General features: G+C 29.9%; 23 protein-coding genes across 32 annotated transcripts in view; 8 read left to right on the top strand and 15 right to left on the bottom strand.

Moving 5' to 3' along the window:
• The first annotated feature begins 2067 nt into the window (after nt 1–2067).
• LOC119600645 lies at nt 2068–5501 on the top strand. The gene is made up of 5 exons (XM_037951037.1): nt 2068–2433; nt 2497–4051; nt 4115–4842; nt 4901–5100; nt 5160–5501. Exons 1-5 carry the CDS (start codon nt 2300–2302, stop codon nt 5279–5281), a joined length of 2739 nt encoding a protein of 912 aa, XP_037806965.1. The 5' UTR covers nt 2068–2299; the 3' UTR covers nt 5282–5501.
• A 727-nt stretch (nt 5502–6228) lies between these two features.
• On the bottom strand, nt 6229–9242 carry LOC119600632 (protein vreteno). 2 transcript variants are annotated; one of them, XM_037951023.1, is made up of 6 exons: nt 9197–9242; nt 8667–8905; nt 7705–8605; nt 7014–7192; nt 6755–6948; nt 6495–6695 (listed from the first exon to the last, which is right to left on the bottom strand). In XM_037951023.1, exons 2-6 carry the CDS (start codon nt 8873–8875, stop codon nt 6535–6537), a joined length of 1644 nt encoding a protein of 547 aa, XP_037806951.1. In that variant the 5' UTR covers nt 8876–8905; nt 9197–9242; the 3' UTR covers nt 6495–6534. The 2 variants fall into 2 exon arrangements, with proteins under 2 accessions (XP_037806943.1, XP_037806951.1); XM_037951015.1 differs by lacking the exon at nt 9197–9242 and having other exon boundaries at nt 6229–6695; nt 8667–9012.
• Nucleotides 9243–9645: 403 nt separating this feature from the next.
• LOC119600810 (chymotrypsin-like elastase family member 1) lies at nt 9646–11631 on the top strand. Its single transcript, XM_037951369.1, has 6 exons — nt 9646–9802; nt 9868–10015; nt 10615–10719; nt 10795–10922; nt 11172–11359; nt 11415–11631. Exons 1-6 carry the CDS (start codon nt 9712–9714, stop codon nt 11571–11573), a joined length of 819 nt encoding a protein of 272 aa, XP_037807297.1. The 5' UTR covers nt 9646–9711; the 3' UTR covers nt 11574–11631.
• Nucleotides 11626–47040, bottom strand: LOC119600783 (organic cation transporter protein). 2 transcript variants are annotated; one of them, XM_037951322.1, is made up of 9 exons: nt 46906–47040; nt 13798–14244; nt 13577–13731; nt 13350–13518; nt 13112–13250; nt 12653–12806; nt 12405–12587; nt 12151–12335; nt 11626–12081 (listed from the first exon to the last, which is right to left on the bottom strand). In XM_037951322.1, the coding sequence occupies exons 2-9, from the start codon at nt 14178–14180 to the stop codon at nt 11887–11889; spliced, it is 1563 nt and encodes a 520-aa protein (XP_037807250.1). In that variant the 5' UTR covers nt 14181–14244; nt 46906–47040; the 3' UTR covers nt 11626–11886. The 2 variants fall into 2 exon arrangements, with proteins under 2 accessions (XP_037807250.1, XP_037807240.1); XM_037951312.1 differs by lacking the exon at nt 46906–47040 and adding an exon at nt 18783–19591.
• On the bottom strand, nt 21628–24058 carry LOC119601250 (amine oxidase [flavin-containing]). The gene is made up of 3 exons (XM_037952060.1): nt 23652–24058; nt 23159–23335; nt 21628–23098 (listed from the first exon to the last, which is right to left on the bottom strand). The coding sequence occupies exons 1-3, from the start codon at nt 24056–24058 to the stop codon at nt 22234–22236; spliced, it is 1449 nt and encodes a 482-aa protein (XP_037807988.1). The 3' UTR covers nt 21628–22233.
• LOC119600795 (organic cation transporter protein-like) lies at nt 26211–29587 on the bottom strand. The gene is made up of 2 exons (XM_037951345.1): nt 28713–29587; nt 26211–28645 (listed from the first exon to the last, which is right to left on the bottom strand). Exon 2 carries the CDS (start codon nt 28529–28531, stop codon nt 26849–26851), a length of 1683 nt encoding a protein of 560 aa, XP_037807273.1. The 5' UTR covers nt 28532–28645; nt 28713–29587; the 3' UTR covers nt 26211–26848.
• Nucleotides 32894–35301, bottom strand: LOC119600787 (organic cation transporter-like protein). The gene has a single exon (XM_037951336.1). It carries the CDS (start codon nt 34755–34757, stop codon nt 33042–33044), a length of 1716 nt encoding a protein of 571 aa, XP_037807264.1. The 5' UTR covers nt 34758–35301; the 3' UTR covers nt 32894–33041.
• Nucleotides 45430–47200, top strand: LOC119600801 (ferrochelatase, mitochondrial). The gene is made up of 6 exons (XM_037951357.1): nt 45430–45679; nt 45744–46143; nt 46206–46307; nt 46366–46687; nt 46744–46860; nt 46919–47200. Exons 1-6 carry the CDS (start codon nt 45655–45657, stop codon nt 47114–47116), a joined length of 1164 nt encoding a protein of 387 aa, XP_037807285.1. The 5' UTR covers nt 45430–45654; the 3' UTR covers nt 47117–47200.
• A 2323-nt stretch (nt 47201–49523) lies between these two features.
• Nucleotides 49524–55259, top strand: LOC119600664 (solute carrier family 52, riboflavin transporter, member 3-A). The gene is made up of 3 exons (XM_037951082.1): nt 49524–50526; nt 53099–54323; nt 54395–55259. The coding sequence occupies exons 1-3, from the start codon at nt 50288–50290 to the stop codon at nt 54593–54595; spliced, it is 1665 nt and encodes a 554-aa protein (XP_037807010.1). The 5' UTR covers nt 49524–50287; the 3' UTR covers nt 54596–55259.
• A 126-nt stretch (nt 55260–55385) lies between these two features.
• On the bottom strand, nt 55386–56285 carry LOC119600672. Its single transcript, XM_037951093.1, has 2 exons — nt 56148–56285; nt 55386–56047 (listed from the first exon to the last, which is right to left on the bottom strand). The coding sequence occupies exons 1-2, from the start codon at nt 56170–56172 to the stop codon at nt 55560–55562; spliced, it is 513 nt and encodes a 170-aa protein (XP_037807021.1). The 5' UTR covers nt 56173–56285; the 3' UTR covers nt 55386–55559.
• A 3523-nt stretch (nt 56286–59808) lies between these two features.
• Nucleotides 59809–78380, top strand: LOC119600938 (DDB1- and CUL4-associated factor 5). Its single transcript, XM_037951543.1, has 9 exons — nt 59809–60217; nt 62031–62462; nt 62528–62708; nt 62793–63053; nt 63110–63384; nt 63443–63573; nt 63631–64465; nt 64528–64674; nt 76625–78380. The coding sequence occupies exons 2-9, from the start codon at nt 62252–62254 to the stop codon at nt 77830–77832; spliced, it is 3249 nt and encodes a 1082-aa protein (XP_037807471.1). The 5' UTR covers nt 59809–60217; nt 62031–62251; the 3' UTR covers nt 77833–78380.
• Nucleotides 65891–67635, bottom strand: LOC119601235. The gene is made up of 2 exons (XM_037952038.1): nt 67073–67635; nt 65891–67019 (listed from the first exon to the last, which is right to left on the bottom strand). Exons 1-2 carry the CDS (start codon nt 67633–67635, stop codon nt 65891–65893), a joined length of 1692 nt encoding a protein of 563 aa, XP_037807966.1.
• Nucleotides 69093–75092, bottom strand: LOC119600781. Its single transcript, XM_037951296.1, has 4 exons — nt 74629–75092; nt 74245–74567; nt 70626–71349; nt 69093–70179 (listed from the first exon to the last, which is right to left on the bottom strand). Exons 1-4 carry the CDS (start codon nt 75090–75092, stop codon nt 69093–69095), a joined length of 2598 nt encoding a protein of 865 aa, XP_037807224.1.
• A 110-nt stretch (nt 78381–78490) lies between the features above and the next one.
• Nucleotides 78491–84804, bottom strand: LOC119600932 (bromodomain adjacent to zinc finger domain protein 1A). The gene is made up of 6 exons (XM_037951531.1): nt 84297–84804; nt 81092–84221; nt 80449–81029; nt 80135–80310; nt 79303–79738; nt 78491–79238 (listed from the first exon to the last, which is right to left on the bottom strand). Exons 1-6 carry the CDS (start codon nt 84416–84418, stop codon nt 79148–79150), a joined length of 4536 nt encoding a protein of 1511 aa, XP_037807459.1. The 5' UTR covers nt 84419–84804; the 3' UTR covers nt 78491–79147.
• Nucleotides 84805–86425: 1621 nt separating this feature from the next.
• Nucleotides 86426–87109, top strand: LOC119600679. The gene is made up of 3 exons (XM_037951107.1): nt 86426–86525; nt 86631–86827; nt 86916–87109. The coding sequence occupies exons 2-3, from the start codon at nt 86650–86652 to the stop codon at nt 86981–86983; spliced, it is 246 nt and encodes an 81-aa protein (XP_037807035.1). The 5' UTR covers nt 86426–86525; nt 86631–86649; the 3' UTR covers nt 86984–87109.
• A 1078-nt stretch (nt 87110–88187) lies between these two features.
• Nucleotides 88188–89209, bottom strand: LOC119601111 (replication protein A 32 kDa subunit). The gene is made up of 3 exons (XM_037951865.1): nt 89086–89209; nt 88415–89027; nt 88188–88346 (listed from the first exon to the last, which is right to left on the bottom strand). Exons 1-3 carry the CDS (start codon nt 89096–89098, stop codon nt 88268–88270), a joined length of 705 nt encoding a protein of 234 aa, XP_037807793.1. The 5' UTR covers nt 89099–89209; the 3' UTR covers nt 88188–88267.
• A 1417-nt stretch (nt 89210–90626) lies between these two features.
• LOC119600763 (succinate-semialdehyde dehydrogenase [NADP(+)] GabD) lies at nt 90627–92828 on the bottom strand. Of its 3 annotated transcripts, none has more exons than XM_037951267.1 (4): nt 92550–92828; nt 92157–92481; nt 91800–92088; nt 90627–91726 (listed from the first exon to the last, which is right to left on the bottom strand). In XM_037951267.1, the coding sequence occupies exons 2-4, from the start codon at nt 92442–92444 to the stop codon at nt 90780–90782; spliced, it is 1524 nt and encodes a 507-aa protein (XP_037807195.1). In that variant the 5' UTR covers nt 92445–92481; nt 92550–92828; the 3' UTR covers nt 90627–90779. The 3 variants fall into 3 exon arrangements, with proteins under 3 accessions (XP_037807195.1, XP_037807203.1, XP_037807211.1); XM_037951275.1 differs by having other exon boundaries at nt 92157–92494; nt 92550–92744; XM_037951283.1 differs by having other exon boundaries at nt 92157–92474; nt 92550–92744.
• Nucleotides 92829–109036: 16208 nt separating this feature from the next.
• LOC119600706 (maltase 2) lies at nt 109037–112778 on the top strand. 6 transcript variants are annotated; one of them, XM_037951160.1, is made up of 7 exons: nt 109037–109282; nt 110299–110534; nt 110615–110626; nt 110756–112005; nt 112179–112184; nt 112315–112452; nt 112517–112778. In XM_037951160.1, exons 1-7 carry the CDS (start codon nt 109117–109119, stop codon nt 112596–112598), a joined length of 1890 nt encoding a protein of 629 aa, XP_037807088.1. In that variant the 5' UTR covers nt 109037–109116; the 3' UTR covers nt 112599–112778. The 6 variants fall into 6 exon arrangements, with proteins under 6 accessions (XP_037807088.1, XP_037807114.1, XP_037807106.1 ...); XM_037951169.1 differs by having other exon boundaries at nt 109120–109282; nt 110302–110534; XM_037951186.1 differs by lacking the exon at nt 110615–110626.
• Nucleotides 112779–113241: 463 nt separating this feature from the next.
• On the bottom strand, nt 113242–113863 carry LOC119600701. The gene has a single exon (XM_037951147.1). The coding sequence runs from the start codon at nt 113766–113768 to the stop codon at nt 113433–113435; it is 336 nt and encodes a 111-aa protein (XP_037807075.1). The 5' UTR covers nt 113769–113863; the 3' UTR covers nt 113242–113432.
• A 671-nt stretch (nt 113864–114534) lies between these two features.
• LOC119601076 (N-alpha-acetyltransferase 40) lies at nt 114535–115449 on the top strand. The gene is made up of 2 exons (XM_037951786.1): nt 114535–115017; nt 115090–115449. The coding sequence occupies exons 1-2, from the start codon at nt 114644–114646 to the stop codon at nt 115328–115330; spliced, it is 615 nt and encodes a 204-aa protein (XP_037807714.1). The 5' UTR covers nt 114535–114643; the 3' UTR covers nt 115331–115449.
• Nucleotides 115383–116560, bottom strand: LOC119601083 (pterin-4-alpha-carbinolamine dehydratase). Its single transcript, XM_037951794.1, has 3 exons — nt 116326–116560; nt 116136–116250; nt 115383–115744 (listed from the first exon to the last, which is right to left on the bottom strand). Exons 1-3 carry the CDS (start codon nt 116454–116456, stop codon nt 115445–115447), a joined length of 546 nt encoding a protein of 181 aa, XP_037807722.1. The 5' UTR covers nt 116457–116560; the 3' UTR covers nt 115383–115444.
• A 551-nt stretch (nt 116561–117111) lies between these two features.
• LOC119600925 lies at nt 117112–117625 on the bottom strand. The gene is made up of 2 exons (XM_037951517.1): nt 117522–117625; nt 117112–117459 (listed from the first exon to the last, which is right to left on the bottom strand). Exons 1-2 carry the CDS (start codon nt 117577–117579, stop codon nt 117185–117187), a joined length of 333 nt encoding a protein of 110 aa, XP_037807445.1. The 5' UTR covers nt 117580–117625; the 3' UTR covers nt 117112–117184.
• A 3559-nt stretch (nt 117626–121184) lies between these two features.
• Nucleotides 121185–121896, bottom strand: part of LOC119601091 (proline-rich receptor-like protein kinase PERK9) — a 6169-nt gene continuing 5457 nt past the window's right edge. The window contains exon 3 of the mRNA XM_037951822.1: nt 121185–121896. This exon is cut by the window's right edge and continues 656 nt beyond it. Coding sequence (XP_037807750.1) covers nt 121809–121896 — 88 coding nt within the window. The 3' untranslated portion in view covers nt 121185–121808.

Genomic DNA, 121896 nt, shown 5'->3' with positions numbered 1-121896 from the left:
AGTACCTATTCAAAAAGGCAAATATCAGTTAAGGTATTTTCAGACTACAATACTGAGTATTAACGCACTTCAAATTAAAAATATTATGAAAATAATTCGCATTTTCAAAAAATCAATCCGAAAAATACATTTTATGTTTACACTATAATATTTGTAATATTTTTTATCCAATTTTCAATTATTTATGCACTTTTCGTTCTTATTTTTAATGTATTTTACACTATTTGTTTGTTTTTTATTGTATTTATAAAATACATACCGAATACGTTGGAAAATAAAAAGTTTTTGAATTGTTTTAAAAAATTTATGAATACCGACCGTATGCCAAGAAAATCAGTAATATTTCTGAAAATCAAATTACAAATTATATTTAGACTAGTAAATTGTATTATGATACAAATATTTTTGACAAGTATTAATACTCAGTATTGTAGTCTGAAAATACCTTTAGCGAAAATAACTTTAAAATTGAATTGGATAAAAAACTGATAGAAAAAAATTAAAATGTCGCAAAATTATACTTATTAATTTTGAAACAAAATAACATAGTAGCAAATTCGAATCGGTTTCAATTGGGTAATTAATTATGTTATTTAGCTTTCCCATCCATGTACCGTTTAATTTTGAAAATTCAAAAACAAATTATAAATAAAATGTTCTTTATTAAAATGAAATCTATTTTCAAAGTTCAATAAGTATTTTTTATTTTTAATTTTCAAAAAAAAAGAAGAAATTTTAAATTAAATATTATTTTATTTTTTTGATATTTAGAACCAAGCTTCAAGTTGAAGGAAAATATTTTTTGCGTATTTTTATATAATACAACTTAAGGTATTTTCAGACTACAATACTGAGTATTAATACTTGTCAAAAATATTTGTATCATAATACAATTTACTAGTCTAAATATAATTTGTAATTTGATTTTCAAAAATATTACTGATTTTTTTTGGCATACGGTCGGTATTCATAAATTTTTTAAAACAATTCAAAACCTTTTTATTTTCAAACGTATTCGGTATGTATTTTATAAATACAATAAAAAACAAACAAAAAGTGTAAAATACATTAAAAATAAGAACGAAAAGTGCATAAATAATTGAAAATTGGATAAAAAATATTACAAATGTTATAGTGTAAACATAAAATGTATATTTCAGATTGATTTTTTGAAAATGCGAATTATTTTCATAATATTTTTAATTTGAAGTGTGTTAATACTCAGTATTGTAGTCTGAAAATACCTTTACTTTCTGTGTTACGATATACGATTTGGTTCTGAATTTGTATTGAAATAATTATTTCCTTTATGAAAAGTTCGAAAAATCGACTTCTCAAATATACAAAAAAGTCGACTTTTGGTTTCAACTATAGAACCCTACCCTGAACCAGTTTGCAAGTCGGTCATTTTTTTATTGTTTATAATTGCATAATCTAAACAGTCGGCATTTTGGCCGGACGCTGAAACTTCATCCACTGGGGTTACTGTAACAATCGAAAATATTGATCCACCTTAACGTATACCAACCGGCTCAGAATAACTTTTTGAGTCGATTTAGCTATGTCCGTCCGTCTGTGTGTCCATGTAAACTGTGTGCTCGCTACAGGTCGCAATTTTCAAGATAATTTGACCCAAGGACGAAGCCTATTGAAAATGGTTGAAATCGGTCCATTATTTCGCATAACCCCCATACCCCATAACCGTACCCCCGAATAAGCCCATATTAAACCCCTGCCCCTATATTACCCCTCTTTTAGAAAATTCTTTTTTTTTTTTTTTTGTCAACAAATTGTTAACATGTTTCTGAATTAAGGTAAAAAATAAATTAAATGCTTTATTATTAAATAAATAATCAAAATATGTAACATAATCACTGGTGAAGGGCATCAGATGCGGCCATGCGCGACTTTAATTTCTTTTATGTTTTACTATAAATTTATACTCTTACAATCCAATAAAATACAACCCTAAAACAAAAAAGTCACACCATTTTCCAACACTACTTAACGGACATTGTATGCTTCAAACACTTTTTGATGTCATGGAGCGGCCTGGGCTTTCAAACATGTACAATCCTTATGGGATTGTTTGATGTCTATTTTTGGCGACGGCATAGAAATTCTGCTTTAAAAGTTTTTTGTGGTTTTGTCGTACATCTTCTTCTTCTTATAAAGTGCCGTTATAATTACTGACGCTTTTTCAATAATTTTTCAAGTTTAACATTTTTTTTACCACGTTTTATTCGAGTTTATTCTGGGATCGTTTTATAAGTGAAAAAAGATTTGATTAATTGAAGAAATGGATGAAGTATTGTGTTCAAAGTGTGGACAAGTTGCCCAATTTAAATGTGAACGCTGTCTAGAGCCGTATTGCAGTTCCCAGTGTCAAGTAAACGATTGGCAAGATCACAAATCAAAGTGCTACAAATTTCCGTAAGTTGTTCTTTTTTGAAGTATGTTGCGATTGAATTTTAAATTTGATTTATTTTATTGCAGAAATCTAGTGCCCATTAATATGCTAAAGTCTGTATCCAGCAATCTGCAATTGGATAAAGCGGGGAGCAATCAAAGACGTTCCTATGGGTCTACCCACAATCTCAATGAAAGTCGTCGCTCAAATACACCTATTAATGGTAACAAGGCGAAACCAAAAAAGTTACTAAATGATGATGATTTCAACATGGTCCCAAAAGCCACTTCTTCCGCTGCATCTACTGTGTCGGTGGTGAAACCAATTAGTGAAAAGCCCTCCACTTGGCGTGTGGCTTTCCCGCCTTCAGAGGGATTTTTTGACGCCATGGTTCAATTTAAAGAAGAAGTTGAAAGTGCGAAGCGTATTGTGTGGGTTACAGATGTTAAGTATGATAGTTCTCTGCGTAAGCTATTGGCAGAGATTAATCGTTCAATAAATCAAAAGTGTCCCTGTAGTCCGGAAGATATATATGAGGGTGCATTGGTTGCTGCACCTTTAGACCAAATGTTATACCGAGCAGAAATTTTGGATAACAGTCCTGAAGTCCAAAAGGCCACAGTACGTTTAATAGACTACGGCAATGAAGTACGCGTGCCTTACACTCAACTATTTGCACCTATTCCTATTATGTGCAACTTGAATGCTTACGCCTTTCGCATTTGTTTGCCGAACGATTATGGACCTCTGGAAATTGAAAGTATTGTTACCATCAGAATTGTGGGTGAAAAACAGCCGGAAAATTACTACAATGTTGAGTGCAAACTGAAATCGGTACCTTTGCATTTGCCAATCGAATTGTTAAACAAGGAACCAGTTTTAAAAGTTGTTAAGTGCTTTGCGGATGGTCGCCATGCTCTACTACGCTTGTGCAATGGTGGTGGTGTTGATGACCAGGAATTTGATAATCTCCTTAATTCACCGCAAAGTATAAGTTTTGAATTTGAATCTTTGCCGAAAGTGGGTGCATTTGTAGCAGCTCGTACTCAGAATAGTTGGAAGCGCGCGCGACTTTTAGGATTTTATGAAAAACAGCATCAATACCTGGTTTATACGATTGATGAAGGCATTATAAGTCTATCACCACAAATAAAAAGAGTACCCGACTCTTTTGTTACTCAACCAATACGCGTTTTTGCTATATCGACTAATTCGCCCGATTGTATGCTTTCTGAAACAATGCTAATGGCTGCAAAAGGTTTAACTTTACAGTTACTGCCCGCTACCAGTTCGACAATGAGCACCGATTCCAAAACTCAATTGCCCTGTGGGTTGTTCGATGAGCAGCGCAAAATAATGGATGTGGTAATAGCATCAGTTTTCACTGGTTCTCTAAGCGAGCTGGGTCTTAAACTATGGCACGAACGCATACCTGAAGGTAGCTCGGTTATTGTCTCACATGTCCTCACCTACAAGGAGATATATATTGCTTCGCAACTAAGCAGCGAATATCCCAAAATACTAACGTCAGAGTACTCGAAATGTACACCTTTTGCAGCAAATGAACCTATTGACAAAAACGACATCGTCATATACTGTCAAAATGAAGGACAACAGTCAATGCAATGTTGTAGAGGGCAGGTAACTTACATTACAATTATGTACTTTTAATATTATAATTATTTTTAATTTCGTTTTTATTAGATCATTAGTTCTGAGGGCGGTAACGAACTTAAGGTTATGGATATTGATACCGGCTCTGAACAAATGATTTCACGTCGTTATCTACGTAAGCCCACACTACTTGTATGTTCTTTGCCAGTGCGTTGTTATCGCGTAGTGCTAATGTTCTTAGAAAGCATACCAACTCCTATAGCAAATAACAAAGCTTTAGAAGCTCTCGAAACATGCATGCAAAATGCTGTCGAATTTGATGTTACCTACAGTGATAATAACAATACTGTAGACTTGCTCTTTCGTACCAAAGAAAAGCAATCGCTGTGTAAAAAATTATTACCAATGGTATTTGAACCAGCTACGAAACAAACACCAATTGCGCCAGTTTCTACACTATCCGAACACATTTCATATCCATTGTCACCACCCAACACTCCACTTGCATGTCAGCCTCCAGTTACGGTTTCACTACAGACTAACGCTGCAAAAATGCCAGAAGTGTTGGCTCCTACTGCGGCAGCCAAAGCTAACGAAGTATACACTATTGATAACTTGGATGTTATACCAATTGTATGTGGCGACAATGTTCCATTGTATGTTCTGGATCCCACGACCATACTCAATTTAGAAAGTCCATACATTACGGCAGCGGATTACAACAATAAAGAATTTTTGGCAAAAATGGAACAACATCTTAAAAATGTCGCTGATTATTGCAAAAGTGAAAAGGCGCCAAAAAATGGTTATGCTCCCAAGTAAGTTATTTTACAGTTTTTTTTGTTTTGATATCACTATTCTATTTTTGTTTAATAGGAAAATGGAAATTTGTTTATCCGTTTTTGCGGAAGATGGTGAATGGTATCGTGCAATGTGTATTGATCATAAACCGAATGATGTCTATGTTGTCATGTTTTTGGATTACGGGAACATATCGAAAGTTAACAAGAAGGACATTATGCCCATGATATCAGATCTAATGTTTCCTTCAAATGCTAATATGGTGTATATAGACGGTGAGACATTGAAATAATAGTTGTATGTAAATGATTTTATACACATTTATATTTTATAGGTATTACTACTAAAGAACAAGGCGTGGCATTTATAAAGAATATTCAAAAGAATCCTATTATTCATGCCAAAGTTAGCAAGCTAGATGATGCTGATGCTTATATGGCAAGAATATGTTCTTAATTATCCATCTTTATTTTAAGAATTGATTGATGGTATCGTATTGACTTTTTATTTGTTTGAATGACCCTGGAGGTCTTTCATTACTGGTGTATTTTCAAATTGACTTGAAATGAATTTGTTTTTATGTTTTTATACTCAACTTTGTATTTTTTTGTTTTACAAAACTTGACCTATACTTAGAATAAAATATGAATTTATGTTCTTTTTTTAACAACTTAAATAGTTTTTCCCTTTAGTTTAAACTAGAAAGAAGTACATATTGTGAAGAACCAATGATTTTTGTTCGAATTTGTCAAACTCGGAACAAATTTTAGGGAAGTGTTAGAGCGCATATGCATTAGGGTTTATAAACAAAATTAGGCTCTATCACTACATTGTAGCCAGTAGAGCTATAATAACGAAAATATTTTTTGGGTCATTTTAGTGCAAAAACCTTCCGCGTCAAATCGATTTTCTAAAACCATTAACAAATAAATTTACCTGAATGTTTAATAGTATAATATACATGTTTGAGAGCTAAATTTGAAAGAGGGGTAAACCGCCGCCCCTATCCTTGATATTTCTCCGTATAAATGTTGTGGTCAAACAATGACATGATATCGAAAACTTCCAGTTTTATATTAAAAAAATTTGGTTAGAGCAAATGTCGAAAACTTTAACACATTTGTCGCGGATATTTTTTTAACGCTCGGGAAAATGTGATATACTTCTTCGACATATATTTGTATGTTCTATGTGTAATGGATAGGGCCGATTTGAAATTTCGAAAAATCGTATAAAAGTATAACCTTAGTATGCATCTCATTTTAAAAAAGTTCGAAATTATTAAGATTAGGAAGAATTATCTCTGTCAAACATCGAACCGAAGTGCAGATTATCAAAGTTTCCAAACGAAGAAAATTACTATTCGAATTGAAATGGTGGATGTTAATAAAATACACAAGCAGTTTTCGCATTTAAAGCTATATTCATATAAATGAGTTTTTTATTTGCTTAGAAGTTTACAATTAGCATAAAAAAATATTTTTTTGACAAATCTAGTCAAGTCGTGATATTGTATATCTGACCTTAATATGAGAGTATACACATTTGTCTTAATAATAAAACAGATTAGAATGAATAGGATTAAACAATATTTTATATGGAACGGTATAAAACATGTCATATGTTTTTTTATAAAAATTAAAAAATAGCTTATGGTATTGGATGCAATAAAAATTTGGATGCAAACTAATATTAAACTAACCAGTAAATTATAAAAGCTTGGCATTGCGCATTTTATTTAACAATTCTTTAGATTCGACATAACAGACACCATCTACTGATCGAATATTTTCAATGTTGAGATGTGTAAAAGATTTGCAGTTCTGCTCCAGGAAATCTTTAAGTTCATCCGATATATCCTCTGGTAAACCTGCAAATAAAAATTCATAAATTTTTATAATTTGAAAAACACTATATTTATGAACAAACCATCAAGGGCACAAAGAGTTGTATAGCAAGGCAAAGTTAACGACATGGGATAACGTCGTATTAATTTACTTGGTAATTCCATTTCGTTGGTAAAGTCAATATAAACCACCAGAAATTTATCTTCTGAAATTATTTCCACTACCTTTGCCCTGTACCAGTCGTTTTCAAACATTGCTAAGCAATATTCATTTATCCTGTAAAATATTAAAAAATATCCAATTTACTGATTGTTTAATCTCAATATACAATTTATACCTACTTCGGTTTGTATGATTGGTCACTGACTTTATACTCTTGCAAAAACTTTGATATATCATTCAAGTTTTCACAATTTTTATTCAATAAACAGCCAATATAACCACTTCCAGTATAACTGTCGTCTACAATTATTATTTTGCAGTTCCGATCCTTTTCATTTAGGGGAATAATTTCAAATGGCTGTAATAAGAATACTTATTAGAATAATTATATGTATATTGTGGCTTAAAAAGCAATTTGTTTTATTTAACATATTGGAAATATATGAAGAATATTGTCAATTTTGTCCTTGTAAAAAAGTAATAATGGCAAACAAACAAAAAAAAACTTATTTTATTCTACCAAATTTAGTTATTAAATAACCAAATATTCGAAGTTAAAAAAAGTTGAAATTTTCAACGAATTTTCAAATTTAAGGTATTTAAATTTGTCATGGAAAATTTTTTAATTTCTTCTAAAATAACTAATTCTAGAACGAGTGAAACAATCGCACTTCGAATTCTTAAATACCCACCATCCAATTAGTTATATCGCCTTATTTATAGGACCCATTATTATGGAACCGTTACCGTCTTTAATTCAATAATATCACTAGTTCTGAAAGCCAAAATTTCTTATATTTATGCACTTTAGAACTAGTTGTTGGTAGAACCAATACAGAAAGTCGAAAGTAAAGATGTAACGATACTTACAGGTTGTAGACACGGCTTATGCATTTGAATTTGACGAGGTGAAACCGCAGGTTTCTTCTTTGCTGCAGGATTTACAATACTGTGGCTTACAACCGATTCTGTGTTATTTTCTGCTGTAGATGAATTCTTTTCACTATCCTTTTTATTCGAGTTTCCATTCATGACCGGTTTCTCAAATCCGTTATTTTGCACTTCATTGCTGTTTGATAATGATGAGGTAGTTGAGACAAGTTCCATATCTTTATCACTTTTTAGATTACTCATTGATTCCAAAATCAAAGAATTTAATAATGTATTATTTTGCCAGTTATATAGTTTAACATTACCACCAGCTTCATCTGGTTCAACAAATTCCACTCTATATTCCATATTCGTGTATTTGGTTAATGATTCCAACAATTTTAAATCACTTGAGAAATTAACAATATCCTTAAGTTGTACCACGCTGTTGAAACATGGCAGATTTATAATTGCCCGTGAAACTCTGCGCAAATCTTTTAAGTAACGTTTACTTATTTCCCCAAAATCCATGAAACGTATGCGGTAATAATTTTCTTTACGACCTCCCAAGATTTGCACTCTACACCATTTGTCTTCTTTTAGCGCCAGAGCATAAGCATTAGTTTTGGGATTCTCAGAAAATGCACCAGATTTTTTTCCAAATTCATGTATTTCATTTAAAACTCTTTTATTTTCTGCTAGAGTGGAAGGATTAGTAGAGCGAATAAAACAGCGATTAGATGACTTAAATCCTGTCAACAGTACACAACTACCGTGTGGGGGCAAATTACTGTTCTGCTGAACTTTGAGTTCATTATTTACGATAGTTTGAGGTTGAGATTCCTCTCTGGCAATTTCCGTTTTTGAAGACGAGCATTGTCGTCTAGTTTTAACTAATTTCCTAATAGAAAGTTCAAAAATTTAATTAAATTGATTCTATTTTTGATAAAATTAAGTCTTACGGCATGGGAAAACATATATAACGATGATTTTGCCAATCTCTGCGCTGACAAAATTCGGAACAATAAAAATCACCACACCGGTCACATTTGCTTTCGGCTTTTTCTCCACATAAATTACAATAACCGGTGTCATTTAACGCAAGTTCATCAAAATTTGAAGCTGCTGCAGCTGCAAAATCATGTTTCTCCACCGCCGAGTTATTGGTCATTATTGTTTTTCAGTTATTTACTTGATTAAACTAGAATTTTACAATTTTAAACCTTCTCAACAGCTTTAACACAAATAAAAATATCTTTAATACTTCTAACAATGAAAATTTATAAAAAGTGAATTTAATTTTGCAACAATCTCAAAAACTTAAGTATTGCCTATGCAGCGTGTTTTGATAAAATTTTAAATGCATTTAATAAACTTGTATTTAAACTCTCGGAATAGTATTTTTTGTCTAATATGATTTATTTTACTTAAAACTTTGCTAGATTTTTACTTCAATTCACTTTAAAATTTCTGAATTTTTGCATTTAATTACAATTTTTATTCGTGTTATATTGGAAGTTTATTATTGCAATCAGTTGACATGCTTGGAACGGTTTGTTTACGTTTCATACTTAATTATCAACTGTGTGGATTTTTTTAGAGTTGCTAATATATAGTATTGATGGTGATTGTATTTTGTTAAGTAATGCCAAGTTTTATAAAAAATATATTACCGGAGATTTCCGTTACAATTAAAATATTTATTTTATTATTATATATTTGAAATTATACATTACATTTACTTATAATTGGTGATATCTTTACTTACAAGAAATCAATCCTTTACATATCCAATCAACGATATGAAAGTTCTACTAAGTCTGTTGTTTTGTTGTTAATTTCAATTGTTATAGCAGCTTTAACTTTTATTTGAACAGCTGCTCTTTTGTTTTTAAAATTGTATATATTTAATTTATTATGTATTTATTTTGAACCTATTAGTAAGTTTAGCTCCAGTATAGAAATTTTAGTCTTTTACTTCTCTCCCTAAGAGGAGTGTTGAGTGAAATGTTTTATTTCATAATTATATTATTTAGTCGAACTATAACACCTTCTGCCCTCACACCTATTGTAGGAGGTGACATTGTTAGAAATGAGGGTACTTATAACTACAAATAATTGTAAGGATTTTGAATTGCTAAACTAACGTAAAATAAATTTAAGGTGTTATTAAATATCCCTACATGGTGTCATTGCAGCAGAAATTCAACAAAACCCCTGAAAATGATGAATTTTACTATAAACATTTTTGTGGTGGAAGTTTACTTAACTCAGAATGGATTTTATCGGCAGGCCATTGTTTATGGAACAAGTAAGTAAACAGTCAATATTTTGATTAATATACGGGCAATTTCATATCATACCAACTCGAAAAATCGATTTTGAAATCGATTGGATAGTGGGCCAGACACAAATTTTCAGCGCTATCGGTCCAGAACTGATAGATATCCCACTCGCATTCCATTATGGGACTATAAAGACCTTAAAGTAAATTATCTAAGCTTTCGTTTGAGCAAAAAATTATTTTTTTTTTTTTGGAACAATGAAGAAATAGGTGAAAAGTTACACGCATTTGAATAAAACCCAATAGTACTAACCTTGGTGCAAATTTCATAAATAGGAAGACATCGATTTTTAAAGATGGGTCACTTGACACGAAATGACCCATACATATCTCTGATTTGTTTTAAAGAATCCTACTCAAAATTCGGATTAATTAAACTTCAGCTACGTAAAATTCAGTTTAGCTTTTAAATTGCATACTTATATCAGGTTGTTTTACTCTCGTGTTGTATATGCAATAAACTAATTAAAACAGGAATTTAGTTTTAAATTAAAATTTTTAATTTGTTTTTCTTTTCAACTAACAAAAGTATATAATAAGCAATAACAAATATTATTCGATTACAGAAATATTGCAAATGTTTTCGCTGTAATAGGCCATAAAAATATAACAAATATTAGTCAAAAACATCGTTTTGCAATTGATCGCGTTGAATTTATCCACTTTCAGCCGTAAGTAATTAACATACGTATAATAATTTTAATCCAGCTATCTAATGAAAATTTTTTTATAAATTACATATAAAGGACAAATCTGCAAAATGATATCGCTTTGTTACATTTACAAACGAACAATAAATTCCCCGATATAAATTTTAACAACTATGATTTCTATGGAAACTTGCCTAGTTATGGAATGAAGGCCTTTAGAAAAAGTAAGTCCATAAACATATTTTTTATATACATACAGTGATGTTCCTAAAAATAGAGCCACCTGCTCTTTCAAAGTTTCTTTTCACTTAAAATCTCTCCAATGAAGAATTGATACATTCGATTAGTTCTAAATTTTGCATCAATCGGTTAGATTTATAAGAAACCAAAAAGTTAATTAGCAAACAAACTAATAGACTTATCAGTTAAAAGCAATTTATAAGTAAGTATGTAAATATATGAAATATTTCAAGATCCCTGTAAAATAATTGGCTTTGGAGCAAAAAGACATGCTGGACTAATACAGGAACAATTACATGAAGCCGAAGTTTATGTTATTACTAACAAACGATGCCGTTCGCTATTGGGATATGTTTGGGCACCACAAAAAGGAGACAATACAGTATGTGCTTTAGGAATTTCTCAGGAGGACACATGCCAGGTTTGTGTAAACATTCTCAACATTTTTAAGGCTTATACAACTTCTTTGCTTTAAGGGAGATTCCGGTGGTCCTTTAATATGCCAATATAATGGAAAATATTATATATATGGTATAGTATCGTATGGTTTAACTTGCGGCATTAAAGGTATGCCTAGCATTTATACGCTTACTGGTCCCTATATTGAATGGATTCATTTGATAATTAATGAGTGAATTATTACAAATAATTTAAACACATACAAATTTTAAATTACAGCATACATAATAAATTGTAACAGGAATATTTATTAACACAATAAATTACAATTATTTGATACATACATATATCGGAACATGATTTTAATATCTAATTAATAGGCATTTAATAATTACTAATAATTATAGGCCATTTTTGCTAATTTAATTGTAATTTTCTAATATAAATATATAAATAAAAGGAAATGTTGAGTATAGACATCAAATAATTGTTACTATAACTATTAGTAACAATAACAAATAAAACATTAAAGAATAAATAAAACAAAATTTAGTTTTTAATTTGCTCTTCTTCGGGTTGTGATGTTACATTTTTCTTATCCTCATCTTTAGATTCGGCAGAAACCTCTGTCACACGATCGACTAGTTTACCTGTACCGGTTTCAGGTAAAGTAAGAGTGAGTATACCAGCTACTAAAACGCAGCATCCACATATGGTTGTGGGAATATACCACCCAAGAGGACCCTAAAGGAATAAGAAAAAATTTAAGTTTAAATTTAAAATTGAAATTAACAAGCAAATAGTTTAACTCACCAATAAATCTACAGCATAAGGAGCTGTAATAGAACCAACATGAGCCCATGTTGAACAAGTGCCCAAAGCTGAACTACGAATTTCAGTAGGATAAAGTTCAGCCGTATACAATGTCACAACCGAATAGGTAGCACTAATGCCAAAACGACCCAACATGGCAAATGAAACAATCCAGGTGGTGTTATCTGTATTTAAGAAATACAATTTTGATTTCCAATATGTTTATAAAGTTTATAAAATAATCATTCTATTACCTTCTGGCACTACAAGCACCAATAGTAGAGCTATACCAGTCAAAAAGAACAGTGACATTGTTGTTATTCTACGTCCTGTTAAACGTAACATAACAACAGGCACTAAATAAGATGGCAAATCAACCAGGCCTGTTATACCCACATATAGGAAACGACTTACAGCTAAATTGGAAGCATTTAAAGCTGCAACGAAAAAATCATTTTATAACAATTGTTCGCCAGTAACTAATTTCATTAATTTTACATACCGGTTACATAATAACACAATGATGTAACACAAAACATAAAATAGGAAGTTAGAATTAATTTGCGTACTTTGGAGGTGGCAAAAAGGGCAATTATTTGCTTTAGGGGTCCATCTTTAATTTTTTGCCACAAAGAAATCGAAATCACTGGCTCCTCCTTCAAAATGAAAAAAAAAATATTAGTTACATTTACAAACAATTTGATGATGCACACTTTTGCTAATATATTTCAATAAAATTGTTATTATTGGTAAAAATAAATATTTTAATTGATTATTTGTATTTCCATTTAGGCAATCAGAAGCACAAGTTAGATGAACTCGCAAATCTAATCATAGTGACATTATTAACTTCAGTCTCTATGATTAAAATAAAAAACTACAATAAAATCGTTTGAGAATCAAAATTAATCTCAATTAAAATTCCCAATAATGGAATATATATAAATTATATTAATCTTACGATTTTCTTATCAGATGTTATGGGAGATTCAATGGCTGGCTTAACAATCTCATAATGACTCTTCTGTTTAAATAAGATTCTATAGGCACGATCGTAACGCTTGTTTGCTATAAGCCAGCGTGGTGATTCATCCATCAAACTAAAAACAAAAAAATATTGGTTTTATTATTTTTAAGAATTCAGGAATGTCAAATATATGTATGCAGGGCAGTATTAAACAAATTAAAAATCAACATACTAGCAATTCAATATTAACAGCAGAGCTGGTATGGTTAGAGTGAGTTGTAAATATCTCCAGGGTTCGACGAGGTAAGCAGCTACAGCCAAAATTATCATACCAACCGGATAAGAAGCAGAGAAAGCTATAGACATCCAAGAACGGTGTTTTATACAAATGTTTTCGACAACTGAAAGCACAAACAAATTAAACAGGTATTCTACGCACTATATAAGTATCGAACTTACTCATTGCAAATGCAGGATAGAAGAGACCAGAGGAAGCTGAACCCAAACCAAAACGACCAATTAAGAATAGGAAATACCAAGGAGAAAATGTACAAAAGAAACTGGATACGACGAAAAATGCAGCGCCTAAAGTAAACGATGATTTGCGGCCAAATCTGTTCGAAAAGGATTAAACAACATTTACATATTTAGACTTTATTAATCAATCTTTTTATATTTACTTGTCCGAAAATATTCCAAAAGAAAAGGAGCCAAAAAATTTACCAAGAGCAATAACTACTTGGGCCGAAGTACGCTCAACAGCACGTTCGCACACCAAATCCCAATCAGCTACAAATGTACTTTCAGGCGATGTATAATTATAAGAACCTTTTGCTTTGCAAGAAACCTCAGCTGGTAGACTAATTTCCGACATGCTTGACGTATAATTATAGGCTTCTTCGTAGGACATTTTACTCAAATGTCTGTAATCCCAATCCCATACTGTACACCCCTTGGTTGTCAAATCCTTCTGGGAAATACTACGCATTTGATCAACAGTCCAATTTGTTGTCTGAAGATCTGCTATACTACACCATTGATCTTCTGGCAAATGACCAATCATAGTATATGAGTTCACGTGAAATCCATTTAAAATATTTGGTAATACACAGAGGAAAAATATGGACCTGTATATGGTATAAAGAAGTTTTGAATAAAAAATTTTGATGATTTATTTTATATATGCATACATATATGTATAGTTTTAAGTTTTAAATGAGACCCTTTTCACAACAATAAAAAAATATGTATGATATTTAGATTTCGTTTTTATTTTGGATATCGTTGTGATAATCCTGCAGAACATCTTTAAACGATCCATTTAAAATTTGGTATTGAAAAACTTCTGTATGATAGATGGACATTTTGTAGTATTGTTTAAAACAAACGAATTTCGATGTAGGACACTCTTCAAATAATAACCGATAGAATTATTTTACATACATACATATGTATATGTATGTATAGTATACATATGTATAAGTTTTATAAATTCTAAAAACGTTTGTTTCAGTTGTTTAGAAGGTACCGAGTCTACTTCAAAGCCATTTTTAAACGTATAATACGTACGTTCATGCCGAATTATTATTTTTATTATTTAATAGTTTGTAGTAATAAATAATATAAGACAAAACTTAATAATTAAATTCAAACAACAATACAAAACATGTGTTTATAAACATTTTTCAAGTTCAATGTTTTAGTTTTAGCGTTTTACGAGTGCAAGCTTAAAATATACACAAATAGTACAGAATGAGAGAAATTCAGATTACGTGAGACAAGCTTTGATAATGAGTAAAAACTTAATTTCCTGAAAATGCTTGTAAATCCATGAGTATTTATGACCGCGTTTTTGTTGTATTATCGATATTAACCTTGTTTATACCATAAACGTACTCCTTAGTAGGAAGGTAACTACCGACATAGTTGTATATATTATAAAATAAATAAACAAATTCGTTAAATATTTAATAATATAGCACACTATTTGGGGAATGTAAATTAGGCTGCTGTTAAAATTCTGTTTTCTTGGTTATGTTAAATTTTTTGTCTTCATGTCAAAAGCTACCTAATTGGTAACATATTTGGAACAGATAATGAAAAAAATTATACGTGAAATCTTAAATAAGTTTAAAATTTTATTTCATTTTAAAAATTTTTCGTACAACAATGGACAGGTTTAATGTTTTGTTATGATTTAATAACTAAGTTCAATAACTTTTAACACATAAAAAATTCGTTTTCGTAATTATATAACAGAATGCAACAAATTCTGATAAATTATTATATTATTCCAAACAGGTATTTTTAAAAATACATATAAATATTTAACATGTTCGCACAAAATTTGCAATATTTAGAGTCAAAATTAAAAACTATTAATATTGTATTCAGTTTTTGTAAAAATTAGTTATCATATTTATTATTTCGTAAATGTAGATATAATAAATACGATACTTAAATTAATGGACTGCAATTATTTTGAATAGTATTAGAATATGTTCACTCTTATACCTAAATATTTGTATTAATCCTTAATTAAAAATGTTTTTCAAAATCAAAATAAAGTTTAAAGCTCTAAAAGTGAAAATAATTTATATTATCAGCTAATTTTATGAAACTAAATATAATTAAGTATTAATTTTATATAAATGAGAAGCATCTATCTGTATTACACAGATGTACATATTAAGTACAAAGTTCAGGTTTTTATTGTTTAAATATTATGTATATGTATATATGAAGCAAAAATCAGCGTTTCGAAAGTTTTATTATAACGTAACTATTAGTGCATCGCGAGCGGATTTTTTTATAAAGTCGGAAATTCTTAATTTACAATTGTACTGGAAATTTGTCTTGTCAAAAATTTTGGCCCAAAAAATATCTTGAATTTTCTGATTTAATGATTTGTTCTTAAAATGTTGAAATTTTTTAACTCCCATCGTTCGAATTGTATTCTTCGTATCTGAACAAATTAAAAAATACATGCAAATGTATTGTATGTACATTAGACCGACTCACTCTGTATGGAAAGCAAAAACGTCCCAAACGTCCCTCCCAAAATTTACCTTGCTTTGTTTTATAATGATTCCCAAAATATTTTTAGTCTATCGATGGCCGTTCGTGAGCTGGACAAAATTTAAAAAAGGTATTTTTGAATTATTTTTTTAAATTTTAGTTTTGTTTTGAAACAATATAGTCAATATGGGGTATCATTTGAAAAGTGTTTTAAAGGCACATCCAATGATGTATTAATCATAAATTACAGTCTCCTCATAATTGTTATATTCCAAAAAGATTAAAAATTGTTAGGTTTTTCATTAATATAAATAAAATTAATGCACAATTTTGCAAATTGTATACACCTTTAGACGCGGATTTAAAAACCCTTTCAAATGAGACCACATATTGTATATTTTGTTTAAGAAAAAACTGTAAAATTTAAAAAAATAACTGAAAAGGGCATTCCATGTAACCGGTCCAGCTTACGAACGGCCATCGATAGACTAAAAATATTTTGGGAACCATCATAAAACAAAACAAAGATTTTTTGAAGCTGGGTAAAATATTGAATTGAACATGATAAATCGTGTCCCCCATAGGATATTTTCTAGAAAACTGTCCAGCTCATGAACGGACAAAACTACCACCAAAATATTTTGGATAACGTCATATAACATAACAGAGAATATTTTGAGGGGGTAACTCAATCATCATTTTTTGTGAGTCGGTCTAATGTACATATGTAAACTTTAATTTTTTTTATAGTTTTATTTAATGAGTTATTTATTTAAAAAAAGCTTCTAAGAAAAATAAAAATTATTTTAAACAATATTGCATTTAACCCGCGATATGTATAATTAATGATGAATTTTCTTTATAAACGTTAAACAATCTGAGATCTGAGAAATGTAGTTATAACAATCTATTTTATGAGATTTTTTTCATCATATCAGTGTGTACCATAGCAATTAAGTTATTGTGAATTATTGTCTAAAATTATTACTACTATTTATAAGCATATTTAAAAAAAAAAATAAAAATGCTTTCAGACTTACAGGTTTTTCCTATTTACTTCTAAAACTACAAAAGTGGAAATTGCAGCCTTTTCTCTACACTGCTCAAATATCGCTTAATTTAAGCTAATTAATGTAATTTTAAATAAAATTATATTACATTTTTTCTTCAAATCAAATTTTGTCTGTTTTACAAAAACCATTAGTGTTTCACGAGTAGTTTTCCATAAGGATACATAATTTTTAACTTAAACATTTTGAAGGATCATAAAGGACTTCCCCAAATATTTTATGTAGTATATTTTACATACATATTTTTATCTTATTCTCATATTTAGGAATTATTTATAATTTTAAAAGCCCATTTCAATAATTAGCGGATTTTTCCAAAATAATACATGTTATTTTGTTAAATAAATAGAAACATTTAATTATAGTATAAACGTTTATTTTTTGGATCATGGTTTATAAGTTTTAAAAGCATATATTTTTGCTACATATTTAATGCGCATTAAACTTTTTAGAGCAATTTTTTGGTTTCCCTGTTAATAATAAAATATACATTTATGCAACTGATTGTATCTGATTTTAATAACACGCTATCACTTTATTGTATAACTTAAAAATAAGATAAAAACGTTTTTGATTCATGTGCTGCAAATAAACATCTTTTTAGAATACCTGTATTCTTAGCTCATTGCTAGGCGAATTAATTCGTTCATACATTAAAAATGATCTTAAGCATAGATCAAAGGTTTATAGAAAGGATTTTTAATGCAAATATTTTGGGAATCATCACAAAGCAGAATTTTTTTGAAGTCGTATACAATTTTGAATTAAACACGTAAATACGGGGAATTTTTTTTTTTTTGAAAATATCTTAAAGGGACACGAACGGTGAACGCTAAACTCAATTTTAACTTAATGGAGTAGATTACATGATCCATTTAGGTGATCCATTGTATACTATGTAATGCAGGTATAGACCATGTTAATTTTTTAAAAACAAACATGGTCCATGATCTGCATTACGCAGGATCTTGTTGTGTATTATATAGTCCCATAATTTTAGCAAAGGAGTAGTTTTTGGGACTAGTCTAATGTTATGCATATCTGAATTAAGTGGACCTCACATAAAATATGATGGAGCAGGTTTTTTCCAAATATATTGGATAAGTTTTGGACCAGCCATAGTCCTTTACGGAGTACTCTTTACACTTATATGAGGATAGTTTCAGTGGCAGGGTGTTACTAATAATTAAACAATTTTCTTACAAATTTATTTTTTTATTTTGCCGGTATTCTATATTATTATAAATTATCAAAAAAAATGAAGGATTTTAAGATTTTTAAGAATTTTAAATAGCATCCCTAATATAAATCTGTACTATGTATATACATTTTTGATAACGGCATATTTGTTTTTTAATTTTTTTTCGCATCATTAAATTAATATAAATCATCAGAGTTAAAATATTCTTTGCATAACTTGTAGTCATGGAGGAATTTAAATATGGGTAGTTTGTCATTAAAAGTAATGACATTAATCCTAGTAAGGATAATTGCAGGATTAAATAAGAATATTCTAACTGTTTTTAATCATTAAATAGTAACAAATTACATGCATTTTTTTCCAAATGGAATATTACCATACAAATTTTCCACCAATTCCAACACGTTCCAATTCATTTGTAACAATTTCTTTATAAGCTTCCTCGCTTATGCTTGATTTCGATTTTTCCCCTTGATCTTGAGACATTTTTGTTTTTAGTTTAAAAAACGGCAGCAATATAAATAATATTTGTTATTTTCTTAATAAATTAGCAAAAGAACACACAATATTATTGTTTTTAACACTTTAAATTTGCACACACATTTTAAAATATTTATTTTAAAAATCTTAACTTTATATTTAATTCTTTATATTTATTTATTCCGATATAATCGCTAGTTACTCTATTGAATGTGTAACAAAACGACTGGCAGTGACATTGACTTTTACCGATATTTTATTTCTTAAATATGTACATATATATGTATGTATTTATTTATGTACATAAATATTACTATTTTCAAAATAGAGAAGAATATCCTCTTTTTAGTTTTTCTCTTCTTGGTCTCTATTTTAGTACTTTCACTTTTGTTTTTGATGTTGCGTTGCGCTGGGCTGCAAACTCAGATGCAACAACACGAGTACATGTGCATTTGTAAGTGGTTTGTCAAAAATATTTTATATTTCTATTTCATTTGCGTGTATAAATATTTATGCAGATGATTTTGTGCTGTGTTCTTTGTTCTAAAAATATTTTTTTTTTTTTTTAAATTAAATATTTTTTTTATTTTTTTCTTCAATTTACTTTCTCCATAATTTTATATTTATATATATTTTTTTACTTGACTGTCAATATAATCTTCTATTCAAATAGATTTACAAGTGATCGTGATGAATGCGTTTTACAGACTAAATCCAACACACACGGATCACTTTATTATATTATATTTATTGTAAGAAGAAAACAACAACAAAAATCAGCAACATTAACAAAAAAACAAGTGTTATTGTGAGTACAAGTATGTATCATTAGTTTAGTTAGTACACACATAAAATGAGAGTGATCGAATGCCAGTCCGTCCTTATGATCGTCTGTCCGTTCATTCATCAGTAATACACAAGTGACGACAAGTAAGTACTTGTGTTGCTTCTGTTGATATTTTCTCAACAAATCACTGTGTTCAAAATTTGTTATTAATAAATTCGTATAAATGTACAAGTATGTATTTTATGACAAAAATTAAGAATAATCCAACGTTAATATAACATACATATGTATATACATACATACATACATTTGTATGTATGTACATATAACATACATATTCTGTGATTAGAGAGAGAGACACATTATGATAATAACTTAAAGTGAGGATTATTGTTGAAAGTCTTTCTTAAGTTATTCAATTATCACAAATGCGGGATAGTAATGCCTGTCCAACACACAATAGTGAAATTATAAATACCCAGCAGATTTACGACGACACAATGCATAGGTTGATATACATACATATGTAATTTTATACAATATTTTTCATTAATTTAAAAAAAAATGTGATTGACTCAAATTTATATACATACATATTATTGTAATGCAGAAAAAATAAATCATTGCTAAATAATATAGTAACTAATCAATCGTCCCTTTGGTATCTGCAAGTAATTTAGGAAAAAACTAGTAATGCCCGTAAGTACTTTAGAATAAAAACGCTTTGTTCTGTACTGCACTTTGAGAGAAATATAATACACATGGTCCAAAAACTAGCTGTTATTTTAGTTAATTCTGTAGCAAATGAGTTATCTCGTACTGCTGGGTACGTACAGTTACAATTTGATCTTATCATAAAAGTTCTGACTGGCTGGATCTTATCATGAAGGTTCATTTACAAATTCTATGAAGCGGTTCAATATACATTTAAAGTGCATCTTATATTTTTTTTCTGAAAGGACACTGCACAATATGTATGTAAATAACTTATCAATAATAGATAGCCCACAACTACTAAGTAAACTAAATTGTAATTAATGTTGTTTTAAAGATAAGTTATACAGTTATGCACAAAATAAAGAAATCATAATGATTAATTAAAATTTACAATTTTATATATAAACAAGAGAGCAATTATCTGACTTAAAAAGATTTTTTTTGCGTTCTTAAATCGCATTTTTCAAGTGCATGTAAAATTAGGTTTTTAGGTAAGTTTTAGTCATTATTTTAATTATTTTTAAATATAATATAGCAAAAAAACATTTATTTGTCCTGACAATAAAGGCGATACGATTCGCTTATCATATAAACAAATGATTGACAGCTGTTCTGCCGACGTATTATATAGTGTTGTGATAAATATTTGTCAAAAATCGAACTTTTTTTAGTTAAGTATAATTTAGTATTTAACTAAAAAAAGTTCGATTTTTGACAAATATTTATCACAACAATCGTTAAATCCCTATATTTATAAACGGTTAATATTCCTATTAATGATTTATAAAAGAATGAATACCGGAGAAGTATATATTAATTTTATGTTAGAATTACTTTATTATTGCCTTAAATTTGAAAATCCAATTTTACTTTTGAAATAAAATAAGGTTATTCACCTTTTCATAACTAGAATTGCCATAAAGAATGAAATAAAACAAAGTTTGTTACAAAGCTTAGAAAGAATGCATTCTATTTTATTTCAGTTTGAAATTTAATGTTACTCTCAGGGTATTAATTCAAAAGTTCAATACTTTGGCTTTATATTTCGTTGAAGTTATTCTCATTTTTTATGTATACTATGCGAAACTAATTAATTTCAAAATGTTGAATATTTTTCTAAATCCAATTTTAATATTTAAATGGAGTTTAAGATTCCATAGAAACGAATTCAACTGCATCAAAAGCATTAAGAAATTAAAATACATATTTTAAAATTATTAAAAAAAAACAATTCGATTTCAAAACAAAAATTAGGGAATTAATTCTTTGGAAGCTTTGGTCTGTTGAATATATTTTATAAATAAGTTATGTTAAAATTTATTTCAAAAATTAACCTTCAAAAATCCTATTAATTGGATTAATAAATGTACATCACCATCACATCATCATCACACACATATAAGTACAGTGAACAAATTACCTACACGAGTTTCATTAAATTTAATAAAAATGAAAATGATAAGTAAATAAATACATAGTTAAAAAATAAAAAAGTAAAAAAAAAATCAAAGCAAATCTCTAAATAAGGTGTGTAGTTCTAAATTTCAAACATACACATTAAACGCACATTCTCTCACACGTAGGTTTACTGGCACTACATCATTTAAAGTCCATCTCGACATATAAAATTGGATAAAACAAAACTGTTGGTCGATTATATACTTAAATTCACTTGTGATAATTGCGAATGATGATCACATGAGTTAAAGACGCACACACTAGTGAACATTACAATTACTTAAGATGATAATAATCACAAATTCGCCTTTCTTCTCTCCCTCTCTTCTTCAATTATCACAAAGTTTTCAATTGATAATTTTTATAGGATATGAATGCGGATGAACTAGTGTTTCTTGTAGGCTGTAGTCAAAATTAAAACTAGGCCACTTATGAAAAGAGTGTATGTGGAAACATTATATAAATTGAAAGTACTAAGAAATACTGAAGACCATGTGGTTGTTCGACTACGTAAATAGCTGTGACATTGTACTTCGGCTATATCTTGCCAGGAAACAATTTGCGGTCGGCACATAAGCAATGCATTTACAGCTGCCCTAAGACCGCTTTGTACAGCACCACCTAAACGACCGCGATAACATGTACCAGCGGCAGCAGAAGATGACCAAATTATACGATTCCAGGGTGTTGTCAGTGGCAAATGGAACTGATAATTTAGTTCATAGCTGTGTTGTTGAAATTCTCGAGGCACAAGCATTTCTTCTCCGAATATTTTGCCAAATTCGTGAAGTACTATTGATCTCACCAAAGGTTCTATTCCTTCTTCATGTATCATGAAACCAGCATATACTGTAGGACGATACTCGTAAGCAATCAAAAGTGGTTCATGTTTAATATAACTTCCAGAAAATCCTTTTAGACGCCAATAGCCTTCCCTGTAACTAGCCAGAAAACTTGTTATAATATATTTTTCACTATCCACAGGTAAAGGCGGAGTTTGCAACTCTAAGGGGAGGGGAGGCCGAAAATAAATTTCCTGTGAGGAATTCCTTGGTATTGATAAAATTATTGTTTCAGCTACGTGATATTCATTTGCGGAATCCCTTACTTCAACAAAATCTCGATATTGATTTATCGTGCTTACTTTGCGTCCATAGAGAATTTCTACATTCTGAAGATATTGTAAGAGTTTGTACAACAAGTCTTTGCTAGAAAACTCTAATAAGGAATAGTTTGGAGCTTCAATAATCCTACATTAATTTGAATTAGTAGAAAAAATTAAAAAAAAAAACATATTTATTTAAACTTACAGATCAATTAATCTTCGTATGCCACCAGATGTGTAACATATTGACATAAAATCTCTGAAACTAATATATTTTGCCTCTGTTCCACATATTACTAAAACTAAATTCATCATATATTTTCGAGACGAATTGAAAAACAAACGATTATATATATGTTGTTGCATTGAATATCCTTTACATCTAAATATAAATTACACAGTGATACACAAATGGAAGTGCATATGTACATACATATCGCTCATTTACTACAAGACCGGCATAAACCAAAATCCAATATATAAAGTAGTTGTTAATATATTTCTTATCTCAACTTGACAAAATTTTTACTGGTCAATTATAAGTGAAAACTTTGGTTTCTAATTTTGACGTTTACGATAAAAAATTACTCGCACTCTGAAAATAATAGACATTTCTCTAGTACTTAGTTCAAAAACCCGGTTATGTCAGTCTTGTAGTAAATGAGCTATATGTATGTATGTATGTATGTTGTTCTTACTTAACAAAACCTGGTTTAAAAAATTCCATTTTGAGTTCAAGTTCATGTATATAACGCTTTAGTTCATAATTTGCTAATACAGAAAAAATCCCCTCATTCATTTCTCTATATGATTTTAAATGAGAAGATAGACTATTTCGCTTGAGGATTGGAACTTTTAATGTATTAATTAAACGATAAATGTGGCATTGATCTTCGCTAATCCATTTAGCTCCAATTTCTCCTAAACTGACTTGATGTAATTGACCACCGACTCTGTTTGATGCTTCCAATATCCTCACGTGAAGACTTGGTTCTGTTTGTGTTATTTTAAGAGCTGATATTAAACCCGATAATCCAGCACCAACTATTAACACATCAATTTTTTTATTTTGTTTCGTGAGTTCAGTAATTGCTTCATTCACCATCGTTATTTTTTTTTTTAATTTCAAAAAGTTTCTGAAGGTAAACATTATAATAGTGCTGCCAAGTTAAAGAAATATATTTATGAATTTATAGAGTATACTTTAAGGCTGATTTAAAAAATACCCACTTTCGTTGCAATAAATGACAGCAAGTTTTAATACTACATACATAGGAATTTAAATTTGCATCCCTAAAAAATAGCTACTAATTGTAATTTAATATAAATCCAAATTTTATAATATCACTTAAGAAGTTCAAATGCGAGTGTTTCAAATCCTAATCGTAAGGTTTTATAATTTTGAGACCATTTTCTTAAAAAAACTTTTAAATTTATTGAGTTATTTCATTGAAAATATCAAGAAATAAACAAAAAACATATTTAAAAAAAATTATGACATACATATGAACTTTAAAATTGTTTCAAACTTTCGAACGTATTAAAAGCTTATGTTCTAAAACTACTTTGAAATAGATGAAACTGTTAAACTTATAAATAAAAAATATCTTGATAAATCTAACTATATTTAATTAATTCTCATTTTTTAATATAAATTCATATTAATCATGATCTAAATATTATTTTAGCAGTAAACAATTTTTCGAACTTCGAATTCTTTTATTTTAACATAAAATTTTGTACATAACATTGATTTGATTCTAAAAATTTATTTGCTAATTTCAGACTATTTAAGCTAGAGGATTGTGCGATTTAAAAATTTAGATGTAGTATTTGTAATTATTAATATTAGTGTGTAGTAAGTAGTATATATACACTCTGTAGTGTTATGTATGAAATACATACATATATATAAAAATACATACATATTCTGATAACGTTTCAAAAAACATTTTATGATTTTGTTGCTAATATGTATGTTCTATAAATAAACGACAATTTATGTTATTTTTTAGTTTAATATTTAAATCTCCAAAGTCGTGTTTATTTAAGATTATTATTCCATATGATATTTCTTACTTTAAGAAAGGATTCTTATTAAAAAACGATGGTAGAAAACTTTTAATGCAGTTTAAAATGTTCATTAAACAGTTATTATTTGACAAATAAAAAAAACTTTTTGGAAACATAGGTGACGATTGTAAGAAAACATAAAAATCTCAAAATTCCAGCTGGAATTTAGCTACCGCTGTATGGCTATTATTACTTATCTGACAAGGCAATATTTAAGATTTTAATAATGAAATCTATGGAGTTATCGAAAATTTTGCGTATATCTCAATGGCGTCAATGGATTCGCGATTTTATCTCTTTATTCTGAAATTCAATGTTTAATCAAAACAATTATAGAAATACTACTACAAAACTGGAAAATAATTGAGAATATTCTACTCTTAGATTTATTTTTTAATCATTGATAATTCATTTTGAAAGTACCTACTGATTTAATGCTTTCAATATGAAGTGCAAATGAAATATTTTGTTTATATTTGCACATACATACATATGTATATACTTAAAGGCATTAAATTCTTTGATTGTAGTTAAAAGTATTCCAACAAACAGTTATTAATATATGTATACAAAATTTATAATTAAGGTTTTAAAATAAATATTTACAAATTCTCAATTTAGTTCTTATTTATAAAGATTTAACGAAATAGTTAATTGCTGATTAAACATATAAGTTAACTTAATTCGAACTTTAATTCTCTATTCTGTTTTTGAGCAGTAGTTTAAAATTTGTAATACTGTCATACAAAACAACATAAAATGTAAAGTTTTGCTATAAAAAATTTAAAGAAATTAAAAATTGAAGAAAAATTCAGATTTTGTCTTCAGATTTTATACTAGTTAAGAATTAAAGAATTTTAATATTAAGTTTTATAAAAATTTTATTTATGTTCTCGCGGCAGTTAACACTTTGTCTCTTCATGCCCAAGTTTAATCTGATCTAATCGGGCGCTTAAACTAGTAAAAAAAATACTAATCAAGTACTCAAAAACAACTTTCAAAGATTTATTTTAATTTAATCGCTAAACGTTCAGCCATTTTGACTCTAACTATTAACAATTTTGCAATATTTAATTTTAATTCATGTTTTAATAATTCCTTAAAAACATTTATTACTATTGCTTGTGAATAATTTTCTAGAGCAATATAAAACTTCAAGAGAAACAAAAATCTTTTACAAGTTATTTATGTTTTAACATTTTATTTAAAAACTTTAATTCCAGCTAAATATTAAAATTGTTTCTAATTGTTTGATTGCTTTTTGAGTATAAGTTCTATTCACAAAAACATTTCATTATAAAAAACAATATCAACAAGTAAAAAACTTATCTCTTAAATGGAAAATTTCAAACAAAATATTCTATGTATATTAATTTTTTTATAAATTACTACGCGTATATTGTGCGAATTAATTATCATTTGACATAATTTTACTAGTTATAAATACACATACACGTATAAATTCGTTAATAATTTACATTTGCAATCAGTAAAATTATATAATAATTATAAATTTTTATATTATAAAAATAATATATATTATGTATATATGAACGGATAATAAAATATATTATTATTTCTAATATTTATATATATAATTTTTCAAAGAAATCCGGTTAATTAAATTTTACATTTAAAATGTGTGTCATAATTAAGTATATTAGTTCCATATATCTCCTCTTTTTAGTTTGGAAGAGTATGTCTCTATATTTTATTATCCATAATCATACACAACATATACCTACATAAGCTAAATTACTTGGAAATTTATTATAAGTACAAGACACTTTGGAGAACACCATAAATACAATCAGTATACCTATTACTTTTTACCATTTTGTGTTGGAAGCATAGACGCTAGCTCCTCGCCTGCTTCATTTAGGTCATTGTGCTTTTGTTTTTTGCCAAAATTTTCACCATCTTCAATGGTTTCTGGCATAGGTCTGTGGCGTGTTTCCGGAAGCAAAAGAGACAAAAGACCACCAACGAATGCTAAAGCACCGCAGAGGATTAGTGGCAAAGGTTTCCAAATTTGACCCAATAAATTAAGGTAAGGAGCTAAAATACCACCAATACGTGCTACCATTGAAGATGCTCCAATGCCAACGTTACGCACTACAGTGGGGAACTGTTCTGCTGAGAATATATAAATGGTACCATATGCGGCAGTTATGGCAAATTTACCAATCATGGCAAATGTTATTATTAACCAATTCATATCTTCCGCTACCAGTATGGTTAGCAGGAGAGACACGCCAGCAGCAATCATGCAACCGCACAAAATTGTACGTCGACCCCATCTATTAAGGGTCACCAGTAGGAATGAGTAGGCAGGAACTTCGACAGCGCCAGATACCAAAAAATTAAGGAAAACATTTCCACCCAAATTGTTCGTATTCCAGGAGAGGCCATAATAAACTCCACTATTGACAAACCAATCGAAAAATATTATCAAGGTTTTACGTCTCAAATTGGGATAACGTAACAAATCAAAAATGGATGGGGCTTTCTCATTTGAATTCTTATTTAAATTTTCTTCCTTTTTCTTTTCCGTAGCTTCATCTATTAGATTGTCATATACTTCTTGGGGTATATTCACATTGTTTACTTTGGCAGCCTTTTCAATGACAATAATAGCTTCATCTTTGCGTCCTTTCAACAGAAGCCATCTTGCCGATTCAGGTATAATCCAATGATAGCACATAAACAATAAACCGGGCAGAGTAAGTGCTATTTGTAGCCATCTCCATTCACGAATAAAGTAAGCAAAAACGGCAGTTAACATAAAACCTGTAGAAAAGAAAAGTTGACAGGCGACACCAGCAAACAGACGATACGAAGGTCCTACCATTTCCATGGCAATAACATAAGCTACTAAGAATGTGCCCGAAGTAGTTGCTCCCACTATCATTCTGGATATCGTATAGGTAAAATATTCTGGTGCAACTCCAGCCAATACGCCGAAAACCACCTGAATCACCAAAGCAGCAAAGAAAGTTGGTTTACGACCATACTTATCGGACAATTGGCCAAAAACTATACTTCCTAGTAAAACACCAAACATAAAGATTGAATCACTAGTGGCACTTAACAAACTGCGACCGCAAACCAAATTCCATTCTGTAACGGCACTATTTATATACAGAGATTGATCATAGACAAAATGCTCACATTGTTTTGTGCCATTGGCTACCTCGACCACAGAGCCATTTAAATACTCCTCTGTATAAGGAACATCATAATATTCACATGTTTGCCATTTGTTTGTAACGTCATCAAAAGGATACGAAAGGTTCCAAAGATCCGACGGAAAACTCTGATATGTAGTCGATGAAGTATCATTTTCAAAAGGTAGAACACAACGAAAATCTGGACGTGCCAACAAGAAAACTCCCGCTAATTTGTGCAATGCACACGAAATGGCTGGTAAACAAAGAAGGAAATAAATTTGCTTTTGATAGCGTCCAAAGTCGCCTAAATACGTAATGACATCATCGTAACCCATAGTGACGTGGTCTTTATCCTTTTTGCCAAAACACACTACATAAACAGCACACTAACAGTCAACTAACTGCTCAGCCAGTCGGTCGGTAAAATGGAGAAGTGGAGCGAACGAAAACTATTTCAAGTTCAAAATAAAGACAGCATTAACGAGAGATTTCTTTAAGTTGTTGTACTGTTATTACCTTGTTTCTTTTTTATATTCCTTTAATGTTATAGTTATGTTTGTTGTTGCTTGTTGTGAGCAATTAAAGACCCCGCGGTCGTAATAAATTGTTGAATGTTTTAACTTGTTGCAAAAGAATCTAACCGAACCGCACCACTATGAACACAACAGTGACCGCCAACCGAACAAGAAAAACTAAAAATCATGCGCACACTTTAAATATCTCTTTGTTTTGGTATGAACCCCTTCACTCCTCTCAGTTTGCTACGGCAGCACCACTTGAATTGAGGAAAAAGTGTGTTGTGTACTAGACGATTGATTACGTTCTTGTTGTTAACAAACACTCAAATGTATCCGCCGAAACTCATACACTCGTGTAAGAAAAAGCTCAACTAGAAAGTATTCCTCACTATTAGTCGTTGTTTAATTACAAAGTATTCATTCGCGTCCGAAGATGTTTTTCAGTTTAATTATACAGACGACAGACATGCAGCTGACATATGTGTAAATATGTATGAACGCTTGGCACCGGTGTCAAAAACCTCTCATACAAAATGTGTACTTATTACCAAAAAAAATATTAATCACATACGATTCATACGCAACGGTGATCTCGCCACAGTGTGAATTATTAGCTAATTCCCTTACAGCTGGTGGTGGTGGCTAATGAAGTGAGAATTCGAGTCAATGGCCATAAAATAAATAATCCGGGTATATGAAAACAATAATAATTTGTTACTAGTTGTGTTATCAGTATCGACTAATTAGATTCGTATTTGTTTCTTGTTGTTGATTTTTAATTGTATCGTACGATCCAGCCGATAATCCGGCAACTTGAAATTTACCACCGCACGTTGAAAAAGCCTACGATCTACTGATTTTAAATATTGCCTCTGTTCAGCAACTAACCAACCAATTAACCAAACATTCATTATATTTCTAGCGATGTGTTTTGTTATTATGTAGCCTACAAATGCTCAAATCTCGATCTCTCAAGACAAAACTTGCAGCTCATAAACAGTTGTTTATATATTTATTTATTTACTCTCAACTATTAAAGTAAAGAACTTTTTTCTAAATTCCCCTTGTTTACAATTGAGAATATTTATTTATTTATTTATTATTGTGTATTTGAAAATTGTGAATATGTATCTCATTGTTTAAACTTTATGGAAATACTCTTATACATACATCCATATAAAGTATATTGAGCATTATATTAATATTAATATTAACCATTTGAATTTATACAACTGTTTAACTATATTTCAAACTTAGTAAAAAAATTAAATTAATTACCTTTACTAAGCAAACAAAGCTGGGCCGATTTCCAAATAATTTTAAAATTAAAAAGATAATACATACTATATTACGACAACGACATTATCGATCCGGAACGGACCGAACAAAAATTTTCAATTTAGCAACAGCTGTATCAATCTAAAGTTTTTGCTAGAAAGGAACTCTCGACAAGAGTGGAACGGTTTCACTATAATCGAACCATTAACATTTGTTTTACTTTGAAACGTGGTGGAAAACAAGTTAGTGCTACAAACTGATAATATCAACTGTGGTCACAGTAGTGCAGGGTAAAATAATAACTAAAGAGGAGCGCGTGAGTGTTTTTTACTTACTCTAATCATTATGAGTGAGTTAGTTTATGAGGCAATTTCAAGTTGAAGATTAGTTATAAAATTAAGATTTTACTTTGTTACCTAGTTTAAACGCTCAATGGAGGTGGTTTAAACTTGGGCAAGAAATAAGTGTTTGAATAAGTTTCTCTGCTGTGGTGTATGACAATACTATAGAGTTCAAAATATAACTCACAAACACCAATAAGTATCATTTTTTTCATTCATTGGATTGGATCATTGGATTGGATATATTTTTACATTAAAAAATTTGTTTATCAATCACACTACGTTTACACATGCAGTTTTAGAAATGAAATTCACATCACACGCACATCTCTAAAATAAAAATAACACATCACAGTTTCTTATCAGTATTTATTTAATGTTTATTATTATTTATTTTATATTATTAAACTTTGTTCACTTGCAGCTAACATTGATTAAAAAGGCGTTCATAAGCCTTAATGCAAACCAGATATGAACAAGTTGGATTAATTATACATTTACACAAAGATTTATTGGCACATTTTTTAAAATAAATTGAAATTCTTTTAATAAATTTTTAATGAAATGATTTTGAGTATCAAACTTCTTATATGTGTTATTAATAATATTTTCTGTTTACCAATATTCAGTCAAGCAAAAATTAAAGCAACGTTGATTCATAAAATTTTTACTAATAGTACAAATGTTTAAATTCGTTGCATTTTTTTATTAATAAGTGCATGCAATATTCACCGAAATAATCAAAAAAAGTTTATCAGTATGTAGTGGCTGCCAAAACATTGATTATAATCAGTATTTCTTCTAAATGTAAATACGTTTTATTTTGTTTAATTTACAAAATTGCATATTGGACAATTCTACAGTAATCTTTACCAAAAATACAATAAATCGAGTGCTAATATTTCTATTTAATATATTAAAAATTCCCAACATTTTTTAGAGCAGCAATTGATGAAGCAGAAATATCATGTTTTTGGTTAAATTTTTTAATGACGAATTTTATAGCGAAATCTTTTATGTCGGATTTTATCCTGGTATATTGTGATGTCAATGACATATGTATGTGAGTGAATGTTTTGTCAATAAAATAAATTTTATGGGAGCTTTATGACCAATTATGGAGCGAACCGGAAAAAAATTCCGATATCTGTATTTCTTAATTAGTTATATAAATTAGAATAGAAAATTTCTTAAGAATTAGAAAAAAAACTTTATTTTATCCCGAGGTATCCTGAAATTTTTATTCATAACTTTTTATGTTGTGGACCGATTTTGTTGATTTTTAATACCAAACTGTTTAGGACAACAATTAATATTTTCAGTGACTTTGATTTATTTCTTCGGCTTAGTTTTAAAGTGAGGGTGTTTTAATCAGACAGACATAGCTAAATCGACTCAGAATTTCATAAGGACCCAGAATATACTATATACTTTGTTAGGTCTCAGGTGAATATTTCTTTGCATTATACAAGGAATAACAAACTTATATATACTCTATCACCACTTATGGTGGTGGAGAGTATAAAAACGTTTATAAAGGGGAGTTGGTGTTTTCTCTTAATAAATGATCTATAGGATCAAGATTGATATACGATGCAAAATTTGTTAAACAACATAAATTTGGGAAATTAGAGTTTAATGGGGAAATAGTGTAACGCTTTGCATTTTTTTTTTTGGTACTTTTTGTAAATATTGTCCTAACTCAATGAAATTTAAATTGTAGATTTATTTAATCACAAGAAATACATTTGTGAAGAAATTAGTAATTAATAAATTAATTCTAAATTATTTTTTTTATCTGCATTATAAAATTCTACCTTTAATTATTACCAAGTTGTAATAATGGGCCTAATATGTATTATAAATATAAAAAATTTATTCTGGCCAAAAATTTAATTTTTTTGGTACTTTTTGTACGTGATACAATTACGTCTTACGGCTAAATTTAATGAAATTTGGACCATATACAATTAAGATATGTTTTGGGAAGATTTAATAGCAATTTTTGAATCAAACCAGAAAGGTTCAAAATACGGAAATTATATTTTTTGTTGTAACTAATGTTTTTTTTTCGTAATTTTGAACATATTAAAGTTATTTTTGGTGGGTTTTAAAAAAGCTTTTTTAAATGCAATAAAAGATATAACCAAAGAATTTCTGGATTTATAGAGTTATGAAAGTTTAAAATGCTGACACATGCACAATATTATTCAAAAAATAACACGTACAACACGAGTTTTGAACAAATTTTTCAATATAAAGAATATAAAATACTTATAAAGACTTGAATTGTTCTTAGCCTCAACATCTCTGTAGGCACATTGACAATTCAATTCAATGTTAAATAATATTTCATGTAATGTTTTAGTTAAATAAACGAAAATTAAAAAAAAATATTTATATGATCATTAATCACAAATCGTTGAAATTTCCAAGCTAAATATTTAAATCATACATACAAATACACATTAATTACTTACTTATGCAGCAACTTTTAAAGACAAACAAAACTTTTCAGCCGCTTAATTAAATTACGATTTTATAAGGAAAATATTTTGTGTATTTAATAAATATATTGTATATTTTTTAATTTCTCTTTATATTTGTATGTATGTACTACATATTTATTTTTTTATTTTTATTGGTCATAATACAAACCAAATGCGTAAATAAGCATTTCAACTTTATAAATAATAATTTTTTTATATTTAATTTTTACAATTTTGATCGTTAGTTGTTGATTTTAGAGGAAGAGTTTCCGATTTATTTAAATTTTTAAGTTCTTTGCCATTTTCTAAAACACAGTCTTTAGGTTTATTTCCTTTACCAAACTCTTCGCCATCGGCTATAGTCTCAAGTGTTGGTTTATCGTGGGTCTCCGGTAGCAAAAGTGAAAGTAATCCGCCCACAAATGCCATTGCTCCAAATATAATTAGTGGAAGCGGTTTCCAAATATCAGCTAACATATTGAAGAATGGTGCTAAAATGCCTCCGATACGGGCAACCATTGAAGAAGCTCCCAGACCAACATTACGCACTACTGTTGGAAACTGTTCGGCAGAAAATATGTATATGGTGCCATAGGAAGCTGTTATTGCCAATTTGCCTATCATAGCGAACGTAATTATCAACCAATTCATGTTACCGGGAACGATTATTGTGAGCAGTAAACTTGTGCCAGCAGCAAGCATACAACCACACAATATAGAACGACGTCCCCATTTATTAAGAGTGCATAAAAGAAATATGTAAGCTGGTATTTCTACAGCTCCAGATATCACAAAATTAAGCAGTACATTTCCGCCAAGATTATTTGTATTCCATGAAAGTCCATAGTAAGTGCCACTATTCACGAACCAATCGAAAAATATCAATAAAGTCTTCTTTCTTAAATTAGGATAACGTAAAAGATCCAGCACACTTGGCTGCTTTACTTCAGACTCCTCGGTCTCGGGTTTCTTTTCATCAGTATTATCATCTAATAACTGATTAAGTACATCCATAGGAATTGTCACATTATTGAAACGTGCAGCTTTCTGTATATTTGCAATTGCAGCTTCTTTTCTGTTTTTAGACAAAAGCCAACGCGCCGATTCGGGTATAATCCAATAATAACACATAAACAATAAACCGGGTAGTGTTAAAGCAATCTGTAGCCAACGCCAATCGTGAATAAAGTACGCAAACAATGCTGTCAACATAAAACCCACCGAGAAAAACATCATAACAAAGATGCCAGCAAACAGTCTCTTACTGGGACCAACCATTTCCATGGCAATAACATAAGCCACCAGAAATACGCCTGAAGTCGTGGCACCCACTACAAAACGAGATGCAGTATACGTTATATATTCCGGTGCTACTCCGGCTAATACTCCAAATACGACCTGAATTACTAGCGATGCGAAAAATATAGGTTTTCTACCATATTTATCTGACATCTGACCAAAAACCATACTCCCCACCAAGACTCCCAACATGAACATGGCATCGCTAGTGGCTGCTAAGAAGCTACGGCCACATACCATATCCCATTCAGTAACTGCACTATTTAAATATTTTGTCGTATCGTAGACATATTGTGAACACTCTATGGTTTCAGTTTCAGCGACCGGTTCACTACTATTCAAATATTCCGCTGTATACTCTACATTGTAATATGAACATGGTTGATAATTTACACCTAACAAATCTTTTGGATACGCCAATTTCCATATATTTTCTGGTAAATCATATTCGACTTTATTTTGGTTTGTTGAATTTTCGAATGGCAATATGCAACGGAAATCCGGTTTGGCTAGCAGGAAGACACCGGCAAGTTTATGAAACGCACAGGTTATTGATGTTAGACAGATAAGAAAATATATAATTTTTTGATATTTTCCAAAATCACCCAAATGTGCAATAACATCGTCGTATCCCATTATGACGGTTAATAATGGGATCACTTAATGACACTTAATATTCAAATATAACTCAATACTGTTGTGTTTGGTAATATTTGTGGTTAAAATACTAGTCTCTTATTGCTTTTGTTTTTATATTTGAAATAATAAAACTTTTGCAATACTTTGTTCTCTATTTATTGTTTAGATATTTGGACTATGAAATGTTTATAAATGTATACATTATTTAAAAATGACGTGTTCGCAGTCCATATTTAATGAAAATAGCATTTGCTGAGAGCACTGGCACAATTAATTTTTTGAGAATATGTTGAGAGTGTTACACCGGGTTTTACGTCTGCGGATGAGGCAATGTATATTTGTGCGCTCAGAGTTCTTTAAGAGTAATAAAAAATATGTTCAAAACTTAAAGGCACGTGCTTTGAGAGTCAGTTTTTATTGGATTTATCACACGTTTTTTATTTCTCAATTTTTTCTTTTCAAAACGAACATTTTTTCATTCGAAAACAATTAACACAACCGCTACGCCAAAGACACTTCTTGCTTAAACGACTCACAAATAACAACTGTTCGTATTTAGAATTTGTAAAATTTGTGTCTTTTTCTGAAGGAAATACTAGAGTTTTATTTATTGAAAATAAGCAAAAACTTATATACAATACATACATACATATATTATATGTTCGTTCATAAATACATATGTATGTATGTATGTACATACAAACATGCAGACATATGTTCGTATGTACTATGTGCATATGCTTATATGATGTATGTATGTACATATCTTTTAAACAACCACAATATTTAATGACAAAGAAAAATAAAACATTGGGACAATGTATTGTAACAACACTTTTCTTTACTCTCACATTCAAAAAATTTGGACAATACGACAATACACTACCAATCAATTCAATATTTTTGAAATGTATGTATCTGTGAGTGATCAAACAAAAAATATTGCTTTTATCTTTATATGCAGCTCTTGTAAAATTGTTAAAATGTTTTAAGAGAAAGTAAACGCTCCCTATCTCGTTAGCTAAGAGAAAGTGCAAAGGTATGCAATAAGAACTGTTATTTCCGCTTCAAATTTTATATGAAAATTTCTTGTATTCTTAAGTATATCAAGGAAAGTCGACCAACAATATAAAATATACATACATTCATTAGAAAAGTTGTGTTAAAACCTATACAATATTTTTATTTAAAATTTGTCTTCAGGTTCCCGGATCGTATTTTAATTTTTATATGACAGGTTTTTCAAATTGGGGGCACTACTAATTTATATTTTTGTTAATGTTGAAAATGTTCTTTAATCGTTTACAAAATTAATTAAGAAAAACTGACCTAAGCCATTTTGTAATAGATTTGAGTTATATAAAATTTTAATCATTTAATAAGGAATTAATACTTGTATAAATTCCTGAAGGAATGAATTCAACATTTATTTAAATTCTAAAGAATTATGCTTTTGAAGTAATTTATATAATCAATTCTATAGAAAAGTTATCACATCAAATTTAAATTGATTTTAAAAATTTAATTAAAAATTTGCGATTTCGAACCTCTGTTTTCGAAAAATTTAAATGATATACAAACAAGAAATTATATGAATACTGACATCAGAACAAAAACTTGTATCTTAGAATGAACTAAATTTTATGAGCGACTCTAAGGTATAATTTTTAAGGAATTATACGTATGTATGTATGTACATTAGGATGGCACCAAAATATAAGTTGCTGATGTTCCCGCCCAAAATTGAAATTTAGTTCATTCTAAGGTACCATTTCACAAATTTTTAGTGCTGACATCAATGTTGGTGAGATGAATTAAAGTATAAAACGAACCTTTTTTAGGTTTTTGCCACTTTTTCCATACTATTTTACATCCTTTAATTAAAAAGTCCATAAACAATAATTTGTTGATCATATTTGTTTTGACCATGGTCCACCTAGTTGCTGTCCCGTTGTGTTACCCTAGTGGTCATAGGAGGCCATTTAATTATTACTGTCTACTTCCAGATTTACACCAGCCGGTTTGATTCACAAAGTTCAGGATATTCTTTAGGCATATCCCAGATAGGTCATCCGCACAAGATAGAGCAGCAAGGCCGAAACACTGTTCTCTGATTTCGTTGAATGATGGGCAATAGCAGAAACGGTTTTCTCTTCCTTTTCATTATTACAACTCCTACAGTAGGCGTTATATTCGAGACCCATTATTCTAGCGTGATTACCAATAATACAGTAATGACTGATATTAGCATTCTTCTCTGTTCCCTGCGAAAGCTTAATAATAAGCTTGACCTGGGAGCATCGCATAGAGGCCAAATTGACTTTGAAGTGAGACAGGTGGTTTCACTGAACCATCTGACTGGACATTTCATTTAGTTCAGTCTGAACAAGTGACTTTTACAGTTTGTTAGGAAAATACCAGTGAATGCGTCGATTTCATCTTTACCTCTCATCGCACCATTCCTGGCTATACAGCTATACAGATTCCCTGACAATTACTATGTCCAGGGACCGATATTAGCGTTATCCTAGAATGTCTCGTTATCTCATTCAGAGATACCCGGCATTCTTCGGTTAACCTAAATGTCGTAAAGACACATGCTAGATTTTTGATCTCAGCTTTGCTGGAGCCGTCAGTGTAAACATTTGTTACACCATTAGTTGAGTGTGACTCGGGTACTGCATTCCTAGCAGGAACTCGGATATGAAAGCGTCTGTCGAAGTGAGGTTTCGCAACGCAATAGTCTACATTAAGATGCAGGGATTCGAAGTATTTAATTATTCGTGTGTGCCCTATGCCTTTGCTTCCAGACCACGAACCACATGCGTTTAGTCTGATTGCAGAGTTAAGGGCAACTAACTAACTAAGGACAAAAGGCTTTAATTTTCGGTGAGAATATCAGTACACTATTTGTTCTCCATAGAAACGGGACCACCCTAATGTACATATACATGTGTATATTAGAGTATCCCAAGGAACAGCCTTTTTTAGAATTTCATGTAGAAATACCACTCAATCGATGCGTATTAATCCACTGAACACGAGAAAAATAAGAAATATTTTTTTGAAAAAGTCCTCAGTGCCCTACCAGCGATTGAAAGTCCTGACCTTGTGTAATATATGAAAAATAAATTATTTTCGATTTCTTCGACAATGGTCTCAAAAATTCCGTAATTTTGAGCTGATTACGGGAAAAATAATTTTAAAATTTTTGTAGAATATTTTTGGTCCATAAAATGATTTTAGTGGGTTGAAGAGGCATATTGTTTTCGCTTTTAATCGAAATGGGTGTCAAAATTGTCGTAATTTTTAGCTCATACAGAAAAATATTTAATATTTGCGGACCAGAAATACACTAACAAAAAATTTTTTTTTACCGCGATAAGCTCAAAATTACGAAATTTTTGACACCCAATTTGAAAAGATTGCAAAATTTTTTCTTGAACATTTTCAACCGCAGGTAGGGAAGTGAGGACATTTTCAAAAAAATCATTTTTTATTTTTCTCGTATATAGTACATTGAAACGCACCGTTTTAGAGGTATTCAGTCATACGATATCACGATATTACAAAATACAAACCATCAAAAGAGATTTTATTTTATGCCGTTTGTAACACGAAATTTTAGTACAAATTATACTGCAAAGTATTGATCATTTATGTTATTAACGTTCACAACAGGCATAAAAAGTGCCTGTCAAGCAATAAAATTCCACGAAAACACGTTTTATAAGAACCTAAATCTCTCTACTTAATTTCATAAGAATTTGTTCATAAGTGGTCTGTCTCCCTTAAACCCGCAGGAAATCAATAGGAAATTATATGTTTTAAAAATTAATTACTCTTTCTGTTTTTTCAAAAATGACCATATGGTCATATTAATATCGATATATGATAGTAGAATTCTAATAAAGTCTTCTATTGCAATGGCATTATAATTTTTATGTAAAATAAATTTGATATACGTGATAAAAGCGTGTTAAAATTAAATTAATTATTTTAATTCCAATTTATTTTTTACATACATATGTACATATATGTTTGAGTAAATATTTATGGAAGTATGTGAGTGAAAAAAATAATTTAGCTCCTTAAATAAAAGGCTCGAAGAGAAAAGCATTTATCATTCTATTCAAAACTATAAATTGTGTTAATTGATTTTTATTGAACTGTATATTCAAATTGGGATCTATTGAAATTAATTTATAACATTTTACATAACGACGACAATGATTAGGTTGGTTTCATATGGTATAAATGTATGTACATACATATGTATGTACATAACTATGTGTACATTGACTTTATTACTTTGTGCAACTCAAAATCATTTATTTCCTCAATTAGAATCAATTAGTGTTAAAAGAAAAAAAACATCTCAATAAAATTAAATTCATATACATACGAAAAAACACTTTTAGAAACAATTCTCAGAACAATGTACTACTTTTTAACGATTTTTAATGTCGAAAAAGTTTTGTTATATACATACAGTGTCTCTCAAAAATAAATAAATAAATTTATTATGTTGTCCAGACAGTCCTTAAATTTTATACCACATTTTAAAAATTAAAAAAAAAATAATTTACTTAGACTAATTTAACTTTTTTAAAAAAAGTGCAAAAAAATAGCTTCACAAAAGTATTCGAATTTTTTGTATAAATCATATTTAGATTAGCACTATGAAGTAAAAATAAATAATTAAAATGAAATTAATGTTTTGTATAATAGCCTTTATTTTTAAAAACAACTTCCAAGCGTCGTGGGATCGTTTCTACCAATTTATGGAATAGTTCTGGCGTTATTATGTCCCATTCGTCATGCAAAGCAACCGTATGGTGGTTTTGGAGGATAATGAGTGATTTAAAAGTTGTTCTTGTAAATATAACCACAAATTTTCAATGGAGTTTAAGTCCATTAAATTCATTAAAAATTTGGTGAAAGAAGATACTTAGTGTTGTAAATGATCAACATTTTCACGTACCAGGTCGTGTATTTTGGATCGTTTTTCTGTTGAAAAATAAATTGAATGGGTTGTAGCCCCATTTTGGTGGTACTAGCATGCAAATTCTGCTCTAAAATTGACAAGTGGACCTTCTAGTCTATAATTGCAATAATAAATTTTAGCAGTCCAACACCGTGGACGGACACAGAACCCCAAAATATGGCAGAGCAACTTGGGTCCTTTACAGTTGGTTTTAAGTTAGATAATTCCAAGGCATCTCCAAGCTTTCGCCATATCATTTGACGACCATCTGAGCCAAAAATATTATATTTGTTCTAATCGTCGAAGATAACCTCCTTCCAGAATCCAATATTCTTACTTATGAGTCTATTTGCGGAGTCAAGACACTTAACATCGATTAACTTCGATATGAGCGGTTTCCACCTTGGTATTTGACCATGCACATTATTTCTCCCTAGTACTTTGCGCACAATTTCGATACTAATTTTTATTCACAGGACTGTCCTGAGTTCGTTGTTAATTTTTGGAGCTGATAGATGAAGGTTCCTTCGGTATATTTATATATAATAAACCTCATACAATTACACCCAAATGGTTTTTTCTGTTTTTCAATATACGTTATGTTTTGTATTTTATTTTAATATTATAAACTCTATTTCTACCTGCTACCTGTATTTATTTACCGTACTTCATATGTTCATTAGCATACGCGTAATTTCATTAGCTTTTCAATGGTAAATAACACTTTATGGTTTCATTCTATTATCAATCAAATTTTTCATTTTAACTAAATTAATACAATTTATCCCAAACATCTACTTATTTGTTATGCTTGCTTTGTAAATAACGGTTTCTATGTTATTGCTTACATTATTTCGCAATGTTTCGGTAGCGTATATAGGATTCGATAAATTTAAATAAAATTTGATCTAGATTGAATTTTGAAAAACGGAAAAAACCGTTTCGGTAGATTTTATTGACGATTATTGTGAATTAATTTCAACGAACTATATTAAATTCATCTATGTAAATTTTAAATCTTTCCTTTGGAAGAAATTAATTCCTTTGATCCAGCTTGCCAAATATTGACCCCAGGACAAAAATTTCGAGAAACGCTATCTTATAATCAATTAAACTTTAATTTTAGTCGGGAACATCGACACCTTATTTTTCCTCCATACAAACGGGGCCACCTTAATATACATATGTTATGTTTTAATTGATATGGGTTTCTTTTAATATTTAACGATTGAAATATAAAATATGGAACAAATATCGTTAAAAGAATTTATATTCTCAAAAATGTATATACAGTGTCTCTCATAATTATTCGAATTTGGGTAAACTATAAAAAGAAACCAAATTTAATAATATATTTTGTGTGCAAAATAAATAAATTAATTTGTTATATTGTCTAGATAGTCCTTATGTTTGATATCACGCTTTTTAAAACTTGAAAAATTTGCATTGACTTAAATTAATTGTGCTTTTTTAAAAAAAGTCCATGAAATTGCCTCACAAAAGTATACGAATTTTTCCTGTATTTCATATTTGATCATATTAAACGCAACACAAATTTTAGAATCGAATGGTTTTTATGCGTAATATTGTTTTAAGGGGTTACTATCCACGGAAAGGGTATATTTTTGGACCATTTGGTCCACAATTTTGGGGAATTTGTACCCTCTTTTCATGTAATATCATTAAAATGGCGATTTTTGGCCATAATTGTAAATTTTTCTCCTTTTTTCCAGAGATAAAACAAAAATTTGATATTGGGACTTAAAAGACCCCTTGGGGTATCTAAAAATAATATTTTTGTTACAAGAATCTGTATTTAAACGTTCCAAGATAAATTATTCGGATCATTCTTCTGTCGCTAATTCAATATATTGGAACTTAAGTCCATTTTTATAATACTAGGATCAACTATTTTCGGGGAAAGTTTTCTGGTATATATTCTTTTAGATATCAGCTTTTATACATTTTAAGTTTTCAATGTGTTGTGGAAGTGTACAACTCCAAAACATGCCTCGAAGAAGCACCATTCAAAATAGTAAAATCATTATTTTTATATACCAATGGCCTCCATGCTGCATGGCACGATATCATTATGATCACATCAAAAATGTTGATATGTGTTTAAATATTATTTACTATGATCAAATTAAAACCAAAATTTAGAACTTACAGTGTTATTGTAACGGGCAACATAAGCGTGAAAGTTACGAGTATTAAAAACTGAAATCTACTATATAGGATGACGTTTTGTTAAGGCATGATTTGGGGTTGTATACCGCTATAATATATTGAAAATTTAAAATACATTAGTGCCAATATGTACATGAATATACACTAGACAACTTTGTCGGAAAATATGGTCACTAGAGGTACGAAAAGGGACTTATGATCCAGATAATTCAATTAGAAACTGAAAAACGATACCAAAAATACATCTTGGAACGATTAAGTACGGACCCTTTAACAAAAAATATTATTTTTAGATATTCTATGGGTTCTATTACATTCCAATATTAAATTTTGGTTTTATCTCTGGAAAAAGGGTGAAAACATTACAAATATAGCCAAAAATCGCCATTTTAATGATATTACATGAAAAGAGGGTACAAATCCCCCAAAATTGTGGACCAAATGGGTCAAAAATATATCCATGCGGTTGATAGTAACCCCTTAAAACAATATTAAGCATAAAACCATGCGATTCTAAAATTTGTGTATCGTATAATATGATCAAATATGAAATACAAGAAAAATTCGCATACTTTTGTGAGGCAATTTCATGGACTTTTTTTAAAAAAGCACAATTAATTTAAGTCAAGGCAAATTTTTCAAGTTTTAAAAAGCGTGATATCAAACATAAGGACTATCTAGACAATATAACAAATTAATTTATTTATTTTCCACACAAAATATATTATTAAATTTGGTTTCTTTTCATAGTTTACCTAAATTCGAATACTTATGAGAGACACTGTATGTAATATCAGTTTCTGAAAAAAATGCAATTAATTTTCCATATCAAATTGTAACAAAAATCTAAATGTTCACTAATTGTAATCGATCAAAATTCGGAAAATCTAAATTCTAAAAAAATCTGAAAATCAAAGACTAATTTTTTTTCAAAAATATTTTTTTTACAAAATAAAAACACCAGTGATTTGTTAAATTTTTTTATTATTTTTTACATTACATTTTTTACATTATTATTTCTGTACAAATTAATTAAATATTTTTTGACCACATCCCAGCAAAAAATAATTGATGTCATACTTTACAAACGACATCTTAATCACATCTAAAAATGCGATTGCATACTTTTCGTTTTTATAAACCAAACATATCCTTACAAATGAAAGCACGGTTAAAAATGGGGAAAGAGATGTAGAAAAGAAGTCACTACAAACAACATATTCGAAGTACTTCAAATTTTGATGAAAAACCAATGAAATTTACATAAGCGTTTCATTGAAAGAATGTGTTTTATTTTTGACATACAAATATCGGATTTTTGCAGCTTCTAAAGATAAGATTAGATGTAGTTCAAAGTTGTCAAAAATTAACAACATCTCTCCAATGACACACTAATGTAAAATTCATAGGTTTTTCACCTGAATTTCGGGTTACTAGTTGTGATGAAAATTCTACATCTTTTTCCACACTTTTTTTGCTGGGATACCAATAAATTTTAGCAATTTTTGTAAGTTTTCTCATTGTTTTCCTATTAACAAAATTATTATGTATATGCAAAAAACCTTAAGAAAAACCCCACATAATGTGTAATATATGTACATTATGTAGAATTTGACTTTGTAAAAATTTGACTTCAAGAAGTATTTACTCTTAGATGGAGGAAGATAATTGAACTAAATTTTTGCTTATTATTAATTATTGTATATGAAGTCGATTGGCATTAAATAAGAGGTTCGGTTTAAGAAATATATATCTTTGGAAATTTTATAGAAAACATTACTCTGAAAGAATACCCCAAATTTCAAGTCGATACTACACAGAAAAAAGTTTCAGCATAAATATTATGAACTGCTTTCATTGACTAAAGTTAATAATATTTAAGAATAAGTTCCTAAAATGTATGAATTTTTTCATTTTTATATTTTTAAACATAATCTAGAAGCCTTGACTTAAAATATTAAAAATTTTCTTTATATTTTTCTGTTTGTTAAAAAATGTTTGAAATTTTCTTTAGAAAATTTTTTATTTCTTTATGATTTTTAGATTGAAAACAATGAAATATGTATGCGCGTAACATGCAACATTTTCTGAAGAATGGATGTTTAGCTATATGCTGGTTTTTTTATTTCATATTTTGTTTTCCAGCATTTTTATTTATTTATCATAAAAATTCGCTAATATGTGATTATTTTCTAAAAAATGGAAGATATTAATAGGTAACGGTTATTTATTTATTGCATTTTTGATGAAAATCAAAGAAAATGAACAAAAAAAACAAAAAAATCTTTCATGTACAAATTCATACATTTTATGAACTTTTAATATTCTGAATGAAAATGGTTTGGGAAAAAAAGTCATGTTCGATTCATTCAATTTATTTCAAAATTCATTCCAAATATGAATTATTTTTTTCTGTGTATATATAGATCTCGAGATATATCACTTCATAAATGAAAAACATTTATGTGGGTATTGACAAGTATGTGCAGACATATGCAGGACGTAGTAAATTGGGATAAAAATTATATACATATATAGTACATAAATGTTGCCTTATTTCATGTTATTAAACAGATTTAGTTCTGAATGGATTATTATCGAATTATGAGCAGACGATTTAAGATTGAATTTTGGCGAATATATGTAGACTTGCCCTGCAGTACGATGAACTAGTTCGACAACGGCGATATCAACAGCCATTAAAAACTTTTACTAGTGAATTTTAAACCCACTAGCAATGTTACTTACAGGTGAATTTAACATGAGGATGTCATTGAAAGTGGCCGAATGCCACCTTATGCATTATATTTTTCCATTAGTTTCACTAGTTCAAAAACTCAAACAAAAAGGAAAAATTATTTCTGAAACTGAAACTATCGTTATGTAGTTAGAAGCTCTCACCACTGATCTACTGATCTCTTTTTCATACAAAGCTCTAATTTCAGCATCACATTTCGTCAGAAAGGTGTCAAGCGGTTACTTTAAGCACTACATGTGGCTACCAAAGTGACATTTTTAAAACATTTAATTTTTCTGGAATTTATTTTCATTAACCTCATGGGAAAATTAATAAAATGTGAACTATTGATTACTATGGGGAAATGTAGTGAACGTTTCGACAAAATATCGACCTCTTTATTTACTAGTTAGTTCGAAATGCGGTAATATAACTAGTGAATGATGCCAATTGGCACTTTTCGTACTGTAGGGATATTTCTGTCGAAATTAAAGTGGATATAAAAACTTTTCCGATACTATTCTTTAGACAATTTACAACATTTGTTTATAAAATAAGTAGTCTTATTCCAAATATATAATAAAATCAGTGGTGAAAATTTTCTATAAACCTGTACGAATTTTTAGCATAGGTTTCAAAATAATATACCGAAGATATGTATAAAATATCCCCAATCACAAAAATTCCAAGGGTTGGCATCCCTAGTGCGACCTGCTTTAAAAATCACCAAGCGCTGCGGTGGAGGAACAAATATCTTCATTGATATGGTAACCTTTCTAATTAATGGTTTTGTTTTGCTATGCGTATTCGCCATTACTTGAAGTTTTCACATATTCCTACAATTACACAAGTAGTTTTTGCATTTGCATGGAAACTAGGCTAATTGGCATTTTATTTAGCACTGCATACAATATAAAATATACAAGAGAAATCTTATCTAGCTGCTAACAGTATTCCTTGAGTGAACGGTGCATTTTAAGATGTTAAAATTAAAGCAGTTTTCCGGTAAAGAATATTACGAAACTAATATGTTTAAAGTTTAACCAAGCATATCTTTTCTGGATTGTAGGTATTACTACAGCACTTAAAAATGGTGTCAACTTTAGCACAACTATTAAAAGAGAGGTTAATCCAAAAACAGCTGTACTCATGCTAAACATGGGTGGACCTCAGACAACAGATCAAGTACATGATTATTTGTTACGCATAATGACTGATAGGGATATGATACAATTACCGGTACAAAGTAAATTGGGACCTTGGATTGCTCAGAGACGTACTCCTGAAGTTCAAAAGAAGTATCAAGAAATCGGAGGTGGTTCTCCAATTTTAAAATGGACAGACCTACAAGGTGAACTAATGTGTAAGGAATTGGATCGCTTATCACCAGAAACAGCACCACATAAACATTACGTCGGTTTTCGTTATGTGAATCCTTTAACAGAAGATACTTTAGAGAAAATTGAAAAGTAAAACTTTAAATGCATTAACTGTGATGTTTTAAATTCATAAGCCATTACTATTATTTCAGAGATAAACCCGAGAGAATAGTATTATTTTCTCAGTATCCTCAATATAGTTGTGCAACTTCTGGTTCAAGTTTTAATTCCATTTACCAACACTATCGTAAAAGGTAATTTGTAATATATACATGTGTTTTAAATAGTGTTGAGTCATAGCTTATTTCGTAGGTCTCTGCCATCAAATATCAAATGGAGTGTCATTGATCGCTGGGGTTCGCATCCCTTGCTGATTAAAACATTTGCCGATCGTATTCGGGAAGAATTGGATAAATTTTGTGAGACTAAACGCAATGATGTAGTTATTCTTTTTACTGCTCATTCTCTACCTTTGAAAGCAGTAAATCGTGGAGATCCTTATCCCTCAGAAATAGGAGCAAGTGTACATATGGTCATGAAGGAATTGGGTAACACCAATCCCTACAGTTTGGCGTGGCAATCAAAAGTGGGACCACTGCCCTGGTTGGCACCAGCAACTGATGATGCTATTAAAGTTTGTTATCTCTTAATACTAAATCTGAGTGTTCTTATTACATTAATCGTTTTTAGGGCTATGTAAAACAAGGCTTAAAGAATTTTATTTTGGTACCAATTGCGTTTGTTAACGAACATATTGAAACTTTGCATGAACTGGATATTGAATATTGTGATGAATTAGCAAAAGAGGTGATTTGAATTCTTCATTCATACATAAGTTAAAAAATAACATACCTTTGTCTTACAGGTGGGTGTTGAGGAAATGCGTAGAGCTGCTGCACCAAATGACCACCCTTTGTTTATTAATGCTCTTAGTAGCATTGTGGCGGAACACTTGACACAAGATCAAACCGTTAATCCAAAATTTTTAATGCGCTGTCCAATGTGCGTCAATCCAAGATGTCGCGATAGCAAGAAATGGTATAAGGAAATCTGTTCACGTTAAACTGTACTATTTTGGTTAATTGGGTTCATTAAATAATTGTTTTATTTTACTCTTTCGAAATAAATATTGCACTAATATCTCTCTATCACTTTTGAAAAATAAACATAGAAAATGAAAACAAAAATTTTAAGCGGTAAATGTTTTTAGTGTTGCCAGATCTAACAATAAACTATTAAGTGTGCTGCCAGATTAGTCTATAATAATTAAATACAGCTTAAAAGAATCAATTCTTTTGTAAAAATTTAAAATACTTTCTCAGTTTGATAAATATAGTTTGTATAATTCCATTATTTTAACCAGCTGTAGCAAACTTAATTCAAAATTGTTTGGTGTAAACATTTATTCTTGCTCTCATTTAGTTTAGGAGTTACGGACATTTAATGATTTATAATATAATGTAGAATATCTTCCGCACTATCTATCCAAATTTTACTTTTTAAATATTTTTTGAAAAGCTTTCAAACGATGTATGCAAATTTAAGAATTTCTCTTTAATTTACGATATGAACACAGCATATAAAACGAAATATTGAATAGGAGATAGAATGAGCTTTCATTTGATGTACATTGCAAATTCCTAGCCCATTTAAATGCCTTAGAATTATTGAATTAAAAACTTAGTTTAAATATTTTTTTTAAATTAATACAACAATAAGTTCATAAAACTTTTTAATTATTTCACAAAATGTTTGGAATTTTTCTCTGTGGGATAAAATAAAAAAAATTAACATAACTGACGTCCTGCTATTTTTCGTTTGCGACGCTTTTCCAGAGAATACAACAAAAAGTTCATAAAACTTTTTAATTATTTCACAAAATGTTTGGAATTTTTCTCTGTGGGATAAAATAAAAAAATTAACATAACTGAATAATTATTTGAAAAAATCACAAACAGTCCATAAAACTGTTAACTTATTTCACAAAATCGCATCCTTTTTCCATCTGCGACGCTTTTTAAACCATTAGTGCATCAGGTTTTATGTAAGTCTACACTGCAGAATTATATGTATTTATGAAAGTCCCAGTCCTTTCTTTTCACTTGAAAAGAAATAATATCAAGATATAAAAATTAAGAACTTTAAAATTGTTTTTTACTCTAATGCGTTTATATAACATTTAGAAAACTATTTTTTTTTAATCAAAAAAATCACTTATTATGTTTTCTATATAATACTTTTCTATATAATACGAGCAAGCCATTCACGAGATTTTTAACTTTATATATACAGTTGTTGAACGTCTATAACTGCATAACTATAAAAGAGCAAACCAAAAAAATAGTATCGTTAGATTCCGTATTAAAATTACTATCAATGGAAAAAAAATGAAAAAAATTTGGAGCCGTTTACAGTCGTTAAGGAGTTCCCATTATTCCCATTCAAATTTTCTATTTGTCGACTTTTTCCAAACTTCTTTCGAAGTTCCGATTAATTCAATGTATGAACCGCATACATTGAATTAATACAATTTTACAGCAAAATAAATTATTTCGAGGAGGACGAAGATATCCCAACATGGCACAATTATTCCAGGGTTTTGAAATTATCAGCATGAGACTCACTCATCGATTCTCAAGCTCAGTTTTTTGCTAAAAAGAGTTTAATTTTATCATTTAGATTGAATTTGGATCTAACAAATAAAATTAAGTTAAAGAAATAGCAGGAAATTACAGTTGTTAGAAAACAAAAATCCATCAGCAAATTTTTCAAACCGTCTAGATGTTTAAGATGGAAAAACGTGTGCGTTGTTCTTAGTTATTTGAAATTAAATTTGTATTAATAATTTGACACATTAATTTGAATGGTTTTTTGTCCATTAAATAAAGAAATTTGTATGTATGTATGTATGGGTTTCCGTCTGTCTTACGTAATAAGTTTACATTTCTGAGGTCTTCTAGATATCCTCTGATTTTTATTCCGAGAATTTTCAAATTAAGCTTTGAGAGATCATTTATAGTCCGAATTGCTCGTTATTGGAATGGCTTGCCTCACGAGTTAAGAATCTCACTCTAACAATATTTTTCGTCTCAAACCTACCTACCTACCTACATTATTATTATTCTATAAGTATTACTTATTGGACTTATTCACTGATATTTTATTTAACTTTATTAATTTTCTTTTTATTATATATGGCTGGGGAGCCAATTATGTTTGTATGATTGTAGTTTTTAGATACATAGGCTTTGTATTGTGAATGAATAAATAAATTAATAATTAATAAATAAATAAATTGGTTCAGGAGTCTAAGTTTGGTCCAATCGCACATTATCAATGATCTTATTTTTTTCTGATTTAATTGAATCAAGTTTTCAAAGCTCTGATTGCATGTTCAAGATTTTCCATCAATTTTTATTCCCGTTACTTCGTTTATTTTATAGTCTGGTAACTCACATGTTTTCGTTTTTGTTTTGATTATTACTACTCGTGGAAGATAAATTTAGTAGAATTAAAAAAAATATGCAAATAAACAAAAATAATAAAAAAATATTGCCATCAGCAATTTTCGTTGTTCCCAAAACAAAAAACATTTTGCCAACAAACTTTAGAAAGTTATAAAAATTATTTCAATAACATACTGGAGTCATAAATCAAAAACAAAAAATGTTGATTTCGCTTAAAACGAAAAAATATTTTCCAATAAGAGTTAATTTTGTTTAAAATACTGGAATTTTATAAAAAAAAAGAAATTAATGACTAAACATAAAAAATACTTGCAATTGCAGCGAAATTTGAAACTACAAATTTATTTTTTCACTTTTAAAACATACAACAAACACATGGTTAATTGAAAATATAAGAAAATAAAAAAGACTACAGAAATCAAATGACTGTGTTATGAAATCAATCATTCGGTGGATTCTAACATTTCAATTGTTCTACAAGTTCAATAGCGGACATTATAATTCTAAATTTTTAATTAACATTTAAATAAATTATTTCTGCTACAACTACAGGGAGCTATCCAGAAAAGACTGATGTCGATTTACTTTGCTTAATAGTTTTGGAACCTCGCGACAATACCAACGGAGCATTTTATTATAGACATTGTATATAAATTTATAATAATCTTATCGCTCCAAACCGGTAATAAATATACGATTTGCTAATATCTTATTTGATTTTTAAGATACTGAATTTAAACTAACACAAACAAAAGCATTTTACACTCATGAATCCTCCTACTGGCAGTCCAAATAACTACTACAACAACAACGGTAATACAAATAATAACGACTCCGATCATAGTCACCAACAACAAAAAGAATGTCACAATAATACACAACACAGTCAAAACATTAATTGTCATGAAAGTCACTCAACAGTCTACTCTATACCCTCATCGCCTCCGATCAGTTATTCTGTATCAACATCCCATCCGACTTTCAACGCAAATAACAATCCAAACAGGTAATTAAATTTACTTTTCTTATTTTTCCGATGTATGTATTTTAAGAATATTTTAAAATATACTATTTGTTTTTTTAATGTAAACCTTGTAATACTTAAAATTTCAAAAAGTGAATAACATGCATTTAAAACAAGATTTTTCTTTTACGTAATAATTGTTTAATTGATTGCTGTAGTGTTTGTCAATCAATAAAAAAAGAAGGCAATAATCATGACTTATTCATTTTACAAAATTCGGATGTTTTTGTTTGGAACTTTGAACATAAATTCAACAACTATTGATATTTAGAATGGTTTTTATATTATTATAGGTATAAAAATTTCTATAAATGTTGCAATTTTTGCTAAAAATGCAACCATTTGAATATTTGCTGTTTAAGCTTTTTATCTGTTAGAGGTTAATAACTAAAAAAATTCACGTGCCACATCCACAATGCAAGAGACAGTACAATTACAAACAGCAATTTATATTTATACCCTACACCACTATAGTATTATACATTTGTGCTGATGTTTGTAACGCACAAAAATTTTGGTCCTAGACCAACCTTAACGTATGTACAATAGACCGACTCACTCTGTATTGAAAGCAAAAACGTGTTTTTGTTACCCCTCCCAAAATTTACCTTGCTTTGTTTTATGATCGTTCGTGAGCTGGACCAAAATTAAAGAAGGTATTTTTGAATTATTTTTTAAAAATTTTGTTTTGTTTTGAAACAATATATTCAATATTGGGTATCATTTGGAAGGTGTTTTAAAGGCGCGTCCAATGATGTGTTAATCATAAATAACAGTCTCCTAATAATTGTCATATTCCAAAAGGATTTAAAATTCTTAGGTTTTTCATGGATATAAATAAAATTTATGCATAATTTTGCAAATTGTGTACACCTTTAGACGCGGATTTAATCCCTTTCAAATGATACCATATAATGCATATTTTGTTTAAGAAAAAAACTGTAAAATTTAAAATATAACTAAAAAGGGTCTTTTTTGTAACCGGTCCAGCTCACGAACGGCTATCGATAGACTCAAAATATTTTGGGAACCATCATAAAACAAAGATTTTTTGAAGCTGGGTAAAATATTGAATTGAACATGAAAAATCGTGTCCCCCATAGGATATTTTTTTGAAAACTGTCCAGCTCACGAACGGACAATACTAAACCAAAAATATTTTGGATAACATAACAGATAATATTTTGAGGGGGGTAACTCTATCACCATTTTTGTGAGTCGGTCTAATGTACAACAATAGGCTTAAAATCTTAAAGTCTGTAAACATTGTTATCAAAGTGCAGGTCACAATTTGATAGATAATTCGATGAGATTTGGTAAACGCAACGCCTGCAACATTTCACAGCGGATTCTATGACCTAAAATTAAAATTTACGTGTATCATATTTATTTTAACGTGAATTCGTAATTTTTCTAATAATTGCCACTTTATTAGAATAAATATTGGTTATTTATGAGAAAATAATTGATATTTAAAAGTATAAATATTAAAGTTGACTTGCCTATCTGCACGTTCTCCTTATCGCTCATTTACAACTAAGGTTCATAACTCAAAATCCGATGTTTTTTTAATCTAAATGCTATAAAATATTCGCCATGTTAAAATCTTTAAGATTCATAGTATTATATTTTTATAGAATTGTTATGAAAATAAAATTTATGTTTTTACGCTTATTTTATTATCAAAAAATTATCTTGTAGCCAATTAACACATTTACCCAGAATAGGTATTTTATAAATATGTATGTACATTATGCAAATTATTAAATTATCCACCAGTTATCCACCAAAAATGAAAAAATATCAAAGAAATTTTCGAACTATTGAATAAAAATATGAAAGTTAGCTGAGGACATGGCGGTGGAAAGGGTTAAGTAAGATACGAATCTTTGATATAATTGCCCAATTCACAATCGGCGTCGTAGCATTGTATATTGTACTTTTTATTATTTTTATTTTATTTATTTCGAAAACAAAACTATAATAAAACAGATTATGACATACAACGATATTTTTTCTAAACGTCATTTAAAGAATTGTAAAATGATATTAAACTTTCACATTTTACTCGAAACTGCGTTTTAGGAGTTATTTTTTAAATAGTTTCAAATCATCAAATCATATTTATAGATACTTTAAATTGACCTACGTACGCATGTACATACATATGAATTCTAGTAAATCATTATTTGATGCTCTTCGCGTTTTTAAAACTACCACAATATTAAAGCAAAAAAGTAAGAAAAAATTATCATATTTCTTATTTGCACAAGTATCATTTGTAACACAAAGTAGAATGAATAATCTTATCTACTATGTGTATATACAATGAAGCCTTATTGTAATAAAATAGTTAGAAAATCAGTCAGTTCTCGTTCGAATACCAGATTGTCTTCATCTAAATATTGTTACTAAATTATGTAGTTAAATTTTAATTCAATGCGGAAATTTCTATATAAACTTTTAGGTTTAAGTTTTAAGTATGAAAAACTTATTTTTTTATTTATTCTAATCTTAATTCTGTAATTATTGTTAATGTATTGAATTTTTTCAGGTCTTCAGAACCATATGAACCCTCAGAGGCTAGTACACTATTGGGTGGAGGAAATCATAGCAAAATGAAAATAAAATTTGGTGGTATTTTTAAACAACGAAGTCTCATTGTAGACTTGCTGGCGATATTCTTTGGAATTGGCACTTGGATAGGGATTAATGGTACCTTCATACAATTACCTCTACTGGTAGAGGTCGCACCTGAAGGCTGGAGTTTGCCTTCTTATCTGAGTGTTATGGTACAAATTGGCAATTTGGGCCCTTTGGCATATACGTTATTACAAAAATTTTCCAAACACAAAGACGCTTATATGATATATGGCTTATTGATAACGGGCACTCTATCAGCTATTCTGACGGCCTTCTTTTACAGTCGAACAGCAATTCTATTTGGGTCAGAACACAGTGTGGCCTTGTTTGCGTTAACATTCTTTACTGCCCTAACGGCCTGTACGAGCTCAGTTCTATTTATGCCCTACATGGGTAGATTTAAAGAAATCTACTTGGTTACTTATTTTATTGGTGAAGGCCTAAGCGGTTTATTACCCAGCGTAGTGGCCCTAATTCAAGGCATTGGTGGTACCGCTGAGTGCCGACTGGCTAATGTTACTGAAACTGGCCAAGAAATATATGAGAAATATGTGCCACCGCCTGTTTTTGGTACAAGGGAATTTTTCATTTTCGTATTTGTCATGATGGTGTTAAGTTTTGTCGGCTTTCTGCTATTAGATCGTCTGAAGTTAGCGAAAAAGCAATATGCAGCTGTTCAAGTTGGTCACGGCAATAATTATGTATACGAAAGGGAAACTAAAAATGTACCAAATACGAATGGTGTAGAAGCAGCTAATGGTCAAACTAATAACAATACGGTTGCTGAAACGGATAAGGTCAACGTTGATTTGACACCAGAAATTTCATCTAGTACATACATATTCTTGTTATTACTAATTGGCACAATAAGCTTCTTCGCCAATGGCATTTTCAATAGTATACAATCATACTCCTGCCTTCCCTATGGCGGGCAAGCTTACCATTTATCAGCTACATTAAGTGTTATTGCTAATCCATTGGCGTGTTTCTTGGCCATTTTCTTACCTCATACTTCTCTACGCAGTATATTGACACTAACTGGATTAGCAGGTCTACTGACAGTATATGTATTTGTTACAGCCGCCATGAGTCCATTCCCACCGCTATATGGTACAACGGCTGGAGCAGTGTTAGTGGTAAGAATATATATTTTAAAATATACATAAATATGGCTTTTGAATAATTTTTAAACTTTTTCCATTTTCAGATTATTACATGGACTCTACTAATAGGTTTAGTTAGTTACATTAAACTGAGCATAACCACAGTAATGCGATCTCAGGGTGGTAAATCGTTGGTGTGGACTGGCGGTTTAACACAATTAGGTTCAACAATTGGCTCAATACTTATTTTTATTTTAATAAATTATACTAATAGTTTTACGGCGGCGTCTTATGAAGAATGTTGAAGCATTTTGATATATATCTTTTAGTTTTAAAAATTAAACTCATTGTTTTCATCACGTCACCACAGCTGAAAAAAGCTTTATATCGGTAATTTTCTACAAGACTGGCATAATCCAAAATTTGGGGTTTTTGAACTGTGGGCTACAAAACATGCGTCAATCGTTCATATATGTACTTAACTTTATCAAATTTTAAATTGTATGTTTATTTCGGTGTGAGATCGATTTTGAACTAAAGCTCACGAATATCAGATAATTACAAATTAAATTTCAATTTAGATTAACATTAAACTCTACTATCTTAATCAAGTTTACATTTTCAAATCTCTTGATATGTTTAAAATTACTTAAAATATGTATATTAAAATGTCATTAAACATTCGAAGCCATTTTCCTTGACAGATTTTTTGGATTATGACAGTCTTGTAGTAAATGAACGACAAGTACAAAGTAAACGCAAATTTGGATTTGTTTTTGAACAAGATACCTGAAATCCCACTTATGTATAAGAAAGTATTTCGAACTTAACTTTATATGTATGTGATATTTGCCGATAGTTAAATTAATTTTATTTTCCTTTATACAAAAGAAAAAAAACAATAGCAAATGAACAAATGGTCCAAAAAGATTGTTTTTAATAAAATACCCATTACATTTTTAAATGACACTGTTGAAATATTTTTTTCTTTTTGTTTTATGAGAAATAGTTTAAGCTAAGTTTGCCTTCGATATTGTGCCTATTTCAGTTATTTAAGTTGAGTTCACTACCATCGTTATCGCCATCATAAATTGTACTCATGTCAGCATTTACTCTCTTTAACTTATAGAGGCTCATTTCGCTGCCATAACAGGATGCATAGCAGGAGGAGGTATCCTTTTCAATATCACTCTCAGAAAGAAAACTTTCAGTTTGAACAGCAACATTAATATTATTCAAGCTGTTAAAATCCCAAGATGTTGTAGGATATTATTCAGTTTGAATTCGATTTAAATTATTTATTTTATCTCTAATGCCATTACTAATGCATTTATTCATATCTGAATTTCGAGGCTTTATATTTTTTAGTTTTCCAAAGAACGTGTTAACTTTCTCAAAGGATTCTTTGACTTTCGAAAATAGGAACAGACTTTTCTCAAAAACATCATTTTTATAAAGTTGTTCAAATGCTTGTAGATAGTTAGGCTTTTCCAACTTTTGCTGATTAAATGTGGTAAACAAATGACTATCTGTACTTATCAATTCAAAATCTCTTATTAGCTTTTTAATATGTGTCACTTGATGCTCAAAACCATCATCACTTTTCTGATCCGTTATCGGCATTGAAAAAAATTTACAGAATTCCTTTATTAAAATCATCGAAATTGTTGTAACATCTTCTTGTTTTCGCGTAAGTATCCTTAGCTGATAATTGAGATCGTGCAGGAAACATTCGATACGTTGAGTTTGATTAGATGCTTAAATTTTCAATAATTTAAAATTAATATTTTTTATTAAAATACATAGTACATACATACGTATTTGTACGTATGCATGTTCTTATATTGTATATCTTACGGTAGATATTATAGTCTTTGTTCATGATTTATTAAGTTTTGTATTATTTATTCTAAAAATTCATCGCCGCAAAATATTATTACATATCTTTTAATTTAGTTTATTCAAAATATTATAGTTTTTATATGACACTTAAGTATTTGCTAAGTAAATAGGTATCTATTTGATATAAACTGAAAACATGTTTGTTTGTATCATAAACTTTTTAATTAAACAAAATACATAGCGCTTATTTACAAAAAAAGTTTTCCTTAAAAAAATACATATGTATATCCACATATGTATATACATACATCAATTCAAAATCCACAATTGTTGAGTTAGGAAATTGTTAAAGTAATTGAACGATATGAGTAATAATAAAAAACGGACGGACAGAGAGACAGACAGAAGGACATGACTTAATTTACTCCGATATCTATAAGGATTCAGAATATATATACTTTATAGGGTCGGAAAATTATATTTTGGAAATTAGAAACGGAATGACAAACTCAAAATGACTCACGAAGGTGAAGGGTATAAAAATAAGTCACATTTTAAATACATACAGTGTCTCTCATAAGTATTCGAATTTAGGTAAACTATGAAAAAAACCAAATTTAATAATATATTTTGTGTGGAAAATAAATAAATTAATTTCTTATATTGTCTAGATAGTCCTTAGATTTGATATCACGCTTTTTAAAACTTGAAAAATTTGCATTGATTTAAATTAATTGTGCTTTTTTAAAAAAAGTCCATGAAATTGCCTCACAAAAGTATACGAATTTTTCCTGTATTTCATATTTGATCATATTATACGCAACACAAATTTTAGAATCGAATGGTTTTTATGCGTAATATTGTTTTAAGGGGTTACTATCCACGGAAAGGATATATTTTTGGCCCATTTGGTCCACAATTTTGCGGAATTTGTACCCTCTTTTCATGTAATATCATTAAAATGGCGATTTTTTGGCTATATTTGTAATGTTTTCACCCTTTTTCCAGAAATAAAACCAAAATTTAATATTGGAATTTAATAGAACCCATAGGGTATCTAAAAATAATATTTTTTGTTATAAGGATCTGTACTTAAACGTTCCAAGATGTATTTTTGGTATCGTTTTTCAGTTTCTAATTGAATTATCTGGATCATAAGTCCCTTTTCGTACCTCTAGGGACGATATTTTTCGACAAAGTTGTCTAGTGTATATTCATGTACATATTGGCACTAATGTATTTTAAATTTTCAATATATTATAGCGGTATACAACCCCAAAACATGCCTTAACAAAACGTCATCCTATATAGTAGATTTCAGTTTTTACTACTCGTAACTTTCACGCTTATGTTGCCCGTTACAATAACACTGTAAGTCCTAAATTTTGGTTTTAATTTGATCATAGTAAATAATATTTAAACACATATCAACATTTTTGATGTGATCATAATGATATCGTGCCATGCAGCATGGAGGCCATTGGTATATAAAAATAATGATTTTACTATTTTGAATGGTGTTTCTTCGAGGCATGTTTTGGAGTTGTACACTTCCACAACACATTGAAAACTTAAAATGTATAAAAGCTGATATCTAAAATAATATATACCAGAAAACTTTCCCCGAAAATAGTTGATCCTAGTATTATAAAAATGGACTTAAGTTCCAATATATTGAATTAGCGAAAGAAGAATGATCCGAATAATTTATCTTGGAACGTTTAAATACAGATTCTTGTAACAAAAGATATTATTTTTAGATACCCCAAAGGGTCTTTTAAGTCCCAATATCAAATTTTTGTTTTATCTCTGGAAAAAAGGAGAAAAATTTACAATTATGGCCAAAAATCGCCATTTTAATGATATTACATGAAAAGAGGGTACAAATTCCGCAAAATTGTGGACCAAATGGGCCAAAAATATATCCTTTCCGTGGATAGTAACCCCTTAAAACAATATTACGCATAAAAACCATTCGATTCTAAAATTTGTGTTGCGTATAATATGATCAAATATGAAATACAGGAAAAATTCGTATACTTTTGTGAGGCAATTTCATGGACTTTTTTTAAAAAAGCACAATTAATTTAAATCAATGCAAATTTTTCAAGTTTTAAAAAGCGTGATATCAAACATAAGGACTATCTAGACAATATAACAAATTAATTTATTTATTTTGCACACAAAATATATTATTAAATTTGGTTTCTTTTTATAGTTTACCCAAATTCGAATAATTATGAGAGACACTGTACATATGTTTACTCATCATTGGTATAGAGTTCCACATTATCTGTCATTACGGACTACTTTTCCTTACCTGTTGTTCTTTGCAACCAGTTCCCGTATTCATAATGATATTAATAGTTTATTACTTACAATAAACCATCACGGTTAGGTTTAAAAGGCTTATGTACCAATAAAAAGATGCAACTTCGCTCGGAGTTCATATAGGCCATTTCGATTCCCTTTGTAGAAAGTGATGATCAAGGAACAGAAAAACAAAAATAAGGAGAAGATAAGAATGGAAACAGGAGTTTCAACCTAGAAGTTTTACCGAATCAGTTCTATAAAGAAAGAAGTTTAAGAGAATCTGAATCTCCCTATAAAATCGCTAAATAAATAAATTTATTAGGCGCTTATGTTATGGGAAAAAAAATTATGGTTGAAAAAATATTAGCGATTTTTGTATGCAGTAATATTGACATCATTTTTTATGTAAATATATATTTAAAGGAGACTTACCAGACTATTAAAATGTCCCCTAAAATTATTATTATTCGACAAATTATCAATTTCAATATTTATTTTGATTTTTCTCACAGAAAAAAATAATGCATAACTAGAATGAATTTTGTAATAAATTGTATGAATCGAACATGATTTTTTTCCCAAACCATTTTCATTCGGAATATTAAAAGTTCATAAAATTTATGAATTTGTACATGAATGAATTTTTTTGTTTTTTTTACTTTTTTTCTTTGATTTTCATAAAAAATTGCAATAAATATCCAATGTTCCATTTTTTTAGAAAATAATCATACTACATATTAGCGAATTTTTATGAAAAATAAACAAAAATATTGGAAAACAAAATATGAAATGAAAAACATCAGCAAATTACGCGCATATTTCCTTGTTTTCAATCTAAAAATCATAAAGAAATAAAAAATTTTCCAAAGAAAATTTAAAACATTTTTTAACAAATAGAAAAATAGAAAGAAAATTTTTAATTTTTTAAGTCAAGGCTTCTAGATTATGTTTAAAAAAATAAAAATGAAAAAATTGATACAATTTAGGAACTTATTCTTAAATATTATTAACTTTAGTCAATGAAAGCTGTTCATAATATTTGTACTCAAACTTTTTTCTGTGCTGTAGCATATGTATCAGCCCCATTCTAACTCATCATTTTTGTTTGTTTCCAACATTGCCTTCGCTAAAAATTTTATTTTTGCATATCAAAAACAAAAAGGCAGCGAAACATTTTTAAGAAAAGTATTTCAGGTTATTTAAAATATAATCAACTAGATTAAAATTCTTGATTTATGCCTAGGAGAGAGAGAGGATAGAAGAATTATATATTTTCTTTACTTTATTATAAATTCCATTTAATCCCAGTGAGAAAACAAAAATCCCATTGTATCGGATAATCGAAAGTACTTGGTAACCCTCAATACAACTTGTACATTTCTAATTGTATTTTTTATAATATCGTTTGAAACTTACTATCTTCGGTGTTATTGGTAGAAAAAATTACAACTAATTTAAGTTGAAAAAGTTTTAATATAATTGCCAATCAATTAACAAATATCTACAGTTTGTGAAAATAAATATCAAACAAAGAAATCGAACTTGTAAAGAGGATAAAATTTATAGTCTAGCAGCGGAGTGGTGGTGAATTTTTAGACTTACAAAATTACCTGCTGCTTCTTATGACGACATTTTTATTTTATATTTTTATCTTCACTATAAAAAATAGAACTTTTACAATTACGAATAATAGTTTTCATTAAAATTGGTTTACATTTGAGATATTTTCAAAGTTAAATTGATTTCTACCTATAACCCGTTGGTGTTCAGAGGTATGTAATAAATCCCTAAAATATATACATATTTATGTACATACACCTACAAAAAGAGTCTGTAGCATTTTGTTGTCTACATTTTATTTTTGTTTGTACAATGTTTTAGTTAAAAATAATAATACACTTCTAAAATAGATTTTTTCATCTTAAGAATTTTTTATTATACAAACATGCATATACTGCGTTTGATGCGTACATAAACACATATGTAAATATGTACGAACATTTTACATAAATACATATGTATGTATATACGTATTCAAATGCTTATGTACAAATGTTTTGTATGTACATAAGTTAACAATTAAAGATACCCTACGTACATATTCACAAACAAGAAAAGTTATTTTTTATTTCCATACGCTGTTTTAATAGACACTATTAAAAATGGAAGTACCTATATTGATTTTGCCATATCGTTTACAGCACCTTGAAATAATGTAAACTCCATACCTATGTATATGAGTTTTAATACATACATATGTATGCATTCCCTGCCAGCAAATTTGAGTTTAATTTTGGATACATGAACTGAATAGTCACTATAAAGGCTCAATTGTATGTTTCTCAGTGCTAAGTTAAAAAATTTACAAAAACAAAATACAGTACTTTCTAATTTTGATCATAATTTTGTTAAATTTTAGTGCGTTTTAATATACCAAAAGCAAAATTAAATGATAATAAGTAGATAGAATAAAAATTTCAAAAACTAACACTTTTTAATACACTAAGAAGATAGTTTAATGCAGAATCATTCTTGCTCTCAAAATTCAGAAGGAAAAGTGTTTGCACATTTCAGTAAATATATTTATTTCATTGTGATCAGTTGTGTGATATATTGTGAAATTTAGATTTTGTAATAAATTGTGTTAATTTAAAATTTAATATATTTAAAACATAGTTTAATATAAAATAAGCATCAGTGAGGGATTAGTGAGTGCAAAACAGTATAATAAAGGAGAAATAAAAAAAATTATTATAAAGTCGCTTTTATATCATAAAAGAGTATAAAATCATAACACTTTCCAGCTTCTCTATTGTTATGGCAAAACTGGAAATTTACTACATTTACGAAATTTTATGTAATAAAAAAGTGACTTGAAACTGAAACGAAATGGGCACATCAAGTAAGTATTAAACAGGCGGAACAGTTTCTTCCGAACGGGGTCACTTTTCATTCACTCAGATTATATCAAATTAGATTGTTTTAAACATTAAGCTGTAACGTTATGGTTACAATTTGGATAGAAATTGTTGGCAGGGTTTACATGCATACCTATGTACTTATGTTTATGTATTAGAAAGCCCCAATGAAATTTTTGTAGAAATGCCTCTTATTCAAACCGTATAATTCACAACCTCACATCTGAATACAACACCACAGTGGGGAGGGAATAATAAACACCTACGACTTATTTCCTATTACGTTCTTCACCTAACTTAGTTCTATAAAAATATGTTCTAAAGACTAGATTGAACAATATAGCTTGAGTCAATTATGGACTAAACTCTACAGAAAATTGTAAACATCCTTTTATAATCGGACATATAATGCATATATTGTTTTTATGGAGCAATGATATCAAAAATTGGTACCTTAATGATACGTGCATATAAGACCTACATAATACTGGAGTGCACAGACATTTTTATACGGGGTCGAATCCTTCTTGGTAATCTATTTCTTAGTATTACTTTGACCATGAATCATGCATATTTAATTTAATAAATAACCTTCTAATTTCTAGTTATAAAATGTAGTATTTTTTTATTTATCATAAATAAAATATACAAATTTGTTTTTCTTTAGATTTTCTTTTATTTGCACAACATCATATATGATTTACATAAAAATAATAAAAATGAACATTTTAAAACGATATTTTAAAACAAATATGTTCGAGTGGCAGTGCTCTGATTAAAATCGTCTAGGAAAAAATAAGTACATATTTTGAATTGGGAGTTTTTTAAATATACTCGTAACACACGAATACATTTCAAATTGGAATCTGAAAAACAAACAAAAACAAAATGTTTGGTAGTTTCGAAAAAACAACCAATATATGCCATCAGATATTGCAACGTGAAACGAACACTAATGGGAATCCAAAAGCATTTGCGGCAAATATATTTCGAGAACGCTTTCGCATTGCAAAAAATCTATATAAAACAGATTTGAGAGGACATTTTGGTTGTGTCAATGCAATTGAATTTTCTCATGGAGGCAGATTCTTGGCTTCGGGTCTGATATATACATATATATAAATATGGAAATATATTTTTAATTTTTCTCTTTTGTTTTTAAAGGTGGAGATGACAAACGTGTTTTGGTTTGGGATGTTGAAAAGTCATTAGCTGGAATATCAACTCCTAGAGCTTTGGCCACTGAACAGGCCAGTAACATATTTTGCTTGGGCTTTGATAGTAAAAATCGTAAACTAATTTCTGGTGGTAATGACACCTTAGCCATTTCTCACGATTTTGAGACGTAAATTAAATGAAATAATTTAAAATACTATTTAATAAAATTTTATATGATTATTTTAATGTGTTTCTTTTCGATAAATTTCAGTGGAAAATTAGATAATGTTTTCAAACACGATGGACCAGTTTATGGACTTTCGATTGATCCCCAAAATGATAATGTTTTTTCAACAGCTTCCGAAAATGGTGAAATATTGTTGTTTGATCAAAGATCGTCTGTACCTACTGTTGTTGCTTCAGTGCCATCTTCCTTCCATGCCGTCGAATTCCATCCAACAATGGGAAATCTTTTAGTTACAGCCAATTCTAAACGTGGAGCAACTCTCTATGATATACGTAAACCCAAACAGTAAGTTCAGTTCTCTATCAATACTTTTATTTACTAAAAGTTTTGATTACTTTCAGGCCTGTTATACTGTATGGTAACTTAGGAAACCCTCGTAGCTGTATGAGCGTACGATTCAATCGTACAGGCAAATTGATATTGGGTTTGCGTAGACGTTTGCCGCCTATATTGTACGATTTCAATTCTCCTGATCCGATTTGCACATTTTATCACAGCAATTACTATAACTCATGCACCATGAAAAGTTGCACTTTCGCCGGCGAAGACGATGAAATGGTTATTTCTGGCTCAGATGATTTTAATCTTTATGTTTGGCGATTATCTGACATCGACTGTAATATTTTATTTTTGTTAAAATTTCTTCTGTTTTTTTATTTTACACATATTTCTAGTGGATGGTACTGAACAATGGGTGGAATCAACGCAAATGGTTTTGTATGGCCATCGTTCAATTGTGAATCAAGTGAGATATAATCGTCAAAAGTGTCTGTTGGCATCATCTGGTGTAGAAAAAATTATAAAGGCAAATATAAGATTTAAATTAACTTTTATGTCTCTAATTTTTGTTTGACTATTTTAGATATGGAGTCCATTTTCACAACACAACTGGACTGGTTCCTTAACTGAGGAGGCTTCTTGTTCGGATAATCCTCGTGAACTGTATTCTCCATATAATCTATTTACCATGGCACTTCCAGAAAATTGGCATCATCTGTCGCACGACTACAGCAGTGAAAACACGAATGAAGATCCCCGTATGATGGCCTTTTTTGATTCTCTGATTCAACAAGAAATTGAAGAGTGGGAAACCAATAGCTCGACTGACGTATCGCAAGAAGAAGATCGAAGTATTAGTTCGTTCTTCAGTTGCGGCAGTACCAGTAGTAGTAATAGCAGTAGTAGTGACAGTAGTAGCAGCAGTAGTAGTTCAAGTAGCAGTAGCTCTTCCGACAGCGATAGCGATAATGAAAATAATGCAGCACTGGGTAAAGGTAGAAGGCGCTCCAAAAGACAAGCTTTGATGCGCAGGCAAAATCAACGGAAACAGCATAACAAAAAGACTAAACTGGCTAAAATTAAACTTAATCAATTACAAAAACCGACCAATCGCATAGCTTACTTAATTGCCAAGAAACGTAATACTTTAAGACGCCTCGCTATAAAAGGAGCCTCTCTCAATAATAGACGTTCAAACAAGCTAGCTATTGTGGTCAACGGCCATAAGCGTAGTTCCAATACTAAGCATAACCATCGTCAACGTTCTGTGCGTCGTCAACAAGATCGACAGACAGGGGTCAGTAGTAACTGTCTAAATAATGATAAACCAACTACATCAGCTGCTGCGGCAGCTGCTTTGGCTGAAACGTCAAGATCGCAACACAAAGTTCACAAGAAGAAACCTAAACTAAAGTCAGGTAATTGTAATTTTCAATCTGGTTTATTCATAATTTTATTGTTTATATTTTTTTTATTTTAGATTCAAATGCTTCTTCAGAGGAAGACTCTGGAAATTTTGCAATAAGCAGTTCTAGTCGTTCTAATGCTGCAAACACATCCTCCTCTTCCAATAATAACAACATTAACGTACCAAGTACTAGCACTGGCATAACATCAAATTTTAGAGGTAAGTTAAAATCTAATGCAGATAAGTCTCAGAAATATGCTTATTACCGGGATTTAAACTCACATATCCCCAAAAATCTACAATAATTGGAGATATTAAAATTTAAAAAAAAAAAATCGATTTTCCTATTTTTTCATATACATACATAATATGTATGTTTTTACACATATCAAAAGAAAGATATTTCAGAGATCTTTCTATTCATGGGTTATTTCGGAATTTTGTTCATATCTCGTTTTTTCACCGCTTTTGCTGATTTTAAATGGGAAACTTCTCAAAACCATGTTGTAGGGTTCTTGAATAATTGGATGTATGTAATTGATTTTATCAGACAGACGGATATAGCTTAATCGATCCGCTATCTATAATGATTTAGAATATTGTATGTATATTAGACCGACTCACAAAAATGGTGCTTGAGTTACCCCCCTCAAAATATTGGCTGTTATGTAATATGAAGTTACCCAAAATATTTTGTGTTTAGTGTTGTCCGTTCGTGAGCTTGACAGTTTTCAATAAAATATCCTATTGGGGACACGATTTTTCATGCTCAATTCAATATTTTGCCCCGCTTCAAAAAATCTTTGTTTTGTTTTATGATGGTTCCCAAAATATTTTTTATCTATACATCATTTATACATCGTTGGACGCAGGTTTGAACCCCCTTTTAAACGATACCCCATGTTGGGTATATTGTTTCAAAACAAAACTAAAAAAAATAATACTTAAAAATACATTTTTTTAATTTGGTCCAGCTCACGAACGGCCATCGCTAGGCTTAAAATATTTTGGGGATCATGATAAAACAAACCAAGGTAAATTTTGAGAGGGGTAACAAAAACACGTTTTTGCTTTCCATACAGAGTGAGTCGGTCTAATGTATATACATACATACTTTGTAGGGCCATAAAATTATATTGAAAAATTACAAACGGAATGACGACCTTATAAATAATGGTCCTAAGGCAAAAATAGGCCAAATATATAAACAATGGTAATCAGTGCGATGTGAACATTTCAAAAAATTCTGAATCGAATATGTAATCACACATTGGATGGTCATGAAGATTATCCTTGATATTATGATCTCTGGTGTCTTCCATATGTAATATTATATGTAATAAAGGGATGATAAAAGTATGAATGTTCGGTGCTAATGTAAAAAAACATTGAATATTTTATCCGTAGAAAATAGGTGAAAAAAATAGATACATATTTAGTGACAAAATAATTTTATTTTTCTAAATAGTTTCTTATGTACAATACATTCAACTAGAAACAATAAAGCAGCACAAACATTTCCTAATATTAGAGCATAAAATGCTAATTGTAGATCATTAATTTGAAAAGCTTTCCATTGGTAAGTACTTTCGGCTATATAGTCGTCAAAGTTATGTATTTGGCATAAGGCTTCATGTCTGCTCTCATCAATCCATTGCTGAATTAGGCCTGCGGCTAAAAACTGCAATAAGGCCACGTTAAATGTTTCCTCATAAGGTGAATCTTTTGAGAATAAGTACGCGATATGATATGTCTTTGGGCACTCGGGTATTATGTGTATTTTCTTCGTTATAAAGTAATAAATATCCGCAATAAGTAAAGAAAACTCTCGAGTAACTGCAACAAATCCCCCACGCTTCGACATAATACTTATCAAACGTTCTTCCGGCTCGCCAACTAACATTACTCGTTCATCCAAACTGTTGTATAATCTAGAATTTTGCCCTCTAAATAAATCATCACGCATAGCTGCATGTTTGATGAAGATTTTTAAATTTGCTTTTTCAAGATCTTCAAGTGAATTGATATCTTTGTAATAACGTGGGCGTATATAAACTGTAGCCAAACTTGACTCCAAAAGAGCTCCTATAATAACACTCACCAAACACAAAGAAATTGCAAATATACGTTCGGCATTATAGGGTGGAAAACGAACTATTATCATTCGTACCCACAATATCCAAGTGTCTTTGAAGATATTTAAATATTGAAGACGTAATGACGAGGAGCTGTAGGGTGTTTTAAAATGTCCTCGTTTTTTTACACTTTTACCAATACAGAGATTTAGACGTCTAAGAAACATCCATACAAAAGATGAAAATAATCCCACCGATAGATAAACAAGCCAAATACTTTCATCAACGGCATAAAGTGGTAAAATTGATTGGGGTATACGTTTTGATTTTATAACATAACAACATAGTTTATCCATATAGACTGGAACCGAAAAATGTACATCTCGTGTAAGGTAGTCTTTGACGAAAAACCCAGCCATCGTTATATCGGTTTCATTACGTATCATACGACCTAACGCGCCATTAAATGAACCATTTTCTAAACGTGCCCTGTAAGAAATCGTGTAAATGTTTGGATTCATTTTTGGTTTGCTGCAACTTACCCAAAGAAATCATCATCTGGCCATTGCAGTTGCATATTAAAATTAAATAGTTTTTCCAATAAATACGCCACTTTGGCGTCTACTCCTTCCGCACCAGTGACATTGAAAGTATCACGTTTCGCTTTCACTTCGGAGAATACTGAATCGAATATATATACACGCATTGGATAGCCATGAAGATTACGCAGTATATCCTTGATATTATGATCTCTGGTGTCTACTATAGCACCGTACGTGTTATTCCATCTAATGAAAGGATGATAAAACTTTGAATGATCGGTGGTTATGTAAAACACTCTGTAAATTTTTTGAGTCTTCCAATAGTATTCGCCATATGTTGATATTTTGTACCAATCTATATTTTGGTTAAGAAGGATAAACATAATACCCCTATGAGTAGCACAGTTATCGAGCACTGGTTTCAGTTCCACAGTAGATTTTATTTGTATTATTAAATGTGGGCATAAAGATGTTTGCACATGCTTTCTGTAATTATTCCATCCGTGTGTTATTGATAATGGAATGCCCATATTAAACACCAGATTAAAGACGTACGTGTCCATGTTGTTATGCACCCGAATGCATTCCAAATGTTGGGCATGCTCACGTATTACATTCAGAGATTTGATATTTTTGTGAAAATGTTCACCTTTCATGACACACGTCTTTATTGTAATTATTAACATCAGCATCACTTCAAATTTCCTCAATGCTAAATTCATTCCGTTAGTTAATGATGTCTTATTCCTTATTCAAATGACATTAAACTCTCCAAAATCTTGTTCCGAGTTTTATAATTTATTTGCGTTAACAGTTAAATCTATTTTCATGGAAGTGCGGTTAAAAAGAAATACATATTTACTATCAGCTAAACTGTCAGTCAAGTAAGTTCATTTAGAATTCCTGTTCCCACTTATAAGTTAAGTAAACAACACATTCTTACGAAAAATCAAAAATATTAATAATTATTCGCATAACAGGTGGATATACAAATAACGAAAGGTTGGGACATTTTCGCCTATTTTCTTAGTTGAATGATATTATGCGGCCGTATGTATACAGAGTGGTTGCAAAAATAAATGTTATTTTGTATTTAATATATTCACAAATGTTATTCAACGTGTTACTCTAGACAAGAAAAAAGTAAAGTAATTTAACTTCTAATTTTGAAATTTTAACAAAAGTTCGATTGGGAGAAAATTATTCAGCTGATTTAGGCAAGAAAAAAAGTAAAGTTATTTTACTTCAAATTTTACATATTCTTACATACATACATACCGTCACCTGAAATGCAAAAGGGCGTAACAACACTTTTAAAAATTTTACAGGAGAGACAAAAAACTAAATAAACTGAAAGCTATTTTTGTTATAAAAAACGAAATTTTTTTACAAGTATTGTATTCCAAAATCGATCGTTTGAATATAACTTTATAGTCAGACATTGCCTATTATGTTGCTTTTTAGGACTTTCAGACTTGTGGAAATGACTAATTTGTTGTTACGCCCTCTTGAATTTCACTTCAATAAAGTCGGTATTTTTGACAATAGGATTCTAAAAAATTTGCAGCAATATGTTGATGCAGTGAACCATTTTCAATCAAAAAGTCGATTTTAAAATTTTTGGTCGTTACGCCTTTTTGCATTTCAGGTGACGATATGTAAAGTGCTTTAATTGAATTAAAATTACATCTAAAGCTAAAGAACCCTATAAATATTGAAAAATATTTCATTGATAAAAACATATACATATGTATGTAAATATGTATGTAAATTGTTACTGCCTATATACTACTGTTTTGTTTTCATGCCCAAGATTTTATCATTTTCCTTAATGCAAATACAATTTGTTTGTATTCGGGAATATAAATTTGTTTAGTATATTTGTACATATGTGTGTATGTCTTAAGTAAATCACGAGAGCATTATTTGCTCGAATACGCCTTCGGGAATATACTTAAACAATCTATGTATGAGTAAGTATGTATTTTTGATTTCGTAAATGTATAATAGTGAAATGTATTTATTTGTGTTTGCGAGGTGCTAGAAGTTTTTCAATTAGTAATGATATTAGGGCCATTAAGGAGCCAGTTAAGACAACATAAAATGCAAGTTGTAAATCCTCTATAGTTAAAACTTTATATCCTTGGTGTTTTTCATACAGATGATCCTTCATAATTTTTATATCGACATCGGTTTGCATTTCTGCAATAAATTTATTGATTAGACCAGCATTTTGTATTCGTAATAATAAGCGATTTATGGTTTCATCCCAAGGTGCATCTTTAGGCCAAACATACGATATGGCATAATATTTAGGGCATTCTGGTACAATCCATAATTGTTTTGACACAATAAAGTGTAAAGACTGCATCATTAGGGTTGTATATCTTGTGACACCTGCTTTGCCACCATTAATTGCAACATCCTCAACAATGTCTGTATACAGATCGTTTATAAAGCGTAATTTTTTATTTAAACTTGCAAACAGCGGAGAAGTTTCACTGAAAAACAAGTCGTCACCCATCGAAGAATATTTGTACACTACATTAAGACCACTATCATCCAATTCCTGAAGGGTATGTATATCATTGTAATATATCGGATGTATGTAAACAGTAGCTAAGCTTGATTCAAATATGGCTCCAAATATTACACTTATCAAGCACAGGGAAGCGATAAACACTCGCTCTGAATTAAATGGAGGATATTGTGTTATATTCACTCTCACCCATACTACCCACGTATCAATAAGTATTCGTACACATTGCCAACGAAAACTTTTCCGTAAGCGGCTTCCCCGTATTTGAATTGTATTTAGATGCAAATTAAACACTCTTAGCAAAGCCCAAAAAAAGGAACATACAAATGCCATAAAAATGAAACCGATCCAAAGATCGTATCGAACTGCAAATATTGGCAAAATGGATTCAGGTATTTTTTTGGCTTTTGGTGTATAAATACAAAGTTGATCATCATAAACTGCTACGGAGAAATCCATTTCTGGTACCATGTAATCCTTAACAAAAAATCCTGTCACGCATAAGTCCAATTCGTTGTTGACTATTGACCCGATAACACCATTATAAGTACCATTTGGACTGCGTTGTCTGGAAAATGTTAAAATATAGATCTTAAATTGCTTATAGAATTAGTTGAAAAAAAGTACGAATTTATTAAAATTTCTTAATCGGTCATTTTTTGACGTAAACCAAAAGTGAAACTCCCTACAAGCTAGCTCTTTTAATACAATACTAACATAATCCAAAATATCGTATAAAACGTTAAAAATGTCAAACAATTTTTAAACAATTCGAGGGGTTTGAAAAGTAAAGCTTGATAAATGTTTACTCTTCAAAAAAGCGTAAACATTTGAGTTTTTGAATCATTCTCACATCGCAAAATAGGAAAATTTTTAAATACAAATAAAACTAGCATTATGCATATTTTTAAGTACTCACTTAAAACCCCCGAATTTAGATTATATCAGCCTTGTAGTAAGTGAGTGATATGTATGTATATAAAATTATCTATGTTTCATGTTTACATATCTTACCCGAAATAATTTCTATCTGGGCTTTGTAAATCCATGGTAAAGTTCATATGTTTCTGCAGCAAATTTGCAACTCTACCATCAACTCCATAAACACTTTCGACTTTATTTGTTATAGGATCTACTTTGGGCTTTGAATATACCGATTTAAAAAGTTGTACTCGTAACGGATAACCTCTCATGTTATAAAATATAGTACGTTCAATAGTAGCTTTACCAGTATATTTAATTATTTTTCCATAGTTTCCATATTTGTCCAAAGCGAAAGGATCATACATTAAAACTCCTTTATCTGTTAGAACAAAATTCTTAAATATGTACAAGCGTTTCCAACCCAAGTAGAAAATGTTGTGTAGTTCCTTAAAATCTATAACCCCATTGACAATAAAAAAGAAGATGCCAGCCCTTTTTCCGAACTGGCGTGCTGTTAAACGCAAATCACTCATACTAGTTGTTATAACGTAATTATGTCGACTATGATCGGTAGTCATTGTATTCGTTTTATTTTTGATCAACTCATATTTGCAGATTGTAATGGGAACAAGTGTTTGTTGCAGAAACCATTGCGTATATGAATTTTCAACATCTTGATGAAAATTATTGAACCGTAGTTTTAAATGTAGATGTTTAACATTAAGCAATGGTTTTCTCAACCAACTTTCAATTGTATCCATTGATATTTGCTTACTTGTTGTTATCGACGATAAATTCGTATACGTTTTAAGAGCTTTGCAATAGTGAATTGAATATATAAGTAACACTAATTTCAGAAACATATTTTGCGTATGGAAAATCCTAAATTCAATTTCTGACTAAAGTATTAGAGATTCATTTGTTACCTTTTATAAGATTTTTGCATTAGTTTTATTTTATCAATAACCGTCCAAATGTCCCATGAGAAGGAGCAGTTAACTAAAGATGTTTACTTATGTTGACAGCATTTTACACATTATAATTTTTGCCAAATCACATAACTAAGTTTTTATTTTTTTAATATCACTGTTTGTTGTATTACACTGAGAAGAAGTCTTTGTTTAAAATACATATCAATTTCTTAAATACAAATTAATAATTTTGAAATACACATGACAATTTCTGGTATACAATAAGATAGTTCTAAACAAAATATAATAAGTAGTCCGACTCTTTGACAGCAATATCTAACTCTAAGCGTACGTTAGTGAAAAAGTACCTTATTCTAAATATGTGTTAGTAACAAACATGTATATGTGTTAGTGCATTCCCAACATTCAGAGTTTTATAAAAAATGCAATTTTAAATTTGTTTGAATTAATTAATTAAAATTAAAATTAAACAACAAAAATAAAATTCCAATAATTAGAAAAAATATTTTTTCCAGTTAATGTAAATTAAACAAAATTTTATGTGAAATGTGCGATAAAACTATTTTTAAAAATTACAGTTTTTTTGTGGATAACCGTAATTTCGCATACGACCATTAAACGTGATCAAAAAAGTAAAATAAACTTTTGAGTGTTTTGACAAGTTTAAATTTCTGAAATTCAAAAAAAAATTGTCTGAAATATAATTAATATTTTCTTAAATTGAATTGGAATACAATTAATTTATAAATATAAATATATAAATAATAATATTTTTACAAATATGCATTGCAACATGAATTTCAATTCGTAAACGTCCTATTAATTTTCGCAGGTGTATTTCAACAAAAAATTGAATTCAAATCAATTTATGTTATTCATACATGTCCCATGTGTAATTACAGTTTATATTACACATATTCAATTGACACATTATTAAGGGTTCAATTAAACAATATGTAGTGTCCAAATATATGTATGTATGTATGTACAAATGTGAGAAAATAACCATTATTTGTTATTTCAATAAACAAAAAATGTAATTTTTTACCATCGATGTCATAATTGTGCTGTATATACATTAGAGGTGTCCAAAAAATATCGATTTTACTCGATATTTTTTTCTCACACTGTATGGTTAGCAAAATCGATTCTTGTTATCCATCTTAAAATTTACATATTTACATATAAATGCTTCTTTACTACATTGAAATAAAAAAAACAACTAATAAAATTTTGGACTAATTTCTTTGTAATTTCTGAATATTAATCCCAGCAAAAAAAGACGTGCAAAAAAAGTAGTAAATGCATGGGTTTAACTGATAATGAATTGGTTCATTTTTAGGTGAAACATGCATGATTTTAACATTAGCGTGTCATTGGCGAGCATGGGTTCGTATTTGGAAAAATAATTCGTCATTAAAATGAGTGCTTATAACCAATGAACATTCGATGTTTTTGATGCGAATTTTCATTGGTGCACTATATTTATTTTAAAATGCATTATTGAAGGTACTATGAATTAATTTTTATGATTTAAATTAATTTTTTATTGTGATATTGATAAAAATTATGTATGATAACAAAATAAAACATTAATGACTGATTTTAAAATGCATTAAAATACCCATTATATTTTCAAATCCGTTAAATAGTCAGTCAACTTGTTTTTTTCCTTTTCGTATTAAGATTTAAAAATGAACTTGATATTACTAATTTTAACAAATATTATATACAAAAATCTAATAGAATTAATGTTATTTTTAATATTAATTGGTTTAAAATTCACGTTTCCTTTAAATCCTAAGAGAATACCAAATTACAGTGAAATATTACAATTCCTATATTACAGTTACATGAGTGAATTGGATGCAATTTTTCATGCGTTCACTTATGACAAATTTATTAGAATATAGGAATGTAATTAAAACGCATTATATTGAATACGTACAAAAGAAATCGTGAAAGTATCCCTTCTTCTTGAATAGCTTCAAAATTTTTTTGCTGGGATATTACAATTTGTTTATAAAAGTCTACTTTTATTTTTATTTGGAAAAATATTATCATAGATATATAAGGTCCTTTGTAATCTTAAATTTGCATGTTTACTTTCTTTTAAATTCCCTTTTAACAATCTCGCCTAAAAAACACATCACTGCAACGAAGTTGCCGGAAATTAAAACATAAAATGCCAACTGAAGGTCTGACAGAGTTAAAACTTTAAACTGTAGATTATTTTCAAACAGGTGTTCCTTCATTATTTTAATATGAACCTCGTTCTTCATCTCATCCTCAAATTTGTGTATAAGTCCAGAACATAGAAAACGCAACAATAGATTATTAATTGCATTGCCCCACGGTGCGCCCGTAGGCCAAATATACGATAGAGTATATTGTTTTGGACATTCCGGGATAACCCAAAGATGTTTAGATACTATCAAATCATAATTGTCCATCATTAGATTTTTATATCGACTGACACCTGCTACATTGCCATTTTCAACAACATTCTTTAAAATATTGGGTGAATTATGATAAACTAGCTTGCGATTTAAATTACTAAATAACAACGATGTTTCACTAAAAAACAAGTCATCAGCAATCAATCGATGCTTGAAAAGTATTTTCAAGTCGCTTTCATCCAATGCTACACAAACATATGGAGGCAACTAACATACGCTCATTGGCGAAGGGGGGATATTTTAAAAGTGTATGACGAATCCATGCCATCCAGGTGTTTATTAAGAGGTCCATATAATGGCAACTGACACTTATCTTACATCGCCCACTTGAGCTGTCGGGTGTGATTTTTAGCCATATATTTAAAGTTCGCAAAATAAACCATATTACGGAACAAACAAATGCCGTCAGTATGAAACATATCCATACTTTATAGTTTAACGAAAAAAGAGGCGAAACTGAATTCGAAATTTGTTTAGCCTTTTGAGTATAGATGCACAATTTGTCATCGTATACGGCAACGGAAAATGCAATTCCAGTTGTTAAATAATCCTTTATAAAGAAACCAGTAAAACAAATATCCAGTTGTTTATTAATGGCAGAACCAATTGCGCCATTAAAACTACCGTTAGACAAACGTGATCTGAAATAAAAGCCATAAGTAAACTCTGAACAATTAAACTTTTTACACTAAGCAATATTACCCAAAATAGTTCGGATCAGGTTCTTGTAAAATCAAAGTAAAATTTAAATATTGCTGCAACAGAGATGCTACTCTGCCGTCTACTCCTTTAAATCCTTTTATACTATTGGTTTGTCCATCGATTATGGGATGCGAATATGTCGATTTAAACATCTGCACTCTCAATGGGTAGCCACGCATGTTATGAAACAAAATTTGTTCCATAGAATAGATGCCTAAGTATTTAATGACTTTTCCATATTTTTTACCCGCAACACTTATGGCAAAAGGGTCATAAGTAAAAACACCTTCCTCCGTTAGGAGATAAATATTGTAAATTAAAAATTTGCTCCACATAAAATGTAGTGTCTCGCGTATTTTCTTCATATGCATACTCATATAGCCACCATTAATTACGAAAAAGTAAGCTCCAGCTGTTTGTGCAAATCGTTTGGCAGTCATTTGCAGTTGATTAACATCACTCATTATTACATAATTATCATGATTATAACTGGTATAGCTTTGAGGTGTCCCGGCTAAATAAGTGCTTATAGTAAGTGGAAGTTTAGAATGGTGTAAGAACCAGTGTATGTATTGATTATCCATATCATCAATAATAGTTTCTAAGCTAATTTTCATTTGAAAGTTATGTGGTATATTGCTTATGGGTTTCTCTAACCATTTCGCAATAAGCTCCAAAGAAATTTCTTTGGAAGTCTTCGATGGTTTCAAAAATATGTGTTTATGCAAAACCCCACTTGTATTCGTAATAAATAACAAATTAATTATAATTGTTAACATTGTTTAATAAGATATTAATTTAATAATTTTGTTCTATTTTGGGATATGGAAATGAAAACTTCCTACTTAGAAATACATTTTAATATAAGAACTATAAATACTAAGTGTGTGGCCTATTTATATTCATTTTTACAAACATAGGTACATGCATATCGTCAGCATATTATTATTTTGATCCATATGTCAAAAACTAGATATTGAGAAAACCGATAAAGAAGGTTTACACAAAGTTTTCTCAAAACATACCATTACAATTTTGTTTAAATTTTTACCATTATTTATTTTAATAACTTTTGATTTCTTCGTTCAAAAGCATGATTATCTCAAAAACGTTACGCAATATCGAGAAACGGGGTTCGAATCTAAAATACACACATTACATCCATAACTCATTTTTCAATTGTCGGTAGATCAGATCTAAAATATGGTGACGATATGTAACGTTCATATTTACATATACAGTATGAAGCAAAAATATACAAATAGTCACCATCTGTATCCGATTCTGAATCCTTTCAAAGAACGAAAGATATAAAAAATATTCAAAACAACATCTGAAAAATATTATTTAGCTGATTTGAAAAAGTCGAATTCTAAAGGTTGAACCCACCAAAATCGAAAATTTTTTTAATCATTGATATTTACAAAACTAATTGTCTAATCAAAATAATTTGAAAAAATGGCTTCAGAGCTTATTCGGAGTATCATCTTTAGATTATTTTATCTAAGAGGCATTTACCATAATTTAAGGAATGTTGATCAACACCCACTCAAACTTGTTTCTACATTTTTACGCCTCACTGTAAATAGTATTTGTATGTAAAGTACTTTAACATGTAAATTCTGCTAAAAACATAGATCTAGATACAAGCTATTTAATTATATAGTTATAAGTGCTAATACTTATTGTAGGTGTAGTGAAAATGTTATATCTGTGGTGTAAATGAATTACATACTCACTGAAATAAATCATTAGGTGGCCTCTGTATTAGAACTAATATAATATACATAAGAATGTATTATATAAACAAATTATTTAAATATCCATACGAAGTTCCACAATTTTGTCTAATAAAGACACATTTTATATGCACATGCATTATTTCATAAAAAATAAAATGGAAGTTTTAAATTAAATTCGACCTAAAGATTATTTAAAATTTAGAAAAATTATATTTTAACTTTAAATGTTTTTAAATACACTTTTTATTTTACAGATGCTTTCCTACGTCTCAGCCGTCAGATATTCATGTCAGATTCAGAGGATGACGACGATCTTGATGGCGACGTCAACAAGCAAAATAATAATTCAAATACCACAAATGAAGCGGTGGAGGAGAAGAAACCCAATGGCGTCAACAAGTCGACAAATTCGAAAAATAACACCACCACTACTAAAGAATCTCGCACAAACTCATCGAGATCCTTAAGATCTAATCAACGGCCTAGAAACTCTGCAGCTATAAACGTGATTAATACAAATGAAACAGTACTACCTCAAAGAAATCATCCTACAAATAATGAAAGTCCTTCAAATAATATTAACAATGACTACGATGATGTTGATCACAACAGATTTAAAGGCCATAGTGGGAGTAAGAAAGTAAATGGTAACCATCGAATGTCTCCATTGCCGGATACTGATCTTGGAAACTGCAGTAATTCTAGTAAAAGTCATAAGAAAAGACGTTGTGTCGACACAGATGTTCTAGGTGACTATCCAACTACAAGTCGAAATGATTTGTTTGAAGAGAACACAGCATCCACTTCCACCTCGAACTCATCTTTCTCACTAAGAGATAATTTGCCGAAAACCTCAAAAAGTCAAGCAGTTCAATCTCCGGTGAAAAGGCGTAAAATGTCTATAAATGATTACATCAAAGTGCGCAGTGATTTTACAAATGGAAATCTTGAGGAGCGACTAGAAGAAGATGACGTTGAGTTTAATAATAATGAAATGAATAATAATGATATATATGCAATTCAGGATGGCAACATCAATATCAATAGTGGACAATTAACGCCCCAAAGGCCCAATTTAAATAACATAGAACACAATAATATGGCAAATTATGAATATGCATTAACTTCATCCCAACAATACAACAACAACAATTCCTATCTGTTTACGCCCGACAGCGGTGTCAGCTTAAACAACTCTACTACTCCTAGTACAATAGATCACAACGATATTCAGGCTTCCACCTCCACAACTACAACGAGAATTGGCACCTACCTTTCACCCTGTTACGAACACAACGACTGTGATGTTAACAAAAGCGTAGATGAACGCGAATGCGATGATGACGAAGGCGTTGTCGTTATCAATAATCGTAAAACGAATTTAAATCAATTTCAACAAAAAGTTGCCCGTGTCCGTCGTAATTATAGAAAACAATTTTTTGATGATACCGAAAGTGATTAAATTTTACCATCATTAACTTTCTCTAAATCTAGCCTCTACATCGTCATATTTTATCTTAGCATTATTTTATATTTTTTTAATTCCATACATACTTCAAATTACCATCATGCCACCACATACATATATAATTGACATACATATACATACGATAAATAAATAGGAGATACGGAAATTATACAAGACTTACCTACACTCACTCTCACTAATGCCACTAAAATAATAAAAATACTATTTATTACATTCAACAGTATATGATTATATGTATGTAAGTAATTAATTTCCAACCAGCAGTTGTCACTTGGTTGTCCATTTAATGCCGAATAAGACAGGACTGCTGCACATATTCTCTCACAATTAAACATATAACAATAATTGAAGGAAATATCAGCTTTTTGAAAAAACATCATTTATTTTCTGTGAATATTTCAAAAATATACAATATATTATAATAATTATTAATTAATGTATTATTTCTCTTAATAATTCAGCAATGTAAACATTTAAATATTTAATTTAATAAATGAAAATTGCATTTGAAAATCATCAAAGATATTTTTTGAATTCCTTTACGTTTACGTAACGTTTAAAACTGCAGCAAATATTGAAAAATTCGAGTTTAATTTATAATCCTGCAATAGTATAAATACTAATAATTTCATTCTTAGGCTCATAATAAATGAAATTGGTCTAATATCTTTTCAAGACATTTTTACTTTAATAAAATACTTGATATTTTTGTTTTTATCTTAATAATGCAAATTTTATTTCAATTATTTTAAACCGAAAATTATTAATAAATGTTGTGTGTTGTTTTCGTTCTGCATTTTAATAGGCTTCTTTCTAATTAATTGGTGAGAATCTTAATTAAATTTTTGTTTTTTAGTCTTAAAACTAGAATTTAATTTCTAAACAAAAGTGTTGTTCCAAGCTCTTATACTTAAGATACAAATAGAAAAGAAATGAATTTTATAAATGAGTTTTAAATTTATTAACACTCTAACCGGAATTTTTTAAATAAATAACGATAGAATCAGTGTGTTTGTTTTGCTCATAACATGGATAATCAGTTAAATTATAACGAAGGATTCATTTAACAGGTAAATATGTGTATATATAATCAAAATATAGAAATTTAGGCAACAGAGAAAAACATGGTATTTAAATATTTCTAAATATAAAATAAATATCGAAGACAAAATTTCATAAGATTAAAAAGAAAATGTAATAATTTTTGTAAAATGGACAAAAAAAATCTAATGAAATATAATACAATCGCTTAGAATTTGTTTTTCTTTTCTATAATAAAATTAATTATCTATTCCTCTGTGTTCATGTCACTAGGCTTAAATGGTAAATTAAGTTCCTTGCACCAGTCGATGACATGTCTTTCCAATGCAGAACCAGCTCTATTTAAAGAAAGCAAACAATGAGTTTTTTACATAAAAAATAAAGTCATTTGATCAAACTTACTGGTAAATCTCATTGCCCTTTACGTTGTAATCATCGCAATTACTAAATACGAGTTCGATATCACGCATAACTTCCTCATTTATCTGATACGAGCCCATATTAAGTTTGGATTTTACTTTTGCGAAATCCATAGGATTTTTAATGATATCGTAGTAATCGGGTACCTCCGACTGAGAAACTGGCCTAAGGAAGGGCCATGCGTGTTCATTTTTCATAATTTTCTCCAAAAGTTCATAAAGAGCCGGACTATTCAACGGCAAATTATCTGCTGTACGACGTATTGATCGCCGACTATTAGATTTAACATTTTCTTGTGTGGACGATACGCTGCCATTGGCCAAAGAATTCCGCTGAGATGGAGGACGCCCAGGTCGACCTCGTTTGACAAGGGGTTCGTCGTCTTCATCATCATCACTCTCATTATCAGATGCTGAATCTACAATATTAAAATATTAATTATTACTTCTATTATTGAATTTAAGTATATTTATTATACCCATGTGAAATTTAAACGTATAAATATAAACACCCCTATTCTGCATTTCAATTCGAATCGAATTTCTTCGTTTGGCAACTTTGGTATTCTGCATTTCGAATCGACTCTCCGCCATATAAACAACAATTTACAAAAACGTAGCAGAATGCATGCAATCGTAAAACATTGAAAAGAAATGGAAATGCTTCTTTTTTTCTTAAGATTCAGTTTTTTGTTGGAATAACTTTTTTCGACCGTTGCGTAACTGAATGCGTAAACGTAATCGAAATGCAGAATAGGGGTGAATAACATTTTAATGCAGTTGTGGTTGTTAATCCATAAATTTATTTTACTTACCATTTGCTCGACTTTTTCTTTTCTTGTTGCCATCTTTAGTTTTGCATTTGGTACAGACAAAATTATAACGTGGCATACGTTTCAAATTAATACACTCTAAGTGGAATGAGTCTTTACAACGTGTACAAGACAATTCACTGCCATCGTACGAGCAAACATTGCATACGCTTTCATCTCTGAAAAACAGTAGAGGCACAAAAAGAAATAAGTAAATCGATATTTCTCTACATAATGTTTCTAAATATATTCATAAACCATCAAAAACTTTATCACTAATTTATGAATATAGAGGTCGTTATCTTTGCAAAACTTACTCATCAACATCAGACTGATTATTTGATTCTGTTGTTTGTTCCTTCTCATTGTCATTATCAGCATCATTTTCATCGGGCTGCAGATCTTCTTCGTCGATGTCATGCAAAGTGTGTTCAACTTCCACTTCGTCCTCATCATACAGCTCTTCGTCTTGATCAACGTCGTCGTCGTCATCTTCCTCCAAGGCTTCTTCAATTTCTTGCGATTGTAAGCGTTTTTTGCTACGCCCACCACCACTGGGCCGCCCTCTTGAAGCCTTTGTCTCAGACGTAACAGATGACGCATCACTGTTGTCTTCGTCGACAATAAACTTCCGTTTGCGACTTTGTGTCTTTTTATTTTTCTTATCACCCTCATTTTCCAGACCCAGACGAGCCACACATCGTTTGCAGTACCAATTGCCCTCCGGTACAGTCTTCATTTTTGGTTTCATACAGAACATGTGAGTACCACCGTTGCATTCATCGCAAAGCAACATTTTATCTGGATCACTCCCCCGTCGACAGACCATACAATTAGATTTGTTCGTAGAACGAGCCCATATGATACAATCATACAAAACGTTTAAATGCAAAAACACCTGAGAATTTATCAAAGTTTTAATATGAATATAAAATGAATACGATTTAATTTTTAGCATACCTGTGAGTAGCTGGTACTTTCCATTAACGATACCTCCCATTGCCGCAAACGGTCGATGGCTTGTTGTTGTTTGCGTTCCATTAAATCTTTGTCTTTGATAACCTGTACACCAAAGGGTTCTTTGAGGAAACGCCTTTCCACTGCTTGTTCAACTTGAAGCAGGGCTGAAGCTAATTGCTTTACGTATGATCGTAAAGTATCGGAATCGTGCAGAGAAATACCCTCATCACCACTGTCTTCGGAATCTATTTCCAATGTATCGCCCAAAGTTTCACCGGGGTCACGATAAGGCTTTCCAGCATAATTTCGATCATCGCCGTCTTTGGTATCGACTTCAATGTCCGAACCTTCATTGTCATCATCTTCATCCATATTTTCCTCCTCGGTCACGGATGCATTTTGTTTGGGTGGGCCCCACTGCAATTTAGCTTGAGGATCGTAACAGCTCTTGTGCAAATCTTTTCTCCATTTTTCCATATCTTTTACTTTAAGGCGACCCAGATCTCCTGTGTAAATTTCACTTTCGAATTGTAAAATTCGTTTGACCAAAGATCCATACATTACTTCATTTATATCGGTGGAGCCGATGGGGAAGCCGAAATTTGAGTTGTTATATTTTCGATAAGTATCATTCATCATTTGAGCTTTAAACTTTTGACTTTGCTTTGAGTCAACACTCAACATGTCCACAGGACAATTTTTGATGTGTTCCTGAATTAGTTCTTTTAGTGTGGTCAATTGTTCACGTAGTTCCGATTCTCGAAAACCTAAAGGATTAAGAGAATCTATTAAAGCCTCAAGATCTTCTTTCTTATAGAGATAAGACCAATGCTTGCGATCCGTATTTCTTTCGTCGTGAACAATGCAATTACGTGCTTCTCCTGTACACATAAAAAGTTCATATTGTGTTGGCGATGATGTCGTAGAGGCGTTTTCATCATCCACATCCATCTTTTCACCATTAACATGACCGTTTGTAAGGCCATTGACGACTCCGTTCTGTTGATTTTGATTTTCCTTATCCTCCTGAGCAGCCTCTGTTTCCTTTTCTTTCTTGTTTGCTGCTGAAGCCATACTTGATTTCTTTTCTTCCTCTGTGTACATTTTCAACAAATACGAACGCAGTTCTTTTCGGTTTTTAGGTAAATTCGCAGCGTTTGCTGTTATTCCACTTCTTAATTTGTTTTTGGGTGGATTTTCCAAACAGATATCCATACAGTCGGATGAATGTTCCACAAAAATACCTGGCATTGACTCCAATACGTAGTACTTACGATATGCCCGATCCATGCCCAAATAAACAAGGAAATTGAAAAGAGTCTCATTTAATTTGCACACCTGTTGTTGGAATTTTTTGTGTTCGCGCTCTGATTGCGCTAGGAGCTCTGCAACTTTTTTGTTTAGTTTGTCTTCTAAGCTCTTACGTTTCTCAGCGTCCTTTTTAACCTCTTCCTCCATACACTGTTGATTGAATTCATTGGTAAGGGCGCGTTTTTGTGTTTGCATCTTTGTAACTCTTTGATTTTCCGCCGTTACAAGATTCTTTAGTTCTTGTCTGGCACTACTGGTTTGATCCATTCTCTCTTCAATAAGATTTATAGTTCCCGAATATGTCAGCATCTGAGCCATTAAACACTTTAGAATGCGCATTATATCGACGAATGGTAATTGATAGACAGTATATAGTTTCAAGGCACGAACTATGTGAGGAAATTGTGCTCTCAATGCTATACCGGGGTCTTCGGATGAAGTGTATCCGTTCCTGTACATAATACGCCATTTTTCAGCCGTCTTATTTCTCACCACAGCCCCTGACGACAGAATATGTAAACGCAAAACTTCACTTACTGTTAGGGCATCTAAAGGCAATTCATTTAATTTAAATGAAAAATGACGCTTTACATATTTGTGAGACCAGAATGGTATGGGTGAATCGCCTCTTTTATAATCAACAGAACACTCATCTTCCTCCTCTCGTTGAAGATCCATAACTGTGCCCAATAAAATTAGTATGATATCGGAAAGTGGTCCGGCCACTTCTCGAATGGTGAACGAACGAGCCATTTCAAAGAAACTCAAATTACCACGGAATACCTCAATTCCTGACAAGATACCAACGAATGTATGCATAAACTCACGCAACATAAATGCATCACCAACCAATTTTGCTGGCAAAATAGTACTAACAGGGGAGAACGTTGGCATTAGACGCTGATCAGTTCTCTCCAAGTCATCTGTTTTAGTAAGTAACGCGGCACATTCTTCATCAATTTTCTCCATAAGTTTAGCGCGCTTTTCGGCTTTCTGACGCATTTGCTCCAACAGTTGTTCTTCTTTTTGGCGCCTTAAGCGCTCCATTTCTTCTTTTAATGACTTGGCCTTGGCCTCTGATTTTTCTGCCTTCTCTTTTTCCAGCTTGGCTTTCTCCTGCGCACTGACAGTTTTACTGGTGGACTTTTCATTCTCCGGCTTCTTGCCGAAATAATTATTGAGGGTTGATTGCTTTTTGGCATCCTCTGGTTTCTTTATTTTGGCTGGCGTAAAGTGTGGCATTTTTCCAATAAATATTTTGTCGAAAGTAATCTTTCGTTCTGTGACATATTTCTGATATGATTCTGGTTTCGGCCTCAAAATACCATCGACTCGCACAACATTGTTCTTGATAAACATTTGCAAGTTTTCGGAAGTAAATTCAAACCTTTGACGCTTTACTTTATCAAATGGAACTGTAGCTTCTGTTTGTGACTTACCCAAACTCTTTAATTTGTACAATAAATTCTCTGTGTCCTCGTAGACACCATTCGCTGGTACTTTCTTATCCGGCGACTGAATATCGACTACGGTGTAAGGGGCATATTTATTTTTTTCCATAATCTGAACTTCCTCATTGAGAAAGAAACGTTTGCGCAAAAACCGAAAAGTTAAAGCGTTCAAAACGTTTAGAGAACTCTGTTTGGCATGCTCTATAACCAGCATCACTGGCGGACGCAGACTATCCTTAAACATTTCCATCTTTTTGCGTGCGCGTTTTTCACTCTTCAAAGCCTCGGCATATGTGAGATTATCCTTACCCGTGGCTTCACATTGCCACACAGTCGAATTTATAGCCATTACATGACGAAAGTAATCCCTACATTAGAAATTTACCACCAATTATTATGTTAATTGTAGTGTAAGAAACAGTAGACCACCAAAGTATACTTACTCATATTGTTTGAATATTTCCTTGGTCACCTCGCAGTAGAAGACCTCTTCGTTATCGTGAAACGTTTCATCTTTGTTTTTGGAGGGAGCGTTGTCGAAGCCATCGCGTTTACAAATAGGCATCTTTTAATTTTGTATATTTTACTTATTAAAATTATTGTAAAATGTTGACTTCCTTGAGTTTTTCTCTATTTTTCTTAATTCTTTCAAAATTCCTTTTTGTTGTTTATACAAGAAGCATGTGTGTGTTAGTGTGTAAAAATGTAAAGTCTAGCACAATTTTTTTCACGACACAAGAAACAATTAAAAATACAATTTTCGTTATTTATTCAAATGCAATTTGATTTTATTTTCATTCTCGAACAATCAGCAAGTTGTTTTTGAATAGATTCTTTAGTTTTTATTCATTAAATTTTAGTGAAATTTAATAATTTTTGCAAAATTCACGCGCGAAAATTTTAATGTATGTTTGGCGTGCTTTTTTTTGTATGAATTTACCAAAAAAAAACGACAAATGCCCAACCGCCAGAGACCTGCGCCGATAAACATTATCGACGGCGGCAGCTAACGTTAAAAATTTCGGCGGTGTCTTATCGACTCTAAGCAGTCTAAATTTTCAGCTGTTTTTAAATTTTTCAACAATATTGAATAAAAAATGGATTCATTGATTTTGAAAGAAAATATTGGGAAAATTCAGGATTTTGAATCGGAATAATATTATCGAAATCCTTTTAAAAAGTCATTACAACGACTCATAAAATTAGATTTTATTTATTTCCATTTGACAATATTCACTTGAAATTCAGAAAAGCCCAATAGAAAGTTGCATTCTTCAATAGAAATTCCAAAATCACTATTTAAATTTTTATCAATTTCGAAAGATTTTAGTTTTGTTTGTTTATATGTTTGTACTTTAAGTTTGCTTAGCTGCATCTGCAGCTAAGACTTCTTGGACGAATCGAAAAATTATAACGCCAACACCAATTATTCCAGAATGACTGGACAGTTGGGTTCTATAGTTGAAACGAAAAGTCAACTTTTCGACTTTTTTCATTTAGTTAAAAGTCGACTATTCGACTTTTTGCATTTTAAGTCGATTTTTCGACATTTTTCATTTAATTAAAAGTCGACTTTTAAACTTTTTCCGACTTTTTTCGACTTTCTTCGACTTATCGACTTTTTTAGACTTTCAGACTTTTTTCGACTTTTATTAACAAAGTCGACTTTTCGACTTTTTTCACAGACGATAGTCGAGTTATCGACTTTTTTGGAACAAAATAGTCGACTTCGACTTTTCGATTTTTTTCGACAAAAAGTCGATTGTTCGATTATTCGAAAGTCGATTTATAGAACTCTACTGGACAGAATATCAAATCAATATCAATTTTTTTTGGTTCTCCACCATAATCAAAATTAAAACTTAGGCTAAGTTAACACGAATGAATATGGTCAACATGCACTTAAAAAACCGTAACTCGGTACAGTTATTCGACGTAACACATTGACCAACGTAAAACTCTCGAAGGAAGAGCAAAAAGGACGGCCTGATTCCCTTTAAGCGATAACGGTAACGAAGCACGATGGGAATGAAAAAAGTATGTTTGTCAAGCCGCTTGTGTAGTCTATTTGGGCCTTTACATTGAGTTCTTGCAAACTAACTTGTTATGATCTCTAGTAAATGTATGTATATTAGATATTTCAATTATTCGTATGCAAAACAAATTTCCTCCTTTAAATCAAATGTCCAAAAACACTACTCCCTCTATCCTTCTTCCCACTACCAATTATTCTAGATCCAATAACCCCTACTAAATCCCCCTTCACACTAGGGTTCTATAGTTGTAACGAAAAGTCGACTTTTCGACTTTTTGCATTTAGTTAAAAGTCGACCTTTCGACTTTTTCCATTTTATGAAAAGTCGATTTTTCGACTTTTATTTACAAAGTCGACTTTTCGACTTTTTTCATATTAGTACAAAAATCCTATTTTAAAAAATCGTCGAATTTAGACTTACCATATCATTTTTGACAGTGAAAATCGTCAAAATGACGATAAATCGTCAAATCTGGCAACAGTGGATGCAGCGTACTTTTGTGGCTCCATCTATTGCCGAAAATGTAAAAATATTTTGACATTGTAATTAAATTCTCATCAATCTGGCAGCACAAATTGCGAAATGCAGCCAACTTCACAGTAGAAATTGACATTTTGCGAATTTCTTGACTTGAAGGTACTGGAGAGGTGGATTTTTCATAAAAAAAATATAGATTACATAATTTTTAAACGAAAATTACAACAAATTTTTATAAAAATATATTTCTAACTCTTTTTTTAGAAGTGTAAAGAACCTAAAAATGGCAGACAAAGTTGTTGAGAAGCCCGTTGGCAATCCCATGAAGTTCCCCTACACTTTTTCGGCCAAAATCGCTCAATTTCCATTGAAACATTACATTAAGAACCAATGGATCTGGCGCTACTACTTCGTTGCTTTTGGTTTGTGTATTCCAGTCTTCTACAAGATCAGCAAACTCGGTAAGCAATGTTTTTCACTTTAATATCAATAATAAATAATATTGGTTGTTGAAAAAATCTAACCTCATTTTTCTGTTTTTGCTTTTAGCCAACTCTCCTGGAAACAAGAAGGCCTGGGCTGAAAGCCAAGCTAAAGAACATGCCGAACATCACTAAATTAAGTGTTCATAGATTATGGCATTCTTGGAGATTGTTTCATATATCGTCGTGTATTTAAGTTTATTTCTGATATAATCTGATTCTAAAAAAATAAATGTAAAACTCCTTCGAGTCTTAAAATAAGTTATGTTATTAACTTGGGAAATACTGCAGGCTACTGTTACTAATTTTTCTTTTGGTTTGAAGTTTTTCAGTAGTTTCATTAATTTTAGGAGATATTCCCAAAATTTCTAAACTATAGATAATGTCAGTTTTTCTAATATAAAAAGGTGCAAATTAAACATTTGAAAACTACTAATCAATTTGGTTCTACAGGCTTCAAATAATGAAGATAATTGTTTGAAATTCGTATAATCTAAAAAATTTAACGACCTTATTCATAATTAAAAACGAACTGCTAAATTTATTGCTGCTAACCATAATATAACATAACATTATGGTTGTATCATGGCTGCTAAAATTTTTGTGTGTAAATTCCTATAAGAGAATTCGATTTTTAGTTAATTCTTTAGAAGTTAATTTTGTATTTGTATTTTTTTTTTAATTCCAATAGTAGTAAGAATGAGCTATTTCTGAAACGCATCATTGCACTGCATCGGTTGCGATGCTGATGCAAATAAACTGATGCTCATTTTATGCATAGAGGTTTACTTTCGCTTTAAAACGGGTAAATGAAGTTCATAAAACAAATTAAAATCTAAATACATACCCATTCATTTATCAGTCATTTTTATGATGCGAATTTTGCCGTTTTTTGCAAATGATAATTTCTGTGATGCATTTCCGAACAGGTCCAGTATTAAGATTAGGGACTATCATAATTTTAGGTTTGAATAATTTCAAGAAAAGAGGAAAATCCAATGTCTAAAATCTCTATTAGTGTTAAGAATACCGAGATTGCTTCGAAAAAGAAATCACCATAAGTCGAAAATGATTAATGATTCGCTAATTAAACCAAAATGAAGAAAATTTTATTTACTAAAAATATTAAAATTTAAACGCTTAGGATATTTAATAAGCGAGATATATGCAAATTTTTACTTGGCGGTCTCGGGATTAGTGATGAATTTTAGCAACTTATTAAGGATCTCAAGACGATCCACTTTGCGTCTTTTCATTTAGCTACTGAAAATTCCGCTTTAAAAAGCTTATTTTCACTAGTCCAATATTTCGCTACGCTGTTAGAAATAATAAGCTTCAATTTATATTTCTCTCAAAGATATATTGAATATGGTAAATAAAAATATCTTAATATTAAACAATTTTATAAATACAGTAGAGCTACTCTGTGCTGAGAAAATGGTCTGCATCTATGCTCGAATATATGTGACCTTCTCCAATCATGAAGTCTAGTATAGGACTATAAGTAGAGAAGAAATATTTGTTTTTTATTTAACTGATCTAAATTTTTTTTTTTATTTTACTTACTTCAATTCATTATCCGTCATATGTGTGAATTTTCGTTTTAATTCCGAACGACTAATACCATCGGTAGAGTTGTGATTTTTGATAGCCTGAAAAACGGCCAATTGTTTTCCTTCTAAGCCTAAATCACTACCTCCGGTTGAAGATTTAGAACCACCGAAATCGCCATATCCCTTAGTTGCATATTCTTCAGCTTTGTATCTAGCATTTAAAACTTCCAGTACATGGGTGACTACTTCGTTAGGGTCATTAACCGGCAGCATTTTAAAAACCATTAATGTCTTTTGTCCGCCCTGCGATCTTACACTTCCATAAACAGTGGCATATTTGTTTACCATAACATCGGGCGCCTTCAAAGTGTCCCCTTCCTCCAACCAATAGTGAGCATCAATCCGTCCAGTACTATCCTCCAACAAATAAGTTATCTTTGTTGATGATGTTTCAATATTACGCACAATCGCCTTTACATACACCATGCTAAATGTCATATCGAACATCTGAAAGTTTCCTTCTGGAGAATTTAGGACTTGCTTTATTAATACCGGAACAATACCCTCAGCTTTTTTTTCAGCCGAAGCTCCCTCAGTTGTTTGTGTTGCATTAAAATCTCCTTGGTCTTAATTATAAATAATTTAAAATATATTTAATTAATATAGTATTAAATTTATACTTACATGTATCGTTCATTTTATTTCAAATGTGATGAAATTTTTGCTGAATAATAAAGAAAATTGGCTACCCAGTTTCGCTGTTGGTTTGTTTGTTTGTTTGCATGTGTTGTTGCCGCGTTTTTAAATCAAAAAGCAGTAAAGCTTATTTAGCGATTTTTTATTGAAGTTTATCGATTTTTACCTTAATTTTATTTTTTTATTTAATAATTATTTTTACATTTTAATAGTTGTTTTATATTATTAATTATTAAATTTGTTAAATAAGTAGATGTTCCAGTTCACGGTTTTTGTTAATTTTAACAAGTTTATTTGTAATGTTTTTTGTTCATGTTTTTATACAGAAAAGTTATCATCACTTGAAAATTTGAGTTGCCAGATGTACATTATAAATCAATTTTTGTTAATTTTAACAAGTTTATTTGTAATGTTTTTTGTTCATGTTTTTATACAGAAAAGTTATCATTAGGGTTCTATAAATCGACTTTCGAATAATCGAACAATCGACTTTTAGTCGAAAAAAGTCGAAAAGTCGAAGTCGACTATTTTGTTCCAAAAAAGTCGATAACTCGACTATCATCTATAAAAAAGTCGAAAAGTCGACTTTGTAAATAAAAGTCGAAAAAAGTCGAAAAGTCAAAAAATCGGAAAGTCGAAAAGTCGAAAAAAGTTGAAAAGTCGAAAAAAGTCGATAAGTCGAAGAAAGTCGAAAAAAGTCGAAAAGTCGAAAAGTCGGAAAAAGTCGAAAAGTCGGAAAAAGTCGAAAAAAGTCGAAAAGAGTCGAAAATTTTAAAAAAGGGGAAAAGAGGTCAAAAACTCTAAAATAGTCGGAAAAACTCGAAAAAAGTAAAAAAATAGTCGAAAATAGTCGAAATAAATCGAAAATAGTCAAAAATTCGTAAAAAATCAAAAAGTCGAAAAATCGGAAAAAGTCGAAAAGTCGGAAAAAGTCGAAAATAGTCGAAAAGTCGAAAAAAGTCGAAAAAAGTCGGAAAAAGTCGAAAAGTCGAAAAGTTGGAAAAAGTCGAAAAGTCGGAAAAAGTCGAAAAGTCGACCATTTATAAAATACTAAAAGTCGAAAAGTCTAAAAGTCGACTTTTAAATAAATGAAAAAGGTCGAAAAGTCGAAAAATCGACTTTTCATAAAATGGAAAAAGTCGAAAGGTCGAAAAGTCGACTTTTAACTAAATGCAAAAAGTCGAAAAGTCGACTTTTCGTTTCAACTATAGAACCCTAGTTATCATCACTTGAAAATTTGAGTTGCCAGATGTACATTATAAATCAATATCTGGCAATTCAAAAGTAATTATGGAAAATCGCGTGAAATTATATATGTTTCAAAAAATATGTTGAATGTCTGTGAAATGTCGAAAACAAAAATTTTCCAAATTGTGCCAAATATAATAAAAATTAAATTAATGAGAAGAAAATCAAAAATTTCGAAGTTGTTCAGATTAATGGTCTTTGAAAAAACTAAAACGTTTAAAATTATGATTTTATGATTTTTTATTTACTATTTATGTTTAAACATAAAAACGTAATCCATATATTTTTAACAATATTTTATTTTAAATCATATTATGCAAATAAACTACTAACATTTAATGACTGGAAGACTTTGTTAACATAAATTTAAAGCTGCTGCTTTTTCTAAGGAAAGTGTGTTTTTGTGTATTGAGTATTCTGAGTTTACATATTTTCTAATTATATTTTAAATTGCCAATGCAAATGTATTTGACCTCTGTATATTCGTCAATACCGTGATGAGAACCTTCACGTCCAATGCCCGACTCTTTTATGCCGCCGAATGGAGCTTCAGCAGCAGAAATAAGACCTTCATTAACACCAACCATGCCAACTTCAAGACGTTTGGCTACGCGGAATATTTGTTGAATGTTGTCACTGTAGAAATATCCAGCTAAGCCACGGCGGGACTCATTGGCCTTTGCCAAAGCTTCCTCCTCAGTGCTAAATTTAATGATAGAGACAACCGGGCCAAATACTTCTTCGGTGTAAATTTTAGCATTTGCAGGAATATTTGTGACAACTGTTGGTGCATAAAAGAGATCACCCAACTCTTTCAAAGGTTTGCCGCCGCAAAGAATTTCAGCATTCTTACTACGCGCGTCTTCTACAAAACCTGATACTTTGTTAAACTGCATTGCATTTACTAAAGGACCCACTTGAGTAGTGTCTTTATCACCAGGTCCAATTTTCAAAGCTTCTACACGTTCCTTAAGTGCTGCTACAAATTTATCGTAAATTCCCTCTTGCACAAAGAAACGATTGGACGAGACGCAGGTTTGTCCACAGTTACGGAATTTGGAAGCCATTGCGCCGTCTACAGCCTTTTCCAAATTGGCTGAGTCAAAGACAATGAACGGGGCATTTCCTCCCAATTCTAAGGAAACACGTTTAATACCATCTGCTGACTGACGGAAGAGTATTCTACCAACTTCAGTTGATCCTGTGAAGGAAATGCCTTGAACATCTGGACTTTTGCAAAATAGTTCTCCTATAGGAGCAGCCTTGTTTGAGGTTACAACATTGACAACACCTTTAGGTATACCAGCTTCTTCAGCCAATTTGGCAACAGCCAGTGCTGTAAACGGAGTGTCCTCAGCGGGTTTTATAACAACAGTACATCCTGTTGACGTAAAAAAAACATAAATTATGGTGTTTTAACTTTGTAACAACTAGTAGATAGTTGATATACTAACCTGCAGCTAAAGCTGCTCCAGCTTTACGTGTAATCATGGCCAATGGAAAATTCCAAGGTGTTATTAGAGCTGCTACACCAAGAGGTTGTTTCATGACAATCAATTCCCGATTGGGAACTGGTGTTGGTACTATTTCACCATAGATACGTCTAGCCTCCTCTGCGAACCATTCCATAAATGCATTTCCATAGAAAACTTCTGCTTTGGATTCAATAATTGGTTTGCCGGACTCAGCTGTCATAATTTCAGCAATTTCTTGAGTATGTTTTTCAATCAGATGATACCAATTCTGTTATACAATATATGCATGTTCATTCATCATTCATTGGCACAATTTCAGCCCCCACCACAACTTACCTTTAATAATTGTGACCTCTGTTTTGCAGTCAGTGAAGTCCACTCCTCGGAATAGAATGCATTTCTTGCAGCTGTAATTGCCATTTGTGCATCCTTTTCATTCATGTTGGGCACAATACCAATAACCTTGCCGTTAGCTGGATTTTTTACCTCAAAGGTATCACCACTCAGGGCAGACACCCATTTGCCATCAATTAAAGCTTTCGAGCACAAAAGCGAGGACATCGAACGTTGTCTTTGCCATAATTGTTTGTGCTGGACAGCACACAAAACACTTCTTCGCAACATTATCGATTATCCAATTGATTGATGATTTGCCTGTATTCTAAAATGTTGTACTATAGGTATACTCCCAATTTTAAAAGTATGTTTTCTAATTTAAGCTCAACTCACCAACAATTCTTTAGCGTTAGAATGTGTGCTTTGAGTAGTCTGTCTGCTATACTAGATTTTGGAATTTTTCCGTATGTTATAGTTGACTAGTTTATTTCTTGATTACTTTTAATCATTTCAATTGCTATCGTATATTTTTATGTGCTAAAAGGGCGAGAGGGGTCCAATTCTTAGTGGTAATAATGATAAGATAAGAGAGCGAGATTGTCAAAAATGTGCAAAAAAATAAACAATGAAACAGTTAAACTATATTAGGTCTGTTCGCGTACTCGATAATTTGTAACAATTTGCAACAATTGTTACTGGAATCCTTTCACGTCAGGGTTGGCAAAATTGGTACAATTGTACCTTTTTTGGTACAATTCAATCCTCAAAAGTACAATGGTACACCAATGACCCATTTTGTTGAGAAACTTTTTCTTAATTCTCTTTTGAAGTTTCCTTAATGTCCACGCCAAGATATATTAATTATAAGGTAGTGTCGTCGGCGAATTCAGAAAAACAGCGAATTCATTTTATTTTTTATATATGGAGTTTGACAGTATGCCTACACTTAAAAGTGCCAGCACACTGTCAAAATACATGTAAAAAAAATCAAAAGTGTTTTAGCAAAAAACAATCAGCTGCTCTGTTAACACTACCTTATAATTAATATACCATGGTCCACACAGAAACTTTTGTTTCAGAAACTACGTATTAAGGTATTTTCAGACTACAATACTGAGTATTAATACTTGTCAAAAATATTTGTATCATAATACAATTTACTAGTCTAAATATAATTTGTAATTTGATTTTCAAAAATATTACTGATTTTTTTGGCATACGGTCGGTATTCATAAATTTTTTAAAACAATTCAAAAACTTTTTATTTTCAAACGTATTCGGTATGTATTTTATAAATACAATAAAAAACAAACAAAAAGTGTAAAATACATTAAAAATAAGAACGAAAAGTGCATAAATAATTGAAAATTGGATAAAAAATATTACAAATGTTATAGTGTAAACATAAAATGTATATTTCAGATTGATTTTTTGAAAATGCGAATTATTTTCATAATATTTTTAATTTGAAGTGTGTTAATACTCAGTATTGTAGTCTGAAAATACCTTTAATTGCATTGATTTGTTGTTGTACGAATGAGAAGAATAACAAAACAAAACAAGTTTCCGAGTACGAGAAACTCCGTACCGCGAGAGAGATGAATGATATTCTTTCTCTTTCTCTCTCACGCAAAATCAAAAGTTTCCCAAAAAAAGTTTCCTAGTGTGGACCGGCAGTTACTGAAATAATAATCTAAAATTATACTTCTGACATAAAGTTCAAAGGTAGAAAGTCCTTCGATAAATTCTGAAGAGGAAAAATATAATTCACAGGCTTGTCATAGGAGGGATGTTTTTTATTTGATTCCAGATTCACTACTTCTGAAGTCATTCTCTTTTTTAGGAAGTTATTCGGAAGTGAAATTGTAGTATTATAGAATAAAACTAGTTTGGCTTAAATAATATGAACATTAAAGGAGAATTTTTTGATTTTACTGGATAGGTATTTTTTCCCCAGTAAAAAATATCCAACATATGTTCACAATATTTGGTTGAAATATGAATACGTAAACAAACCAAAGAAAACTAAAATTTGGTAAATAAATAACACACGAATATTAAAAAATTATTTGTAATTAGATTTATTATAATTTTATTTATCATAAATTAGTTTTTAAAAGTTTGTTTGTTGTGAAAAATCATAACAAATATTGTCATTTAAAAATTACTCTCTATCATAAAGTTACTGGATATTTTTACTGGAAAGTACGCGAACACACCTAATAGATAATAAACTATATAAAATAACTATAGGGCAATTTAGTTGCACTGCTTAATGTTAAATAAATTCTTACATGAATTTCAACCTAAAAATATAAATTAAAGAAGCAAAATAGGTTATAATAAAAAAGAATATGTAAAAGTCATAAACATTTGTTGATAAATGTTATTCTTTTAGAAGTACTTCGTTTTATTTTTGCTGGGACCAATTAAATTTTGTTTAATTGAACATTTTTTCTAAACAATTTTTGTTATAAGTCAATAACTTAATCATTTATAATAACTTAATCATTTATAATTTTGATGGCAGAAGTCAAAGATAAATTAGGAATAAAACGGTTTAAAAAAATACCTAAGTCTACTATTTAGGTTTCTCATCCATATGAGACAAAATTAATAAAAAAAACTGTTCTTATGGAAAGATGAGTGATATTAGATTTTAGTTGTTTTCCCAATTGGAGTGTTATTTTAGGATTTTTTTTTAATATACATGTGGCTTAGAAAATTTGTTTGATATATGTAAATGTTTTATACCTCGTTGTTCGAAAATTGTTTATGTTTTTAAAATAATCTGTGGGTTATAAAAACAAACAAAAAATTACGAAAATTCGAACACATGTTCGAAAAATTTTAAAGCAGTTAAATCTAGTTCTTGTAGTTCGAATGGGCTGAAATTTGGCATAAACAATTTCACTTAATGATAATACAATATAATATTCGAAAAATTTTAAAATCTGTTAAAATAAAATCAAATAAATAAAATATATTATATAATATATTATATATATATTATTTTAGTTTGTTTTGGGATCAGTTTCTCCTATTTTCCAATTTTTAAAATATTTTGAATTAAATTTATGGGCATAAACAATTATTTTTATTTTTTTCTATACCATTAAATAATGGTAATGAAAAATTATTTTTAAATAATTACTAATGAAATCGTTTCATTAAAATGCATCACGATTAGACAAAATAATTCTAATGAAAAAATAATATTTATTATTTTTTCAATTTAATGCTAATGAAATTGTCAATTAATTAGTCAATTGCTGTGTTTTTTTCTTTCAAATTTATATCTATAAAGCTCCCTTCACACGAGCACACAAGTAATATGATTTGTCAAAATTTTGTGTAGAAGAGAACGGAATCGTCTAAACACAAATTTTTTCTTCCAATTTGCTTGGAAGTCACTGTTGCCAAATTTTTTCCCAAAAATATAGCTAAAGTCGACTGAAAAATAGCTAGAAAATGGCTAAATTCAAGACATTTTGAAAAATTTAGCGATAAATCGTCAAAATAATATTTATTATATGATTCTGAAAAGAAATAGCTAAAAAAACTAGCTAAATTTTTCAGATTTTTTATATTATTCTAAAAAGTCAGCGATTTATCGCTAAAATCTATATACATACGTAGGAATGGGATAGTGATACAAACACATCTTATAACAAACACATAAGAGAATCTTTTATTATGTTAAATATTTTCACTTTGGGTTAGGAAAAATGTCAAGTTGAGGTTAATTTCGATATGCGACCCTATACAGATTGCTTTAGAAATGTTGTAAAGATAAACTGAATTTCGAAATGCTGGCCTTTATGGATCGATCCTTTATTTTCGGCATAAGAGTATTATTTATTTTTCCGTTACAATACAATTACAAATTATATTCTAACCTAATTTATCGAGCAGGGTGACGATAACCATACGACCGTTGTAGTGTAGCAGACCAGGATCTCTGCTGGGAATCGAACCCACAACCCCCAGACTGACAGGCTAGCACACTACCAACTAGCCTACCGGGGCACCCAAGATTATTAATTATACACTCCTTTTGTGGGAAGTTTATCTGCAATATCGATATGCGGCCCTATACGTCTTAGAAATGTTATAAATTTTTAGGACTTTATGGATCGATCCTTTCGTCACTTATTTCCAAAGTTCACTAATTTTTAGAATTATGGTAAATTTTATTATCATATCACTCATTTACTAAAAGACTAGAATAATTAAATATTCGTCTTTTAATTGAGTACAACAAAATATACCCCTTTTAAAGTTTTTCGTATAACTTTACCTGTACGCACAAATATTTGCTCCTAATTATGTTCTTCAGAACATTCAAAATAAGTATAATACACACAAAAAAAAACTCAAATAATTTACATTGAATGCATATTTTTATATTCATACATTTTTATACCCTACACCACTTTAGTGGGGAGGGTATATTGGATTTGTGCTGATGTTTGTAACATACAAAAATATTCGTCCTAGACCCACCTTAAAGTATACCAATCGGCTTAGAATCGTTTTCTGAGTCGATTAAGCTATGTCCGTCCGTCCGTCTGGCTGGCTGGCTGGCTGTCCATGTAAACCTTGTGCGCAAGGTACAGGTCGCAATTTTCAAGATAATTGGATGAAATTTGGCACGCACGTTTTATTTGACCCAAGGACGAAGCCTATTGAAAATGGTTAAAATCGGTCCATTATTTCACCTAGCCCCCATACAACAGAACCCCCCGAAAAGGGCTTCTGAGCTCATAATTATGTTAAATATACAGATATATCGATAAAATACGGCACAACTAAGTTTTATAGAAGTCTTGATGACCCTGCCAAATTTCATAAAGATCGGGCCACATTTGACCCTAGCTCCCATACAAAGTCCCCTTCAGAAAGTTACTTGAATGTCCCAAATTAACTTATAAACACAAATATCGCGATGAAATTCAGCACAATAAAATATTATGTCAATATAAATATATTCACAAAATTTTATCGGGCTTGGTCCATATTTGACCCTAGCCCCCCCATATAAAGCCTCTTTCAGAAAATTAGTTTTTCATCCATAAATTGCTTAAATGTATCGGAACAAGGGAATATTGAAGATAAATGCTTTATTATGAAAAATAAATCACATTTAATATTCATAACTTGTGTAGGGTATCATATGGTCGGCCACGCCCGACTATAATTTCTTACTTGTTTATAATACACACAGCTAAAACTCAAATAATTTACATTGAATGCATATTTTTATATACATACATATATGTAAATATCGTCATTCGTAGCAACTTTTAAGCGATATTATCAAAATATAAATGAATAAAAAATGCCTTAAAATCTAAAGAAAAATCGCTAGATTTCCCGCTAATAGCTAAATCATATTTTTCCCCGCAAAATGGGATTAAAAATCGCTAGATTTGACGAGAAAATAGCTAAATTGGCAACAGTGTTTGAAGTTTTGAATCTGGCAATTTGATTTTGCTTATTGAATTCACAAACCAACACAGGGTGTATATATTTTCAAAACTTGGGAGCATTGTTATCCATACTTAATTTTTAAGTAGGTATTAGGGTTCTATAAATCGACTTTCGAATAATCGAACAATCGACTTTTTGTTGAAAAAAGTCGAAAAGTCGAAGTCGACTATTTTGTTCCAAAAAAGTCGACAACTCGACTATCGTCTATGAAAAAATTCGAAAAGTCGACTTTGTAAATAAAAGTCGAAAAAAGTCGAAAAGTCGGAAAGTCGAAAAGTCGGAAAAAGTCGAAAAGTCGAAAAAAGTCGAAAATAGTCGAAAAGTCGGGAAAAGTCGAAAAAAGTCGAAAAGTCGGAAAAAGTCGAAAAGTCGGAAAAAGTCGAAAAGTCGGAAAAAGTCGAAAAAAGTCGGAAAAAGTCGAAAATAGTCGAAAAGTCGGAAAAAGTCGAAAATAGTCGAAAAAAGTCGAAAAGTCGAAAAACGTCGGAAAAAGTCGAAAAGTCGGAAAAAGTCGAAAAGTCGAAAAAAGTCGAAAAGTCGAGAAAAATCGGAAAAAGTCGAAAAAGTCGGAAAAAGTCGAAAAGTCGGAAAAAGTCGAAATTGGATTTGTTTAAAAATAATGAATATGGAAAAATTATTATATTTAATAAAAATTATTCAACTTTATGAAAATGTAAAACTCATATCTGAAGACTTCACTTTATTTGTTAATAACATAATCATATACAAATTTGCAAAATTAAAAAAAAATACACAAGACCAAATGTGAAAACGAAAGATTTTAAATAACTTTTTAAACGAGAAGAAAAACAATTCTGTTCAACTTTATGAAAAAAAAAATAAATTTCATAACTAAAATTTTTAATTAAATGATAAATTTCAACAGAATTTGAACAAAAAAATTGTAGTTTATTAATTAATATTAACTAAAGATTAAAGAACCATAATATATTAAAAAGGGTACATAGTACCAAACAAATATAACTGGATTATTAAAAAATATTTATACTTTTTAATAAAATTAAATTTTTAATAATAAAAAAACAATTGATTTTAATTAATAAAATATTGGTTAAAAAAGACTAACATCAGTTTTGTAAGTAAAATGGAATTTGGTGTTCTGCAAATTAAAATAGTTAAAATGAATTAAAATCGTAATGAAATAAATAAACGGCTCTTTTCAAGGTGTGATCGCCAATGACATAAATATAAGTATGGATAATTATGAGTAAATTGCAAGACTTTTTTTAAAATTGCTATTTTTCAATAAAATTATTAAAAAGCGTTATTAGTTTAAATCAATACCAGAAGTAAACATTAGGGGGCCCCAAAATGGAAGTTGCTGATGTTCCCACCGAAAATTAAAATTTAGTTCATTCTAAGATACCATTTCTCAAAATTTTTGTCCTGACGTCAATATTTGGTGAGCTGGATCAAAGGATAAAAAGGTCCTTTTTTAAGGTTTTTATGATTTTTTTCACATTTCTGGCAAATAAACCATATGCAAATTTAGTATCATATGAAAGGTCTTTGGGAGACGATTTCAATGACATATCACAAATTTGTATACAACTCCGAAATTATTACAAATGTAGTAATTTTTCGGAAAATTTTTAAGTTTTTCATATTTTTACATAGAATTATTTAATGTAATTAATTGAAATTATTACATTATAAACCTCATAAAATTTCACCGAAATTTTTTTCTGGGGGTTTACTCTGTAACTCGATTCGAACGAAAAAATTTTTGAATTTGTATGTTAAATACATTGTGTTTCGAAAGATTTTTCTTTCGAATCGAAATACAGAGTAAACCACCTGTTTTTCGAAATTCGTTATGTTTTGTATTTTATTTTAATATTTTTAACTTTATTTTGTCCCAGGTATTCTGCTAGCTATGTTTATCTAACGTACTTCTATTAACAATCAAATTTTTCAGTTTAGCTAAAATATTAACACAATTTATCCCAAACACTTTGCAACTAACAATTTCTATGTTATTGTTTACATTATTTCGCAATGTTTTGGTAGCGTACATATGCTTCGATAAATTTAAATAAAATTTGATCTAGATTGAATTTTGAAAAACGGAAAAAAACCATTGAAAGCGTCTAAAGGACCTTTCTTATGATACCAAAATTTTATATCTTTCCTTTGGAAGAAAAATTAAAAAATCATAAAAACCTCAAAAAAGGACATTTTTATTCTTTGATCCAGCTCGCCAAATATTGACCCCAGACCAAAAATTTTGAGAAAAAAGTCAAAAGCTCTAAAATAGTAGGAAAAAATCGAAAATAGTCGAAAAAAGTGAAAAAATAGTCGAAAAAGTCGGAAAAAGTCGAAAAAAGTCGGAAAAAGTCGAAAAAAGTCGAAAAGTCGAAAAACATAGGAAAAAGTCGAAAAGTCGAAAAGTCGGAAAAAGTCGAAAAAAGTCGAAAAGTCGGAAAAAGTCGGAAAAAGTCGAAAAGTCGGAAAAAGTCGAAAAAAGTCGGAAAAATTCGAAAAAAGTCGAAAAGTCGGAAAAAGTCGGAAAAAGTCGAAAAGTCGGAAAAAGTCGGAAAAAGTCGAAAAGTCGAAAATAGTCGAAAAGTCGGAAAAAGTCGAAAAGTCGAGAAAAATCGGAAAAAGTCGAAAAGTCGAAAAACATAAGAAAAAGTCGAAAAACATAAGAAAAAGTCGAAAAGTCGGAAAAAGTCGAAAAGTCGGAAAAAGTCGAAAAGTCGAAAAAAGTCGAAAAAAGTCGAAAAAAGTCGAAAAGTCGAGAAAAATCGGAAAAAGTCGGAAAAAGTCGGAAAAAGTCGAAAAGTCGAAAAAAGTCGAAAAGTCGGAAAAAGTCGAAAAGTCGAAAGGTCGACTATTTATAAAATACTAAAAGTCGAAAAGTCTAAAAGTCGACTTTTAATTAAATGAAAAAAGTCGAAAAGTCGAAAAATCGACTTTTCATATAATGCAAAAAGTCGAAAAGTCGAAAAGTCGACTTTTAACTAAATGCAAAAAGTCGAAAAGTCGACTTTTAACTAAATACAAAAAGTCGAAAAGTCGACTTTTCGTTTCAACTATAGAACCCTAGTAGGTATATCTATCTAATAAATTATCTACTCCCATGTATGGCAATTTCACACTTTTTAATCGATTTCCGGCACGGCTACCCGATTTAACACCAGTTAGTTTTAGACACTAATGAACAAAATAAGACCCATTTAAACAAAATCGCTATTTTATTCATGAGTTAAAAAATATTTTTTTTTTGATAGATATCCCACTCGCATCCCATTATGGGACTATAAAGACTATAAAGCTTTCTGAACTCCTATGGACAATTTTTGCTAGGACCAATAGGTGAACTCATTTGAATAAAACCCTGTATGACCAAAATGTCCAAGTTTGACGCCCTCTGACTCCGGCAGTTCTTGACTGATTGAGCTGAAAATTTGTGTCTGGCCTACTATCCCAAAGTACTTTGGTGCAAATTTCATCCAAATCATCATTTCATCCAAGACATAGATTTTTAAAGTTGGGTCAATTGGCACGAAATTCCTCATATCTATATAAGTTATTTTAGTGAAATGCCCCCTTTAATGTACATGTATGTATGTATACATCAATAACATTCTGGGAGTGTATAATTTTAAGATATAAATTTGTACTTGTGCGTATACATAGATTAACTTTCTGTAGGTTTGTATATGAATGCACAAACATTCCAATTAAATTAAAAGTAATACAAAAACCAACCTTTAGGAAAGCATTGACAAGCAAAAAGCATCAAATAATACCCTACAATTTAACTGTATAGAATTTATTATTTATAAGTCGTTTTAAGGGATATGTCGTCATATAAAACGCAAACTACACTACCTAACATTTTAAACATTTTACAACAGAAGCCAAAAATTATTTAACCGTTATATCAATACCCACATACCCAGGTATGTTTTTCATTTTTGAAGTGATATATCTCGAGATCTATATATCGTATCGGTTTGAAATTTGAACTATGCTTTCTGTAATGTTTTCTATACATTTTCCAAAAATTAGTTAGATATATATTAGGCTTCACGCAATATTTTTGAAATTGTGATATCATACCTTTTATGACAGTTTTTGGAACAACGCTAATATTGGCGTAATTATTTTGTTAAAATTTCAACTCCTTCATCTGCACATCTGCGGCCAAAATATCGATTTTGGGCGACATTTTTTTATAGACCGAAAACTGCTGTATATATTTCAAATATGACTTTAGTATACTATTCTACAGGAAAATTTAAGATATATAAACTTAATTTAACAGAATTTAGATGCACTATAAATGCATAACAGCAAAAGAAAAAATGCAATTTAAAAAAAACCTGATTTTATCATTCGTAAATATAATATTCAATGCCCTTAAAAAATAGTGTTAACATTTTTAATTTATTGTAATCCCTTTAGGAGTTATGATGGTTATAATGTTGGCTTGTGGTTTGATAATTTCCCATCAAACAATGGTGTTTTTCGTCATCATCTCCGAATTTAATAAAACTCTATCCAATTAATGTTCCATATATAACTTGTATAATTTTGGGCCTTATAACTTTCGTGCTTTTCGAAATATAGCGTTGTAAAGTTTAAAATCTGAAAATTTAAAGTCTCATCACATCTAAAGGGTTAATGATAAAATTTTTGTTTTTGCACCATTTGCCTCAGCAAAAAGCATATTTTGATTATGCACAAAGAAACAATTTTTTGAAATATTTTTTGAAAAAGTGCATCTTTGAATAATACTAAATGCACTTTTGAAGCATTATAAAAGTGAGAAATTAAGCTCATTCTTATTGATTTGTCCTATAAAATCAATTATTAGAGCATGATTTCCTATAAATTCTACAGTTTCTGCTCCGCCTCAGATATGCAGAGGAAGGAGTTGGAATTTTGAAGAAATTATTACAGCATAGTAATCACTGATACAAAAACCTTCTAAAAAGTTGTGATATTACAAAAACGGGAAACATTTTATTTTTTGAAACGAAGCCTAATATATATATTAAACCGATTTATGACCGATTTACTATTTTTACCTCGTGTATCAATACCCAACATACCTGGGTATGTATACAAATTATATGTCAGTTATCGGACAAAAATTAAGTTTCATAAAAAATTTTATGTTTTATTATTGGAATTGTATATATTCTTGTATCTTATGAAAAAAAAATTTAACTAAACAACAAATTTAGTTCTAAATACAGAGTCATATGTCTATTCATAAATTTGAATGTGATATATTTGTGGACCCTGTAACATTAACAAATATGGGCCGATTTTGATGAAATACATTTATTTTATTGTATATGACTTAGTAAAGTAAAATTATGCTGATTATAATAATTTTATTCCCATATAAACAAAAATATTTAAGTTTAAACTTTAAAATTTTAATTTTTGACCATGACTTAGCAATCTTTTTTTGCAAAGAACTTTCCTACTTACGACAGCAAAAACAATTTCATTAATGCTAATCAATTTTATACACCTTAATAAATAATATATAAAAAGTTTTGTTCAATTATCTTTCCCGGTCTCTGAGTAATAGCTTCTTGAAGTCAAAATTTTACAAAGTCAAATTCTGCATAATGTACATTATACGTTATATATGAAGGCGTTTTTCTTTAGGTTTTTTGCATATGATATTTTTGTTAATAGGAAAGCAAAACTTTAAAAGAAATTGCTTAAATTTAATGGTTTTATTAAATTAGAAATATATAAAAAGATGAAATAGCCATATAAATTGTATGACATACCCGGTTATGTGGGTATTGATGTACGTAATTTTGCTCGGGTATAGACAAGACGGTTAACAATAAAATCTATCACATGTTTTAATGATTGACAAAAAATTAGCTTTCGAACAATTTTAAAAATAATTTTTGGACGGCTAGATTGAGATTTTGGACCACAGTGGGCCGTTTGCGTTTTAGGTGACGATATATACTATAGTGTGATTTCATGCCCATCAGCCCTGTCATACACTATGTAGGGTATTGCAATAAACAAAGAATCAAGAATTCAGCAAATTTTACAAAACAAAAACAAAATGTATACGTTTTTGTTATCAAATACATACCTGGCCTTTGGTCACAAACAAGTTAACAAAAATTGTTTTTGTACATTAGGGGGGCTCCAAATAGAAGTTCCGATGTTCCCACCGAAAATGAATATTTAGTTAATTTTAAGATGGCATTTCTTTTTTTTTTTTTTTGTCCTGACATTAGTATTACATTCTTCAAAGGATAATAAGGTTTTTTTTGAGGTTTTTACGATTTTTTCATTTCCAAATTTTCAAAATTTTTAATATTTTTACTAGCATTAACATTCATGGCATGTCATTGGATGCGCCTCAAAGACCTTACACATGATATCATATCATTCCTTTTCGAGAAACATGAAAAAATAGGAAAAATCTTATAAAAAGACCTTTATATCCATTTATATCACACCAAATATTGATCCCAGTGCATGTATGTGCTCTGTAACTTTCGAATCGACAAAAAAAATCGAAAAATTTATAATCTTCTTGTTTAAAACAGGGTGAACACATATAATTCAAATATATTTCGGTTAATTGTAATGTGTTTAGTTTAAAAATTATTTGAATCACGCAACTAAAAAGTGGAAGACTCTAATATTTCAATGTTTTTTTCTCGACTCGAAAGTTACAGAACATGGGCACATGACAAACATTTTGAGAAGCGGTATCTTTAAATGGCATCCCAATGTACATACATGCATGTTAAGTGACCCAACTCAAAAAATTAATTTTAACGAAATTTGCACTAAGGTTAGTACTATTGGATAGTAGGTCAGACACAAATTTTCAGCTCTATCAGTCAAGAACTGCCGGAGAAGAGGGAGTCAAAGTTGGACAATTTGCTCATACAGGGTTTTATTCAAATGAAAAGAAAGCTTAGACCATTGCCTTTAAGAGCTTTGTGATTACTCAGTGGTATGCGAGTGAGATATACATACAATATAAAAAAATATTTTAACTTCAAAAGCAAAGTTTTTGAGTTAAAATATATTTTTTTTTCACATATGACCCTTGAATCCCACTAAGTGACCACAAAGCTCTTAAAGGAAATGGTAAGTCTTATTTTAAGTAAAAAATACAACAAAAACGTCCAGTTTGAAAAAATAGGTGAAAATTAAGTGCCAAATTTTGAACAAAATTATTCTTGAGTTAAAAAATAATTTTTTTGATAGATATCCCACTCGCATCCCATTATGGGGCTATAAAGCCCTTAAGGAAATTGTATAAGCTTTCTTTTAAGCAAAAAAGGGCCCATTTAAAAAAATAATAATTAAAAAAACATTTAAAAAAATGTTTTTAGAAAGAATGAAGAAATAGCTTTCTAAACTCCTTTGAACAATTTTTGGTAGGACCAATAGGGGAAAAGTTACACTAATTTGAATAAAACCCTGTATAACCAAAATGTCCAACTTAGACCCTCTCTGACTTCGGCAGATCTTGACCAATAGAGCTGAAAATCTTGCCTACTATCCCATAGTACTAAACTTGGTGCAAATTTCGATTTCGAAAGCATTTATTTCAGTGAAATGCTTGCATGAAGGAAAAAAAAATTTGTCTGACTGACCGCCCCCCCTCTAGAATTGTTCTATGGGTTGTAAAACTATGTCACACAAAAATTTAGGCTGATTGGATAACGTTAACAGGTGCCGCAACAGCTCTGAAGTTTTCAAGTGCATTTACAAGGGGAAAATATTGATTTTTTTCAGTTTTTGTTCAAATTTGGCAATTTAGTAATAAATTTTGAACTTAATTGTATAGGAATCATAATGTGCACAGATTAAGCATTTCGGAATGATATAAAACACGAAAATTGAAAACTTTAAAAGTTATTGCGAATTCCCAGGCCATTAACGTGTCTCACAGCACATGAATTCGAAATGTGACAAAAAAAAATTACTTTTTTTGGGATATGTTATAAAAAATCATTTTGTTATTAAAAATATATCTATAATTACTCGAATATTAGTTTTTGCTCTTATAAGATAAAGCTAACTCGTTCTCAGCTATTTTCAAAAAAGTTTGATTTTTTCAACGGCAGTTTCAAATCTCCAATTTCAGTTTTTTTGAATCTTTGTTAAACAAATTTCAAAATTTTAAAGAGATCTCATGGGGATTTATGCTATTGACCATAAATCCCCATGAGATCTCTTAATATTCGAGTAATTATAGATATATTTTAAGTAACAAAATGATTTTTTAGAATATATCCCAAAAAAAGTATTTTTTTTTGTCACATTTCGAATTTATGGCCTGGGGAATTCGCAATAACTTTTAAAGTTTTCAAGTCATTTTTGTGTTTTATATCTTTCCGAAATGCTTAATCTGTGCACATTATGATTCCTTTACAATTAAGTTCAAAATTTATTACTAAATTGCCAAATTTGAGCAAAAACTGAAAAAATCGATATTTTCCCCTTGTAAATGCACTTGAAAACTTCAGAGCCGTTGCGGCACCTGTTAACGTTATCAGCCTAATTTCTTGTATGACATAGTTTTACAACCCAAAGAACAATTCTAGAGGGGGGACGGGCAAAATTCGCAACTTCGTTTTTTTGGAGCACTCTAATGTACATACGGGTCACTTTTATAGAATTTTTGAAAATTTCTAATCGGCCCTACCCATTCCTCATAGAGTATAAAAAAGTATAAAAGTCCCGAGCGCAAAATAGTTTCCGCGGTAAATGCATTACAGTTTTAGATATTTCTTCTTAAATTTTTTTTTAATACAAAATCAGAATTTTTTGATGAGGGATGTTATTTACGGAATAATATTACTCGCAAGATATTTGGATCTAATTTCGGCGAAAGCCTGACAATGTCAAAGAATATGCTCCAGAGTTTCAATGTCCTCTCTCGGCTGTACCCGTAATACTGTGTGTCCACTCAGAATACGTACAATCATACTAACCTCAGACTTGTTCATTTTGAGGAAGCTTCTCGTCCTGCTCTCGTTAGGGTCACCCCATAGGATACAAGTGTGGACGAATAAACATTAAGGTAATTTTTTGTAATAAATTATTTCAAGATTTGGTAAAAAACTGAAAAAAATACATATACATATTTATGTAATTTTTTATTTTGTGTAACTTTCCTTTGTATTAAACATTTTTATAAAATGTGTATACCACCCTAATTTATACATTGTATGTTGATTACTTGCTAGTAAATTGTCATAACACAAAAATTACACTTTTATGTAGACAGAATGACAAACTTATATACAAAATTATCTTATAAGTTTTCAAACTACATAAATTTAAATTCGCATACAATAAATACGCAGACGTTTTCCTTATCTGAATAAATATATTTATAGAGTTCCTGGTTAAAAAAAAACTTTGAAATTATTTTTGTGTTAACCTGATCTTGATGTAAAAGTACGTTATTGTACATGAATACTTTTGCGAATTATGTCCATGTATGCATTGTATTAATAGCCAGTCAATCGCACATATTATGATTTCTTTGTACATTTCTTCAAACCTGCTTCTTCAAGTCTGCAAATTGCAATTTCAATTTTCAGATTGAGCTCAAATCAAGCGTTTAAAGTTAGATTCATATATTCGAACGACTTTAGTTAAGTTTGGTTAAGTGCATCGGTCTGAACGTTACGTACGTGCTGAAAGTGATCATTTAAAAAATACAAACATTTCTGTAGAAAGTGGTACGCAAAATTACATCAGAAATTATAAAGATACATACATATTTCATTGTTAAAAATTTAAAATGAATATATTTTTGGATTAAAATTATAGCAATTTTAATAAAGTCATAATAATTTAAAATATTTATTTATAAATTATTAATAATGAAATGTTAAAAATTGCAATTTTGCTTATTCAGTGTTATGAAAAGGATTTAAAGAAAGGCTTTTATTCACTCTTTGTTGTAATTTATACAGTAGACGTCATTATTAAATTAAAAAATAATTTATTATATAAAAAGGTGTCTTTTTAATAGATTTTTTTGCATCATTCCTTTAATCTGGGAAACCCTCTTGTATAATTTTATAACGGCAAAAACAATCATGTACATACATACATACATACATACATACATACATACATACATACATACATACATACATACATACATACATACATACATACATACATATTTACAAATTATTTTAAAGTAATTTCCAATTATTAACAAGCGAAATTTAAATTAATACATATATTTATGTATTTTCGATATTCTCACTCAAATCTTTTTTCTAATGAAATTATAAAAAATGTTGATGAATAAACTCAATCAAGAAATATATAATTTTTTGTATGTATAATTATTTTTCCATAAAAATATTTTTATTTTTTCTAAGAAAATGAAATTTATCGAAAACTACTAAATCAAAATTTATAGAAATTTTATTGAATTTTTCGATAAATATAAATTTATCAATCAATGATCAATAAGAGCGGGGTTTTGAGATGGTAATCAAATGCCAATTAATAATCAGATCAGTTAATCTAAAAATAAATTTAATCTTATGTTAATCCCCTTTGATGTTTTTGAGTACAAGATTAAACTTCGCAGTGTTGCCATACAAAACAACAGAAAACGTCACTGTTTGTTATCAAAACAATGCATATTTTATAAAAAAGAAGAAGATTTAATATGAAAATTAATAAAATCTTAAATTAAAAACAAAAAAATGTATTTTCAAGTGTCCAAAAATTTATACTAATCAATAAATAGAACATTTTTTATATTTATTTATATTTATAAAAATTTTATTAATTTTTTTGCATCAGCTGTTTACACTTTTGCATTTCGTGCTTACGATTAAACCACCTCCACTGGGCGCTTAAACTTGCAAACAAAATTAACAAATTGAGTACTCAAAAACATCTTTCGAGGATTAATTTTAATTTAATCGCTAATCTTTCACCTAAAGATTGGCCCTAAAAGAAATACTACATATGTATATGTAAACGTTTTCAAGAAAAAAATAATTATCAAAATATCAAGAATTTTTCCAAAAAGATTTTTTTGTAATGAAAATAAATAGAAAATTTCTGATATAAAGCAAAAATTGTCTAAATTTTTAATAATTTTTATTTTTTTATTTAATAAGAGCACGATACCTTTATCATAAAATTTTTGATAAACAGAAAATTTTTCGATATTTTCTTTCGATAAATTAAAATTTGTCGATAAATTTATTGATAAAAAGAAAATTTTACGAGAATTTTGTATAAATAAAAACACTAAATTCATATTGTTAAACAAACGTAAACATAAAAATAAATCAAGTCAAATTTTAAATTCAAACGTTTAAAACATTAAATTTAAATGTTTTTGAATTTCAGTGCTGCCAAGTCACAACGAATCTACTCATCTGGTAACTCAAGAATTTCATCCCCCAAAAATACGAATATAAAATAGAAAGAAAAAATGAAAAATTTGCTAAAAAGAAACAGTCGAAAAGTGAATGTGAGCAACTGTGGAACGTTAGATTGTTCCGAAAGGCAGACTGACAAAGAAGTGGAAATTTATAAACCCATTTCAGAAGATACAGAAAAACTTAAAGATCAGAATAAATTTGCAAGTATCAATAAAGGTAAGAATTTAATAAGTAATACATTTAAGATAAAAAATAACTTAGTGAAAAAAATGTTTTATGAAAAGTGCGACCATGGGTGTGTCAAAAGTTAAACATTTTGTACTCTGGTTTGTGTGTAGAAATCTACGTACAATTTTGGTTTTTAACCTTATGTAAAATAACTTGTAAATTCCCCTCCTCGCCACACGTGGCAAAGTTCTAAAGGAAATGCTTTTGTGACAATGAATAAATGATGTACATATGTAAGCAAAATCTTAGGAATATGTATACTAAAATATCAAGTATCTATTGCGTCAGCAAAACTTTTTCCACTTGATACAATTATTGTACATACTACATACATATCCACTTTAAGAAAAAATATGTATTGTAGTTAATCAAACTACAAAGCAATTTAATTCAATTTGTATTAACGACTTTAATAAGCTTCATTAAATTTTGATTATGCTTATGAAAATTATGCAAAATTAATTTGAGTTTTATCTTTAGATAATATTAAACAAGATCTTAAATAATAAATAAGTCCATTCCCAAGTACTGGCATAAATTTTCAAACCAATACCGAAAATAATAATATTGAAATATGTACATATACACAGGTACATACGTACATATTTTGTACTAACATATTTCCGAAAATGTGCTGGGTCTAGCTCTAGCCTTTAGACCTGCTGCACAATTTTTAAAAAGGTTTAAGCTCAATCCCAAGGCTTATAAAATATTTGTTAATCTTTTTGAATATACTCATGAATTTAGCTATGATAAAAGTTGTTTGGAGTGACTATTTCAGTTCTAAGTAACGATATGTCTATCTTTATAAATACAAATTAATTAATAAAACAATTCAACTCAACCATATTAATATTAACTTTGAATTCAACCGCTATGGTTATTACAATAAATCACTTTTAAAATAAAGATAAGACAATTTACTATATAAACATCGTATAATACGTTATCTTTAAAACAACAAAGAAGGCTCGACATTCATTCATAAAAATTCTTATTTGCAGTAGAAAAGTGTTCAACATCGCCACTTGATAACGTAGTTGTTTTGAAAGAGGAAACCCCTTCAGGCGATAACAAAATGGTGCAGGAAGAGAACAATGTAAATGATGGTGCCGATGAGCAAATGTTGGGTGCCGAAGATAACGAAAAATTGGCTGACAAGCGTGAAGAAGTCAAATTTATTAAGGGAGATCAACAAAATGGAGATGCTAAGATCGATATTGGTGTTGTCAATGGAAAGGTAAGTGTGTTTAGTTTTAAGAATATGTAAAATGGAATAATTATCCATTTTTTTGTATCACTTTTTTAATGTATGCCTAGGATAAACAAGAGGTTGGTAATAATCATTTAACAAAATTTAAATGCATCAACCGAAATATAGCATATATGTATATAATATTTTTCTCTATCCGAACTACCTACATATTTTAAGTATCATTATTTTTATTGTAATCTGCGCAGGCTTTTACCGGCATGACTAAAGAGGAGCTAATGAAATATGCCAATGATCCCTTCTGGGTACGTTTGCGTTGGATATTCTTTATATCATTCTGGTTGGTTTGGTTGGGAATGTTGGTTGGTGCGATCCTAATTATTGTTGATGCACCAAAATGCGCTGCACCTGAACCACTGCCCTGGTACAAGAGTGGCATTTTAGCTAAATTCCCCACTTTTGAGGTGAACAATGAAAATGTTGCGGTAGTTAGCCAAATGAAAGCCAGCGGTGTAATTTATGAGTTACCAGCAGAAGATACTTATAATATACGGGAACCAGAAGTTGAGGAAAAAATCAAGAACCTCGTTAATCACTACAAGGATAGCAAGGTTCATGTTATTCTTGATATTACAGCCAATTACGTACCTAAGTCGTCTAGACTATTGAAACAAGCATTAGACGATGAAACTAAGCGTTCGGCATTTGTATGGACTGAAAAGGTCGAAGTTCCTAATAATTGGTTGTCTTTGGTAAATGGTTCGGCTTGGGCTGAAGTGATGCCAGGCAATTATGTGCTTTCACAATTCGGTGATGGTCTTTACGACTTGCATATGAATGACTCTATCGTAAAACATGAATTGAGTGATGTGCTTCAACATGCTATAGAATTGGGTGTTGGGGGTATACGTTTGAAGAATACCAAATTCTTTATATTATCGAAGAACTTTAAAAATGAAATACCAGCTGTTACTACAAATTATGATCTAACTCAATATGGATTTTGGACTCACAGCCAAACCACATTCCAGGAAGGTTTGGGAGATGTTCTCTATGAATATCGTGCCGTGGTTAAGAATAGTTCGGCTGATGCCTTCCTTTCGGTGGCTGATGATATCATACGTCCTCAAAATTACAAGACCAGCGCAGGAGAGATGGGTGTCGATATTCCAATCTATGGACAATTTGTGAAGAATTTAGCTGCCCCCAAAGGCAAGAAATTGAGCAGCGAACTAGCGGGCATTATGCAAGACGTTAATAACAATTGGGTACAATGGAATGTTGCCGATTTGGGTGATGAAGCAACTGTCAGTCCATTTTCCATTTATTTGTTCTTATCTTTGTTGCCTGGCACACCTGTGCTTCCCGTGGGTGATGAAGTATACGGTAATATTACAAATAAAGTGTACGACCAATTCGAACAATGGCGTTCGTCACCCTCTTACATGCATGGCGACTTTGATATGTTATCGGTAGATCCATTGGTTGCTTACACCAGGTAAATAATATTTTCCTTTTAACAATATCTAATATATTTCTAACTCATGAGATATGGCATGACATTGTCTAATAAATTCATTAAACATTTTCATTTATCTTTTAACACTTTGCTAACATTACTTTCTAAATACACAAATAACTAAACTAAATGGTTAATGGTACCACCATTAGACAAAGGTAAGGGGAATATCTAAACATTTAAATATCACATTTTATATATTCTTTACATATTTACATATATGTATCTGTTATATACAACTTTTTTTTATTGGTATTAAAAAAATATTTATATTTTGCCTCTGCATAGGATAAAGTCTGGAAATCCTGGTTATTTAGTTGTTTTTAATCCCACTGAGCTTAATCAACCTCTTAACTTGGGCAACGCAAGTTTACCAGAAACAATGAATGTGAAATATTTCAGCAATGCATCTAATGCCACTAAAACGTAAATATATTTTTCTTTAATAATTTTATCAAATATATAAAATTTAATTTTATCTTTATTTTAGTGGCCAGATTTCAATTTCTGATTTCGAAGTTGCTCCATTGTCAACAGCTGTTTTGTCATATGTCCCCGTTAAGTCGGATTAAGAGCAGAGTGACATTCAATAACTTTATCATGTTATAAAGAGTTATACAATAAAAGAATTGCTTAAGAAGAACATACTCAAATTAAATTAAAAAAAATATATGAATATTTAAAAAAGTTATACTACATATTATCGTTTGCTTTAAATAAATTGTTCTTAAAAGTTCATTGCAAATATTAAATGTTGTTTATTAATTTTACATTTTCTGGTTAATTTATACTATTGTTTTGATCGATTCCAATTGATAACATTGTATCGATCGTAAGAGTTAATCTATTTCGATTGTGGTAGAAAATTATAATTTGACAAACATTGCACTGACCTGGACTGATATATCAAGTATAATCATGTATTTGTCATAGACTCCAATTAATGTTGGAATTGGAATTAAAACGACAAATAACATACATAATGTGTTATTAATCCAATGTACATATTATGTGAAATTCAATATTAATGAAATTCAATATAATAAGTTGAATCTAGTATTATCGAATATAAAATCACATTTATCCAATGTTTGCTTTCAAATCCAATTCCGTATCTGTTCCTCAACACGCCAGGTTAGTCAAGTTTTAATAAGAATTAATATGAAAAAACAAATACAAAATTAATAATAACACGGATATGTAAATCCATAGATATTAAATAAATTTTTGTTTAAAATTTGTTTTATTAAATATTTATCATGTGTGTACTATGAAAAAGGTATACATATAACGTTCGGTACATTTATTATTTGTAGCAACGGCGGTTAATACATCTTAAGACTATCAACCTACAATAAATGAACAGTGGACACAATATGAAATCATTCCACCCATAATGCGGTAAGTTATTCCAGTGCCACGTCAATCAGTTGCTGCTGTTGGTCTATTTCATTCTTCAATAGCTTTGATTCTGTATCAATTTCTAGTTTTAAAGATTCAAGTTTAATTTTAAAGCCTTCAACTTCACTGTGCACCATTTCCAAACACTTTAAATCCTCAATGAATTGTTCGAAAACGGACCACCACTCTTCTGTATTGTTTACGGCTACGTCGGGTGTTTTGTTTTTGCTGCTCAGTTGCTCTACATCCACCTGGAATGTTTCAATGTCTGACAAAATCTCATCCAAAGTAGGTGCCGAGGGTGGAGTAATATTTTTGTTGCTCTTAGGTTTTTTAAACATTTTATTTTTAACAAAATTAACTTCTCTATAAAATGTTGCAGAAACTCAAAAATGTAAACATTAAACAGCTGTGAAGGGTGGTGCCAATTCAAGGTTTTTGTGTTGTCAGCAAAAAATAATTCATGTGTTAGTTAGTTATTTTTTCATTGTAACTGTAATTAATTATATATTAATTATTGCCTCGGTTTGGTTTTGCCCCTTAACAGTATGATATCAGTAAGGAGGAGTTATATGGCCTCGATATATCATAACGCCATCACCAATTACGGCTTACGCCTAAAAAGGCCTAGTCTAAGAACTACCAATCCCACCTATACTTTGGCATAGGAAGCTGGAACTCCCGAACTCCGGTCCTGAGTTTACTGGTCTCCACCAAAATTACGAATCACCTTATTGCTTTATAAAATCTAATATTTCTAATTCTATATAGTTTTTTATGGATAAATATCGGTGTTTGTTTTTAATATTGTAAATATTGGCGTTTTTATTTATCACATTTACCAACATTGCTTACGAAAATGCTTTGTAAATGGTGCTGCCAGATTCGATTATTTTAAAAATACATATTTCATTTTAAAATAAACAATTTTTTTACCATCAAAATTTATGTTTTTAAAAAGATTTGGGTTAAAATTACAGTGGAATTATTCCACTGGAATAAAAAATAAATTAAAAAAAAAAGAAATTGCAAAACATATTCATTATACAGTGATGCCACAGTTTTTTTTTTGCAATACAAATGCGACCCTATGTAAACAATTATTTACCGCCTTTCTTATTGGACTTTTTTGTAATAAAGTTTTTTGTGTCGTGTTTTAGTGAATTGTGTTGTGGACTGATAAAATTTTAATAAAAACATTCAATAAGTGAACAAAATGACAAATACAAGTGTAAATAGTGCATCTAACCAGCATCGTAATATAGAGAATGCATCACGAGCAAAGAATCCCTTCGAAAGCATAACAGATGTTTTAAGCTACAAATCTAGTACTGCAGTGGAATTCTTCCTTTATAGTCGAGCTAAAAATGATATGGATGGCAAAACTTTGAAATGGGCCTTCAAACTAGCGGAACGTAATGTATCGCCGTTTTACAAACAGTTAAGTATGGGTTGGCAGCCAAAAGTAAAGCAAAGTGATTTAAATAAGTCATGGGCAAGATATTTGGTAGCAGTAGACGCAAATAAGACACCTGTGGCTTACTCGATGTTTAGATTTGATATGGACTATGGTCACAGCGTGTTGTACTGGTAAGTTTTATTGATTTCCTTGTAAATATAAGAATTAGAAAAGTTTTATTTGTTTTTTATTTCAATCCACAGTTACGAGATGCAAATTGAGCCTACTGCCCAAAGACAGGGTTTGGGCAAACATATGATGCTGGCCCTAGAGCAATGTGCGAAACACTGGAAAATGCAGAAGGTTGTACTCACCGTACTCAAAAATAATGAAAATGCTAAAGCATTTTTCAAGGCTATTGGCTATACTTTGGATGATTCCTCCCCCGATGTGTTAGAAAAAGCTGACTATGAAATTCTTTCCAAACCCACTAACCTAACATAGTTTAAGTTCCCCAGTAACATCTGCCAGCAGATATGGCAAAGCTGAAGCTAAGTTAAACTAACAACACATCTTTATTTTTACAAAAGAAAAATTACAAACTATTTCAACAAAAACTTAAAGGAAGCGTTTAGCTTGTTCTTCCATGTACTTGGCCATACGTATATCTTTAGCACTAAGACCACCAACGTCATGTGTTGACATAGTTACTTGGACTTTATTGTAGACATTAAACCATTCAGGATGATGATTCATTTTTTCGGCCAACAAGGCAGCTCCGGACATAAAACTGAAAGCTTGGTTGAAATCATTGAACAAATATTCCTTGTATATGGCATCCCGACCATTTACCATGCTCCAACCAGCATTCAATAGAGGTTGCAAAACTTCGGCACGTTCTTGTTCGGTAAGTTTAGTCTAAAATGGAAACAAAAATATTTGATAAATTTTACATTTACAACTAAAATTTGAATGCAATGAACTTCTTGTTCTCAACAAAAGCATCAAAAATGTTAAATTATTTAAACCGGTTTTAATTTTATTTTAATTGTTTGTTAATAACATTGTGTTTGCACATGAACCACTTAAACTTTTAAATTTGTAAATACTTTCACTTTATTTTTCAAGATTTTTAGGTCTTATCAATATTTGGAATGACCTTAAGGTTAAAATTTTCTTAAAATACTTTGTACATATTTAAGTAAAATAATATATTGAATATTTATTAAAATGACTCAACAAGTGTTTAGGATTTTTTTATATGTTATTTATATAAAATATCCCACAAAATGTGTATCCAATTACTTACCATTTTTTTCTTGGCAATGGTCTGAGTTTTTACGCCTGTCGTAGTATACTGTCTTTTGGTTACTGTTGGTCCAACAAATCTTGTATTCTCAATCAACTTCAATCTCTTACTGCAACTTTAAACAATACACAAAAATGCTTTTGAAATCTTGTACTTAAAGCTTTTTAATACTGTATCTTATCTCTCTTACTCAATTAAACCTTCTGTTGTAGAGGGATGAAGAAGAGGAGTGATTTTTCCATCAAATGTACTAGCGAACAACTTTTGATATTGAATCCTGCCAAGTCTTGATGAACATAATAATGTAACTCCTCTTTGCATTTTTATTTATATTTTTTAGTTTTTTGTTAAAATTTTTAAACATAAACAATTTTGTCGACGATGAACGTTATGTTATAACGATTTCAGCTGTTTTAGTAAATGTTGCCATATAGATGTATTTATAATACAGGGTGAATTCAATATTATTTAATGACATTACACCGTGAAAAATATATTTTAAAATTTTTCGCAGGTTATTTTTATTTTAATTTTTTTTGTTATTTATTAGATTAAAGGAATAAGCTTTGTCATAAAGATTCGAATATTATTGGAAATAATGAATTAATTCCTGAGAAATTCAATGATAAGTTTTTTTATTTCAAAATGTTAAAAAGTATTTTAACTGTTTTTTGTATCTGATTGATTTCGAATAAAATTTTATCATTTAGAAATATTTTTAATTTCCATAGGAATTCATTCATTAGGAAATTAATTTAAATACATCGAATGCTTTAAGGATTAATTCTAGGAATTAAAATTTGGGAATGCCTTTGAAGAATGGTTGATTGCTTAAAATAAAATTCAATCTAAAAGAAAATACTTAGGGTATTATTACTTTCGAAATAATTGGCCTTGGCTTAGAATCAGTTTTTTGTATAAAAAAAAAAAACTTTCATTTGATTGATTATTTAGTTTAAGATTTTATTAAAAATAACTTTTATTAATTTTCTTAATTCTTTTTTCCTAGTTTTATAACCATATAAAAAATATTATAAAATTTTGTCGAGTTAATTTTTATGTTCTTCCTCGACCTCATTATTATAATAATCATAGTCTGTCGAATGAGTAGATGTTTTCAATAATGGCTTGACAGTTGTTAAATGTATGGTATTGTCGGCGAGGTTCTCCGATATATCGATGGGTTTTAAAGAAATTTTTTCCGTTTCCTGATTAACGCTGGAAGCTGTCGATGAATCCCAAACTTTGGGCATCTCTGTAGTTTTACGCCAACGTAAACTGTAACGACTGCGCACAAACGGTTTAAAAGTGCTTGCTTGGGTTCCTAAACAATTAAAAAGATCCTCGAATAAATTATATATTTTTATTTTCCAATTCTTTACGTACCACAGAACAATCCAAGCAATAAGACGATTATTGAAATAAATTTAAAATTTAGTTTCATTTCACTTTAAAGAACAATTTTAGACTGTAGATGGTTGTTTAAAATCTCCTCCTTTTATATATTTTTTGTAGTATTCCATGTTAATATTGTTTGGTTAATTAATCACCATATGTTTAATCCCGTGGGGATAACAGTCATTGACTGTGCCTGGACTTTTTGTTGCACTTGAATTGGTGTAAATGTCAGTTTGTGGATGAAAGCGAAAGTGTACATGTATAAATGTATGATGATCATTATAATTCTTTTAAAAATTATTGCAATTTTGCATATAGTTTGTTCTAAGCTATTGTTGCTACTCATGTTTTAACAAAAATAACACATGTATCCTCTAGAGATCAGGGGAAAAATCATTAAAGATTCTTTGACATTTTATATGTTTATACATACATACATATGTACATACATAAATATGTACATGTACATATGTATGTACATAAATACATGTACATAAATATATTTGCCAGTCAGTGTTTATGTGATAATATGAAATGCATTTATAGCTCCATCTGCAATTATTTTGTGTAAAATTATTCTTTGAGGTAATCACATAAAAATTACCAAATTGGAAAGTTAATTTAAAGAGTTCAATGACTTGGCAAATAATAGGAAGTGTTTTTAGATATTACCCCTGAGAATAAAACCTTTGCATCCGCATGAATGCCTATACATTAGACCGACTAACAAAAAATGGTGCTTGAGTTACCCCCCTCAAAATATGATAGTTCCCATTAGACCGACCGGCTGGGCCGGTTACAAAAAAGTCCCTTTTGAGTTTTTTCTTAAACAAAATATACGATATGTGGTATCATTTGAAAGGGTTTTTGAAGCCACGTCCAGTGGTGAGGAAAATTTGTGCATTCATTTTATTTATATTAATGAAAAACCTAACAATTTTTAATTTTTTGGAATATAACAATTATCATTGGATGCTGCTTTAAAACCCCTTTCAAACGATACCCCATATTGGGTATATTGTTTCTAAACAAAACGAAAATTTAAAAAAAAATAATTCAAAAATACCTTTTTTAAATTTGGTCCAGCTCACGAACGGTCATCGCTATACTTAAAATATTTTTGGAATCATTATAAAACAAAGCAAGGTAAATTTTGAGAGGGGTAACAAAAACACCATACAAAGTGAGTCAGTCTACTATACATACATATGTACATATCGACCCCTTTTCGCAAAACAGACGTAACCGACAAAATTTAACAGCAGAGCAATTTTTAAATGTCTTTCCAAGTAGGACAGTTCTTTCGATTTTATATTTTTGCTATATACATACTTACGTTTGTTTCGATTTTATATTTGTGCTATATACGTTTTCTTTTTTCTTTCTTTTTTACCGTGACAAATTTTTATGATATAAACGATGTTGTGTTGCTTTACGTACTTCTTTTTCTTGTAAAGATATGTATGCTAAGGCTAAATATATGATTTGGGGCGGGTTTCTTACCACTCAGTTAAACTAGGCTTAACTTGCTGTTAGATTAAACTCGGAACAAATTTAGGCGGACTTTAACCGATAATTGTGCTTTTCAGTTATGGATTTAAGAGCAGTTAACTTTGTCAGTACTGCCAACTTTTCAGTCAAAAACATAAACAATGAACAGCTGTTTTTTGAAAATATTACTTTTGTAAAATTAAAAATTTTAGAAAAAATTAAAATAAACATTTAAAACTATAATAATATTGATAAAACAAATAACAAAATTACTATTTACTTAAAAAATTAAGTTTTTCTTCTTCCGAATTGATTATTTTATTGTTTTTGTTGATTGTGTCTTCTCATTTATAACTAAGGTTTAATTGGCCAATATCACTCAGTTAAACTAAGATTATATGTAACGTAACTAATTACTGGAAAAACAAAATATAGATTAAACCCTTAGGGCGGGTTTTTCTGATAAAGATAATCTGTTCATTGTTTATGTTTTTGACTGAAAAAAACAGAATCATCGGTTAAAGTCCGCCTAAATTTGTTCCGAGTTTAATCTAACAGCAAGTTAAGCCTAGTTTAACTGAGTAGTAGTAGCGATAAGAGTAAATTTTTATTTGTGTTTTTAATGAAAGAGAGTCACACATATGGGCAATTCCATGAAAAGGTAAACCACGACTGAAAAAATAAAACCCTTATAACTTCTGCATTTTTGAAGATAATTCAACAAAATTTGGTATATGATATTTTGTAGCACCAAAGACGAAGACTGTTGAAAATTTTTGAAATCGGTCTATTTTTACACCTCGCCCCCATACAAAGGGACCCGAAAATATTACTTTTTAGCTCATAATTCTGTTAATTATAATACTATCCCTTCAAAAATCGGCAGATCTAAAATGTTTATAAGCCTAAACCATTATGCCGATTTTCATAACGATTGGACCTCATTTGAGCCTAGTTCCATTCAATGTTTAATTTCAGAAAAACACTTAAACGTCCGTAACTCACCTGTAATCACTAGTATTATGATAGAATTTGGCACAAATAAGTTTTATATGAATTAAAATCACACCCCAAAATTTTATGAAGATCGGTCCATATTTGTCCCTGGTCGCCATGTAACTCCAGTTTTTTATTTTTATCAATAAATTGCTTAAACATGTATATAGGTCGGCCATGTCCGACTGCACTTTCCTACTCCTTTTGATTTGTTGAAGTGTGTGTACGCATATATTTCCAAAATATATATTTTATAACCTAAAAAAAAAAAATCAGGAGAAAAATCTGTCACATACGATGTGTCACGTACGATATTTAAATATGATTATTATAAAATTATATTAATTTCTTTTTTTATTTGAAAATTATGGACTACTAATGAAAAATATGTCCCATAGTGTAAGAAATTAAAACAAAAAGATACACCTACAAAATTCCCAGATTTTCATAAATATTTACATGTACTTTAAAAACACTTCCGTTTTTTGTCATATCGCCATATTTTAATCCATATTTTGGAAAACAAGGTTCCGAATGGGATGAACGAATGTCACATACAATCGTATGGAATTGCCCATATGCTCATTTGTGAAATTGGAAACGTTCACTGAAATCTGTCGTGAGCCCATTTTGAACAATTTAATCACCTAACGGTCTTTAAGAGTGGTAATTTTCCATGGATAACCACTATCTGTTTCCTTTCCACGATTTTTCTCAAGTGAAATCGTGTTTCAGACCGATTTACGCTAAATTTTTTATTGAAAAGAGCGAACCAATTTACAAACGATATCTTAATCACATCTAAAATATGTTTATTAGATGATAATTAATACTATTATAATACTCGTATTGTATAATATCAAGAATCTTTCATTAAAAACACAATAAAAATAATAAATTTACTGTTATTTCATTTTTTGTACTCGCGGAAAAAGTTCACAAAAACTTTTATTACCAAGTAATGGGTATATTTACTCCTAAATAGCATATTAAGTCAAGCACTTACCACGAAGTTAAGTTCTGTTTTTGAATAAAAAAGCCGACGTTGGTGTAATAAAATAAAATTGGAAAACAAAATGTCAAGGCTTAAAAGTAAGTTCTTACATATAAAGTTATTTGTAAGTCATTACTAGACCCCTAAATAATTCAGACAGTATGTAGAAGTAATTGAAAAGTAAGTTGTTGCGCAAGTACAAGTCATTACCATGTTTTCGGTATATACTATATGTACATGAGGTGATCACTTTTTTATTTTTTGCAAATATACAATTTTACATTTGGTGCAGAAGATTTTTTTGTGAATATTGCCAACACGATTTTTATTATTTATTTAAAGTTTTTGTAAAAAATTAGCTATAACCCTAATACTTAATATTTTTATTTTTTTATTAGTACTAAACAATTGGTTATTTACTTAAAAAGTGTTCATTTCAATTGGTTTCTACTAATTGTTAAAGATTAGAAATGTATAAATATAAATGTGACACTTTTAGACAACCAAATAAAGGAATTTTCAATTATCATTTAGAATTCACTTGTTTAGGCAGACGTTTCTGTATCAAAATTATTTGCAATATTTTTTATTTTTAAAATCGACATTTTTTTTGTTATGGTGCGTTTTTATGTTCTTAATTAATCTAATAGTGATTTCTTATGATATATGTATGTTCAATGGTATCTTGAAGATCCAAAATATAATAATTGTAATAAATACTTAATAACTTATAAAAATTCGTCTAATACATACAATACACAAATATATTTAAGATTATTTAAATATAAGACAACTTAAGATTGTTTAGACTTGGCTCCCGATGGTATTGGTGGTGGTGGCACATCTGGTACATTGCTATCTTTACTTTTTGAGCCATTTTTG

This window comes from Lucilia sericata, unplaced genomic scaffold (genome assembly GCF_015586225.1).
Source record: "Lucilia sericata isolate MDLA Ls3-8-SP2 unplaced genomic scaffold, ASM1558622v1 Contig000005F_arrow, whole genome shotgun sequence".
Taxonomy (NCBI): Eukaryota; Metazoa; Arthropoda; class Insecta; order Diptera; family Calliphoridae; genus Lucilia; species Lucilia sericata.
This window is presented reverse-complemented; position numbering and strand designations above follow the sequence as displayed.

Excerpts from the sequence above, each read along its gene's own strand:
- LOC119600645 (XM_037951037.1), top strand. The coding sequence starts at position 2,300 with ATGGATGAAGTATTGTGTTCAAAGTGTGGACAAGTTGCCCAATTTAAA. Across the intron at positions 4,052-4,114 it reads TGCAATGTTGTAGAGGGCAG|ATCATTAGTTCTGAGGGCGG; the intron begins GTAACTTACATT and ends CGTTTTTATTAG. Across the intron at positions 4,843-4,900 it reads AAAAATGGTTATGCTCCCAA|GAAAATGGAAATTTGTTTAT; the intron begins GTAAGTTATTTT and ends TTTGTTTAATAG.
- LOC119600632 (XM_037951023.1), bottom strand. The coding sequence starts at position 8,875 with ATGACCAATAACTCGGCGGTGGAGAAACATGATTTTGCAGCTGCAGCA. Across the intron at positions 6,949-7,013 it reads GACCAATCATACAAACCGAA|GATAAATGAATATTGCTTAG; the intron begins GTAGGTATAAAT and ends AATATTTTACAG. Across the intron at positions 6,696-6,754 it reads AACTCTTTGTGCCCTTGATG|GTTTACCAGAGGATATATCG; the intron begins GTTTGTTCATAA and ends TTTTATTTGCAG.
- LOC119600810 (XM_037951369.1), top strand. The coding sequence starts at position 9,712 with ATGTTTTATTTCATAATTATATTATTTAGTCGAACTATAACACCTTCT. Across the intron at positions 10,923-11,171 it reads AATGAAGGCCTTTAGAAAAA|ATCCCTGTAAAATAATTGGC; the intron begins GTAAGTCCATAA and ends AAATATTTCAAG. Across the intron at positions 11,360-11,414 it reads CTCAGGAGGACACATGCCAG|GGAGATTCCGGTGGTCCTTT; the intron begins GTTTGTGTAAAC and ends CTTTGCTTTAAG.
- LOC119600783 (XM_037951312.1), bottom strand. The coding sequence starts at position 18,892 with ATGTCTCAAGATCAAGGGGAAAAATCGAAATCAAGCATAAGCGAGGAA. Across the intron at positions 13,251-13,349 it reads CTGTTAATATTGAATTGCTA|TTTGATGGATGAATCACCAC; the intron begins GTATGTTGATTT and ends TTTTGTTTTTAG. Across the intron at positions 12,082-12,150 it reads CTTATGCTGTAGATTTATTG|GGTCCTCTTGGGTGGTATAT; the intron begins GTGAGTTAAACT and ends TTATTCCTTTAG.
- LOC119601250 (XM_037952060.1), bottom strand. The coding sequence starts at position 24,058 with ATGGTGAATGAAGCAATTACTGAACTCACGAAACAAAATAAAAAAATT. Across the intron at positions 23,336-23,651 it reads TTTAAACCAGGTTTTGTTAA|ATGTAAAGGATATTCAATGC; the intron begins GTAAGAACAACA and ends ATTTATATTTAG. Across the intron at positions 23,099-23,158 it reads ATACGAAGATTAATTGATCT|GATTATTGAAGCTCCAAACT; the intron begins GTAAGTTTAAAT and ends AAATTAATGTAG.
- LOC119600795 (XM_037951345.1), bottom strand. The coding sequence starts at position 28,531 with ATGGGTTACGATGATGTCATTACGTATTTAGGCGACTTTGGACGCTAT.
- LOC119600787 (XM_037951336.1), bottom strand. The coding sequence starts at position 34,757 with ATGGGATACGACGATGTTATTGCACATTTGGGTGATTTTGGAAAATAT.
- LOC119600801 (XM_037951357.1), top strand. The coding sequence starts at position 45,655 with ATGTTAAAATTAAAGCAGTTTTCCG. Across the intron at positions 45,680-45,743 it reads AAAATTAAAGCAGTTTTCCG|GTATTACTACAGCACTTAAA; the intron begins GTAAAGAATATT and ends TCTGGATTGTAG. Across the intron at positions 46,861-46,918 it reads GTGATGAATTAGCAAAAGAG|GTGGGTGTTGAGGAAATGCG; the intron begins GTGATTTGAATT and ends TTTGTCTTACAG.
- LOC119600664 (XM_037951082.1), top strand. The coding sequence starts at position 50,288 with ATGAATCCTCCTACTGGCAGTCCAAATAACTACTACAACAACAACGGT. Across the intron at positions 50,527-53,098 it reads GCAAATAACAATCCAAACAG|GTCTTCAGAACCATATGAAC; the intron begins GTAATTAAATTT and ends GAATTTTTTCAG. Across the intron at positions 54,324-54,394 it reads CGGCTGGAGCAGTGTTAGTG|ATTATTACATGGACTCTACT; the intron begins GTAAGAATATAT and ends TTCCATTTTCAG.
- LOC119600672 (XM_037951093.1), bottom strand. The coding sequence starts at position 56,172 with ATGAACAAAGACTATAATATCTACC. Across the intron at positions 56,048-56,147 it reads CAAAGACTATAATATCTACC|CATCTAATCAAACTCAACGT; the intron begins GTAAGATATACA and ends TGAAAATTTAAG.
- LOC119600938 (XM_037951543.1), top strand. The coding sequence starts at position 62,252 with ATGTTTGGTAGTTTCGAAAAAACAACCAATATATGCCATCAGATATTG. Across the intron at positions 63,574-63,630 it reads GTGTAGAAAAAATTATAAAG|ATATGGAGTCCATTTTCACA; the intron begins GCAAATATAAGA and ends TGACTATTTTAG. Across the intron at positions 64,466-64,527 it reads GAAACCTAAACTAAAGTCAG|ATTCAAATGCTTCTTCAGAG; the intron begins GTAATTGTAATT and ends TTTTTATTTTAG.
- LOC119601235 (XM_037952038.1), bottom strand. The coding sequence starts at position 67,635 with ATGGACACGTACGTCTTTAATCTGGTGTTTAATATGGGCATTCCATTA. Across the intron at positions 67,020-67,072 it reads CCAGATGATGATTTCTTTGG|GGCACGTTTAGAAAATGGTT; the intron begins GTAAGTTGCAGC and ends GATTTCTTACAG.
- LOC119600781 (XM_037951296.1), bottom strand. The coding sequence starts at position 75,092 with ATGAGTGATGTTAATCAACTGCAAATGACTGCCAAACGATTTGCACAA. Across the intron at positions 71,350-74,244 it reads CGACAGCTCAAGTGGGCGAT|CTCTTAAAACGTATACGAAT; the intron begins GTAAGATAAGTG and ends ACTATTGCAAAG. Across the intron at positions 70,180-70,625 it reads CCAGATAGAAATTATTTCGG|ACAACGCAGTCCAAATGGTA; the intron begins GTAAGATATGTA and ends AACATTTTCCAG.
- LOC119600932 (XM_037951531.1), bottom strand. The coding sequence starts at position 84,418 with ATGCCTATTTGTAAACGCGATGGCTTCGACAACGCTCCCTCCAAAAAC. Across the intron at positions 79,739-80,134 it reads AAGAAAAAGTCGAGCAAATG|ATTCAGCATCTGATAATGAG; the intron begins GTAAGTAAAATA and ends TTAATATTGTAG. Across the intron at positions 79,239-79,302 it reads AAGGGCAATGAGATTTACCA|AGCTGGTTCTGCATTGGAAA; the intron begins GTAAGTTTGATC and ends TTCTTTAAATAG.
- LOC119600679 (XM_037951107.1), top strand. The coding sequence starts at position 86,650 with ATGGCAGACAAAGTTGTTGAGAAGCCCGTTGGCAATCCCATGAAGTTC. Across the intron at positions 86,828-86,915 it reads CTACAAGATCAGCAAACTCG|CCAACTCTCCTGGAAACAAG; the intron begins GTAAGCAATGTT and ends TTTTGCTTTTAG.
- LOC119601111 (XM_037951865.1), bottom strand. Across the intron at positions 88,347-88,414 it reads ATGACGGATAATGAATTGAA|TCCTATACTAGACTTCATGA; the intron begins GTAAGTAAAATA and ends CTCTACTTATAG.
- LOC119600763 (XM_037951267.1), bottom strand. The coding sequence starts at position 92,444 with ATGTTGCGAAGAAGTGTTTTGTGTGCTGTCCAGCACAAACAATTATGG. Across the intron at positions 92,089-92,156 it reads AGAGGTCACAATTATTAAAG|AATTGGTATCATCTGATTGA; the intron begins GTAAGTTGTGGT and ends ATTGTATAACAG. Across the intron at positions 91,727-91,799 it reads TGGAGCAGCTTTAGCTGCAG|GATGTACTGTTGTTATAAAA; the intron begins GTTAGTATATCA and ends TTACGTCAACAG.
- LOC119600706 (XM_037951160.1), top strand. The coding sequence starts at position 109,117 with ATGAAAAATTTGCTAAAAAGAAACAGTCGAAAAGTGAATGTGAGCAAC. Across the intron at positions 109,283-110,298 it reads ATTTGCAAGTATCAATAAAG|TAGAAAAGTGTTCAACATCG; the intron begins GTAAGAATTTAA and ends TCTTATTTGCAG. Across the intron at positions 112,453-112,516 it reads GCATCTAATGCCACTAAAAC|TGGCCAGATTTCAATTTCTG; the intron begins GTAAATATATTT and ends TCTTTATTTTAG.
- LOC119600701 (XM_037951147.1), bottom strand. The coding sequence starts at position 113,768 with ATGTTTAAAAAACCTAAGAGCAACAAAAATATTACTCCACCCTCGGCA.
- LOC119601076 (XM_037951786.1), top strand. The coding sequence starts at position 114,644 with ATGACAAATACAAGTGTAAATAGTGCATCTAACCAGCATCGTAATATA. Across the intron at positions 115,018-115,089 it reads GGTCACAGCGTGTTGTACTG|TTACGAGATGCAAATTGAGC; the intron begins GTAAGTTTTATT and ends TTCAATCCACAG.
- LOC119601083 (XM_037951794.1), bottom strand. The coding sequence starts at position 116,456 with ATGCAAAGAGGAGTTACATTATTATGTTCATCAAGACTTGGCAGGATT. Across the intron at positions 116,251-116,325 it reads ACAACAGAAGGTTTAATTGA|TTGCAGTAAGAGATTGAAGT; the intron begins GTAAGAGAGATA and ends TATTGTTTAAAG. Across the intron at positions 115,745-116,135 it reads CCATTGCCAAGAAAAAAATG|ACTAAACTTACCGAACAAGA; the intron begins GTAAGTAATTGG and ends TTTCCATTTTAG.
- LOC119600925 (XM_037951517.1), bottom strand. The coding sequence starts at position 117,579 with ATGAAACTAAATTTTAAATTTATTTCAATAATCGTCTTATTGCTTGGA. Across the intron at positions 117,460-117,521 it reads ATTGCTTGGATTGTTCTGTG|GAACCCAAGCAAGCACTTTT; the intron begins GTACGTAAAGAA and ends TTAATTGTTTAG.